Here is a 121,896-nt window from a genome sequence, read left to right on the forward strand (position 1 = left end):
GACACATTTGCCTCTAACTTTTTTTGTGACACAAAAAACTCCAAACTTATACTTGTGCAATACATTAGCCCAACCTTTTTTGTGACTCAAAAAACTCCAAACTTATACTTGTGTGAAATATTTACTAAAATTACTTTGAGGCAGATACATTGCACGAATACAAATTTAGGGTTTTTGGTGTCATAAAAAAAATTTCAGATAAATATATCACATCAATACAAGTTCGGAATAGATGCGTTTTATTGGTACAAGTTTTAGATTTTTTTGTATCACATGAGAAAGTTTGGAATAGATACGTCATTCAGAATTTTAGGTAACTTTTTACTTTCTTTTTTTTTTTTTTTTGGCCAGATAAGGGCATCACATCCTAAGATAGATCAAACAAGAACACGGCCCCCCCTGAGTTTTGATCAAACGCGGCTGAGGTTGCCGACAGTCAATGCACCAAGGCCATCCACGTGTGCGTGTCTTGTGGGGCCCACCACTAGCGCACGCTCCCCGATTGCCCCTGTTTCGGTCCATTGACAGAACGACACGCCTATCCATCCATCCATGCAGCAGCGTCCCTTTCCACGCACCGGATCAAAGCCGTGACGTCATAAATGTCTCGCTAATCTCCTAAATCGACCAGCTGAGGCATGAGTCGAACCAAAATGAGTGTCGACACGAAATTATTAACGCATGGTTCGCGCCTAACTCGGGCGCAAATCGTCGCTTAATCACTCGGTCAATCTCTCATGATTTAAGACGTGTTTGTTTTAGATCAAGTAGAAGCAAAAATGTTTTTTTTTCACCTCAAAATCTAAGTATTAACGTAAGTATATATGTGTATCCTCGTGCCGATATTTATATGATTTGGAAATTTTAGATATTTCGAGCAAAGAAATTAAAAAGATGCACAAGTTAAGAGATTAATATTAACCAAAAATAAATAATCCATCCGGGCATATTCTAATAATACCCGAAGTACTATTATGTGTTGATTCCTAAGTGTTCGTATATGCAAAAACAAAGTTGTTCGACGAACCTTAAAGCGTAGATGAGTAATTCGGATGTTGATGAATGATTTGAGCCCAACAAATTCATGTTGTGTCCCTAAGACAATTTATCCCCTCTACCGGTACCCAAGGTTCTTGAACAATTGTCTCCCATGATAGAACGGATCACCTTTTTTTATGAAGCGGTACTTCTTCAAAGGAAACCTTTTAACGCAACTTTGCAAATTAATCGCACGAAAATGACAATGATAAAGAATAAGAGAGCAGTAGAAAAATGCCGCGCAAAAAACACAAATGTTTTTTGTTTTATTTAAAAACAATGAAGAGTCACGAAGAACCGAAAAGTTTCGTTCGGTTCATGAATAGACATATCTGTCCGAAAATAAATGGGCGAACAATCATGAACAGACATATCTATCAAAAAAATAAAATAAAATAAAATTCCGAACAGACATGTCTGTTCAGTGAAAAACAAAACTGTTTGAACCACACTTTTCATTCCCCTTCTATGGGATTTGAATACCAAAATCCGAACATTATGCTACTAAATCTCGCTTTCAATTAACTATACTGCGAGATGAATTTGTTTCGGGAGCTTTCTATATGCATGGTGTTTAATGCAAGTGCAAAGGGTTGCTCAAGCGCGATAAATAAGTATGCATGTCTTCCTTATATAAGGTCTGAATTCTAATTATCACACTCGCACATTTTCTTAAATCCATTCATAGCAGCGCACACCTATATATTCTCTACTAATCATCTAACGCACGTAGGACGAAGGATTGCACTATCCAATAAAGATTAGTCAAGTGCTTACAGAGATCCGCATAAAAAAAACAAAAGTAATGATGCTTTGCTTCGTGGCAACTTCATGTTTTTATGTCAAGATAAAAAAAAAAGTAATTAATTACTTTAATGGATGGAATCAATTTGTACCTGTTTTTGGTTAGTATCATGATATGGTAATGGAGGTACAATGATGGATGATCTTCGTTGCCTTTCATTGAACCCTTTTTCCTCTCTTTATGGATGGACAAATGTTGGTGTCTCCCACGTGCATCTATGCAAAAAGGAGATGAATCCACATTATAATTTATTTAAATAACTTAATTCACTTAAAGTGCCTAACCCATGTGGCTTTGACAAAAAAATAAAATAAAGAGAGAGGTATCATTGTTTGCCTTGACCCTTCATACGTTCTAATCAGTAAGTGAATTTAACCAATGCCAAACTATTTCCATCTAAAAACTTCAAAATTCTGGCAGGGAAAAATGAAATACTCTAATCTAATATACAAAATGCTATTGGAAAATGGTGGAATGCAGTTTTGTGGTTGAACCGAATCATCGAAATTCCTTATACACTACTTGATCTTCTATTGATTTTTTTTTCAAAAAAAATCTCAATTGTTGCACTAAACTAACATAGTCATAATAGTAGGATTTCGTGCATTATACTAATTTAGGTGTAACTCGATTTAACTATCAATGAAACTATAAATTGACCCACAAGAGAATTCTATTTGACCATTCATTTAGAAGTCGTACATGATGAAAATATGATGTTCCCACCAATTAATTTTCTAATTCTTTCAAGCTGTGTCCCTATTGGATGAGAAAGATTGCGTGGTTATCTGAACTTTGCAAATCTAGGGTTTGAGCTAAAAAATAGAAGGTAGGGTTTGGGTTGGGAACACTAATGCTTACCAGTCCTATAGACTTGTGGCTGCATTTAATGTTTAAGCACAACTAATCTCAGTAGCTGCATTTACTGTCTTTATCTGATTATTAATTGCTACCAATGAAAATTAAACGATTGGCATTTATCACAAGAAGACAAGAGAAAAAAGAAGGTACGACTTTTGTTCTCCTTTTAGCAAATCACCAAAGTCATGCAGCGATAGAAGGCCATGATCAAGGGGTGACATATTCAATGCAAAACGATGGCAAGTCATCTTAATCATGTCATTGTGTCGATCAATGTTCCTACACTCACTCAAGAGATAATTGACGGGTGATAAAAAAATATGTGTAGATTGGGTTAAGAAGCGATCATAGGTATATCTTAGATTACCAAATTCCAGTGAACTTGTTTCCTCATTTTATGTGTAATCATGCATTGTAAAAATCAAAACGTGTCTTTATAGAATATGTTCAACCAATGCTTCGAGACCGCTCGTTAATAAGTTCCTGATGTAAACTCTTGAGAGTTGAAATGAATGCTATGAAAACATGGTAAGAATGATATTGGGGATGTGTAAAAACCCAAATGAGATTGTCTCGAAATCAGAGAGCACGAAAGAACTGGTCCACTTTTTTAGCCTAATTTTATTATTCTTAAAAATATTTTTTAAAAGTACATCAAATAAACATGAAAAACCGACATAGCAACGGTCCAACCACAGCTATACCAAATGAGAGCACTCTTGACTTTTTTCACATCTTTGAAAAGAAAAATCTCAGTTTATGGGTTTATTCTATGGATACCTAACAAATTGATACAATTGCATGTACACCTATTTTATGGTAGGACCAACTTTTAACTCTCGTTGGTGTTGCACAACACAATCAAATCCTTTTTTTTTTGTCATTGCCGATTAATCAAAATTAAATGATTTAAATTTGTGTATAGAAAGAGAGAGATGCATTGAACGCCCCCAACAAATCATAATCCCCTTTTCTTCCCCCTGTTTTAGTTTAATCCCCACCAGAAATACCATCAGCCTAATTTCTAATCATTTGGTTAATTTAGCTAACCTAACCATCAATTTTTCATCACAAAATTGCAGCAAAAGTGCATCGATTCCCTTTTTTGACTTTGGCAAAGGCAGATCTGCTCGTCCTTGATAGTGTAAAGGCAGCCCGTTTAGAATGGTATACCTTTATTCATATTGTAGAATTTGGGCAAACGTTACTTTCCACTGATGAAACAATTTACAATTTATATACATAGGGTTTAGGGCTAAAAATAATACAATAACAGTTATGCCCTTTAATATAAACCTAATCTACCAATACTCCCCTTCAAGTTAGTGAATGTAAACATGTCAACAAGTTGTTCTTAAAAGTACAAAATAAATCATGTGTGACCGGTTTCGTGAACAGGTCCACGAGTTGGGAGTGACCGGGAATATGAAGAGTGCGCAAAGTGCCATCTTGAATTTTTTCATGAACCAAGTGACAGTCAATCTCGATGTGTTTGGTGCGTTCGTGGAAGACGGGATTAGTGGCAATGTGGATGGCCGCTTTATTATCACAAAAAAGATCAGCAGTGGTAGTGTTGATGTGGAGATCCAAGAGAAGCATGCAAAGCCATGTGATTTCGCAAGCGGCAGACGCCATAGCACGGTATTCAGCTTCTGCTGAGGAACGAGCAACAATGGTTTGTTTCTTGGAGCGCCATGAGATGGGACAAGAACCAAGAAATATGCAGTAGCCACAAACAGATCGTCGAGATGTAGAATAAGATGCCCAGTTAGAATCTGTATAACCATTAAGTTGGAGAGTAGAATTGGATGGAAAAAACAAACCAGTACCGGGATCATGCTTGAGATACCGCACAATGTGAAGTGCGGCATTCCAATGGTCTTCATTGGGAGAGTGCGTAAATTGACGAAGATGTTGCACTGCAAAGAATAAATCTGGACGAGTTACTGTAAGATATAATAATCTACCAATAAGTTGTCTATATGAACATGGATCCTTGAGAGTTGGGGAGGAATCCGAAAATTGTATATTGGGTTCCATCGGAGTATCAACAGGACGTCCTCTAAGAAGACCAACGTCAGACAAAATAGCAAGAGTGTATTTCCTTTGTGACAAGAAAATCCTGGATTTGGAATGAGAAACTTCAATGCCCAAGAAGTATTTGAGAGTACCCAAGTCCTTAATGAGAAATTGTGTGTCAAGGAATCGCTTGAGAAGTTGAATCATAACTTCATCATCACCCGTGATAACCAAATCATCAACATAAATAAGGACAATGGTCAAGAGAGAGCCACGGACCAATGTAAAAAGTGAACAGTCCGCCTTGGACTATTGAAAACCAACATCAAGCAGTGCAGAAGAGAATTTAGCAAACCATTACCTCGATGCCTGTTTAAGGCCATAGAGTGATTTCTTAAGCCGACAGACTAAATTCTCCCCCTTAGTATGAAAACCCGGTGGAATCCTCATGTAGACCTCTTCGTCAAGATCACCATGCAGAAAAGCGTTATTCACATCTAATTGGTAGAGAGGCCAATGATGAATTAAAGTAAGAGCTAATAAAGTGCGAACGGTTACCATTTTAGCAACAGGCGCAAAGGTGTCATGGTAATCAATCCCCTTTGTTTGAGTGTAACCCTTTGCAACTAGACGAGCTTTGTAGCGCTCAATGGTGCCATCAGAATTATATTGGTAGATTAGGTTTAAATTAAAGGGCATAATTGTAAGGTGACGGGGTTCAAATGTTATGTGGTTGGTGGTGCCAGTGTCAATAACCCAAGTATCAGAATTAAATGAACTCGAAGATAAGCTGAGAACATTCCCTGAGAAGTTGGCTTTTGGGATGTTACCTCTTGCAGCAAGCGCATCAGTTGCTTATATTGATCATTTGTGAACGGAGGAGGTCCCGCATTGGAAGTATGGTTGGCCTTGTTGTCTACGAGCTGGGAGGAGGTAGATGGCTGTCCACGGTGTTGCTTGTGGTTGGGAGGGAAGCCATGAAGTCGAAAACACACATCCCGTGTATATCCCGAGATGCCACAATGGGCGCATCTTTCCCGGCCGCGGGACGTGTTCGTCCGTTTAGCTAGGTTGGCGGACGAAGCGGGAGCGCTAAGAGAGCTGGGCTATCTGTGAGCTGAGGAATCCACATATGGCCGCGTAGTATGGTTGCCGTGAGTGCTAAGCAAATTGCTGGTCTGATCGGACGGTGGGCGATCCAATTGGATATGGCGGTGTGACTCATCCTAAAGAACTAGTGCATATGCACGTGCAACACTAGGTAATTGATCCATTAGTAAAATCTGACTAATAAAATTAGCGTATCTCGGATTGAGACCCATGAGAAATTGAAACAATCGCCGATTCTCTTGTTGTTTGGTGATGATAGAATGAGCTGAACAAGAGCATTGCGGTAACGGATCCAAATTATTCAATTCATCCCAGCAACTTCGCAAGTTGTTGTAGTACTTGGTCACGGCATCGTCATGTTGAGCAAGGGTGCATATCTTTTGCTCAAGATGAAAAACCCTATGACCATTCGATGGCCAAAAACTTTCGCGGAGATCGGCCCAGACATCCACAACTAACTCTGTGTAGAGAACCGTTGGCACCAAATCTGGATGGATGGAATTAAGAATCCATGATAGAACCATATTGTTAACACGAATCCATGACGCATAGGCAGGATCGATTGCGGCTGGTTTTTTAATTTCTCCAGTAACAGACACCATCTTGTTCTTGGCAAAAAGGGCAATCTCCATGGCACGAGACCAATTGTTGTAATTATCACGCATAAGGACCATGCCGACGAGATGAGATCCAGAGTTATCAGAAGGATGCATAAAATAAGGGCTATTCAGCTGCTCATGTGCAGGAGCGATGGTTGAAGAGATTTGAGAATCGTCTGTCATGGCGACTTGTGGCAACCGGTGAGGAGGAACGTCAAGACCAAGGCAGCAACGATGGCGACTCAGCGAGATGCAGCAAATCACAGATAGGTTCGCGGCAAGCGAGGTGGATGCGACGATGAACTAGCCGACAGCGGGCAAGGTGACTAGTGAGGGGCGGCGGCGGCAACGGCAGCACATAGAAGGACGGGAGCCAGAGATCAACACCGGCAAACAAGGACTCGAGAATTTCGACGATAAAGCAAAACCAGACCGCCTGACAGAAGCAGCAACGACATCGAGAAATCAAACCATGCCGACGAATCAATCTTACTGAATTAGAGGAGGACCAGATATTGCTTAAGGGACGTGAGAGATGCGCTTTGAGGATCACCACTTTGATAACACGTAGAGTTTGGGCCAACGTTACTTCCATTGATGAAACAATTTACAATATATATACATAGGGTTTAGGGCTAAAAATAATACAATGATAATTATGCCCTTTAATATAAACCTAATCTATCAATACATATAAATAGTACTATTTCTTTCTTTCTTTTTTAATTTTCAATTAGTTTGGTAAAAATGATTTGGGTTAGTTCTCAGTCTCTTGTCAATATTTTTAGGAAACCTATTTGAGCATGCTAGAAGCCTAGAACCAAAGTGGAACTGTACCCACTTGGTTTTGTCTCGAACTTGTCCTAAGGAACTTGTCTGCTGGGGTCTCTGATTACCCCCCAAAACCTAATGTGAACATAGACATCCTTGTACCCTCTCTTTGGCCAGTTGAAATGATCATGCAAAGCTCTGTTTTTTTTTTTTTTAACTCTATTCTTATCACCATTTTTCCATCGATAAATCATGGATTTGTTGTATAGTCCCTGTGTACACTAATCTTGACTGATATGTTAGAGACATTGTGATGAAAAGTGGTGCTGAGACGAAGAATATGCTTTCAGGATGAACAAATAACGCAAGGAATTTAACGCAGCGAATTCTGAAATTTCTCATAATGGCTTCTCTGAGAAAGTGGTACGAGATAAGAGTCGATAAGTAAGAGAAAAAGAGTGGTCAAACAACCACTTAACAAAATACATGATGGTTATGAAGAAGAGAATGTGAGTAGACATGTCCAGATGGTTTTCGAATCCATTGGCATAAACTAAGAAACATGACCGTCGAACTCGTGTTCTTGCTGCATGGGATTCCGAAATACACATCATATTGCTCTGTACTTTAACATTATCTCCCTAGTTGTATCGCGAGTCATCTATGCTGATTTCTATCTCTGATACAAAATCCGCATAACTTCTTAAGAGAATTACTCAAGTGATATGTTAGAGATAATTACGAGACTCTATCTCTAACACGACGATTTTTGCAAAAACTAAACATGTAAACTTATCAACGGCATCATACAATCCCTGTCCTGTGGCATGAACATGTATGACCCAGCTAAACCATGCACGTTCTACGGTCTCCAAACTTCGTTTATCGTCCGAAAAACATGCGAGCCAAAAGCTTCCTAAAAAGTGCATCCCATCCTTAAAGTTGCCAACCGGTCATAAGCTAAACAGAGTAACCGTACATTCCAGTTCGATTTTTGTAGGTAAAGTTGCCATACATGTCTCAGCGCATAGTCACCTTTATTTATTTAATGGCTCGTACTTTTATATCACGTACAAGAAACGTCAATTTCAATGAAACTTTCGTTTACAAAAGAATACTATAGCTTCCCTTTCTTCAGTACCACGATTCATCAGCACATAAGTACCCGTTGCGTTATACTGGCTTGGACAAAAGCACTTCAACGTTTAGCTCATCTCAATATAATATATATTCTTCAATCACACAATTATGTGACATGTCTTTTTTTTGGTCAGGCAATTACGTGACATGTTGATCGTTATTGAAAATCACCGAATTTGATCATATTACATCAAATCCCCTATCTAGTTCAAACACACTGCACCTCATATGCGAAAAGACTCTAATGCTTTCGGGGGTATTGCGAGACTCTCCACTTTAACCAATCACGGGTCATCGAGTATCATGAACTTCTTTGTTCTCCTCCCGACGTTTCAACAACCTCGCCGCGCTTCGGCCTCTATTATCTCTTCTTTTCTTCCCCTTCTCGAACGTAGCCAATCTCAATTTGTGTTTTTTCCCCTTTCTTTTTGGGGTTTGAGTTCATGACACAACGTGACTTTGGGGGGTTTCTTTATTCAGGCGATGCCGATGCACCTTGAAAACTCAGTAATCATGGCCCGTGGGTGTGAAGGCGACTCACCCCAAAGTGGCAGCATCAGGTATCACCTGAACCAGATGATCCCCTCCTTCCTGAAAACTCAAATTGAAAAATCACTCCACTCAATCCCCGATCTCAATCCATTTCATACATTATTTTAACAGGAGCTGACCGCCAATTCAGGTCATTTTCTGTCGTCTCTCCAACGCTTTTTCATTTGTCCCACCAAGACTTTTTCAGGATCATCTTCATCCCCGTAATGGCCTTCATGTGAAACCCCCAACATTTTCTTCTTTTTCAATCCCTTCTAATCCACAGAATCTCATCATTGATCAAATTAGCTCTTCTTGCCAACTTTGGGTGGTGGAAATTGTTATTAAACACTCGACTGCTAGAATACTCGACCGACCTTGTTGGATCGCGACACTTTTCTCGTGAAATTTGCAAAGAGTCGTGTTAATGAATGAGCATTATCAATTCGAAAAAATTCAACACCCAAAACATTATTTATGCAAGCACCAAAACAAAGCGCACAGGAAATTGCTCAATTCCTTAATTGGCTATTTAGCAACTGTCTTTTGGGCAGTTGTAGAGTAAATCAATATGATAACTAGTGACACGACTAGGCACGAAAGATTCTAGGAAAGTTTTTTTTTATCAAGATTGGACTTTTCTAAAACATAGCGCGTAAGGCCAAATGATTCGATCAATGTTAAACAAAGCCAGAAAAAGAATAGGTAACATGGCAAGATAGAGTTTGATACTAAATCTTAACTACCTTGTCGAACCCGTTCAATCAATCACTTTAACAAACGCTGAACTTCGAAGATCCCAATGCATGCTTGCTTGGGTCCATCATCCATGTCACGAAAGTGGCAGCTCAGTCCGCCCGACCAAAACCCTCAGGAAACAGTGGAGAGGGGTCCGATGATTCGGCCAGGACATGTGGGCATTTAATGTTTTCTTGACAGGTTCGTCGTGACGTGAGTTGTGGATCGAGATTTTGGGGCGGTTTACATGTCTTCGAATCGCAAATGCTTCGCATCTCATCCCCACACTCGTGGCTCTTTCTTTATTGTCCCTCCCGCCGGGTTTAGCTGTCCAGATGGGGGGCATTGCTGGTTGTTGATGCAGCAAAATCGGGGAATTGGAGATGATGCCGATACGAAAAACAGAGCACCTGCATGCACATTAGGTGTTTGATGAATTGTCCATGCAGTGGCAATGGGCTCAACTTCCGTTAGTTTGGGGTTCACATCATCCTCGAGCTGTATATTAGCGAGAAAGCAGTTGTGCCGCTCGTGCTGTTGCCGGTGGTGTTCCGAACATATCCAATCAGTATATCTGCTGCTATTCATGTGGATGAATTTATTAGTGTATCTCTCTGATCCTCTACGGATTTGGCAGTTTGATCGTTGAACTTTATTTTCAATGGCGCTAACATTTCGGTTCTTTGCGGCATGTGCACTTTAATTACGACCTGGCCAAATTTTTCGTGACAGGTGGCCGGTGCGTAAGGAATTTGATCGAAAGCCAGTTGAGTTATGGTTAAAGTGCATTCTTCGCAAAAAGAAATAAGAGTCTAGTGTTTTTTAGTGATTGAAATCAGAGTCCAATAGCTTAATTGTGAAATTCACTAATCTCTAATTTTTCCCGGATGAATAGGGTTTCGTTAATTTGAGTGTTAAAAATTGCACTCCTCCATTAGCTCCGCCTGTTTTCACTGGACAAGAAAAATTCCATGTGGTCTTTTATTCTCGATTTCCCCATCCTACGTGATTGTTTTCACCATGAAAAAACTTTCTTTAGGAGATACGTGACAAATTTTTTTGTTTTTGGTCGAAGAGATACGTGACATTGACGCGGCGTCAAGTGGACATCACATCATAAAAAGACAAGAAAAAAGTTGAAAAGAGAGAAAGACGGGGGTGGGAGAGGGGCAGTAAGGGCCTCGTCGGTGGCCGACTCGCAAGTTGTGCACTTTCTCTAGTTACGGTACTAAACAAGATGGAAAAATCGATAAAAGAAAAAGGTCTGGCTAAAGTTTTCCGTCTACTGAATTGCAAAGTTTACTCTTTGATAAGAATTTTATACTTGAGTTTCAAAGTCCAAATAAACTTCGTAAAATTCCTAGGACTCGAACGTATTGATCGCACAAATTTTAAGACTTCTTGTGAAATTATACACGCATCCCGATTTTGACGACAGCTTTGCAATACGTGCTGTATGGCTCGCCAATGACAGCTTCGTAGGACACGAACCTTTTGGCAAAGCTGTCGTGCTTTTCCTCGTAAAAATCAGCACGTTTTCGGAGCGAAATCGTTCGTCTTGCCAGATGAAATGGTGGCCAATTGAGTTTTTTGCTGGGCATATGTCTTGTCTGGGAGACAGCAGAAACGTTAAAAGGCGCAGCCCCACCTGCGACGAAGAGTTCATCGAATGGATGGATGGTCTGAGAAACCCTATCGCAAAGCAGATAAGCTCTCTTTCAAGAAGGGTGAAGACGCAACTCGAAAGTGGGAAAACGACCCCCTTCTTGTGATCCTCTTAGCTTTTGGAAAAGCAACGATCGTGCCGACCAAGTTACATTATATTGATAATAATTGCACTAATAAAGCTTACTGATATCCCAATATATAATGAACCCTTACAAGTTTCTATTTTGATCAAATATGTACTAAAGATTTCATTTTTATATGGCATTAGGGGTGAATTAAATTAGCTTTTCACGTACAAGACTGATAAAACTGAAAGATAGGTACTGGAAATTTAAATACTAAAGTGCTGACATTTAAATGTTGAAAGTAAGAATTTTTTTTTTTTTTGATAATTGCTAGAAATCTGATCGGAATGTTGGGGAGAATTAACAAAAAAAGCCTAAACCTATTCATAAGCCTTTTTCTTTGGCCAATTGTGTGTTAAACATTTTTACGTTTTGCCAATTGAATCTATTTGGCTAATTTTGACTGGAAATCGCTAACATGGACGTTGGCCATCCTACGTGGCAAGGCCAGCGTTGGCCCACAGTTATACTTGAGAAAAAAAAAAGAAGGAAAGAAAAGAAAAGAAAAAAATTCAAAAAATTCAAAAAAATAATAAAATATTATTAAATGTGTCCACACGAGTGTTGACCACGCCACAATGGACGGCCGGCAATATGTCAGTAACTTCCAGCCAAAATTGACAGGAGGGATTGAATTGGTACAAATACAAAAAGTTTAGAATTCAATTGGCCCAAAAAAAAAAGTTTATGACTGAATTAACACAATTGCAATAGGATTATGATTTTTTTGATAATTTTTTCCGGAATGTTGTTAGTTCTTAACAAACATGTGTAATGGGTCTTAGCAACAGATTCCAATTTTCATTAGATGTTTTTCCGTTGAAATGGATAAACTGACTCATTATTCACTTAATTTAACTGTATTGTTTTCCTTGATCCAGTCAAAGCAGACTATTCGAGACTAAAGTTTGAAAGCAATTAGTCTCGTGACATTATACAAGTGAGAATCGAACCTAGACAAAAAGTTAATGTGAATTCTCTATTGCGACGAATTTAACATCGCATATAAGATTTACGGTTAATATCACAAAAAACCTTAAAATGGTACACTTATGACAAATTTATCTTGAACTAATTTTTTGACCATCAAAAACCAAACTTGTACATATGTAACAAATTTATCCCAAACTAATTTTTTGACAACCGAAAATCCTAAACTTGTACATTTGTGATAAAATTTCCTCTGTTAAATTGGATAAATACTACGAAAAATAAAAAATTGTTACACCTATGACAAATGGAGGGTAAAATTCCAAATCGGTACACCCGTGAACTGCCACGTATAATCCAACTTAAAAATTTGACGGTAAAACTAAACGGAAACTAACGGAAAATAAAATTGTCACAGGCACACCAGTTTGGGATTTTTGGTGATATTGGGGTAAATTTGTCACATGTGTACCGATTTGAGATTTTTCGTGACATTAACCTTAGGATTTATAATACATGCCAAATTCTAGAGGAATTCAAAAAAGAAATTTGAAAAATTATGATAAACCAAGCTAGGCCCATCAGTTAATGTGGATTCTCTATACTTGGGCGTACTCTCGTTTCTTTTGTCTTGAAGAGAAGTACACATATTTACGTGCTCTCACTACCTTATTCTATAAATTTTGATTCGTGTCGGGCGTCTTGTCTTATATTATTTTGCATATTTTATGGTACAAATTGAAAAGAGAGCCACGGAGAATGTGTCATCCGCCCAAGAATAGACCGCTCCTCATTTGTCTTTCTCGATTATCCTTCCATTTTTTGGGGGCTCTACTTTCTTTGTTTCCCATTTTCTTCTCTTCTAAGAATATTGGATATGTTTGACCAAAAAAAAAAGAATATTGGATACGTAATTCTGTGTCTTTTACCTAATATCTGAATGATCTTACACTCGCACAACTTACATTTCCATTAAAAAGTTTGGAATGCCTAAGATGTAAACATTTGAAATACTAGTCCATGTGTTTGCACAAAGAAGAGCCATATTACTAATGTGTAATTATTTAAACGAAAAAATCAGTACCAGTTTCATTCAAAAAACACAAAAAATCCTTTCACTTGTTTTGGTAGTTTCACATGGCCATCGAACCCATAATGTTTCATGTGGCCTCAAAGTTAAAAATATAAACAAGAGGGTCATTTTTCTTGAACAAAGAATAGGGTTTTGGTAGTATTTTGATGATGTTGATTGACATTCATAGAATGTTCATGATAACTCGAGATGGAACTCATTAAGTTCGGTTTCAAGGCACGGAAACACCATACACAAAAAAATTGTCAACTCCTTTCACTATCAACGAAAGAATCCCTTTATACCACGGCAGCACGCAAGTCCCGTCCTATTGTTGATTGGGGGAAAGGCTTGTGCGAGCCTTTTGAGTTGGCTCTATTTTTCGGGTCATGTTTTCATTCAATCCTAATCAAAGGACGCTTCATGAGTTTTTTGGTTGGCGGGTTACAGATAAGGACATCACCACATTTCCATATTCGTTCAATTGGCATAGGGATGATATCTATAACTTATCGACCACCAATCATGGACGTTGCCCTCATGTAAACTTAACTAAATATGTATATATGAGGTGTACATGTCGATTACTCACTAATCAGAAGACTAGTTAGAGCCTTGGGAGGAGTCATCACCCCTTTTGCAAGAACTCGTCAAAATAGATAGAGTGGGCCGTTTTCTTTTGTCAAGACTATTGTTTGGGCTAATCGGCCCGTCAGAGGGTCCAACCCGTTTCACACTCCAACAGAAAGAAACCCTAAAATTACAAAGAGCAAGATTTCAAGAAGATGACCCGAATAAAACTACAACCCCGATTTGGACCCAAGATTCTCGACCAATTGGCGATTGAGATTGAAGAACACCGAAAATGGGAAGGCTGATCAACTACCTAAACTTCTCCTAATATTCTCGATCTCAAATGGGTTCTCCATGACCCGAATCCTCGAACAAGATGGAGTCGCAAATCGCGATGTCTTTCGACTCGTGTCGTGTTCACTGCTGGGGTTTGGTTACCAAATTGGACCATGCTTTCGTTTCTCCGACCCGAGAGTTGGTGGGGTTTCGAGGAATATGTGTGGAGTTCGACTGCGGATGGAACATGGGCAAAAGACGATGAAAGTTTCTGCAACATAGAGCTTTCGCGAAGATGTCTGAGGGAACATGAGCAGTAACAGTATCGTTCTTTTGAGTCTTCTCCTGAAGAAAATAAGAGTCAATCTTGATGTCTTTGGTGCGTTCATGGACGACAGGGTCTGAACTTAATGTGCGCCGCGGGGCCGGCGGCTTCATGATTACAAAACAGTTGTGTAGGAAGAACAAGAAGGGCACGTGAAAATCACGAAAAACAGCTTGAGGCCATCACAGTTCGCAAGTTGGCGACAGACATGACATGATACTCGGCTTCGACAGAAGAATGAGCAACCGTCGGTTGCTCCTCAAGACTTCTAGGAATTAGGATGATGACCGAGAAACGCGATCAATCTGACTGTAGAAGGACATGACATGGGATGAAAGAATTTCGGATGCACTTCTTCGAAGAGATCGCCATGGAGAGAACAGTTATTCACGTCTATCTAATGAAACTTCGAATGTCAAATGGTATGGAAAAATGGATCGCGCAATCCGCCGCAAAAGAGAGATTAACATAGAGATATAGACAAGAAATAGATAACAAACACACCGGGATTTACATACTACGGTCCGGGTTGTGACCTCAATCACGGGGAGAGTCGTAGCGACAAATTCGAACTTCTATCTAGTCTCTTAAGCTCAAGCCCCGATCAGAACTCTCACGGTGTTTTTCTCCTAAAAAAAACTCACAATCAGAAACATAAACACTCAAAAGGTTACAAAGAGCAATCCAAAAAAAGTGCCAAAAAACGACCATGTGCTCTTGATCAATATTCCATTCGGTCCTTCAACTTTGATTCTCTTCAATTCAATCCGTATATTAGTAATAATTCTTCTTATATTTGCACATTTAGATATTAAGGTAGCTTTTTCCTCCTTTAAAAATGCTCTCCACGAGCGTTCTACGTGGAAAAAGTGCACATTCGATCGATTATATAACATAATTTTCCAATGAAAATCGGAAATTGCGTCTCCACACATCTTTTTACTCCCTTAATTTTTGAAGTAAAACAAAAAAAAAGAAATTTATCGTTCTCCGGTTGGCACAGTTGTGAGCCCCACGATTGATTTAGAATTTTTTTTCATTTTCACAAAATATATTTCTATTTGCAGATTTTACAGATTCCTACGGTCCAGCATGTTGACTTTCCATAGTTGACTTCTAGACATGGGGATTACAGGTCATTGCTCATGTCACTTTTCCCGTGACTTGTGGAACATCTAACTTCTCCCCCCACAAAAAAAAATAATGTTTCTTTTCAAAAATCAAATTCGGGTGGAGCCATTTCCCTGTCTTTATTTTATTTTTAAAACACAATTCGACCAAATTAACCTCAATCACAAAATTAATCATTAACTTATTTCCGCTTTCCTCTTGAACCACAATGACGGGAGAATTTTTTTTAATAATTGTTCGCGAACTCGACATGTGGATTTAGTGTTGATAAAAGATGCATTTCTAAGTAAAATCATGCTTCAAAGTCGGATAACGAATTTTCTCTATTCGTCACGAATTTATCGATTTGTGGACTGTATATAATGCTGTCGGATTTAGCTATTAGAATTTTTATCGAAGCCTTTTGGTGATTTAAATGGAGGGGCAAACCTGATTACCATTCCACTTTTTTTTAAATTCATTTTTCTTCATAAAAACACCAATTACTTTCTACATGGTTTTTAAAAAAAAATCTTTTTCAGTCTTTAGGGTTTCAAGATTGGAAGGGACAGACACAATTTATTCCAAATTGAGTCTCTAGCTGGTGGTTAAAAAAAAGAGTCTCTAGCTAGGTGCACATTCCATGAGGCTTTTTTTTAGCTTTTCTAGTGCAAGAAATACATTATTCCATTCAAAAGGAATTTTATTTAAAGTAAACCAAGGTAAAAAAAAATAGATGCATGGATCACAATTGCCTAAAAATTGTGTAATTAAAAATTAATACATGATAAACCGAATCTGAACACTAATTTGGTCAGTCGGCTTAAACTTGACGTGTTTTAGACAAAAAAAATTGTGGAAATAGCTCTGTCCAATTTTTTATTCCACGTTATATAGTGTACCTTGGACTTGAGTATGTTCTTAAACTATTTCGCTTGAATTTTGGGACATTAAAATTCAGGGGTATTTCATAGGGAGAGGGAGTAAAAAACCATCTCTCCAATTGGGGGGACTGGGCGTGCGGACACTGACATGTTAAAATAATGAACACAATCCTGTTAGTCCACCAAATGTATACATTTGGGCAGGCAGGGCAGCCCTAGTTGGATATTTACATCCTCTGCTTTGGTCAATCGCCTTAAAAATTGTGTTTTAGACGAAAAAAATTGTGGAAATAGCCCTGCCCAATTTTTTATTCCACATTATATAGTCTACCTTTCCCAGTTGTTAGAAAGTAGAGAAAAGCAGATAAGATTCCTTCCTACAATTAAGGTTATTTTAAGTTTGAACTAAACCTGTTTTGTACTTGACCAATTATATCGGAAAAGAGAATTATCCACTTGTCCGAAGAATAATCATGGTTTGCATCATATATAATCTGGATTTTCTGCAATATAAAAAACCAGAAAGTTAAGAACAAATTTTGATGGCCCCATTTACGATGTGAAAAAACAATAGACAAAATTATCAAACCGTAGATTCGACGCTACATGTACGAGATATTCAAAATACTTAGTAAATTGTATGTTTTAGATGGCACAGAAATGCATATGGTGTAAGTACATCAAAAGTTTTAATCTCTAGTTCATAAGATCCAACGGTAAGCAGATGCTTATCGTATGGTACGACACAAACAATTTTAAGAAAACTTCACATTTCTCAATAAATACACCTTGCATCGGTGATGTCGAGTTTTTAAATTTGAGGGGGTGGCGCACAAAATTCACCGAAATCTAAATTTGAAAAGGTGAGGTGTACAAATGTTGCACGAAGGTTTCGAAAAATATGACATATATCAAAATTTATCGACAAGAACGATATTGTACATCCCGTGGCTCGTGGAATGGCAGCCGCCATTAGCTCCCGAGGACTTCCCTACCCAATAAGGATAAATGGAAAACAAAAACCCGGAAATTGTCACTAATTCCTGCACCAAAGACCACAAAAATTGAAAGAAAAAGAAGAATAATAAGAACAATAACAAAAGTGAAATGAACCTTAACTAATCCAACAAGCCAGTTGACAGAGTAGGCCATGCGGTCAAAAGTCAAAGCAAGCAGCTGGATCTCTATTAGCAACACGTTTTCCATTTTACTTTATTAGCTTTGACTTTGACTCTTCGCTTTGAGAATCCGCGTTAGAAAGGAGAAGAGGGGAAAAGAACACAAAAAGCCCTCTTTTGACTTTCTCCATTTTTGGCCCACCAAATCATATAATTAGAGTTTGAAAAATTGATTTTTGTTTAGCAATTGAAACTCCATAATTTCAAATATCTACAAATAATGATGTTTATCGAGTTGCAATCATGTAGAATTTTTTCATAGTTTTTAAAATTTCAAATGTCTTTTCCTTTTGAAAAAATAAGTGATTTCTTTTTTACCAGAAGAGTTTCGAAAGAGGTTCTTAGATCCAGAGACCTCAACTTGTTATAACTTTGAAAGCATTAAAATTAGTTCAAAGTTCAGATGATATTTTGATTTCTCGATTAATAATGGGATATCCGAAGCATTTAGCCATCTACTAATTTCATTGATGGCCCTCGTCTTAAAACATCAAGGTAATTTGGTTATGCAAAGTTTGTTTTCCATCCTAATACGTAATATGTGCACTCGAAATTCCTACACGATGACCGTTATAAAACCTCTAGAGCTCGTGTGATCTATTGAAGTAAAAAAAAAACTGTTAACAGTCACGTTGTATGTCTGAGTACCTAATTGACCGTAAATGGCTTTCTGTTGATCTATCATTTCTAGAAAATCAAACGCATGAAAGTCCAAGAAACGAATTCATGAAATACTATTTCTCTAAAAAAAAACACGTCCTTATTTTCGGCATTTACAATAACACGAATGACGTATTTCTAGCTTTTTCACCATAGCCCGTAAAACCCTAAGTTGGGGGGCGCATTTGTCGGGCCACCTAGCCACTCGAGTCCTGTTTCGCGCGTTACCATGTTCACGAAATTAGTCGAGTATTTCATGTATCCACAATTAAAATCATCTAAAGCGATGTTTCTCGTCGGCGAGAAACATATTCGAAGCCCCATAAGCAAATGATACACAAACCTTACTAGGCATACAAATGGAGGGTTACGAACATGCCACATGTCCAAACGGTTGGGTGATCAAACATAATTTGTATTGGCGGATCAAATTACTCCTTATGCCCTTACCATTATTAAGGAAAGCTGTGAATAAATCATTTTATCGAAAAAGATCGAATGAATTATTACCTTTTATTTATTAAAATTTATTTTCCCCCCATGCACTGAACGTGGGGACGCCGCATTTAATTTCTATTTGGGAGCAAGCAGTCGAGTCCACACGAGAACGTGCCGAAAAGTGCGACTCGATCGGGACGTAATTTCCTTCGACTTTCTCGAGAAATGAATTCTTTTTTTTGTTGTCTTTTCGGTCGGATTCTCGAGAAACTAAATTCGACGTGGAGAGAGAGAGAGAGAGAGAGAAAATAATTGCATGAGCCATGCTTCTTTGTCGTCAAACGGTCAACTTGTCAACTTGTAATTTGCCACCTCGGAAACAAAATAAGCAAGTAGTGATCCTCAAATGCACACCCCTTAGTTTATTTAATGGATTAATACTACGAAAAATCCTAAACTGATATATTTATAATAAATTTATCTCAAATTAATTTTTTGACCATAAAAAACTCCAAACTGATTAATTGTGATAAATGTACCATCCGTTAGTTTCCGTTAAATTGAATTAATACCACGAAAAATCATAAATTGGTACATCTGTGACAACTGATTAATACCCGTAAACTATCATGTGTCTTCCAACTTAGAAATTTAACGAAAAAATTCAACAAAAATAAACTCAGGGTAAATTTGTTACAGGTATACCGATTTGGGATTTTTTGTAGTAAAAAAATTAGTTTGGGATAAATTTATCACAGATGTATTAATTTGATGTTTTTATGGTATTAACCCTTATTTAATATGCTATTTAGTGCTTATGTAAGAGTCATGAAAAATCAAAGTCATTATGGAGGTGAGGGTTTGTAAAATGCAATTCATATCAAATTAAATTGATATCGTGCGATTAGGATGCTCGATCGGTACACATAAATATGATTTCTTACCGGTAGGGCATGATATAAACGAGGTCGAAATTCTTAATTCGAAACATAATATATTGTCTTTGACAAGCATGTGCTAGCTACTTGATAGTCACGTTATTAAGAGTTCTTTAGAAAATTATGCAAACATCAATGATCTTTTAACTGTCACCATGTGCTCTCAAAACCTACTTAATTAAATCGATCTATCGATGTTCTTGGCGTTATCTTTTACAGGGACCTTATTAGAATTATAAAGTATAAGATATGGTCTAGGACAAGTAAGTGCCAGCTCCTAGGTGGTGGTCATTATTAAGAGTTCTTTAGAAAATTATATGCGACATAGTGATCTATGACTGCCACCATGTGCTTTCAAAACTTATTTAATTAAATTGATTGATAGTTGTCTTTCAAGCGATTTTGATAAAGATCATTATTTGAAGCATTTAATTTATTTTGGAGAGCGATGAGGTTAAAGGACTGTTTTTTTATCAACTCATCACCTCATCAAACACAGACAAATTTCTTTATAAAGCTTGATCAACTCCTTACATTGCAACGATCCACACCACCATCGTCTCAATTAGCATCTTCAATTTATTTTGGAGTGCGATGAGGTTAAAGGACTTTTTTTTTTCTCAATGTCGTATTTGCAAAATTATCATAAATTTGACGGAACATTAGTGGCGACAAGGGTAATTATTGAGGAAAACTCAAAGTATCCTTATAAAAAATTTCATCAATTCCGATTTGTCTACTACATTTAAAGAATTACCACTATTCATAATGAGGCAATGGTAAAATTTCAAATTAGGGATTAAAATAAAATCATTTTTTTTTCAAAGAGAGTACAGAGTGGGCACCGTCTCAAATGAAGACCTAAAGTGAGGCCATTTTCTCAAAGAGCGCCTAGAATGGACATTGTCTTAAATTAGGATATGAAGAAATCAATTTAATCTAAGGGTATGAAATGAACTTCATCCAATTTACTCTGTTTCTATTTTTCCTTCTTTTTTTTTTCCATATAATCAACTATGCATGAAAATTCCAATGAAAGAATGGAAGGGTCTAGAACGGGAAAGATTATAGAAAGCCACAGTTCAACAGTTCCAAGAACTGCTCATTTTGTCCATACTTCAAATTAGAAAAACTTTTTTCAATGTTGATTGGTGATACTGATACCACAAATTCCCCAACAAGTGATCATATCCAAATCCATTGGGTACATGATAGATTCGCAAATTCATTGAGTTTGAAAGGCTTGAATTCAGCTTGAACATATTTAAGACAAAATTAACCACTTGAGACCTTTATTTGAGACTAAGTTGGCTACTTCAAGCCATTCTTTGAGATAAAGTACACTGTGGGCCATCTTTTGAGAAAACGACCCCATTTCAGGCTACTTCTCTTGGACTCGATAAATAACCATTCATTCTCAGATGACCATGCCCTTTTGAAATCATCAATTAGCGGTTGGTTCTACTCTTGCCAGCAACAAAATGTCTCTCGAAATCGTCAGAACGACTCTTTGATATCAGCAACGTGTCTTTGATAGTGTCAGTGTACTTTTGTCAGACCGTCTCTTGCTCAATAATGCTGAACTGCTCTTGATCAACTTTGGTGCTCATTTCCAGATTCAAAAGGCTTGAAGATAATTGTTGGACACCATATTGAGGTTGGCAAGAGAACGTTACATGTCTTCCACCCCTATGATATTGGCAGTTGCTTTTGCCAACAATCTGCTGCTCCAGTAACAACCCGTTGCACCCGATAATTCTGGTCCTTCTAAGCATATTAGCAATTGCGACTTTGCTAAGCTGTTCATCGTCATAGACCTTCTAAGCTATACTGAAAAATTCCCGTTATAAACTTGTTCACCATCACCAATGTCCATCCAACTGTATACCTTATCTTGGTCCTTCCAAGCCATCACGAACATCCCCGTTCTTCTCCACTTATTCATGCTCGATCAAGGTCCTTGCAGATGTTCACTTTATAGGAAGATTCTTCCAACTTGTAAACATCTTAACACCTGATAATTTGTTCACCCTCAATATCGTTAGCGATCCGTCGATATTGGTAGAACACTTTTGACAATGGCAGAGCACTCCTCATATCAGAATCTCACGGTGCTAATTATGATACCATCTGCATTGTGGCTTGTGTGTTTATCACATGGTACTACTCAACTAATACACACATTTGTAGCCTTTAATTGTCTTTATCTTCATCAAAACAACATATGAGATTATCCTAATAGAAAAAATTTGTTTTATGGTGCTTGATAATAAGCGAATCCACGAAAGGCAACTCTTATCGTAAAAAATGGCATGTAATGACTAACAAATTTGAATCAACATCTTCTTTGTTTATTTTGGAATTTATCAAAATAACAAAATTATGAAATCATATTTACAAAACGTTATAGATGATGCTGTCTTTTAGGAACATAGAAAATTTGAGCATTAATGAGGTATATCCAGGATGATAGACAAGATTTATAAAAAAAAAACAGATCAGATTTATTGAAAAAGAAAAAGAAAAAAATTCGTGAGAGATAGAAAATAGACATAGAGAGACTTATCCTTCTCACTTGGACACGCAACAAGAAATCAGGAAAAATGATTAAATTCTCGATTTTTCCCGATTTAAACTTGTTGTTTTCTGTCCTCCAAATGCCGGGAAGTCCAAAAACAATTTCTCATAAATGGTTTTTCACCAAACAAGCCGACCCTTAAGTTACCATGACGTCGAATTTGTTGCTCGCCAACCAAACTCGACCTAAGTTTGAGGTTTTGGATATAAAAGGCGCAAAGTAGAGTTGAAAAATGAATGCCGCGCGGATCCCGAGTTCGACTTTCCAAGAGGCTAAGATGAAAAGCAAAAACAAGTCTTACCTTCAATTTGGAGGACGCTAAGAGTCAGATCCATTCTTCGATACGAAATGGTGTTTCCGTTTGACTTTTCCTCACCAAACACTGCCGCGGTCCTCACCATGAAATATTCTAAAGTAAAGAAAAACTCTTATCCCAAATTTTGCGGACACTTACATCATTAACTGCCATCCGCAGCTGCGTAGCACAGAAACTTCCGCGCTCCCTCTTCTTCTTCTTCTTTTATGTATCTCTGCAACTTGAAAATTACTCATTTTCTGTTCCAATCATAACGTGGCCATTGACCGCCATCGCTTTCGTTTCATACTGTGCCAATGCCGACCCGCTTCCAAAATCCATATGGTATGGATATATATGGACCATCCTCCCTGCGCTTATAGCACAAACCACCCGAACTCTTTCGCTTCTACAGAAGGAAATTTATATTCCTAATTCTGAAATCTCTCTCCGTCGTCACCTTCTTCGCTTTCAGTTCATTCCCCACTAACCCTAAAAAGGAGGGGAGGAAAAGAAAGCCTCCGAATTTTCTCGGCGATTCTTGATCTCATCAATTCTTTTTCTGGGAAAAGTCTTGTCGTTCCCCGGATTCCTACTGATATAGAACCGGGTCAAATGATCCTTTCTTTCTGTTTCTTTGGTTTAGTGTATTAGTTCGAACTCTCTTTTTCTGGGTTCGATTGTATTTTGCAGTTCAATCCGTTCGTCATTCTTTCTGCTCCAGAGATTTTGTATTTTCGATTTTAAAGATGAGAAGCGAAGGAGCTTTTTACTATTCATCGGACAACAACAATAATTCGGATACGGACAGCACCGGCAGCGACGGCCGTGCAGCCTTCAGTGGGCCGCTCGGATCAACCCTTCACAGCTCCAAGCGATCCTCGAGAAAGAGCGCGAGGTTCAACATCCCTCTTGAGACAGCGGGGCTCCGAAGCGGGAGCGACGCCTCGAAAGCCGAGGACGATGACGGCGAGCCATATGTCGAGATCACCCTCGACATACGGGACGATGGCGTTGCCGTCCACAGCGTGCAGACCGCTGGCGGGGCAACCGACCTCGAGGACCCCGAGCTGGCGCTACTCGCGAGGAGGACGTTCGAGACCCGGAGGTCGTCGTCATTTGGGTCGTCAGTCCTCCGGAGTGCCTCGTCCCGTTTCCGGCAGGTCTCGCAGGAGCTGAAGCGCATCACCTCGCTCTCGCGGCGGCCAACGACACCAGCAAGGCGCTTCGACCGGACGAGGTCGGCGGCGGCAACCGCGCTCAAGGGCCTCAAGTTCATCACCGCCAAGACGGGCGGCGCCGCTGCCGGGGGCGGGGCACCCGGGTGGCTATCAGTCGAGAAGCGATTCGACCAGTTGACCGCTTCGTCGGCCGGCCTCCTGCATAATTCCCAGTTCTGTGAATGCATAGGTAAATTAAAAAACCTGAAAAAGTACTCCCATTTCTTTTGTTATTGCACTATAATTTAGTAGTTCTTTACAACTCAATAATGTCCGTTTCGTGTGTTAATAATTGCAATTAGGAATGAACAAAGAGTCAAAGGACTTTGCGAACGAGCTGTTTCGGGCGCTTGCACAGAGGCGCAACATAGATGGCGACACCATCAACAAGGATCAGCTCAGGGAGTTTTGGGAACAGATCAGCGACGAGAGCTTCGACTCGAGGCTACAAACTTTCTTCGACATGTAAGCAAGCAGTGCTTCATACTAGTGTTGATACTAATTTTTCGTTTTCGTGTAGGTATTGAACAAGTTAATATTATTGTAAAACAAAATGATTATTAAAACGAAATGACTGTTCTGTGTGATTCAACGTTAGGGTGGACAAAGATGCCGATGGGAGAATCACCGAGGAAGAAGTCAGAGAGGTATACATACAATGCCACCTAAAACTAAGATCTGGTCAGAGGAGCCTGATGAATTACTGTGATTATTAATATTAATATTGTTATTATTATTATTTTCTGTGAGTCTATTTATAAATAGAAGTTGCTCGGACGTGGAATTGTTCAATTCAATTGAAAGAAAATAAATCCTTTTTTTTTTTTGTGTAGATCATCAGCCTCAGCGCATCAGCGAATAAGCTATCAAATATCCAGAAACAAGCTCAGGAATATGCAGCTCTCATCATGGAGGAGTTGGACCCGGAGAATAAGGGATACATCATGGTACATATCATTAAACACTTCCGTTGATTTAAGACATCGTTAATTAGTGAATAATTTATTTACATCACATGTAATTTGGACAAGTGCTACGAACATTTAACGTGGTCATTATTAGCAATAAAGTAGAATCACTTATCGAAATGAACTTTTTCACTAGGATTTTTCACTAGGCACGTATGAAATAGCCATCCATATGTAACACGTTCTTGATTTGCCCTATGCAGGTTTACAACCTGGAAACACTGCTCTTGCAAGCTCCGAATCAGTCCGTGAGGGTCGGAGACAGCAAAGTCCTGAGCCAGCTTTTGAGCCAGAAGCTCAAACCGACCATCGACGATAGCCCGCTCCACCGATGGGGCGAGAGGGCCAAGTACTTCCTGATGGACAACTGGAAGAGGCTGTGGGTGATGGTGCTATGGATCGCGATCATGTCGGGCCTCTTCACCTACAAGTTCATCCAATACCGGAACAGGGCGGCCTTCGGCGTGATGGGCTACTGCGTCTGCGTCGCGAAGGGTGGCGCCGAGACGGTCAAGTTCAACATGGCACTCATCCTGTTGCCCGTCTGTCGAAACACCATCACGTGGCTCAGGAACAAGACCCGGTTGGGTGCTGCGGTCCCCTTCGACGACAACCTTAACTTTCACAAGGTAATGCGTCCATTATTTTAATTACAGAGATTATTACTAATCTAATGATGAAATGAGAGACTCCACATAAGAATACTTATACAATTAAGCATTGGAAAAAATTGTGGGAATTATCTACTATTGTATACTATGACAAAAATACGTGTCAAGATGATATACACAATCATTTTGCTTGCAATTCATACTCACATTTGGCTAATTGTAAATTATTGTATCTCGCTAACTTCATGGACTTTTGTTGCTCGAAATAATCTTGATTCAGAGATCTCGATAAACACCTCGATCTTATAACATATTCCTAACGTATGTACAATCGCAGGTGATCGCGGCAGGGATAGCTGTCGGGGTTGGCTTGCACGCAATCTCTCACTTGACGTGTGACTTCCCGAGGATCCTGCATGCGAGCCCCGAGGTGTACGCGCCCATGAAGCCCTACTTCGGCGAGGAGCAGCCCCCGAACTACTGGTGGTTTGTGAAGGGAGTGGAGGGCGTGACGGGGATCATCATGGTGCTCCTGATGGCAATCGCCTTCACGTTGGCCATGCCTTGGTTCAGGCGGAACAAGATCGACGTGCCCGGGCCCTTGAAGAAGCTCACGGGCTTCAACGCCTTCTGGTACTCGCACCACCTCTTCGTCGTGGTCTACACGCTGCTCGTCGTCCATGGGATCAAGCTCTACCTCGTCCACAAATGGTACAAGAAAACGGTAACCTTCCTTACCCTCCTTCCAATTGTTACAAGTTTAGTCACAGTTGTTACTTCCAATAATGTTATTCTCTATTTAATTACTATTTCTTCAATTATGATCGCAGACATGGATGTACTTGGCAGTGCCGGTGACCCTCTATGCATGTGAAAGGTTGATCCGGGCTTTCAGGTCCAGTATCAAGCCGGTCAAGATTCTCAAGGTATTTTAATACAAACCCTAAACCAAACGGCCATAGTTTAATCTGCAGATTTCTACTCATCATCATCTGGTGCAAATAATTAACCAGTAATCTATTCATCAACCAATTAAGATGTCATATATGTTAATATAAAAAACTTGATGGGCAATGCAGGTGGCGGTTTATCCAGGGAATGTACTGGCACTGCACATGTCGAAGCCCCATGGCTTCAAGTACAGAAGTGGGCAGTACATGTTCGTGAACTGCTCAGCTGTTTCTCCCTTTGAATGGTAGCTCTCTCTCTCTCTCTCTCTCTTTCTGTCATGACATTTGTGATGATACATGATGTTGATGCACATGTAAACCTATGGAAAGTTCGAGCATTAGTATCTAAATGAGAGAATAACTGGTGTTTGATCATGAGCAGGCACCCATTCTCGATCACTTCTTCACCGGGAGATGACTACCTCAGCGTTCACATTCGGACATTGGGAGATTGGACAAGGCAACTGAAAACCGTGTTCTCGGAGGTTGGTTTAATGATTGATTAATCACCACTCGTGGGATTATGGTTCTAAGGGTTTCTGGGAGCTAATTAATTACATTTTATGGATTGGTAGGTGTGCCAACCTCCACCCGTTGGGAAGAGCGGATTGCTGAGAGCTGATTGCGTTCCAGGAGGAAGCATCCCCTGGTAAGACTTTTAGCTAGGTTGCACTAAGTTTAAAGGAAAAAGAAACTTTTAAATCTTGAAATAATCAGTCGGTTTCCCGAGATATATGGCAATCATAGGGTGAGAAAAATGTCCAAAAGGTGTAATGATGAAGATGATTTCAATCTTTTGATTTACCTTGTGCTTTTATAGTGGATCTGTTTAGTTAACACTCGAGCGCGCCTGATTTAATAGTTCGCATTGATTATGCTTATATATAATTAAAAGAACGTTTCTTAGTTAATTGATGTCAATTTAGTGGACAGAGAAATCAAACTTTTCAGTTCTTGCCGGATACTAAAGATGGGAGTTAAGATTTATAAAAGTCGAGCCTCCAAACAATAAGAAAAGGGATCAAACGAGAGTCGGTAGTGATTGATCTAGGGAATTGCTTAAAGAAATGATGTACCAAGTCCGTGATAGATTTAAAAAACATAGTACAAGACCGGAAGAATGAGACCCTACAGTCTTGTTTGGTTTTATCTTATTTTTCTTTATGGTGTCATCAATCATTGTTGAAGGAAAAGATGGTGCATTCAATTTAAAAACTATATGATTGAATAATTTGTTGATCCATGATTGCTTTTTTTTCCTAATTTGTTCAGCTTCCCAAAGATATTGATAGACGGTCCATATGGAGCACCCGCACAAGACTACCAAAAGTATGAGGTGGTGCTACTGGTGGGGCTAGGGATTGGGGCCACGCCCATGGTGAGCATCGTGAAGGACATCATCAACAACATCAAAATCAAAGAAAATGAGCAAGACCACTTCAATTCGTTGGAAAGTGGTAGACCCATCTCGCCACTAACCCCGGATGATGACAACAGCAACAGCAACCACACCAATCACGGTCACAAGGTGGGTCACAAGGGGGGCAACCACAGCAGAGGAGGGTTCAGGACCAGGAAGGCCTACTTCTATTGGGTGACCCGGGAGCAGGGCTCGTTCGAGTGGTTCAAGGGGATCATGGACGAGGTGGCCGGGATGGACGAGCGGCGGGTCATCGAGCTCCACAACTACTGCACCAGCGTGTACGAGGAGGGCGACGCCCGGTCAGCCCTCATCGCGATGCTCCAGAACCTGAACCACGCGAAGCATGGCGTCGACGTCGTGTCTGGGACCCGAGTCAAGTCCCACTTCGCCAAGCCCAACTGGCGCCAGGTCTACAAGAAGATCGCGCTGCAACACCCGGAGACAAGAGTTGGTGGGTTCCCACTTAACCTAATCCACGCCTGCCATGTCTTTTAGTGACGCTGTTTGATTTGGACAATTTCTCACATTATTTGTACTACGATGAACAATTTTGCAGGAGTCTTCTATTGTGGGGCACCAGCGTTGACAAAGGACTTGAGGCACTTGGCTCTGGATTTCTCTCACAAGACCTCCACCAAGTTCGACTTCCATAAGGAGAACTTTTGAAGAAGCTTGAACAGCTAGAAGCAAAAAGATGTGGCATGGGATAAAAAATGTATAAATAAAGCCGAAGGTGAATATTATATCGGTTAGTTATAGTCAATTTATTCGTAACGATGAGTAGAGAACCGGTACTAATTTGGGATTAATTCCATCCCTGCTTGGGATTTGAATGATGTGCCCTCATATTAGATTTAAGCTGACCCAAACCTAATTGCAAATATAGAGTTAGATATAGGGAGTTATTTCATTGTGTAACACTGATCAGAGATGTATACCTCAAATTTATAATATCATTTGTTAATCGCATCACCCTGGAATTGATAGGTGGTGATGTTCCGCATTTCGAGGACTTTTCGTTCATTCTTCTTCTCAGTTTTCTATATAGACATCAATGAGTTACCTTGAAAATAATACCCTTGATTATCATCCGCTGATGGGACATATTTTGGAACAATATGATTTCTCGAAAAGCTCTTCTGGATCACAACTTTACCGTTAATGAAGAATTTAAAATTGTCATAAACCATCTCATCAAAAGGCAATATCTAGTCTCGGACTTGGTTCTTTGTTCAAGTTCATAGTAACACGAAAGCGATACATTGCAGAATGGTCCATACCCAGTTCATCCTTCGGAACAACGGGCGCCAAACCCCCAAAGCAATAAATTTAGGTTTGGTTTGAACTAAATTGTTCTCCTCATCAATTCCTACTTCTAGATCTTTTTCACCCACCACATCAAGTGAATCTTGTACCAAATGAAGGGGCATTATCTTTTAACGCTCTTCCGGATCGCTCAGAAGTCACTTTGTTAATTGAATATTTTTCTTTCTTCTATCGGCACGACACGAAAATATCTCAGTGGATCCATTTAGTCTTTTTTTTTTTCGATTAATCTAATGACACGAGGAAAGCAAGAAGCATCAACCCTAGATTTGGTTTTGAAAACACTAAGTCTAAACATAGGAAAGTTGATGAACATGTTCTTTCATTGGTACCAGAAAGATAGATTTTCTCTTGTAGTGGGAAATCCATTATAACACGCCACTAACACGGGATGATTACACTTAATTCAAAGGCGTAATGGATGGCTTTTTCGGACATCAAGCCTGTTAATCATTGAATTTTGGGAGCTCTTAATCCTTTTATTTTTGTTTTATTTAAATTGGTTTTAAACTTTTCACCAACTATATTTTTGACGTGCACATTGGTATTGGGGGAACTGTGCTAATTGATAAGACTGAATTATCACATGCCACCAGTTGTTCACTATCGTTAGTGCGATGCTGAGGGGGACCGGATCCCTTTTAGCTATTCAAGAATCATGAGTACGATTGGACATCTTTCCGAGCCTCAATCGAGTGAATTGGAAGAACCTGAGTCAAAGATCGATCTTTGATTTTTTTTCTTTCTCTTGGTCAAAAAAAAAAATTCGTTGATTTTCCTCGAGTCGAGACCCCCAATCCTAGTCTGATCCCGACGGTGAGAGCTATTGGAAAATTGGTAAATAAGTCATCACGATCAACAATGATCAATATCTATAGGGTCGATATCGAAGAGTTTTTAGATCCTTTCAAAATATCACGAATTGATAATTCTATATATATATATGGAGGAGATTATTGTTGCTACCTTAGTATCCCGGAGAAAGTATCTTATGCATCTATTTTACATATCGTTGACAGGTGGGTATGGGGAGTCCAACCAAGATTTCTTTATTAATTTTTCCTCAAAATTTAAACCCAAAAGTAAATTTCCTCGATGACAAGAGTTCACTTAATCTATACTACTATACAAAGAGAGTAGTCGAATTTGGTACCACACCTTAGAAATACACCACGACTTTGTGAATTATCTAACAGCATACCGCGTGCTTCTCCATCTCAACGTAGAACACATTTTCACATTGGGAAATTGCCGAAAGGAAAGAAAGAAAAGTAGAATTGACATGAGTCAAAGAGCAGATCTGGACTTTTGGAAAGTAAGGCGTACGCGACATCATCATCTCTTGGTCACGGGCGACGTCTCACACCAGCAACCTTCGAATCCTCCAATGCCTAAGTGCTCACCTAACGCGCACCACCGGCTTCGCTCCCTACTAATGCTTTGAAAATGACTCCACGACGTGTTAATGTTAGGAAGGAATGCTTCAACGTTGACAGATTCAAACGATTGTTGAAAAACATGGACCGTGTGCTCCTTCTTGCCCACAGTATCCGCTGCATGTTTTGGTAGTAGCTGGTTGTCTCGAGCACTCGTACTTTTTTCCCTTGGTTTTCTTTTCTGGCGTGAAGCTTTAATTGCATGTTAGTTTCAAGAGACCAAGTCTTTCACGATGAAATGAAATTATAGGTAGGACTATCGGAGAAGGGTGGCTCTTGGCCGGTAGGACAAACTTTTTGTCTATTGAATCCTGCAGATTTCGAGAATTAAGTTTGGATGAATCGGTGATCGAGAGTTTGGACTCTAGAGAAGGGCGAACATCGCATCGATCCATCGAATTATAAGTCATTGGTGAATCTTAAGAGTTGCCCGATGTTCAGAACGCGGTTGAACGAGAAGCTACCTTGTGCTGGACTTGTAATCAAGATACATATGTTTGACAAGTGGGAATGACCATTTCAACATTGAATTTGCCCACTTCGAGTAGTTGATACAATAGAAGTCGTAACAAGGCATTCGTAATCAAAGGTTAAAAAATGGTCGACGATCGGAGTAAAACTAAATATAGAGTCAAAGTACGCGACAATTCAGGGACGTGCATGAGGAGGAATTCGCGAAACTCACATCTCCGAGTCAACCCCGGCGGAGAGAATTGTACTCCCCGTCTTGCAGTCCAAAAAATGGCTTGCTCGCGAGCTGAGGGATTTTGAAGGAAGCAACCATAAAGTCTGGATCAAAGAATCCCAAGAAACAAAATACAAGAATTACCTCCTCTTACTACAAGATTGAGAATGCTGTAGTGCAGGACTAAGAGAGGAACGGAATGAAACTTCCATGTACCACTCTCGTCAAATTTCAATTCGAAATTCGAGCACACTAAAGTTCATCCTAACTAATGAGTAACCCATATGGTAACAAAAATCTCGTGACCAACCTCGGCCGAGCTATGCTGAGTTCATCTCGTTGCATCTGCAGCTAAAATAAAATGCTGCTGTTACTGTTGCAGAGAAGCCCAAAACAAAGGCCTATTTGGATAGGTGGATATGGCTCAGCTCATTAAGTGAATCTCTCAACATATAAAAGGCCTCATGCTCACTTCTTAGCGTGAAACCAATCTGGACCGTGCAAACTGCCACAAATTGGAACTACTAATGAGCTGCAGAAAGCAGGGACTCGGAATCAACATTAATAGAAGGCAAAGTACAAGTGTGAATCAACGCAGTCCTGATCACTTCTAAAGAGATAGTTTTGATGCTTTGTGCCATTCGATGAGCTACCATGTTATTAGGCAGTCTGAAATATACTCCCTCCCTCTCCGATAAGCTTCAGACCAAGTGACGTCACCAGTTATGTGAGAGATGCGTCTAGTATTATTTGGGCGCAAGAGAAATGACCTTCTGAGTATCTGACTATTCATTCTAACGGCCAGGTTTTAAACAGATGTAGGTCAAAACATTCTTGCAAACTTGTGTTAGGGACGGGAAACAATCAAGAGTTAATGCAGAAAGTGTGACAAGAGTAGCTCATTCACCTGTGTGCCAATGCTGGAATTACTATGAACATGCATGTAATTTTCATGAGATCGTCCGCTTTCTGAGATCTTTTCCTCCTTAATACGTTCGACACTGGATAGATGCTAGATGCTAATGGGAACTGATAAGTAATGACATGACTGGTCCTCTTTCTTTTAGCCAAATACTATGGATGATCATTGCAACGGAAAGGCGCAGCTTTTTGAGGAAATCAAGAATAAAAAAGAGAGAAAAAAGCAGAAGAAACAGTGAGTCTATGGAAGCCAAAGCCTCTGCAGACTTCAAATTCAGCATCTGAACTAAAGTCCAAAAAGAAGGAACCAGTCAAGTAGGTTACCAATAAAACTCGGGCTCTAGAGAACCAAAGTTACACAATCTACCATATAAGTAAGAGCAGAGGCCTAAAGCTTTCCCTGCATAATTTGTTAAATGCTATGACTTATGCCTGCAACAAACTTCCAAAGCTTCAACATGTCAGTCAATAATGCATGAAAGAGCCCCCTCTGGATGATAAGAACACATATCCAGAATGGCAAACATCTTCTAAACCGAGAGAATTGTGAGAAATGTAAACTGCAGAGGCTTTCTAGATTTATCACCGTCTTCTCTTGACGTCCTTACTCTCTTTTCTGCTGCTTGAAATGTGGGCTGAATCAGTTGTAATACCATGATTATCAGTACCCTTATTAACAGAAGATTCATCCACCATCATAGCAGCGGAATAACTTTTGATCCTGAAGGATATAAGAATGCTCGATAAAATCCCAAGCATGGGAAACAAGAATGACCAGACCCTAGATTTGTTAGTTCCAGAAGCTGTGGCCACGGCAGCACCAGCAAGGCTGCCGATGGATATATTCTGTAGGATCATTGGCACACAGCCAATGACTGTGGGAAGGAGGAAATCCAATACAAACCCAACATTGGTAGCCGCCAGGGCATAGTTTATTATGTATGATGGTATGGGTGAGAACCGAGCAAGAAGAACAAACTTCCAACCATCTCGTTCAACTCCCCTAGAAAGCAGATGAAAGTATCTGTTGCTTTGAGCCCATTCCATTGCTGAATTTGAACTCCTAAAAACTAGCCTGAGGAAACCAAAATGTTATAATGACTCTCGTGAATGAAGGAAACCTAAATCATATTGGAGAAATGTAGAAAGAGGCATAGCATAAAGAAAATTTCAGGGGCACATATGATAGGTCAGCTTAGATAGATTCTAAATGCAGTAATGGAGACAATTAAAAGCAGTATGACGAAAAGATAGTTGAACTAAAGCATGAATCGTAGTTACTTTGGTGAGTTGTTAAATTTAGAACAAAAAAGGTGTTGGTTGTTGAAGTGCCAACAGGGATGTATAGAAGTTACTTTCATAAGTTGTGCAACGACAGTTATTGTAACCTTGGGAGAGTTGAGTATTTCAAAAAAGTATGTTGGACTTAATGGAGTACCCTAGAAGCGTTGGAACGTAACCAAGCTTTCAATAAAATCTCAAGGATCCAAAAAATGCCAAAAAATTACTTCTGGTTCTATATACACTGTTAGATGTTGTCTAAAAATTGATATGGTTGACGGAGATATTTTTTGATTATCTAAAGCTTGCTTCTAGAGGTAGAGGAGGGCCAAAAAAACCCCCAGAAAATTCATTAGAGTACCTTGCATATGTCCAGGCTATAAAAAGCAAATACAAGTATAATGAGTGTCACTTTTCTTTTCTTTTCTTTGCTTTTCTGTTTTGGCCAATGAAGTTACCACTCTAATGAGGACATTGGGTGATATAGGAGTTTCTTATAGTAATATGCCTGCATCAAAGTTATGCTTTAACAATAAAGACAAACAACTTTACTGCCCACGATCAAGGCATCATTCTCCAGGTACGCTTTCTTCTGATGAGATTGTTTTGCATAATGAAACAAAGCAAAAGTATATCAATTGAAGTAGAGAAACTTGGAAGTTAAAGGCTTCTGCTGAGTACATAAACAGTGGAGGGAGAAGAAAGAACTATTTTAAGCTCAAGCATAGTGACAAGTCTGTAAATCCGGAGGCACTAAAGGGAAAAATCAAAGTTAGATAAGATAAGCATGACATTGACAACTGCATCAGATTTCTTGTTCAATTAGAGAATGTCACTAAAGCTCAAGGAAAACGTTCTACAGGACTTCCACAAAACTAGCTACAGTAATAGGGAAGGTATAGTAATACTATGAATAACCCAATATCGAATATCAGCAAAAGAAAGTTCTCCTGTGCTTAGCATACTACAAGGTTGATGCCTCCTTAGTTATATATCAATGGAAAGAAGGCCAACTATGGGACATTCTTTGGGGAGATCTGTATCTGAAGCAATGCACCCTAAACCCATGTCTAAACCTGGGAACCCTGAAATACATGATGCAGTGGATCTAATTGCATAGATCAAAACTCTTACTCTGTTTATTTTTAACATTTGATATCTTCATATGGTGCTGACTACTAATATAAGAATCAAACTACATTTGGATCCTCACATAACCTCTCACATATTGGCACATTGGGTGCTTGGCCAGTCAGGCCAGAATTAGGCAAGAGTACTCTGATATTGACATACAGCTGACAAGGCGTTCAGCATCCATATATAAACATATGAGTATTCCAATAAAAACAAAAAAAACATATTTGAAACATGTGTGAAATGGTTTTTCATAGGCACAACATAACTATCACCATCTTTGGGAAATTCCTCAGGCTTCTTAGATAAGAAAAGAGGTATCTCTTCTTAAGTTTATGCTATCATATCATATCTCCCACATTTTCATTAGGTTGGAATAGAAAGATAAAATTATTCATCAAAATTAAAATTGATTGCTAATAGAGTCCAAATTATCCCCATGAAAAGAAGAACGAATCTACCCTTTTACCAATGGCAACTATGGTCATGACAAGACCAAACTATGATATGGAAATTGAGATTCTACGGCCTGATGAATTGGGAGAAGACTAAATAACACATAGGAACCTAAAAAACACGCAAAAGAGTACAATAACGCGAAATGTGATGCGAATTAGTTAGGCGGGAACTCCCTGTTGCACTCATTATTCCTCGAAAAAGGTTAATTTAACGCAATAAAATCATCTCATCTCTGAAAACACGATCACAATCACAAAGTTACCATCCTCATATTATGGTTTAGCAAAAAGAAAACCTTTCATCACATTAACCCATCCAGAAAGAAAGCACAGCCACAATGGAGCTTGGGGAAACTAGCAAGATGCAAATTCATACAAAAACCCAAGTACCAAATGTTACCCACCCACACAGTAACCAGTACGAACTCCATTATAAGACGGCAATCTAAATAAGAGAACCGTACCTGCCGATCCCAAACGAGAGCGAAGCGCCGAGCAACTTGGCGGCGAACACACAGAGGACGGCAGTGGAGAACCCAAAGAGGAGAGAAGCCCCGGCCTCGAAGAAGATGGCGTAAGGGAGGCAGAGGGCGAGAGTGAGGGTGTGAACCCCGACGTACGCGGGGATCGCCCACACGCCCAGCCGGTCGGACCATTCCTCGAACACCCTGAGCGCACTCTCCTTGTCCCACCCGTATCGCTTGTTCGCTTCCCTCATCGCGCCCAGCACCCCCAAGAGCACGGCGATCTTCCACCACTTGCCGCCTCCCATGGTCCCTCCCGGAGCAGCCCCTCCTCCTCCTTCCCGATCGCCGGAAATTCCGCAAAACCCGAGACGGCGGCCGGGGGCGGCGTCACTTCCCGTTCGAATTGGGCAAGGGGGGAGGAAGTTGGAAGAGGAAGGGGAATTCGTGAGTCGCCGGCGACTGTGTCCGGCGTCGAGTCCTCGGTGCGACGAGGTTTATGCCGTGAATCGCAAAGGAGGCGGCGAATGTTCTGCGATCGGAACGCGAAGGTCCAGTTGGCTCCCCTCGAATGTTTTGTTTCGTTTGTTTATTGGACAAGGGATGATGACACCAAAGAGTTCCGAATTTTGGCTAAACGTATAACGCAGTCTTTAAAATTTTTAATTTATTTAATATAATTTCTGAACTTTAGCTTAATACTCAATAAGATCCATGAACTTTTAATTTTGTTCAATGTAATTCCTAGACTTTTGGTGCACTTTTGACGTAGTCCATAAACTATATGAAAATGTTCAATATAATCCATAAATTAATATAATGACTACGTTGAATATTTTCATATACTTTTGGACTAAATTGAACATGTACCAAAAATTCAGGGATCACATTGCACATCGGGTTAAAATTCAATGGCTAAATTGAACAAATTAAAAGTTCAAGGATCAAATTGAACATTTGACCAAAATTCATAAGCTTTTTGTGTCATTTTCCTTTGGGCAATAAGAAAAGTCTAAGCTCCCATGGGAGCTGTTTTGAGCAGTAAGATTACAACAGAAAAAATTTGGACCGTTTAAAAAAAAAAGGCATAACAGCTTAATTGCTAATTTGGGTTACTGGTAAGAACTTACCGCCATTTAAGGAAAATTACTGACTCTGGAAATCACGAAGTACAAGGACGATTATTTATGATAGTTTCTCCTATTTACAAATTTTTTTTTTTACGATTATCAAGACGATTTATTAAGAACAGGATAAATGAAACTTACAAATAAGTTTGTGTTGTTCACGACTATTCGTGATAATTAAAAGTGCAATCAAGTTTACCACATCTTAAGGTAAATTACAATTGTTGAAGGTCAATTACTAAGCACATAAACAAAAAGTTACGATTTGTTGAGGGAAATTACATGGTTAATAGATAATTACTAGGTAATAGCGTCCTATGTTATGAAGTATACAGGAAAGTTACGACTTATGAGACGTAGACTTTGCTCCATAAAACTGAAAAGTAAGTGTTAAAAAGTTGAACACTCCATTTTGAGTTTTCATATTATTAAATGTTAAAAAAAATGAAAAATTGGTTATTGATGAGTGGTTAATTTCTTACCAACCATGAAAGTCTGATCTTTATTGGTAGGTTTTAACAAGGAAAAATTTCTATATATAGCATTAAATTTAGCTCTTTCTTTACTAGATTAAGTGAAATTTTAATCCGATTGACTCTCATCAAACAATCTTATCTCATTGGGAGCTTTTTTTTTTATATAACTTTCATGCTTTAGTTACAACCCTAAGAAGGAGTCATGCGAGTTTTTACAAGAGAATCGATAAATTCGTCATGATCGTAGCAGCTTTTAAGAAGACGTCTCATCCAACTTTGAGTGCTGCAACTTTAAAACATGTATTATCAACAACGCGAGTTAAAAAAATTTTACAACACGGTTACAGTGTAATATAGTAACGTCATAGTCTTAGCTGTGTCGAATGCATTCGACACTCAATTGGATTATCAAAGTGAAGAATGAGGAGAGGGATAGGTCGCTCTTCGAACATCTCGTGTGATCCTCCATGAAGTTTGATGGGCTCTTGACCCATTCGATGTAAAAGCCCAGCAAAGGTAACCGTTTGGGCCATATTCCGAATTGGCAAGGCCTCTTTCACCAGCTGCATTTCTCGAGGACCCCGCACGACGGCCCGGCGATCTCGGAGGGAGACTCGGGATCGGATCGCGGGTCTGAAAAATCCGGGTCCTCTAATTCGAAGCCGATCTCGCCGGAGAATTCATTCCACTGCGAACCCTGCGCGCATGGCCGCCTCGGGATGATATTCGGTACCATGTAGTCATTGCAGGATAGAACAAGACATCTTCGCCTTAAGCTAGCGAACAACAGCTCCGAGTTCGTAGGTTCAATTCCCGGTCCAGTGAAAAATAGCCCCCTTCAATTTCCTCTGTGCAATTCGATCTTCAGTTAACTTTGGTATCTAGATTCTTCGACTTCGATCTCAACCCCAGCGACTCCCCGTAGAAACCTCTAAATCCGATCGTCTTATGGTTGTTTGAAGGATGGGTCAATTTGCTTCACCTAAGGGTGGTCGGTTCCCATGTTGGGCCGATCCAGTTTAGGGTTTGCAATTTCATTTTCTTTACTCTTAAAAAGAAAAGGAAAAATAAAAAAATAAAACATATTAGCCCTATCCAGTCCGGGTGGTTCGGTTCTGCATCTAGAATCGAGAACCGAACCGATAATTCTCGATTCCACATTTTGGAACTGGGAACTGCCTAGAACCAACCAGATGGGTCCGATTCCCGTGCACACCCCTAGCTTCACCTTCCCATCGTCCGAACTAGATTGCTTAGGCTCAACAGCACGGAGCGTCGAAAAAGTCGGGTCGCGCACAATCTTCGGATTAGCCGAGTCAAAAGAATCGCAAAAAAAAAAAAAACAGCACGTGAGCTTCTGTCCTAATCCGAGCAACTGTTCCAAGTTAGAAACTTCACGAGTCCCAAGGATGCTCAGGAGGTGTGGACAGATTCTCAACAAATGGGGCTTAGGATTCGGAGCAACACCTAACGTTACCAGACCATACCATACCATCGACAAGCAAAACACGTTCAAAAGATGAACAGGTTCGATCCCCTACAACAAAAGTCAGCAATTCGGGCACTAGTCAAGACCAGAATTTGTCCTCCTTGTCTTCCCCCTCAATTCCTTACCCCCACCCCCCCGCTTCCGAAGATCCGCGCACGTGCGTCCCCGAGTCAAAAGATTAGGCTATCGACCATGCAAAAAATTATTCCCAGCGTGGGGTCCTCCAGCGACAACGGGCGGTCGTTGGTTGGTCTTGGGAAAACGCAAAAAGCTGTCGGTTTCGGTGCCGTCGCCGTCGCCGTCGCGGTCGTCGTCGTCGTCGTCGTCGTCGTACTCGCTTGGATAGATCAATTTGGCCACTTGAAAGTTAGCCCCCGGGTCGTCACCAAGACGCCTATTTTGACGTGGTTCGTGCAGTTTCCATGCCAGCTCCGAGACCACACCGGCCAACGAACAATGACTTAAAGTCTTAAACTATGCTGTACTTATCAAGGCTCTAGAAGGGTGGGCACCCTTCCCTTTCCTTTGATGCTTAGGGTTTGTTATGTGGATGGATTTGATAGGCATATTCGTCGCACTTTTCTTCCTTGTTTGGTTTGGGGAATCGAAGTTTCTATTTTGGAGCCCGGAATCGGCGCGTCCGATCGCATTTGAGCGACTGCCGAGAAGCAAGGTGCGTAGGTGAGTGTGCGGAGCGGGAGACATGACGAAGAGGAGATAGGGGGCGCCGAGATTCGAACTCTTGATCCGGGACATGGTGTGCCTGCGAAGCCTCCGAATGCGCTCCCCCGCTTCTGGAGACGGTCTTTTCCTCCGTGCCTTGTTTGGACGCGATAGCTCCTGAAGGAGGTCGAGATTCGAACTCTTTAGCCGGACATGGTATGCCTGCGAGGCCTTCGATCGCGCTCCCGGTTCTAGAGACGTCTTTTCCTCGGAGCAAATTGCTCCATGATTACGATTCGAAACCCGTCCTTTGCGTCGAGCCCGAGACTTGTTCGGACACAACGGCTCCCAAAGGGCATCGTCTCGGGAACATGATGCTTTCGGGTTATTACAGAGCCAAAAGGCCAGAGAATGTGCTAGGAAATAGCCCACCCATACCCTAATTTCCCGGGCACGTTATCGAGTTCGATTTATTTCTGTCGAGCTACTCCCGAGTTAGGTATTGCGAATTCTTACTCGCCATAATCTCTGCCTAAACGACACCCTTTGACGTTAGCGAGGACCAATCCATCTAATCGATCGAGATATACAACCTACACCTTTGAATTTATATCAATTCCAGAATCGGATCCTCCTAACATAACCAAACCGATAGATTAAACTTTACAATAACCACAAAAAATTCCTCAAAATCCTTCATTTTTATTTATTTTTTATCTTTGAAAGGGTTGGAGCAACATCACCGCTCCTTCATGGTCCCCCAATTTCCATCACTGACACTATGGTCACAAAATCGCACCATAATTACCACATCGCCCTTTACTTCATAATAAATTAATGTCTCCTAATATCATGCCCCAAAAAAGTTTATTATAAAATTATAAAATCGGGTCAAACTTGCAAGCGCCGGTGCCTTTCTTGGAACTGTCAGCGACTCTACCACGAAGTATAACCTACATAGGCTTGGTCACGAAATTCATTTTATTTTATTAATACCCAAGAGATTAAAATAAACAAGCAATGTATTCCTCGAAATTACAATAAATGCAAAATATTATTTTTTTCTTAAAAAAAATTTCTCGATGGGTCTTTCATGGGTCAACCGGTCGCAGACGCAAATCCCAGTCGCACGCTATCTTTAAAACCCTTTGGAGTTTGGAGGAGGAGGAGGAGTAGCTTATAAGGAAGGCATCGTTTTCTGCGGTCTCGATGTTGAGTGGGGCGGTTGGAAAAGGGGAAGCCCCCAAAAAATAATTGGGAGTTTATCTAAATCCATTTTATTTAAATCCATCACATACATTTAAATTTCACTTATATAATAAAAATGGGAAAAAATCACCAAAAATCCCGAACTTTGCCATCTGTGAAACATTTACCCCGAATTTTTTTTTGTGACATCAAAAACCCCAAACTATTCTATTTGTGACACATTTAGCCCAGTGTATTTAGTCCATGGGCATTTTCGTCTTTTTTGCTTTTTCTTTTTTTTTCCTTTCCGGCGAGGGCTGCCCTCGCCGGATCCGGCGAGGGGGTCCCTCGCCGGCGTCGGGCTGCCCTCGCCGGCGTCGGGCTGCCCTCGCCGGCGTCGGGCGAGGTCGACCCTCGCCGGCGTCCGGCGAGGGTCGCCCTCGGGGCGAGCGAGGGCCGCCTCGCCCGACTCGGGCGGCCCTCGCTCGCCCAAGCGAGGCGACCCTCGCCCGACGCCGGCGAGGGGGCCCTCGCCGGATCCGGGAGGGCCGTCCTTGCTCGATGCCGGCGAGGGCCCCCCTCGCCGGATCCAGCGAGGGCAGCCCTCGCCCAACGCCGGCGAGGGCCCCCTCGCCGAAAAGGAAAAAAGAAAGAGAAAAAAACGAAAAAAAGATGAAAATGCCAATGGACTAAATACATTGGGGTAAATGTGTCACAAATAGGATACTTTGGGGTTTTTGGTGTCACAGAAAAAAGTTCGGGGTAAATGTGTCACAGACGGTAAAGTTTGGGGTTTTTGGTGGTTTTTTCCCAACAAAAATTTGTCTCTCATATTTACGACAAAAATTGATTCTATCCGGTACCCGTCGCATTATCCATTTAAACACGTATAAACTATAATTCATTTTCGAATGGATCTCGTTCTTAAATTCACTTGACCTATCTGGATCGATGTTTACTTCTTGCTCAACCTAAATCTTAAAAATCACAAGTTTTGACTTTTTTTTTTATTTTAGATTCAAAACTGTTGAAACTTCCACAACGCTCAAATGTTGGTACATGTCATTTTTTCTTATTTTTTTTGGAACCTAAATATTATTTTAAATTTCGATAGAAGAGCAAAAGGGATAAAAAAAATGCTTTATTCAAATTTTTGAAGTATAAACAAACAGGTCCTCGATGTGCTTCTTCAAATTTTAAATCGAGAGATTATACCATCGAATTATATATCGTAGATGGCGCATAATTCATCCACCGATACTTTTAGCTAAACCAAAATGAACTTTTTTTCCGGATTGAGAAATATTTGCGACTTATATTAAAATTCATCTTTTGCGATCGATTTCAAGTGGCGGTAGTAGAATCGATAGGATTGCCCCATGTCGCATTCAATGAAGTGTGTTAATTTAATCAAACCCTTCTTGTTCGGTCAGCTTAAGCAATGCACCGGAATCGATCGAAGAGGGCAGGACGGAATCTCCCTGCTTTTTTATCCATGTAAAATTAGAATTGATGAGGAATAAAGTTTTCGAAAGAAGAGAAACCTGGGGACCAGTGAAGAAATAATATTTTCAATTTATATATGCGGTCCGACATTGAGCTCGACCTTATTAAGAATGGTCTGAAAATACAATCTTTGGGAATTGTAGGCAGCTTGTCACCCATTTCATATAGACCAAAGGAAGAAATATTCCTTTGTCTTGATGCTATTTTCATGTGTACATGCCAATCCCCCACGAACACATTTTCATCGATTATTATTCTAACTTAATAAGTGAACATCATATGAGAAAAATGTAATATATGTATTGAGAAGTGCACTCAATTTGCATTCGATTACTCGACAATCGTGTCCGGAAGACTTGCTAAGAAATCCTTATTTTAATGATCTCCGTAGCAAAAAGGGTGAACGGCCGAGCCTTGACCTTGCGCTGTTTTTTTGACGGGGTGTTTGAATTTCTAGTTTGCTACAAAGTTTTTGAACTTGTGGAATCCTTTCGATCGATTCAAGTCTCCCGACGGTCGAAAAAAAATAACAAACTAAAGATCGACATGTCGGTCAGTGTCGAGGAGAAATTTGACGTTGAGATGATGAGTGTCGTTATGGAATGAAAAGCTATCGAAAATTTGCTCCAATGTATCACGAGGAGTTGTATTTGCAGTTTGGTCAGCATAAATTGTCCATGGCGACATTAATTTGTTAAAATCCTATAAGCTCAAGGACTTGATTGTATGATTCATAACTCGAGGAGCTATGTTGGAAAATTCGTGTGAGTATGCTAAATGTGCAATTTTTATATTTTCAAACGATATAAGTAAAAATTATGTCCCGTGTATCATTTTAGCCGGTGACTCACCTCGTTCTTTAATTGGTTAATACCGAGAGCAAATGATTGTGCATTTAGTCAGCAACTTTGAGCTCGAGTTGTAAACCATTATGCACTCAATATAGTTAGAGGCCGCTTGGTTACGGTTTTTTTTTTTTTTGGTTGAAAAAAATTGTTTTTTTAAAGTAACTAAACTTTTATGTTAGATGTTATTTTGAATCGAGAGTAGGTTTTGAATGTTGTAAAGAAATAGATGTGTTACTTTTGTTAGTTCTAGCTAATCGATATAGTGCATATAATATGTCAATTAGTTTCAGATACTAATTAGTATCCCCAACGAAGTCACCTTAAAAGATCAGCAAAAATTGCAAAAAGTAAAGAAGAAATTGACCAATATAGAAACATACTAAATAAAATAGTGTACCTACTGACCAAAAAAGCAGTGTACCTAAATTACCAACTAAAATAGCGTAAAAAAAAATGGAACCTAATACAACTCAATTATCCCCGATAAGTATTTTCAAGAACTTTTTGTAAAATTCAGACTCTCTGAGTTTGTGATCCCCGTTCTTTCTTTCCACAAAACTCGACCATTATTATCTCAATATAAAATGCATGGACAATCTCTTTCTCTAAGTAAGCAACCTAAGAGTTAGCGAGGAAATCATCATCCATCTTGTTGTGAAGTCTTGAAGTCTTGTCTTTATACTTATAATGCAATATGAGCCGAATCGATCTATTATCAGAGCGACGAAATTTCGGCATAGTGGATCTTACGGATTGATAAGACAAATCGGAAATTATCAAAAACTCCTGTAACTCAATATCGCGGCAAATATTAAGCCGACAAATTGCCCTAATTGATGGGTCAAAAATGCACTTTCTCTTGTTTAGCAAAAGGTTCCCGAGTAAAAATACATATATTTTTTCAACAAAGAAAAAAGAAATGTTGTCGGCACTAAAGGAAAGAAAAGCATTTCCGATACACTTGAGCTTTACGTTTTTGTTCCCCCTTCATTCAAGACAAGAACGTACGAATAGCGAAGCTCTACGCTTCGCTTCGCTTCCCACGTTTTTCCTCTCATCTCGAGCCAATCCACGCTCCGTCAAACAAGCTGACCGCACGGACGGATGCTTCTCAAGCTCGACTGGCGAAACGAACGTGCTGGATGATGCATGGCCCACCCACCCCCCCGCCATCATCTCCATCTGCAGCAGACGTTTTGCAGCAGCAGACGACGACGACCACCACCACCAGCACCACCAGCTTCAAGAATCTCTGCACAGAAGGGAGAGAGAGAAAGAGAAGAGGGAAAGAAGAGAGAGAGGGGGAGAGGGAGAGAGTCTCTCCGAGTTCTCGTATGTATCACATGGCGGAATTTGCAAACACACATGGACTGACAGGTAAGAGTCGTAAAGGCGGGATCAGATTCAAAACAAGAAAAGGATATGGTGGTGGTGTTGGCCTCGTTTGGCGTCCGGGTGGGGTAGGGGAAAAACAAAAACGGAAAAGAGAAAGGGGGTGGGCGAAAAAGGATGAATCCCAGTCAAACCAAGTTGTCAGACTTTCAAACCCCAACCAAACCAAGGGAAATCAATCCCATGATAATAATGATAATAATAATAACAGTGATATAATGCAAAGTAGCATGCACCAGGAAAAGCTTTACCCGGGTCTCACGCCTCTCTCTCCCTCTCTCTTCCTCGCTAAAAACAAAGCTATTGCTCTCCCCCTCTCTCTGTCTCTCTTCTTTATAGAGCCATCTTCTTCATGCAACAGTCGCACACTCACTCTTTCTGTCTCTCAGATTGAGCCTTTGTTCGTATAAAGCCATCCCCCATCTCCCATCTCCAGCTCATTTTAAACTCCTACCCAACACCCTCTCTCTCTCTCTCTCTCTCTCTCTCTCTCTCTCTCTCTCTCTCTCTCTCTCTCTTTCTCTCTCTCTGTGCAAAGTGAAACCCAGAAAAGAAACTTTTGTACTATACCATTCTTTAGTTTGCAGTCAAAGATGTTTTAGCCAAAAAAAAGTGTGCAGTCAAAGATCAAAGCCATACAACATCATCTGTTCAGCTGTATGTTTTGGACCCGTCTTCTTCTTTTTGTTCTCCGCTTATGAACTGAGAGCATCGGAAGGATACGATACAAAAAGATGGGCATCTATAAGTTCTTGAACCTCCAGATGATCCCCTGGTGCTTCCATCTGATGGGCAACCACATCTCCTGCGTCCAGCTCCAGCCTGAGCCCTCTCCGCCGCCGCCCTCCTCCGCCGACGACGGCACCGTCAAGCTCATCCACTCCGATGGCCTCGTCAAGACCTACCACCGGCCGATCCGGGCGTCCGAGCTCATGGCCCAGTTCCCCAAGCACCTCGTCTGCCGCTCCGACTCGTTCTACATCGGCCAGAAGATCCCGGCCCTGTCCGAGCACGACCTCCTCCAGCTCGGCCACAAGTACTTCCTCTTGCCCCAGCAGTTCTTTCAGTCCGTCCTCACCTTCGTCACCATCGCCTCCTTTGTGTCGTCGCAAAAGCCGCAGGACCCGAGCACGCTTCCGCGGGACGGCAATAGCTCTCGGAACGCGTTCCTGAGAAAAGCTGCCGGATGCCAGCCCTTCGACATCCAGAGGACGCCCTCCGGGTGCCTCCGGATATGCGTGTCCGACGAGTTCATATCGCAGCTGATGGAGGAGGGAGGGCGAGGCGAAAAGGAAGCAAGTAGCGAGGGCAGCAGCGGCGACGGCGAGCAGAAGCCCGTCGGGAGAGTGTGCACGACGCCCCAGCTGGAGCGGGATTACTCGCAGCTGGTGGGGTCGTCGAGGCGGTGGGAGCCGAAGCTCGAGACGATTAGGGAGAGCGACAAGAAGAGCAGGTCTTCCTCTTCCTTCGGGATGAAGAGGAGGAAGAAGCAGCCACCGCCGCCATCCAAAGTTTCAGCGCAGAATCACAAGATCCAGAAATCGTCGGAGAGTCACGTCCATGCTGCCGTGGCGGTGGCGGCGACGACGACGGCAACCTCGACGAAACCTTCTTACCGAGCTAGGATCAAAATTAGATCAAGAAAATGATGTTAGCTAGGATTAATCATCTGTTTTCCTTTTTCCCCCGTTTCATTTTTCGCCACTTTCTAGATTTTGGGTTTCGATTAGAGACTGGAAGAAAAAAAACAGACGTCCTTTGTAGATCCTTGTTCATAGACATTTTACATGAATACAAATAAGAACATGCAATCCATACGTGTTGGATTGGGTCTCCCTAGCTTTAAACCTAGTTGCAGTTCAGTTTTTCAGATGATGATAATGATTCGTTTTCTGGGTTTTCGCGAGTTTAACCTGAAGGAGGTCAAGGCTAGCTAGATCTGGTCTTGAGTTCAACGTCATCCATAGAATAATGATAGCGAGAACATTATACTATACATCTTCGAGCGGATTAATGACTCGGGACCATTTTTATGATCAAGAAACCTGGGTTTTAGTGAAGACGACTTCAATTTAATATCGACAATGAGCCTGATGCTACCAATCTGAAGATGTTTAGATCCGGTTAAAATTGCACTCTTCGATTGCGGGTTCAGACTTAAAACTCATTTAAAACATCATATGATAAGAATGATACGGTCCGAAGTGCGAGATGTACAAAACAAACATAAATTCTCGCCCGGTCACAGCATTTCCCATTCTACCTGTAATATGCTATTATACAAAGACAACAAGCTGATGATCTCTCCGGTCAAGACCCGATTGGCGGTCAACATGAATCCGCGCCAGATCATATGGCGTAGATCGGAATATAATACACTCCTCCGAATCTGTAGATCTGTAATGAATATATATCTATATTCAAAACCTCATGCCCTAATTGGAAGCCAAAAGGAGTTAAAGAAGAAGATGTATGCACAGTGCGTGCATGACCAGCTTCGCAACGACGTGGACGGGGATCGCCAAATCATGCACCGATAATCACCTCGCAAATTGGGTCACGTTGATTGGAACAGAGAACGGTGGAGTCCAAGGAGGACACAATGGATGGGATGAGGAGCCGTGCGAGGTGATGGCGAATCTTGGGTTTGCTTTGCTCTTTCTTCAATCTAAGTTTCGGGGACGATGTGCTCATTTTCTTCTTCTTATTTTCTTCGTCTTCTTCTTCCAAGTTTGGGTCACAAACGGACAAAGTAATGGTCAAAGAGAGCGTCCGCCCTTCACAGCTAGGAGTGGACTGGCGCGTGCGTGCGTGCGTGCATCTCAGCTCTTACTAAGTTGTATTTATTCATTTCTCTTTTTTTGTCCGGTGATGTCGGAATTAGATATCGCGCATTTCGATAGACGCATCTTCCCGACCACCCTCGAAGGTGTACTCCTCCACATCGGTCCGGTGCATTCAAGATTTATATTTCCAGATGGCTTCCTGCGAGACTCGAATTCGAGACCACGAATTAAAGAGCAAACCCTCTCGCCGTCCTAAGCTAATGGCGTATGACTAAAAACATATAGACCGGCTTTATCTCTACGGGATCCAAATCGCTCTCTTGTACGAACATCAGATAGTGGTCCATGTACAAATTACCATACATGTCCTTCGAGTTCCCATTGAATGGAACGCGTTATAATTCGAGGTACGAGAAGGGTCTCGTAGTCGCATTCGAATCGGTCGCATAGTTTGAAGGTTTGGATGGATACTAAAACGGTACTGGGCAAAAGGCGAAAAATCGAACATGAAGTTAAGATGGAGAAATGATTAAGTGACGGTGCTTAATCTACCGTGAGATTAACAACATGTTTCACATCATAAAAAATAAATAATAAATAATTATAAAATATTGTGCGGTCCACTTCTAACAAAAAAAAAAATTATTATTACTTTCACAGTGATAAAGACCGTTAGGCTAGCAAAGCCCCGGACGGACGAGCTGTGGGACTCACGAGCAAAAAAAAGCACACGTGTGGGAGCGAGTCGCGTGCGGAATGACACGGGATGTACAGACATCAAATCGAAAAGCACAGTTGGCGGTCAAAAGCTGAAAGTCGCTTGTCGTTGTTGGGGGTGGGCTACTACTGGCTTGTTGGTTTGGACATTTGCCAGCCTTTTTTATTTTTATTTTTTTATTTCCCCTTTTTTCTTTTTCTCTTTTTCTTTTTGCCCTCGTTGGCAATAAAGGCGAGCATCGTATAATTTTTTGGCCGAGTGACAAAGATCACACGGCACCGTTTGGCTCAAATAAATGGATCGTCATCACTCGAATTGAACGAGAGGTTTTCTCGAGCACCGGGGCGGTCCCGGAGCCGAGTGAACCGGGCAGCCGCTTCGTGCCGTGCCGGTGGCTGTGTGTGGCCAACGTATGGTGCAAGCGTTGGTGGCTTGGGATTGTCTCGAATTCATTGTCGCCGATCATGTTCAGACGGTTAGATATGTAGTAAATTTCCATATGCATTTAATCAAGAGGACAAAAACCGCGATAGGCAAGCTGAGGTTCAGGGGATAATTTTCTGGGCTTTGCTCGAATAGATCGGATCCGGCTTGTTCTAGGTTAGCTCGTAGTTCCGACCTTAATTAAAGGCGTTCTTGCCTCGAACGAAATTGAGTTGATCTTGGTCTAGGATGGTCAGGCCGAATCTCAAATTTTTCCCCGAAAATATCTTCATTAGTATACGATGTGTTGATCATTACGTATTATGAGTCAAACACGCAATTTACACGGCAAAAGTACACCACAAGTGCCATAACTTGTGTACGGCGATCACTTTGGTCTGTAAGCTTTTCGGATCGGCTTTGGTGCGAGTCGGAGGAAAAGAGATCACTTTGGTGCCAATTTGGCCGGAAATCCGACGTGGCATTTTTATTCATTTTTACGCCGACGTGGCTCGCGGGAGGCTGAGTCAGCGTGTACAGTCAGCATTTTTTATTTTAAATAATTTTTTTTAGCGTGTACGGTCAGCATTTTTAATATTTTTTTCTTTTTTTTCTTTCCTTTTTCTTTTCTTTTCTTTATTTTCTTTTCTCCCCTCGCCGGCCGGCCACCGGCGAAGCCCGGGAAGGGCCGGGCGAGGCGGCCTTGCCCATGGCCGGCGAGGGCGGCCGACCCTCGCCGGCGACAGGCGAGGCCGCCCGCCGGCGTCGGGCGAGGGTCGCCCACGCCCGACGCCGGCGAGGGTCGCCCTCGCCGGATCGCGCCGGCGAGGGTCGCCTCTCCCGGATCCGGCGAGGGCGACCCTCGCCCGGGCCGGCCTCGCCTGTCGCCGGTGAGGGTCGGCCGCCCTCGCCGGCCATGGGCAAGGCCGCCCTCGCCCAGCCCTTCCCGGGCTTCGCCGGTGGCCGGCCGGCCACCGGCAACCGGCCGGCGAGGGGAGAAAAGAAAAAAAAGAAAAGAAAAGAAAAAGGAAAGAAAAAAAAAAAGAAAAAAATATTTAAAATTAAAAATGCTGACTGTACATGCTAAAAAAATTATTTAAAATAAAAAATGCTGACTGTACACGCTGACTCAGCCTCCGGCGAGCCACGTCGGCGTAAAAAATGAATAAAAAATGCCACGTCGGATTTCCGGCCAAATTGGCACCAAAGTGATCTCTTTTCCTCCGACTTGGCACCAAAGTGATCCAAAAAAAAGTTATGGCACCAAAGTGATCGCCGTACACAAGTTATGGCACTTGTGGTGTACTTTTGCCCAATTTACACTATACCTAGTATAAGCTATTTGACAGCTAAAAAACGTGCGATTGACGGGCCTAACTCTTGATCTTGGATGGAGTTCCGAGACTGTATTACCATTTTGAAAGTCATGTTTTGGAGTGTGCTGCACCTAAATGGAAAAATCAATTTGAGGTTGTTTTCAACCTAGAAAATCCGCATGTTTATTGTTTACGGCCATTTTCCCCGAATTTCACATCACATATCTATCCGATATTTCATTAAATAGTTTAGATATTTATATGGCATTAGTAATGTGTTTGAAAAGAATTAATAATTAACTTCTAATTTCCATTATATTTGTAGTTTGTAGATTTTTTTTATCAGTCCGATGCTAATTCAAGTTTTAGAATCTCAAACTCGGTGGCTTGGACTAGCTCGAGCAAAGAGAAAATTCCAGACCCGTTAGCTTGAAACCTCGAACTAGCCCCGGCAAAAAGAATAAAAGTTCATATTTGCTAGCCCGTGTTTCCTTAATGGATATGACAAAGAGGAGATCATCAAGTCGCTAGACCAATGCAGTGTCCATACCAATAGCAAGATTGAGATTCCGGCTCAAAAATCGCTCATATACATCAGCGAAAATAATAAAACATGGATATACATGATTTGCTTCAAGAAATGGTTAGACGAATCGGGATTCAAGAGTGCCTTGAAAATCCTAGCAAGCGAAGCAGGATACGATGTCATGACGATGCTCTACAAGTGATTAGGAAAAATTCTGTAAAAGTTAAAGCATGTCCTAAAGAGAAATCAATTCGAACACGTATCTATATCTTCTTTTTGTGGAATTCGCATTAACATGTGGGGTAAAAACATTACATTGCATAATTAGGAGAGATACATATGCCATTTTTGCCAATTAGGATTTAAGCATTGAATTAGGGTTTAGGATCTTTTAATTCGTGTTTTGCAATTTTCTCTTTAAACTGATGTTATTACTATAAAAAAGAAGACGATGATATAGCCTCGTATATTGAAGAAGCTACAGAGGCGTTTCGCATGGAACAACTCCAGTTCCGATCTTAATTAAAGACGTTATTGCATCAAACAATAATTGAGTTGATCTTGGTCCAGGCCAGTCAGGTCGAATCTCGATTTTTTTCCTAAAGATATCTTCATCGATATACTATTTATTGATCACTACGTATTACGACCCAAACATGCAAGTTGCACTATATTCAGTATAAGCTGTTTAAGAGCTAAAAGAGGTGCGATGGACGGGCCTAACTCTTGATATTGGATGGAGTTCCAAGCCCATGTTGCCATTTTGGAAGTCCTCTTTGGGAGTGTGCTGCTCCTAAATGGGAAAATCAATTTGAGATTGTTTTCAACCTAGAAAATCCGCACGTTTACGCCTATTTTCCCCTAATGTCATCCCATTGCTCATATATTCATTATTTCATTAACAATTTTAGATATTTTTGTGGCTTTACTAATGTAGTTTTTGGAATTTTTTGTATCGGTCGGGTGCTAATTCAAGTTATAATATCTCAAGCTCGGTAGCTTGGACTAGCTCGAGCAAAAGAAAATTTCAGTCCTGGCAGCTTTAAACGTCCAACTTTCCCCAACAAAAGGAACAAAAGTTCACTTTTATTAATCCGTGTTGAAAAAATTGGTTGTTACTGGGACCGTTCTATCTATTTTCTATTATATATAGTAAATATAGAGTTGAGCATGACACTTCACTTTATCTCTATAGTTACCACGTGACAAGACATACGACATATTTTTTTTATATTCGACCAATAAACTTGTAGCAGAGCGATCTGTCATCTTCCGGTTTCTATTTCTTCTTCAATTTAAACTTCAAAAAAATGGATAGAGAAAAAGTTTATCAATATTTTATCTTTTATCGAGATAAATTTTAACAAAAAGATAATTTGGAGAGTGATATAACTTACTTTGAATTGGTTTCTTCTATCTATTATTGATTGATATAAATTTAGTTCAAAGGATATAACTCTTTGTTCAGGAAAATCTCTTTAACCAAGAAAAGAATAATATGAATTAAATAATAAATTTATATTTAAAAATAATAAATCTTTACAAAAGTAAGACACATTTTCACAATAAATGGACTATCATAAATTATTTTAGTAAAAAAATTCGATTAAATACATCACAAAAGTTGCAATGAATGAAAAAAATTATTTAGTTTGTGAGAGATTTTATGAGCTTTAATTTTTGTAATACAAAATTCCTTTTTATCTACATTTACAATATTTCAACAAAATAGAAAATGCTAAATAAAAGCAGAAGAAACTACAGATATGTGCTCTTAATAACTAAATAACGATGAGGAGAATAATTAATAGCACATTGAAATGGTATCTAAGGTGAAAGTTTTTAAGTTTAAACTTGAAAAAAATAGATAAAGAGATTATAACACATTGAAATGGTATTATGTTTTCCAAAAATCTACGATAGTAAAACTAAGTAAAATAGCTCAGCAAAAATAAAAAGGTAAAAAAAAAAAGTAAAACAAACTAAAGAAAAATGTTCTCAATATGTTAACTATTATATATATTAGTCTAATTTGCTTGTTTATATCATGCGGTCCTAACAATAAGATACTCATCCAATAACGCGTATACACAGATTAATTAATCTTCCAATATACAGATCAAAGTGCGTTTTTGACTCATTTAATATCACATCTAATGTCATACGCTTAATTTAACTTTTCCCGCCTTTCCTTAAGTAGTGGACTAAGTCAATAAACACCTAATTAAAGTCTAATCCTCATTCCTAAACTACCTGCCGAAACATTATGCATCACGAGTCAAGATTAAAGTCAATCAATCATCAATTTAATCATAGACAAGGTCAATTAAGCATGCATTTAGACTAATTAGCCTTATAAAGTTATACACCACGTAATCAACTTGTCACGCCCCGAACCCCATCGAGCTCGCAACATCCCTCTTCGGTCGAATATCGCGACGTCCCAGAAAATCGCCGACCCAATTCAACTTATCAGAGATTTAAATCAATCAACGAAAGCCACAAATTTCCGGACAATAATTTGCTAGGGGTACAAGGGAGAATAAACATCCATTACCTATTCAAACTTATACAATATCCATCATTTACATAACCACAACATATACATGTACACCGAACCTTTAAACTATATACCACCGATATAAAAAAGGATCAGCAGCCTGGGTATACCCTATCTCTAAAAATGAGACATATCAAAAGGTCTACCTAGCCCCTATACTAGCCCCTACGCCCTCGAGATGGCGTCCACTCTGAGTCAGACTCCTCAGAACTCGAGTCTGAATCCCTCTGAGCTGTCTGTTCCTCTGAGGACTCTGAATTAGCCTCGATCTCAATCGGGTTGTCTATATCACCCGACTCCACTGGAACTTCGACCCACTCCTCCTCATCTGGCTCCTCATCCGGCTCGTCCTCTGACTCATACTCGGGTTCATACTCTGGCTCATACTCTGGCTTGCCCTCAGGTGCGTCCTCTGGTCCCATCTCTGGATCTTCTTCAGGCTCTTCTTATGGGGCCTCTTCAGGTTCTTCCTCAGGGTCTTCTTCTTCTTCTGGTTCCTCCTCTGGTATCACCTTGAGATCCACATCCATAGGATCATACCCCGCTTGGGATTCTTCCGGCTCCGGATCATGCTCGGCCCCTGGGGGCTCAGGTGCTGCAGGCGCAGGCTGAAGTCCGGACTGTGCCAAGCTAGTTGCTAGACTAGTCATCTCGCCGTCAGGAGAGGGTATGGCTGACGGATCCCAATCCCCTACTCCGTCAAACGGCACGTCAAAGCCACGGACGGGGCCAAACTCGTCCAACCCGTCCCTAAACATCCAGGCGGTGTAGGTGTGGGCCTGCCAGAGGGGTAGTTCTATATCTACCCAGATTACCGTAGTATGTTTCACCCAGGTCATATTGTCATCTATCGGGTATTCTACAACATCATGGTCGGTGTGGATTGGAATCCCAAAACGCTACGACAGCGGTGGTGGTGGAAGGTTCATGGCTCAGGCCGGGGTTCCGAAATTGTTGATTGAAACAACCATGAGATCACATCTCAATAAGCACACACCTTAAACCCCACCTAGGCTATCACGTACCTCCAGACAAGTTAAAACACAAACACACTCAATCATCACATAACAGGCACACAATTTACACTTACCTAAGCCTGTCCTGCGTGCAACCTGCACGTTAGCCACAATAGCACAACTTCCAACCACATGCACATTCTAATTACATTTCACGCACTCGTTCCTGCCTCATCACATTCTTTTCACTCAACTCGCCAGTGACCCGCGTAATGATACCGCCTCAGGTTCACTGCGACCATCTCATGTTTTCCACTCAACTCGCCAGTGACTCGCGTAATAGTACCGCCTCAAGTTCACTGCGATCAACTCATATTCACAACACTTCTTGGCCCGCGTAATGGTACCGCCTCAGGCCATGTATCTTGCCCACGTAATGATACCGCCTCAGGCTCAACATCCACCACCTACGACACAACCCGCGTAATGGTACCGCCTCAGGTTGGCCGTCCTCCGGTAATACCGGGCATCGTCTCGCGTAGTAGTACTGCCTCAGGACGGATCAATTCCCCGCGTAATGGTACCGCCTCAGGGACTTTCGTAACCACACATACAACATCACACACCATTTCTTACTTATTCGCTCGCTCGATTTACACATCAACATGCCAATATATTAGCCGATCAAGCTTGGCCCGTGCACGCACCAAACCACATACATTCTCATGCTTAACAAACACCCAAACACGGCCAATTGACAATCAATTCAATTCAGCCCATGCGTGCACATAACGACCCATATTTAAATCAATCAACCCACGATTCAACAAACATACAAGGCCACTAACGGGCCCACAATCACAACCACATTCATGGCATAAATTCAGCATTTCCAAACTCATTTCAAGTCATCTCAAACACCACAATCTAGCCCTACTACAATACACCGAACCGACACCATTAGTCCCTAAATTGAGCCATAAGCTCGTCAATTCAATCCACAACGTCCAACACCCAACTCAGCCTCAAATCAATCCCGAAACATCACCATTTCAACCTCAATTCAGCCAATATCAGTCCCCAAATCAGTCCACTAAATTAACCCCTAAACTGCCCCTAAATAACCCCTAAACGGCCCCTAATTAACCCGATTCAGCCCCTAATCAAGACTATCGATACTCGACATCCTAAATAGGGTTTAGGGGTGACTTACTTGGAATCTAAGCTAGCTCGGCTGAGGGGACAAGGGGCGGCAGACCGGCGGCGAGTGGCGACGGCGAGCGGCTAAACGGCGGACGGCGACGGCGGCGATTGGCTGGACGGTGGCTGGATTGGCACGGCTGAACAGGACAGAGTGAGGGTGAGGGTGATTCGGTGAGGGCAGAATAGGGGAGAGAGAGACGGTGAGGTGAGCGGCGGGGTGAGGCAAGCGGCCACGGCGGCGGCGAGTCAAGCTCCCGGCTGCTTTAATCCTGGGCCGGGACTGGAGCATGGCGGACGGCATGGGTTGGCAAGAAGCCGGATGGCCAAGGTCACGACGGCAAGTGGGCCTGGTTCGGTCGGGAGGGGGAGAGAGAGAGTGAGGCCGAGAGGTGAGAGAGTGAGGAGAGAGAGAGGAAATTGGGAAATTTAAATGAAGAACACCAGTAATTGGTGTCTAACTCAAGTCCAAATGACCATCATGCCCCTCTCTCACATTTCCAATCAACGGCCAAGATTCGATCTTAGCCTAAGATCAACGGCCGAGATCGAATCTTTTCCAAAATATCCAAGGGTAATTTAGGGATTTCACAAAAAGTCCAAGGGCAAAATTGTCCAAAAATTTCTATTTCTAAAGCTAGAGTGAAATGACCAAAATGCCCTTCCCCATTTGCACTTGGCCTTAACAAACTTCTAGGGGTAAAACGGTCATTTTCCACTTCTCGTTGAAATTTGATTTTTCTAAAGGATTCGGACAATTCTAAGGTTGATCAGGCTAATGGCAACGTCGTCCAAATATTCTGTCGTGACTTTCTAAATTTTCAATGCCCAACTCGGTCTCTAATTAATGATCAAATTTAATTTACGTAACTTAAGCGTCTCTCGAACTAACGGGTGGCTTTTGGGAAAATTCGCACATTTGACCCGTGGCCGATACTGAATCAAGCCACGTTCAAGTTCACTCGAGTCGTGACGACCTCGGTTGTCACTTAATCGCGAGGATCGATCGCTAGTTCCGACGGGCACGATCGTTTGGTATAGATTTGGGGTCATTCATCAATTCATTTCGTGATCAAGCGGAATCACCCGCGATCCACTCGTAACTGATCCCTAACTATCCTTGGATCGGCCTACATTGGCTCAAAATGTCACCTCGACAATTTTCACCGTCGAAAGTCGGTTCACGATCGAGTTCTTTGGTCGCGCGAATTTAAATCCCTAATTAACCTTTCCCTAACGGTTAGTATTCCCGGAGTGATCAATTCAGGGCGAGATCTAACTACAAGCACGTCCATAAACCATTCATTTCATAAATCCCAAGTGGGTCGGATTTCAGAATGTCACACAACTAGTTGACCAAAAGGGAAACTTCTCTATTATACCCCTCATTCGAAGTTTTAATCCAATTGAATGCCTTAACGAACTCAAAATTGAGTGACTCCAATTGCCAATTAATTATAAGGATGTTTACTTCAACTTTTACGAACAGCATTTTTCCTAATTATGGCCCAATTAATACAGAAAAATCAATTAAATCCGACTGCTCTTGATTATGCTCTGTTCTGACCCAACTCTTTCAAAATTCGGGAAAAATACTAAACAGCCATCAAATGGTGCTAAATTTTATAGATCGACAACTCATTATGCTCTATAACTTTCAATTTATGAACTTTTGTAAAAAAAAACCCTCCAACTATGTGAAATTATGCAATTTACCCTAAGGATTTAATCTATATCAGTTTATAGGTCCATTCTGACTTTGAATTTATTCATTCAAATTGACATATTTATTATACGAAGATGTCATGACCTTACCCTTGGGGTGTACCACCTAGAGGTTCGGCTAATGAATTATTAAGTCTAGACTTAATTCAAGCTCTCCCAAACTCTTACCAATTCGTGACTTATGGTTCAAATTCTTAATATGCAAATGATTTTCAATTAGGAGTCGCCACTAATCAGTTTAAGATGGGTAGATTAGAAACCCAAATAAAGTATATGGAGATATACTTTATTTTTATGAATTAAAGATTATGGGTACAAGGACTTGATTACGCTAAATTACTCTAACGCCCTTTCGGTACCCTTTCTTTTCATGAAAATATTTGAGCAGACAACTTGGATTAATTTTATTACTTCCTAACATATGAGGTGATCATGTGAGTGCACAAACTACCAAAGTAACACCTAATAACATAGAGATAAATAAATTGTAAGGAAGGGAGAATGTACTTACCTCAAAGCAATGTAATCATCTGCGATGTTAGTTAGAAAATCACATTAACAATCATAATATGATTTCTAATTAACAAACAATTTCAGTCAATGTATTTTTTTTTCTCTTGATTATATGAAAATCAACCTATTTGCAATGACGTGCAAAGTATGACATGCAATTAAATAAACTTAACGTGCAAGCTATATGACATGTGATTAAATGACTTAACTATGATGACGGGCATATGATGTATTTTTTTAATTTTTTTATTTAATTCGTAATTAAAAATGCCTATTATCTAAACATGAAGTTTTAAACTAAGGAAGCAAATTAAACTATTCTAGAGCAATATTTTTTTGGTATTTTTTTATTAAAATTCGGAATAAATAAATAGCATAGATTAAACATGTAATCTATCCTAGAAAAGATGGTTTAACTTGTTCTAAAATGATTTCTTTTTGGTATTTTTTATGGAAATTCAGAATTAAAAATTACCCTAAATAAACTGTCAATATTAGGATAATAGCTAAATTAAACTAGGAAATAAATTACTCCAAATCCTAATTTAAATTGGAAATTATCTTATTTTTCTAGCAAATCTAAATTATTCTATTATATTGAAAGAAGTTATCTAGATATACCTTAAACATGCAAGATTATCACTAAAAAAATGATTCCAAATTCTACCTAATCTTTTTTAGATTTTCTTTTACCAGAAACAAGTCAAAATAGTGATAAATACCACCATCAAATCAATCCTCGCAATCAGCAAGATTTGCCTTATCTTCTTAAATTTAGAAACGAAATAAACAAGCGATCATATCCAAATAGTTATGATATTGATGGAAGGTTTTTTCGTTTAAATTTGGAAACGGGAGAAAATCAACGATCGTATCCAAATTGTTATGGATAGGATGGAAGATTTTATGTGTTGCCAAGTATTGTATCTCATAGTTAGAAATCGAATTATCGTCCAAGCACGTTGTTAAGTTAGGATGGGGTAATTTTTTAGGGATAATGACACAAACAGTCCCTAAACTTTGACCTAATGTGCAATTTGATCCCTGAACTTTTAATTTATTCAATGTAGTCCCTGAACTTTTGGCTAATATTCAATGTGGTCCCTGAACTTTTATTTTGTTCAATGTCATCCCTGAACTTTTGGTATATGTTCAATTCAGTCCCTGAATTATATGAAAATGTTCAATATAGTCCCTCAATTTGAATTAATGGAAAGGACTGCATTGAACATTTTCATATAGTTCAGGGACTGAATTGAACATGTACCAAAAGTTCAGGGATGACATTAAACAAAATAAAAGTTCAGGGACCACATTGAACATTAGCCTAAAGTTCAGGGACTATATTGAACAAATTAAAAGTTTAGGGACTGTTTGTGTCATTTTTCCAATTTTTTAAAATCTTGCGGATATCATGCATTTATCCAAAGATAGTGAAAATTTCATAAAATAAGCAGTATCAATCAAATTGGGCAATAAAATAAATGGATTGATATTGGATACCTAATTTGCGGATAATTTCCAAATTTGACCTTGACGGAATCGGGATTGCGAATCTCGGGACTTGATCGGCGATGGCTCATAACAGGGATGGTGGCTTGATGATGGGTCATAGTGGTGGCTCGGACAAGGCTGGTTGCGGCGAGGCTTAGCGATGAGTCGCGATGTGCTCGGTTGGGAAGACGTTGGCTGGGGGTTGGTTGGCATGATGCACGATTGGAAACCTACAAAAACATAGCACAATAAGGGCAACGACTTGTTGGAGGAGCAGCGTCGTGTCTATGGTAGCTTGTCGGGCACGGCGGCAGCAGCAGCTGGAGTCATTGGTTAGGGGCAGCAGGTGGTGGCATGCCTGAACATTGCAGAGCCAGGTAGCAGCAACGTCAGGATCAATGATTGGTGTCGCGGTGAAGCACGGCTGCGAGAAGCTTTAGCGGGTAGAGGCGCGGCGGCTGGCTTCTTCATTGAGTCGTGATCGTGTACGTCCTTGGAGGAATATGAAGCAGCAATGATTGTAGGGCTTGGTAGGGCACGGCGGCACGGTATAGCAGCAACAGGTGTCGTAGAAAAGAAGCGTTGGGGCTAGCTCTTCACAAACGTCGTCGGGCAACAAGGGCTTGAATAGCAGCTCAGCGCGTCGTCTGGCTTGTAATGACTGGAGGAGCAACTACTGAATTGGATTAACGAAGTTGGCATAGCAACGAGTCGTTGTAGGCGCAGCCATAGGTCTAGCTCAAGGAAGGGAAGCTCAGTTGACTCGGCCGGGCTCTCTTTCTTTTCTCTCAATACCTCACGTATTTCACTCTTTGTATTTTGGAATTATGGTTGTCCACTTCTAATCAAGAGGCATAACCATCATCTATATGTAGTGTTAACCTAGGTTTATTTCACTATTGCGGGCTTAAATTAAGCCTTTTCAATGTGATGCGCTCTAATAACCTATGGCCAAATTATAATTAAGCTTTAATGGACTGAAATATGATCATATTAGTGTCAATTAGGCCCTCTCCCTCCTTGTAGAATTCGGCCACTACTCCTTCCCCTTGCTAGGTCAAATTTCGGCCCTTGTGCGGGCTCAATCTATTAAACTTCAAGCTCAAAACCATCCACTGCCAGTCCGATGCAAAATGGAATTAAACTATATGCTATACAATTTAACTTTAATATTTTTGTTCTGGGGTTAAAAAAAAATTAATTCCTAATTTTCTATACAAAATTATTAAATGATTAGTCAAAATTTAATTTGTCAACAGCTGCCCTTTTTTTAAGGCGAGCTCGAAGAGGTTGCATTTAAAGACAATTGATACCTTAATTTTGACTATGTAAATGCAATGAATGGTATTTTTTGGTGGGAGTATTAGTCCCATTTTGAGATGCTATATATCACGATGCATGCTAAAGCGGATAAAAACAAACTTGGAACCACTTACCTTGAAGGGCGGATAGAGTAATTCGAGATATGTGATGTTGCACTTCTAGGACTTGAGCCTATCTCCGGTGGCCTAGCATAGCAACGGATTCTTGTAAAGAGCATTGCTTGTTTGGGACTTGAACCTTTCCATGGTCGCCCAGCATGGCAGCGCATTTTGATGGAGAGGACTGCTCGTCCAGTACCCAAACCTATCTCCGGTGTCCTGTTATAGTACCATGTTTTGACAGAGAGGACTGCTTGTCTAGGACCTAAACCTATCTTCAGTCGCCTGTTATAGTAGCGTGTTTTGTTGTCTATGACTCAAACCTATCTTCAGTTATCTTGACAGATGAAATTGTTTGCCTAGGACTCGAACCTATTTCTGGTTGCTTTGACATAGCAAGAAAAATCATCTATCTCGGACCCGAACCTATCTTCAGTCGCCCGTTATTAACATGAGAGTTTTGCCTATCTAAGACCCAAACCTATCTCTGGTCGCTCGGCATAGTGACAGGGGTTGGCTGGCCAGGACCCGAACCTATCTCTGGTCACCTGAATCACAACTGAGTTTGGAAAATCTTGGGGACAACTTGAACGGGTCAAGTGTCAATGTACTTGAAAGGGAACACTTGAACAATGACAAGTATTTAAAGTATGGATAGAGATATACTTACCTGGTGATATTTCCGACTTTTGACGATACGCCTCCTGCGAAACTTGGTCATATGAGAGATAATATACATTCATAGACAATCAAGAACGCATGCGCATCAACTCAAATGAGGTTCCTGCGTAATGATTTTATCAAGTTTGCATTTCCACTGGAGAGCATTATGGAAGGACAATCCATTTTGAGCACATGAGTGTCATGGATGTGTCAAACAAGGGATCTTTCGGTCTGAAAGGACTTTTCACTCTCTCTTATTGAAAAAGCTAAATTATGAGAATCATTCTATCTCTCCATCATCGCGTCGACAAGGGTTCGATTATTCTTGCAAGCGGTACGACTTTACCAATTTGAGAGGTCTTTGTTTGGATTGTAATGTTGGCTAGGTCAATGACTTACAAAGGGGATTGTCCAAGTCGAAGCCATGAAAGAAATATTCCACAATCATCTCCAGGTTTATAAGTCAAGAACCCTGTAAAATGATATAGAAATAGTCTTACTCGCACTTTTCTGAGCAATGCTTATAAACACATAAAACGGCAAAAGGACACTATAAGTGCCATAACTTGTGTACGGAGATCACTTTGGTGCCATAACTTTTTTTCGGATCATTTTGGTGCCAAGTCGGAGGAAAAACGATCACTTAAGTGTCATAAGTTTTTTTTGGATCACTTCAGTGCTAAAATTTTTGAAAAACGATTACTTAAGTGCTAAAATTTTTTAAAAACGATCATTTAAGTGCTAAAATTTTTGAAAAACGATCACTTAAGTGCCAATCTCCGGTGAGCCTCCGGCAAGCCACGTCAGATTCAGAAATTAATAAAAAAAATGCCACGTCGGATTTCCGGCGAAAAATTGTGTACGGCACCGGAGTTGGCACTTAAGTGATCGTTTTTCAAAAATTTTAGCACTTAAGTGATCGTTTTTCAAAAATTTTAGCACTAAAGTGATCCAAAAAAAACTTATAGCACCAAAGTGAGCGCCGTACACAAGTTATGGCACTTGTAGTGTTCTTTTGCCCACATAAAACTCTACGTTAATTCAAGTGTCTTAATCTAAAGAGACTTTGTAAGGGACGTAACGTAGGCCATAAAAGAAAGACCCCTAGTGAGAAAAAAAAAAGAAGAAGAAAAAAGTGGCGATGCCAAGAAGATCACCAATTTCATAAAAACCCTGAATTCAAACAAATGAGCTTTTTGAGACTACCCAATACCAACAATACAATCTCTCCCCAAAGGCTCTTCAGATTGGAATGTTGAGAGTAGAAACATGACTTTATGACAAGAAGTCATCACTCAAAGAAGTGTATGTAATAATATCTTATCTTATCTTCGGGGTTCTTAACTTGTAGACCCGAAGTTAGATATAATGGAATTCTTTTTCTTGGCCTCAGAATGCCTATCCTTTGAATAGCCATTGACCAAACCAACATTACAACCTTTTGAAAGACCTTATCGGATCAATTGGATTGTATACATTGCGAACATCTCCGAACACCTAAGGATTGGTTAAGAGAGATAAAATTGAGGGATATCAGACAAATTCCCTTTTAATCAAATAAAGAAAAAACCAAGTTCATAGATTGAAATAAATCCTTTCTAATGAAGGTCTTCCAAACGATCATTTCAAGCGTTTCTTGAAAGATTGCAAGCATTTTGTTTAAATAATTCCTGGAAAAGGAAATTTGATGGTCTGAAATGCACTAATGCAAATAATGCATGTTTCCAGACCAGGTTTCAAAAGTTTTTTGTCAACTTAAAACCAAGTTTTCAAACAGTTTGTGGTAGGCTAAAAAAAAATCACGCTTCAAACAGTTTTGATTAATTTCAAAACTATTTTTCAAAATAGTTTTTAGTCAACTAAAAAACCATACAAAGGTTAGTGAAACCTCAAAATCACATAACTCACGGTCAAGACATTCAATGTTTGAAGTCTTCCCAAAGTCCTACAAGCGAGGAGCCCCTAGGCAAATTCAAAATCCTACAGGCGAGGAGCCCCTAGGCAAATTCAAGTTCTACAGGCGAGGAGCCCCTAGGCAAATTCAAAGTCCTACAGGCGAGAAGCCCTTAGGCAAATTCAAAGTCCTACAGGCGAAGAGCCCCTAGGCAAATTCAAAGTCCTACAGGCGAGAAGCCCCTAGGCAAATTCAAAGTCCTACAGGCGAGAAGCCCTTAGGCAAATTCAAAGTCCTACTGGTAAGGAACCACTAGGCAAATCCAAAGTCCTACAAGCGAAAAGCCCCTAGGCAAATTCAAAGTCTTACAGGCGAGGAGCCCCTAGGCAAATTCAAGTCCTACTGGGGAGTAAACCACTAGGCAAATCCAAAGTCCTACAGGTGAGGAGCCTCTAGGCAAATTCAAAATCCTACAGGCGAGGAGCCCCTAGGCAAATTCAAAGTCCTACAGGCGATGAGCCCCTAGGCAAATTCAAAGTCTTACTGGTGAGGAACCACTAGGTAAAATTAAAGTCTTACAGACGAGGAGCCCCTATACAAATTCAAAGTCCTACAGGCGAAGAGCCCCTAGGCAAATTCAAAGTCCTATAGGCGAGGAGCCCCTAGGCAAATTCAAGTCCTACTGGTAAGGAACCACTAGGCAAATCCAAAGTCCTACAGGCGAAGAGCCCCTAGGCAAATTCAAAGTCCTACAGACGAGGAGCCCCTAGGCAAATTCAAAGTCCTACAAGCGAGGAGCCTCTAGGCAAATTCAAGTCCTACTGGTGAGGAACCACTAGGAAAATCCAAAGTCCTACAGGCGAGAAGCTCCTAGGCAAATTCAAAGTCCTACAGACGAGGAGCCCCTAGGAAAATTCAAGTCCTACAGGCGAGGAGCCCCTAGGAAAATTCAAAGTCTTACAGGCGAGGAGCCCCTAGGCAAATTCAAAGTCCTACTAGTGAGGAACCACTAGGCAAATTCAAGTTCTACTGGTGAAGAACCACTAGGCAAATCCAAAGTCCTACAGACGAGGAGCCCCTAGGCAAATTCAAAGTCCTACAGGCGAGGAGCCCCTAGGTAAATCTAAAGTCCTACAGGCGAGGAGACCTTAGGCAAATTCAAAGTCCTACATTCGATGAGCCCCTAGGCAAATTCAAAGTCCTACGGGCGAGGAACCTCTAGGCAAATTCAAGTCCTACTGGTAAGGAACCACTAGGTAAATCCAAAGTCCTACAGGCGAGGAGCCCCTAGGCAAATTCAAGTCCTACTGGTGAGGAACCACTAGGCAAATTTCCAAATCCTCAAGCGAAGAGCCTCAGTTGTTCATGGTTCGTGGGTTTATCCTTAAACCACGAAATCAGAATAACCATCATAATCATCACCACTATCAGTTCATGCCCTTGGATAAGCAATAAAGAGACGCTCACAAACAGGTAAGTTTCTCTCCCTCAATCATTAAGAACCTTTCAAAATACGTCTTGAAAAGAAAACCTTTGGATTAGATCATGAATTTTAAAAGCAAGATCCTTAATCAGTTATTGTGAAATTTTCCATCTTATCTTGTTCAGTGAGTCGACTAAAAATTCAGGTGTCACTTTATCTTTGAGATCAACCTCTAACGAGCTCAATCTTAAAGAGGGGCAGTTGTTGACACTTGATTTTTAGCTCTTTTTTTTTTCATATTTTCAAAAATCTCAAAATTAGGACTAGGAATCTTGGCCAAGCCTAGAAACCTATTTCTAAACCAAAAATAAATTTTTTAGCATTTTTTAGCATTTTTCCTTAATTTCTTTTAGTCAAAATAAGTGAGAAAATCAAGAAAAATAAAAAATGGAATCAGAAAAATCCATAAAAAAGTCATTAGTCTTATTTTAAATCCAATTTCATGAATATATCATCAATTTTGAAAAATCTCAATCAGGTATATGTTTTTCCCAAAATTGGGCAAAATTAAACCCGAATTGAACAAAAAATGCAATTAAAATTTTTCTAGTCATTTTTAAGTCATAGTGTCTTCACAACAAATGATTCTAGGACCTTGAATTACATAATAGTCGGTCCAATTGCACAATTTGTCAAAGAAATCAAAAAACCCCAAAATTCAATTGAAAATTAAGAATTTTGAACCAAAATTGGGAATTGTGCCCAATATGAAATTGTCGAACTATGAGACCATCATTTCTAGGGTTAATCAGATGTGAGTAATTCAATTTTGGCATCAATTTTACCTAATCAGGTCATTAGGACATCAAATTGAATAAAACCCTATTAACCCGAATACCAAAATGTGAAAATCTTGAACATGATTATCACAAAAATTGAGGAAAATCACATATTTAGGTTCAAAATGCGATGGGGAATTCAATTTTTGGATTTAATTTGAAAAAATCAGTTGAAATTAAGCTCAATTCGAGTTTTTAATCAAAACCGGGCCTGCCGGATCGACCGGGTCAACCCGACCTGACCCGACGACCCGTCTTCTTCGCCCGACTCGCCATAGAACGTTCAAAACCCAGAAAATTCCATTTCAAGCTCGCGACTTCACCGGCCTTAATCCCACCACAAAAACGTGCAATATACGATTTAATAGCTTGATAATCACCGGCTGTCATCGGTTATTCGGTCTAATCGATTCAAGGTCAGTTCTAACAGAATTTGGGCGGGATTTTTGATCAATAAAAAAACTGAAAAAAACTGAACATTGAAAAAAAAGAGGTGTCCGACGAAAATCCAGAGAGAGAAAGGAGGGAGAAACAGGCGAAACCAAAGAGGAAAAGTTAGAGAGAGAGGGTATGAGGTTCCCACCCAAGTGTCCGGTGCCGCCCTAGACGGCGGAGCACCGGCGAATCGGAGTTTGGCCGAAACCTCCCCTTCACTGTCCCAGTCGGACCGGCTGGTCTTGAAGGACTGAAACCGAGGCTTTTCCGATCAATCCAGAGCTCTTTCGGCGAGGCCAAGACCACCAGGTGGAAGTGCAAGTGTCAAGGAATAACCCTATAGGCATGGATCAGTTCGAAAATTTCTTCTGATCATCGAACGAAGAAGGTAAAAACTGATCACAGTCATGGTTTCACCAAATTTCCAGAAAATGAGTTGTTGTTCAAGATTACCACTTATGCGATTTCCTCGATGATTATGAGTTCTTTGATGTATGAAACAAGTTTTCTAATCATTTTTTTTGTTGATTGATTGCATTTTGGTGTATAAACTTGCATAAACCGAACCGGTCGTCCATGAACCCTCTCGCCAGAGTTCATCCAACCATCGCCGGAGCATTGCCGTGGCCGTACGGCCATTCAAGTTAGCCTCCTTGACTTTGTTTGACATTTTGTTAATCATTAGAAGCGATCTAGACGGCTAGGGCGGGTATGATAATAGTTTGAAATCTGGAAATGTTATTTTAGGTCAGTGTTAGGTTAGGTTGTTCTAATCGGTTTTTCGCCAGCCGGCAAAGGTCCGACGGCAAGGTGATTAAGTTAGTTTGATAGGGGGTGACATGGTCTTCACATTGGATCGACCAAAATGGCAATGAACCCGTCGGAAGGTCGCCGGAAATTGATCCAAACCGGCGGCCTCGAAAACACTAAACTTGAAATTGTGCACACCAGGTGTTCGGGCAAATGCCCCAATGAAAAAAGTCTAAAATGGTGCCGTTTTGGGCACCGTATTCGCCGGAGAAGACAACCGGTGACCGGCGATGCCTGGTTCGGTCAAGCCAAATCGGACCGGTCCGGTTCGCTTCCCGGCGGGAAATTTTTAAAAAATAAAATAAAAAATCTAAAAATCTAAAAAATTCATAAAAATTCATAAAAATGAAAAATTCACAAAAAAATAAAAAATTAGAAAATTCATAAAAATTTTAGAAATTCAAAAAAAATTTCTAAAAATATTAGAAAATTCAAAAATTTTCAGAAAATTCATAAAAATTCAGAAAATACAAATAAAAATGTGAAAAATTTAGAAAATCAATAAAAAATTGAAAATTGGAAAATTCATAAAAATTTTCAGAAAATTATAAAAAATCAATTCTCGGTTAATGAAATTTCCGAAAAAAAAATCAAAATTTTCAAAATTTTTAAAAATTCACATAATAGTCCAAAAACACTGTGGCCAACCTTAGAAAGTGAAATTTGAATTTTTGGAAGTGCGCAAGTGGCATTTTTAGAAAATTTCAAATTCAGGAGTTATAACCCCTAAAAAACCCTAAAACCCAAAAAAATGTAAATCATAAAATGAATAAGCTTTTAGTCCTTCATTACGGTTTGAATGTTTTTGATTGATTTTCATGTTTTAGAGACCATTTAGGATTGATTGATCTGATTGATATTGATTGTACATTTAATACTTGTTTGGTTTTTCCTGCGATTAGAATGGATAGAATTAGTGGATAAGCTTCGAAAATTTGCATGACACGTTAGACATTGTATCGTTCTTAGGTACCGAAAGAGCGTTAGGGATCTCGATTCGGGATCAATAACGTAACCAAGACCCCGTACTCAGAATCTCTAGTTCGTAGAATCGTGGTATTTCTCCCGTACATTGATTAGGTTTCTAGTCTACCTACCAATAATGACTAGTGGCGACTCCAAAATCACAAACTTAGATTAAATAGGAAATTACCTTTCACTGTCATGTGAGGTATGGTCTGGAAGAGACCTTTACACGAAAATATCTCCTTAACGCGCAAATCCCGAAACCCCCTAAAAAAGCGCGGCGCGACAACACCCAAATTATATGCACGGCATTTGCACGACACGTGCACGACACATGGAAATTTCGATTAGACCTTCCACAATCCTTGAAAACATGATCCACTTTGTCCAAATCATATCTAATTCGATCATCTTTGGAATTAAGACAAACTCCCACCGTCTTGAAATTAAGATCAACTCCCTTCAACTTTGTTCTTGAGTTTTACGATTGAGACTGGAACATTTGGTGGAGTATCTAATGGAGCTTTTGCTTCAGAAACGGTATGACCTGTCTCAAAATGTTCTGGGATATGTGCATTGTCCGGAACATTTTCTTCCTGCTACTCCTCATCAACCAATGCAGGAACAGATGTGTGAGGAACTGGATTCAAGTCAACCAAATCATCACTAAACTGTGATACTGAAATTATCACTGTTTCTTAATATCTTGTATTGTCTGATTATTCCATAAACACAACATCTCTACTTCTTACAACTTTCTTCTCAACTGGATCATAGAACTTGTAGCCAGTCCTGCACGTAGCTAATAAATATGCATTGACGTGTTTTCACGTCAAGTTAAAACCTTTCATCTTTGAGAATGTGCATAAATCCCTTGCACCCAAAGACATGCAAATGATCATAGAAAACATCTTTGCTTGTCTAAACTCTAGTGGGAACATCAAACTCTAAAAAAAACACATGAAGTAAAATTTAGTACATGTGCAACTGTACTTAAAGCATCACCCCCAAAAGGATCTCAATAGCTTTGCTTGTGAAAGTATTAACACCTAAATTTTGGCGACCTATTTAGTTATTTATGATCCTGATAAACCAACAAATTGACGGATTCAGTATCTCGGCGGAGGTTTATGTGCTCCCTGCATCTCGTGTCAGTTACGCCGCTGGTGTAAAGATCAAAGGGTACATCGATGCGACCAAAAGTCCCACCGCTACTATCGTGTTCCAAGGAACCGTGTTTGGAAACCCAACCGCTCCAGCTGTTGCCTCTTTCTCTTTGAGAGGCCCGAGCTTGGCTAGCCTAGGAATCCTAAAGACGGACATCATCGGTCCCGGCGTGGACGTGTTGGCAGCATGGCCATTTCCCATCAGAAATGGCACCAAAATGAAGAATTACTTCAAAGTCCTTTCCGGAACTTCCATGTCCTGCCCTCACCTCAGCGGCATCGTGGCTTTAATAAAGGGCGCTCATCCGGACTGGTCTCCAGCAGCGATCAAATCCGCTATCATGACTTCGGCTAAGCAGCTGAACATCAACCGAGAACTGATCCTGGACGAGAGGCTTCAACCTACGGATGTCTTTGCCATCGGAGCAGGCCATGTTGACCCTGCGAAGGCCATTGACCCTGGATTCGTATACGACATTCAGCCCGACGATTACATTCCTTATCTCTGTGGTCTGGGGTACACCGACGAGCAGGTGTCGAGAATTGCTCACAAACCAGTCAAATGCTCGGGAGAATCTAGCATTCCCGAGGGAGAGCTGAACTACCCCTCATTTTCGGTCATCCTCGAACCTCCACAGACATTCACCAGGACCGTGACCCATGTTGGCACTGACTATTTGCCTTACATCGTCACGGTTGTCCCGCACAGGGCGTGTATGTCAATGTGAAGTCTAGCAAACTCAACTTCTCAAAATTGAACCGGAAAGCGACCTATTCAATCACGCTCAGCCGTGCCGATGCCACTCACAACATCGCCAATTTCACCCAAGGATATTTGAGGTGGGATTCCAAGAAATACTCCGTTAAGAGTCCGATTTCGGTTAAGTTCAACTGAGAAGTAGTACTCCGTTACGAGTCCAACTTCGGTTAAGTTCGACTAAGAAGCGGTTGCGAGCATAAATAAAGTGTTAATTAGCTCGTCGGCATGTACTTTTGGTCTTGCCATGATCCCACGATGTCAAAAAAGCTTCGATATTATTGTCTAATATCCGTTTATTTGAGTCTTAGTCTTCAATTGTCATGAAAAATTGATGCCTTCTTCTCGGCAGTACATTCATCGTCTGGCCTCTACCGGCCCTCGTTCATCCTTTCTCACCTTTGATATGCTCTTCGAATTTGGTAAGTGAGAGAATGCAACGATGACTACTGCTGAATCAATCATCTATGCTACCGATATGTGCACTACCTAGCAAAAGTTTGCACTTCGAATTGGCAATTTTAATTTGTCCGTGACCTTCGCGGCAATAGACATGTCTGACATGGTTTTTCTTCTATTCAGAGTCTCAGCATTTTGAAAGGCTCAATCTATTCATAGTTAGAATTCCACTTACAGGTTTAGAAGCTCATCCGACAAGAAGACCATTGCCTCCTTCAAGGGACTTCCAGGTTAGGTAGATGCATCAGAATCACATCTGTGATTCAAGACGTTTTTCTCTCTTTATCTGTCGATGACCTTCGTAGCAATGTCGAACTTTTCGTTTAGACGAATGAAACTTTTACAAAACCAAAACAGAGGCTTCCGAACTATTAAAACCATACTTCAAGTCTGGAGAGAGAGCGAGAGAGACGAGAGTACATGCGGAGTGAGGGTATCTAAAACTCGAACAGCTTAATAATTAATAAATCTCGATGTGCACATTATATGCACGACACATGCACGAAACTTGCACGACACACTCATGACATATGACAATTTTGAATCATTTAGGCTCATTTTGTTTTGCGAAAAACAACTTTCAGGAAAATGTTTTCCGGTGTTCGGCTCATGGAAAATAAACTAGTTAAGGAAAACATTTTTCCTCAATGGAAAAAACACCTCAAAAGTGGGGAAAATGATTTCCCTTCTCTTTCCTCTTTACACTCCTTCACTTTCCTTTTCTTTTTAATTATTTTTTATTTTTCTTTCTTCTTTTCTTTTTTTTTCCTCTACCGTCGCCAGCAAGGGATGAGCTCACCCGTGGCCGGTGAGCCAAGCCTCGCGGGCCTTGGACGAGGCCATCCTGAGCGTATTGGCTTGCACAGAAGCGCCAGTTGCCGTGCTGGCTGTATGAGTGCCATGTCCCATATCGTCGGTCGGTGGCATGGTCACATTAGCCAAGCGATGGAAGGTTCTGGCACCGATCAATTTGTTGTTGCATTGGGAAAGATTGAAGTCGCACATCCCTTTCCATTTGGCCGGCGGAGGAGGCATTCCCCGGACACCCGTATCCATGACAGCAATGATAACTCCCTTTCCTAGAGTTGAGCCATTAAAAGATCCTTCACGCAGTGGTAATCCCAAGAATTGGGGGTTGTGCGTTGTTTGGAGGCAGTATATCTGTTCTGGATGAGCTGCCACGAATCTCGGCTTGTCTTGCATAGCGGTCATTTCATCTGTAGTCAGCCTCGTAGTGAAACCAGTCATTACATTGCGATAACAGTAAAGCATACGCTGCTGTTTCTCCGAGGCAGTAGTGTTTGTCAGCAAGAAAGATCGGTACCATGACTCGAGGTTTTCTGATTTGGAAGAGTCCTGGCCGTCGGGGGGAGTAAGATGGACAATGTATGTCTGTAGGTCGGCACCTGCTAATTGAGTCGTGGTCATGGACACGAGAGAACTAAGGAAAATAGTAAGGCATATTTTTGTGATAAGTTTTAGGATTTCTATAGTATATATCCCTGTACTTTTCTCTCCCTCACATACGAGCAGCAGGTCTCTCTATTTTAAAGCTCAGGCTGCTCGCTCCTAGACTTAGCATAGAACTCTATTTATAGAGCAATGGTGGGTAGTAGGGGTGAGCAAGATAGACCGCCCAAATCGAGACTGGACCGGATCGGACCGAACCGATTGGTTGGGTCCGGTTCTCGGGAATATCAATCCAGTTTCCGGTTCCTAAAAGTGGAACCGGTTTTCGAGCGATCCGATTCTCGGTTCTAGGGTGGGAACCGGACCGATAAATATTATTTTTATAATTTTTTCATATATATAATATTATATATATATGAAAAATATTTAATATTGGTCCCATTAGAACCGAATGTTCAATTTTTTCATATATTATATATATTTTTCCAATTTTTTCCATGACCTTATGGGATCAAATTAGAACTACAAATGAAGTATAATTTATTTTAGTCAAATAATTTGATTAAATACATCATAAAAATTACAATGAATGAAAAAATTATTTAGCTTAATAATTAATAAATCTTGATGTGCGCATTATATGCACGACACATGCACGAAACTTGCACGACACACTCATGACATATGACAATTTTGACTCATTTAGGCTCATTTTGTTTCGCGAAAAACAACTTTCAGGAAAATGTTTTCCGGTGTTCGGTTCATGGAAAATAAACTAGTTAAGGAAAACATTTTTCCTCAATGGAAAAAAACACCTCCAAAGTGGGGAAAATGATTTCCCTTCTCTTTCCTCTTTACACTCCTTCACTTTCCTTTTCTTTTTAATTATTTTTTATTTTTCTTTCTTCTTTTCTTTTTTTTTTCCTCTGCCGTCGCTAGCAAAGGATGAGCTCACCCGTGGCCGATGAGCCAAGCCTCGCCGGCCTTAGACGAGGCCATCCTGAGCGTATTGGCTTGCACAGAAGCGCCAGTTGCCGTGCTGGCTATATGAGTGCCATGTCCCATATCGTCGGTCGGTGGCATGGTCACATTAGCCGAGCGATGGAAGGTTCTGGCACCGATCAGTTTGTTGTTGCATTGGGAAAGATTGAAGTCGCACCTCCCTTTCCATTTGGCGGGCGGAGGAGGCATTCCCCGGACACCCATATCCATGACAGCAATGATAACTCCCTTTCCTAGAGTTGAGCCATTGAAAGATCCTTCACGCAGTGGTAATCCCAAGAACTAGGGGTTGTGCGTTGTTTGGAGGCAGTATATCTGTTCTGGATGAGCTGCCACGAATCCCGGCTTGTCTTGCATTGCGGTCATTTCATCCGTAGTCAGCCTTGTAGTGAAACCAGTCATTACATTGCGAAAACAATAAAGCATACGCTGCTATTTCTCCGAGGCAGTAGTGTTTGTCAGCAAGAAAGATCGGTACCATGACTCGAGGTTTTCTGATTTGGCAGAGTCCTGACCGTCGGGGGGAGTAAGATGGACAATGTATGTCTGTAGGTCGGCACCTGCTAATTGAGTCGTGGTCATGGACAAGAGAGAACTAAGGAAAATGGTAAGGCATATAGTATGAAGGAAAACCATGGTGGTGGTTCGTGTTCTACAACGGGGAGTTGAAGCTAGATACAGAGACAACATATAGCCTGGGAGTTGCATACGGGGCCTGCATTGATGATTATTCCATTGAAGGGGATGGAATCTCCATGGAATCTTGAAAAGAGATTATTCCGATATGATATGAGATAAAGTCACCAAAGTCTCCATCAGCTCTCAGATAAACTCCATTCTCTTGACTGCTCTGTTCAGCTTTGTGCAGGGGTTGCTCTGGCTCGGGTGGGGGGGGGGGGGGGGGAGAGAAAAGAGGAAGGAGGAGAGAAGGGAAATTAGGAAATGAGGAAGGAAGGGACTAGCCATCAATGCTAACCCCCTTGCCGTGTTTCCCTGTCCATCATCTACTTGAAGGCATGAGAGAATTGAGGAAAACAGTAAGGCATATAGTATGAAGGAAAGCCATAGTGGTGGTTAGTGTTATGCAACGGAGAGGTGAAGCTGGACACAGATACAACATATAGCCTGGGAGTTGCATACAAGGCCTGCATTGATGATTATTCAATTGAAGGGGATGGAATTCCCATGGAATCTTGAAAAGAGATTCTCTCGATATGATATGAGGTAAAGTCACCAAAGTCTCCATCGGTTTTCAGATAAACTCCATTCTCTTTACTGCTCTGTTCAGCTCTGTGCAGGGGGCTGCTCTGGCTCGGGAGGGAGAAAAGAGGAAGGAGGAGAGAGGGGAGACCGGGAAATGAGGAAGGAGGGAACTGGCCATCAATGCCAGCCCTCTTGCCGTGTTTCTCTATCCATCTTCTGTTTGAGGGCATGAGAGAACTGAGGAAAATAGTAAGGCATATAGTATGAAGGAAAGCCATGGTGGTGGTTCATGTTCTGCAACGGAGAGGTAAAGCTGGATACAGAGACAACATATAGCCTGGGAGTTGCATACGGGACCAGCATTGATGATTATTCCATTGAAGGGGATGGAATCCCCATGGAATCTTGAAAAGAGATTCTCCTTATATGATATGATGTAAAGTTACCAAAGTCTCCATCGGCTCTCAGATAAACTCTATTCTCTTTACTGCTCTGTTTAGCTTTGTGCAGGGGGCTGCTCTGGCTCGGGGGAGAGAAAAGAGGAAGGAGGAGAGATGGGATACCGGAAAATGAGGAAGGAGGGGACTGGCCATCAATTCCAGCCCCCTTGTCGTGTTTTCCTATCCATCCTCTGCTTGAGAGGACAGGGACGGCCGCTCCATCGTCCGATAGTTGGACGGTCCAGGCATCCTTTTAGCTTCATTTTGCTAAAGCCGTCTAGATAGAAATTGAACTTCACATTCCATGTGTATGTTTATGTGATTGCTATGGTTCTCGGTAAAGTAAGTTTTCTATTCTTGCACTTTGCAATTTACTTATTTTCGTATGTCCTAGTCAGTCCATGATTAGTCTAGGTCATGTGTGGATTTAATACCATGATCGTTTTGGAAGAAATAGTTGCTAAAACTTTTTCTGAATATTTACTTCAATTTCATGCCCTTATGTTTATAAGCATGTTAAAATCATTATTTTCCCAAGGGATTGTTCGTCGTTTTCAAAAAAAGGAGAAAATTGTGTATAAATAAAAGAAAATGTGCTCCAATGACACTACCACGGCCTTGGCCTAGTGGTACCCGGGAAATGAATCGGTCCGATCAGTCGGGGTTCGAACCCCGAAGGCAGCAACTAGGTTTGCCGTTGTAAAAAATATATTTAATAAAAAACTTTTTGCATATCTTATTTTTTTGCAAGAAGGGGAAAAGTACTAGACTAAGTCATGGACTGATCCCATACGAAGTCTTATTCTCATTCATTGACATTTCTTCATAGGTAGTTACAGATTAAATAGCCGAAGAAAACGCACCAAATCATCTCACTAACATGGAAACCAGGGGAACATGTTTGGAGGAAGTCCTAGCCGCGGTGCATAGACATGTTTCTGTGCAAAAGTATATGCATTCATTGAAGAAATAGACAATTAAGGCCATTCTATAACACATATCTTTTGAGACATATGGGTTGAATCTCGCGCAATGAGAAATACTTTTCTTTTTCAAAGGAACACCCGGTTTACCTTCCGGGTGGTTTGAAAAAAATTCTGATGAAATACCTGGGGTTTCTTACCCAAAAAGTTTGATGCTTTGCTTGGTGGGTTCTCGCCAGCAGGACTTGAAGAGACTCAAGCAATGAGCACTCGGAGGTCCTCGTCCAAGGATTTGATGATTTGCCTGGTGGGTCCTCGCTAGCAGGTCTTGGAGAGACTCAAATAATGTGTACCTGGGGGTCCTCGCCCGAGGATTTAATGATTTGCCTGGTGGGTCATCACCAGTAGGTCTTGAAGAGACTCAAGCAATGAGCATCTGGGGGTCCTCGTCCGAGGATTTGAAGATTTGCCTGGTGGGTCCTCGCCAGCAAATCTTGAAAAGACTCAAACAATGAGCATCTGGGGGTCCTCGCCCGAGAATTTGATGATTTGCTTTGTGGGTCCTCGCCAGCAGGTCTTAAAGAGACTCAAACAATGAGCACCTGGGGGTCCTCGCTCGAGGATTTGATAATTTGTATGGTGGGTCATCGCCAGGATGAAGTCAACAAAGGAGCAGAGCTTGAGCGGAGCAGAATGAAGAGCAGAGATTGAGCGGATGAGAAGGGGGTGAGCAGGTGGCTAGCGGCCAAGATAAAAACAAAGAGAAAGGAGAGAGAACAAGGGCTTCGGTTCTGGGGAGGACCAGAGAGAGACTGAGAGAGGAGGGAGAGATACAGAAAGAGATTGAGCGAGACAGAGAGCCGAAGAGCTTTTCCGGTGACCGCCATACTCGTGCCACGACCAATAACTCACGGTCGTCGCCCCTCCCCCGTGCCAAGCCTCGGTAGGTTCCGGTTCGTTGGTTTTCTTTTTTGTTTAGTTTAGGGATCGTTTTTTCCCAAGGATCCCGATTTGATGGCCCCAAGACAGCTGGCCATGGCCCAACTTGTCTCAGGCTCACCTCCAAGCCGCTGTCGCCGAGCTAGGTAAGGACAACTCGCGGCCGACGCCCCCTGGTTTTCTCTCCCGGCCAGCCCCCGTTTTTCCCCTATTTTTGGGACACACCGGCCAAAGCTCGCATTGGTCATGCTTGCGCGAACGCGAGCTCTAGCCCCTGTCGGTCCTTTGTCCAACTGCTATGCTTGTTGAAAGTGGTTTGTTGAGAGTCCCAACTCATGTTTGAGTCCCGATCGTGCCAAAAATCGTTCATTTTTAAGCGCCCACCACTTGTTCGATGAAATGCCTAAGCGAGATCTAGTTTTGTTTTGTCGTTTTTTTAGGTCAAGATCGAGTCATCCGTGCGTGTCGCGCCTGGTTGAGGTGTCCCGGTGATGTTTGTATTTCTAGGTGTCGGTCGTTTGGTCATGTACCGGCCGCGCAGAGCAGGGGATGTACAGGCCGCAGAACAAAGGAGCATCAGGTCTAAAGGGGGCAGAGTCGGGTTGGCTGAGATGGGGCCGGGACAGACGGGAGAGGGGAGGTCGACGGCGGTCGAGGTCGCCGATCGTGGTCGCCGGCCGCGGACGTCGGTGCATCTCGATGGGCCAACGAGAGCCGATCGAGCAAAGCCCTACAAAACAGGGGATGCACGACCGCGTTCGAGCAGAGGAGTTAGGTCTGTGAGGGTGAGTATGACGGAGTCGGGTTGGGCGAAAAGCCTAACCCGATTCCCTTTTTTATTTTTTTATTTATTCTTTTCTCCTTTTGGGCTGGGCTTATTTTTTAAAAAAAATAGAAAAGCGGGCTGGGCCTTTCTTTTTTAGATCTTTTTAGGACAAGGTGGCGCTCCCCAACTGTGTGTGACGGTGACTGGACGACTCAACGCTAGCCAAAACAGATGACAAAAAAAAATAGATCTCACATAGGCATTTTTTCGAACACTTGATGGGCGCAAGGCCTTCCGCGAGAAAGGGGAGCATGTCAGCCACAGTAGAAGCACAGCGGTCGCCGAAGGAGCTCCCTCGCACTCTATCTCGCTCAATCTCACTCTCGGTCTCACACTCAAGTTATGTCTTTATTTGTTTTAACATGCATCATTTTATATCGCATTATAAAAAAGAAAAGGGACCCACAGTCCCACCAAAAATAGCGTTCATCAAACATGCATGGGCCAAATTTAGGTGTCATTTTATTTTTGAACACAGCCTCTGCGAGCTCACCTTCAGATAGGGACAGTTATTGACACCTAATTTTTTATTTTGCCCAAAATTAATTATAAAAAATTTTAGCGGTTAATGACCTTGATTCCTAAAACAAAAAAAAATTATTTGCATTACATATAGACATAGGTACATTTTGCACTATTAGAATGTATTTTCATTTTTTTAAAAAAATTATTAAAAAATTAGTAAAAAAAAATCAGATCGGGCCGACCCAGCCCGTTCTTCCTTTTCCCCTGGCCCAACCCGGCCTCTCTCTCTCTCCTTCCCTCTCCTCTCTTTCCCTGTTCCTTCCTCCCTGTGCGTTGGGCACTCCACAGCCAAGGGATGGCCAACGTTTAACGCAAGCAAAAACAAGTGAAGCAGAGTAGGTTACGGAGCAAAGCAGGCACAGAGTAGAGGAGCAGATCAGAGCAGGTGAGAAAGGACAGGAGCAAAGCAAGTGACTAGCAACGTTAAAAGGAAAGGGAGAGAACAAAGGTAGGGGGCTCGGTTTTTAGGGAGAGATTGAGAGAGAGGACCAGAGAGAGCGTGAGAGCGGATGAGCCGAGAGAGAGAGAGAGAGCTTCTGGGGGGCCACCGCGCCTCAGCCATCAATCCTCGCTGCCGAGCCAGGGGTGGCAACACACAGAGAGAGGGCGGAGGCGGCCACAGTAAAAAAAAAACAGAGGGGGTACTCTGTTTTGGAGAGACCAAGAGCGTGAGAGTTGAGCCGACGAAGAGAGCTCGAGCGTGAGACTGAGAGTGAGATTGAGCAAGATAGAGCGCGAGGGAGCTCCTCCAACTACCGCCGGGCTTCCACCGTGGCTGACGTGCTCCCCTTTCTCGCGGAAGGCCTTGCACCCACCAAGTGTTCAACAAAACACCTAGGTGAGATGCGTTTTTTTTTGTCGTCTGTTATGGCTGGCGTTGAGTCATCCGGGCACCATCACACACAGTTGGGGAACCACCAAGACGGCGCCAAAGCGGGTGCACCGTCAGATCGAGATGGACGACGCCATTCATCCCTATCATCCCCGTCGAGGCCCTGAAGAATAGGGTAAGCAGGTCCGCCGAGCAGAGAAATCGGGCTCGGCGTTGGGGTGAGTCAAGCCGGCGGCGACACAGGCGGAGGAGTGGCGCCGGGTTTAGACTACGATAGCGAGGCAGCCGCGGTAGGCGAAACGCCGTGAGCACCAAGGTGGAGATGCAACTGGGGAGTCGAGTCTGCAAAGGTACAGAGTCAGATCGAAACCAAGTTGGGCAAAAAGCCTGACCCGATTCCTTTTTTTTATTTTTATTTTTACTTTTATTATTTTTATTTTCATCGGATCAGGCCCTAACTGGGCCTGCTCCGGTTCAGGATCCGAGTGAACGCTTTGGGTCAGATTTGTTAATCCGACCCGACCCGACCCGGTTAATTATTATATTTAATATTTTATTATTTTTAATTAAAAAAATTTTAAAAATTTTAATAATTTAATTTAATTTAATTTTTTTTAAATCGTGTTTTATTATTATTATTATTATTATTATTATTATTATTTCTAAAAATAAAAAATCGTTTTTTATTTCTTTTAAAATTAGAAAATAGCTTAGAAATTAGTATTTTTGAATATTTTTCTAAATTATGTGGATTATTTGATTATCAATTATGTTTAAAGTTGAATAGGCCTATAGGGCTATGCGGTAGGATTTTGTATGTTGCCTCTACTACTGTTATATTATTATGCATGTTGTTTCTAATTAAGATATAATTGCATAAATTGTTGTGATTCGAATGTTGTTGCCTTAGTTAGGGCTAGAACCTTAGGCTGCATATCTAATTTGACTGCTAATAGTTAGTGATTATGCACTCGCTTGATCACTTCACATGTTAGGAGAAAGGTCATAAAATCAATTCAAATTGCCTGACAAATATTTTCTGAAACAAACAGGGTAAAAAGGTACTAAAAGGGTATTAGTTACTCAACTAGTGTAATCAAGTCCCCGAATTTATGAAATCTCTAATTCGTAGGAGTAGGGTAATTCTCCCGTCACTTTGCTTAATTATCTAATCGACTCACCCCAAATCGATTAGTGGCGACTCCTAGATAAAAATCACTTGCGAATTAAAAACCTAAACCCTAAATCACAATATGATATTAACTTGGGAGAGCTCGAGTTAAGTCCCAAACCAAGACTTAGCGCGTACCTGACGAGACCCCCCTTTTTGTTAAAAAAGAAGGAGGTCGATTGCGAAAAAGCAATTCTTCTCCTTATCCGACCCGACTCTTCTCCTTATATGACCCGACTCTTCTCCTGTTTTCTCCTGTACCGCGGCCGGGACTCCCCTGTTGGAGGGCTTCACTCGATCGCCAAGAGGTGCCGGTGTCCATAGCCGGCGACCACGACCCGACGACCTCCCCTCTCCGGTTGGCCACGACTCATCTCAGCTAACCCGGGGCAAGAACTCCACTATTCCTTACCGCCGACCCGACTATTCTCCTGTTTTCCCCTGCATATTTAAAAAAACATATTAGTTATTTGTACGAACTTGGGTTAGGACAAGGAACGAGATACATCCCTTTAGTTTTTCGTCGTGTTTAATTCGAGAAGGCTCAACATTTGTGCTTTATCCTGCTCGCTAGAACGTCAGAGTCTAGCATGCTTCTTAGTTCGTCATCTGCAAAAGAAAAAGGAATGGAAGGTCATTTTCAAAATTTGTTTAGGAATAAGACGTACCTTTTTCTTTCAAAAGGGGTAATTTCTTCTTGGTTTGCCCCTGTCTTTCTTGTATGAAATGATACTCCACTCATCATGGAGTCAAAGAATGCTCAGCACTCCCTTTGGCTCTCTGGGATTGATATCTTATACTAGTATTAATGAAATTTGCCCCACATTTCATCAGATTAGTCGGTCGGCTATCATCACCAAGATCTGAAGTGCTCTTCAGTTTGTGTCATTTCCAAATGCCCTTTCGTAATATGAAATCAGAAGGGGGTATGCTCTGAGACACGAAGTGAGCGAGTTAAAAAAACATACAGGGCTATGAGCATGTGCGTCTTTCTACCACCATTATTTCTTCGGTTTTTTTGAAAAATGATAAAACGTTTGTTTTATTTTCAAAAGTTTAGAAACGAGGAAGCATGAGAAAGCTCGGGCCTCATAACATTTTCCTTTACATGGCTGGATATCATCAACGGGCTGGTTTGGGATACTTCCTCAAGCCCTCAAAACATTATTTATTTACAACAAGTGGATTTACAACCTCAGGAGATGGGAAGTTCAAAAAGATATTTCCTTCAACAAAAATGACAACAAAAACCAAATACATGGATGACCCTTTTTCAGGGGCCCATGCAAAAGAGCGGAAGGAGTTCTACTCAAGTGGGCTTGCACCCATTCCCTCCACTGGTCTGGAATGAGAAAGCTTTTTTGTCCAACAAACTCTGGATTCAGCGCTTAAGAGTGTAGCACTCATCAGTCGAATGCCCTACCTCACCAATATGATAGTCACACTTCTTGGAAGGATCATAATTGGAGAAGTTCTCAAGGATTTGGACACGTTAGCTTGGTAGAGAGTAAGCTCTTCTTCCGGAGAATTGCCAGCACCTGAGATGGGGATCCGGGGAGTGGAGTGAACTGCTTTTTGTTACTTCATCTTTAGGGCGACTGGCGGCCTGAAGCCGGCTACTGTCAACCACTCATCTGAATTGTCGGGGGAGGATGAGCATTCTGGGTGTATGTGAAATCCACATATGTCATAAGCTCATTTTCCTATTCCGTGCCGAGTCTCTTGCTTGTGGAGACGGGGTCAGTGAACCACCCGTCACGCAATCCCATCTCGATGTTTTCGCCTACTGGAACAAGCCGGTTAAGCGACTCAGCAGTGGCACCTACCAGTTGGTGTCTGTATTCATACGGAAGAGACTTAATGAACAGTTTCATTTGTTCATGGTCAGAAAGTTCTAGAGTGACTTGGGCGGCCAAATTCCTTCATCTGGTGGCATATTCTTTGAACGATTCACTATTTTTTGTCTCAGTGCATTTGAGGTCGTTACGAGAAAATGTGATGCCGAGATTGAATTGGTACTACTTGGTGAATGCATTGATGACATCATCCTAAGATTTGAAGGCGTCTACATCCTTTAACATATACCATGTCAACTCTGGCCCTGTTAAGCTTGTTTGAAAAGAATGGATTATGAGGGGTTCATTATCAACATACTGGGTCATTCGCATATGATATATGTGTAAGTGGTGCTTGGGGTAAGATGTGCCATTATATTTCTCAAATTCTAGCATTTTGAACTTTTCTGGCACCTTGACCTTTTTGTACACAGACAAGTCAAGTGGGAGAGAATGTTGCTGGGCCTGTAACTGCTTCAACATCTCCTCAACCTTCACAAGGCGTTTGTCATGTTCCATCTTTGGCGCGTTCACGAACTTAGCCTTCTCGATTGCAAGTGGGAGCGGATCCTTTTCTAGCATGGGCATCTTATCATTACTGGCCATGACTTGATCATTGCCAGTGGACGAATGCGGAAGCACCACCTCAATTGATGTAGGCATAGGAGTGAGTTTGCCTTGGATGGACTTCATCTGCTTCGTGAGATTTTGGATTGCGTTGAGGGCCATCTTAGGCCACTAATCAGTTTATAGTGGATTGATTAGACACCCAAGTAAAGTGACGAGAAAATCACCCTATTCCTACGAACCAGAGATTAAATGAGTTCGGGGATTTGGTTACATTAGTTAAGTGACTAGTGCCATTTCGATACCTTTCATCCTGTTCATTTCAAAAAATGTTTCTCAGGCAGTTTGGAATGTATTTATAAGACCTATCTCCTAACATGTGAGGTGATCAAGTAAGTGCACAATCATAACGATTAGCAGTCAAAATAGATATGCAGCCTAGGATTCTAGCCCTAACTAAGGCAACAACATTCAAAGCACAACAATTTATGCAATTATATCTTAATTAAAATCAACATGCATCTGACCAAAAAAAAAGAAAAGAATCAACATGCATAATAATACAACAGTAGTAAAGACAACATACAAAATCCTACCACATAACCCTATAGGCCTATCCGACTTAAATATGATTATTAGTCAAATAAATCATATAGTTTAGAAAAATATTCAAAAGTACTAATTTCTAAACTATTTCCTAATTTTAAAAGAAATAAAAAAAAGATTTTTTTATTTTTTAGAAACAACAACAACAGCAGCAGCAACAGCAACAACAACAACAACAACAACAATAATAATAATAATAATAATAATAATAATAATAAAAGTAATAAATACGGAAAAAATTTAATTTTTTTAAAAATATATTATTTAAAAAAATTATATATTAATATGATAATCAATCGGGTCGGATTGGCGGACCCAGGTCGGGTCATTGGATTTGGGTCTGGCCAGGACCGACCTGGATCCGTGAAACTAACCCGAATTGATTGATTTGGGTTAGGTTATCGGATCCGAACCGGGTCTGACTGACCTGAGCCAATGAACCGGCCTTGAATCGGTTTTTTAATAGGACCAGGCCAGTTCGGCCGGCTCTCATGCTTCAGACGTAGGGAAACCACTGACCGGACGGAATTCCGACGATTTCCCGGCTATTCCGTCCGGCCAGTAGCCTCGTTCTCTTCAGCACACCAATCTAAAGAGAGTCCAATGTCAGGTCGCTGTAGAATCAATCAGAATAGTCGCCGACCAAGCCTCGATCGGAGTTCGTTAACCCGAACATCGATCGAAACTTAGCCGGCAGACCCAAGCCCCATTTTTGGTTTCTTTTGGTCCCTAATGATCTCCACTACACCAACCCGAGCTGACTTAGTTAACACCTAACCGCTTAATCTCCGGTGAAGCTCAGAACTAATCGACCTCATTGAGGCATTTTAACAAACAGTTGGCATGCATGGGTAAAATGGGGAATCTTCGATTTGTTTCGAAGCTCTAGTGTCTTCCAGCGACCGGGACTTACCTTTGGCGACAACGTAGGGGGTTACGGAGAACGACTATATGGGCCAAGATTCGCGCAAAACGGCTAATACGAGTCTCGGCCAAACTGCACACAAAAACAATGGCAGACAGGGCAGGACAGAGGCCGGGAGAGCTCACTGATCGGCGACACGTTTGGGCGATTTTCGGTTGATCTGGGGGCGACGGTGAGGCTAGTGGCTCCCTTCTTGTGACCCGTGAGCCCTCGATATGCTCTCTTTCTCTCTGTTTTCTCTCAAATTCTCTCTCTTCTTCTCTCTTTCTCTCTGCTCTATTTTCTGTTCAAAGGGGACCGACCCTTTTTTAGGTGTAAATCCATACTTAGGTGTCATTTTATCTAAATAAATTTGACCTAGACTTAAGCATTCATTGAACATGCATGGGCTAAATTTAAGTATCATTTTATCTTTGAACGTAACCTCTGCGAGCTCAACCTCTGCGAGCTCATCTTCAAAGAGGGACAACTTTGGAGACACTTGAAGGGTCAGGCGCTCTTTGAGTCTTTGAGGACATTTTACCTGTCAAAGACGATTAGCGCAAATATACATGCATTCATAAAGGATATAGACAAGTTAGGCTATTCAAGAATGCTCATTTTGAAAGCTCATGCATGATAATTTTGCCATGTTTGCATCATCAAAAATCCACCGAGGGAAATTATCAATTAAGACAATTTTTGCTCGCAAGGTGGACTTCTCAAGATACTAAACGAGGGACCTTCAGTCAAAAAGGACCTTCTACTTGCTCTCATTGAAAAAGGTTGTTTTATCCCAACATTGATGCGGGAATATTGAAAACACTCAATCTAATCATCATCACATCAACAAGGGTCTAAGTTTTCTCGCAAGCAGTACAACGCTACCAATCTGAGAGGTCTTCTTCAGGGTTATAATGCAGGCTTGGTCAATGGCTTAGTCTGAGTCAAGGCCATGAAAGAAAATACTCCGCAATCATCTCTGGGTTTACATGTCAAGAACCCTACAAAATGAGATAGAAGTAGTCTTGCTCGCACTTCCTCGAGCGATATTTATAAACATTTAAAACTCTACGTTAATTCAGGTGCCCTAGTCAGAAGAGACTTCATGAGAGACGTAACGTAGGCTCGACTCACGGGTTGAGAAACGAAAGGATCGTTAGGCTCAAAAATGTGTGAATAAGGGATGAGCATTGGTGATCATCTTGGCATTGTTACCAGTCTTCTTCTTCATGGTCGAGATCTTTTTTGCAAACTCCCCGAGATAATTTGCGCTTTGGCTTCTTAGACTTTTGTCCAACAATTGCAAATTTGCTTGGGTTACAAATTCCTTTATAGTTGGAATTCACTTTTTGATCACTTTTGTCTATAGGCATTGGCTTTACTTTTACCAAACACACTGCTTTTTTATGCCCCTAGTTTTTAGTACATTTTTTCATTTATGGGCGTTGGCCTTACTTTTACCAAGCACACTGCTTTTTCACACCCTTAATTTTTATTGATTCATTTTTTGCTGTTCCTTTGGCGTTGTTAGGAACTAACCTAGACAAGTTTGAACAAAATAATATTATTAGGCTCTTAGGGTTTTCATCTTCATTCGGCACTTTGGACCACGATGCTCGAACTGTGGTGACCTTCGCCTTGCCCCGGTGTGAGGGATGATCACTAACTAGGTTCGTATGAAATGAAATCGCCAGCTCAAATGGGCTAACAAGGGATATAAGTGTATGGGATAGAAGAAGAACTGCTCTTTGTCATCCTAGGACACTTAAATTATTGCGAGAGTTCACCTGTAATAATAACACTTGAAGATTGATACAAGTAAGAGCAAGAAAATTTCCATCAATTTTTCTCATTTCGTGCTGCCGACTTACCTCTAGTTGCCCCAGTGTGGGGTGATTCTTGACAGGGGTAATTTAAAAGGAACCTCCAGGTGTATGGGCTCAAAATGGTTAAGCAAATGATCAATGATAGTGTATGGGGCAAAGAAATGAACTGCCTCTCACCATTTTGACTATCGTACCTTATGCAAGAAATCTATTTACCTTGCAGACATGGAATCTTTTCACTCGTCTTACCAGTGATCAATATAGGGGAATGTGTATGGCCTAAGGATTGCCTTCCGTCATCCCAACACATCTTGTTCGGCATACTCGAGCAGTTCGACACCATTCGTCGAATTGTCAAAATTTTCACATGCAATTAGTGAATTAAACAAGTAAAATTACTGTGCAAAATTCCTTTCCAAAAGACATGCAATGCATTTGGGGGAGGATTAAGCATTTATTTGCTTTAAATTGCTCCTCTTTGTTCGATTCTTTCTACTCTTATAAAAAGAGTTTTAGGGAAAGAAATACTTACCTGTGCTGCAGCGGTGGTGAGGCAAACCTGCAAGGCAATAAAAGAGACCATATTAATGAATGGCGCTTTGAGGGACATAAATTGGGAATGATACCTTATTACCATTCATGTCTCCCTTCATTTGAGTTTAAATTGACAATTCCTTGGGCTTTCTTGAATGCCGACAATTTCTGTTGAGAATAGCATGAGCTAATGTTAGTGATGAAACAACCGAGGGTAAAATAAGAACGATACCAAATTACCCTTCCTCCATTTTGTCTTCAAAGCTAGCAGAGTCTTTTTTTTTTATACTCCTTCCTGATTGATCTTGAATCTCCAATGAAATCCTCTATAGCTAAGGGTGCTCCCAACTAGGCAGTCCTATTCTCGATGCATGTTGTGTCAATGCGGTTCTGGCACTTTGAGGGCTTCTCGGGAATCATCTGACTCCTGACTGCATAGGGCATGTGCAATTACTTACATGGGAATCTTCGCAGCAAAGCTAATCTTGACTTTAAATGTCTTCGACTGATATAGGCATCGTAATCCTTTTCGATGACTACCGTCGAGACTCCAATGATTGTCATGATTAGCATCGGCATCATTTTGTCATATGCAAAGTCCTTTCCAGTTGCTTGTACTAGACCTTTACTCAAATTCATCCTATATAAAAGAAAATGATATGTTATTTTTTTACTAAAGTGGATGAACTTTAGGAACGAAATATACCCTTTTTTTATGGACTGGGGGATTGCATGCCCCCTAGTCTACCCTCCCAATTGAACAATCCCTGCATTTTAAGGAAAAAAATACATTAGTTGTTTGCACAAACTTGGGCTAGGATAAGGAAAAAGATACATCCTTTTAGTTTAGTTCGAGAGGTCCCAACATTTGTGCTCTATCCAGCTCGCTAGCACATTAGGGTCTAGCATGCACCTCAGTCATCACCTGTAAAAGAAAAGGGATGGAATGTCATTTCCAAAATTTGTTAAGGAATAAGACATACATTTCTCTTTCAGAATGGGTAATCTCTTCTTGGTTTGCCCCCGACTTTCTTGTACGAAATGATGTTCCGCTCATCATGGAGTCAAAGAATGCTCAGCACTCTCTCTAACTCGCTGGGACTGATATTTGCCCCACATTTTATCTCGAAGTTTGGATGATCTTCGCTCAAACTGCCCCTATCGGATTAGTCGGTCTGCTATCATCACCAGGGTCTGATGTGCTTTTTAGTTTGTGTCATTTTCAAATGCCCCTTTGTAATAACAAATCAAGGGGGAGTATGCTCTGAGACACGAATTGAGCGAGTTAGAAAAACAAACAGGACTATGAGCATGCACGTCTTTCTACCACGATTCTTTCTTTGATCCTTTTAAAAAATGATAAAAACGTTCGTTTTATTTCAAAAGTTTAGAAATGAGGAAGCCAGGCCTCATAACATTTTCCTTTACATGGCTGGATTTCATCAACGGGCCGGTTTGGGATACTTCCTTATGCCCTCAAAACAAAATATTTGTAATTCTTTTGAATAATTCAAGCAAATTACATTTGTTGGAATGGAAATTACAATACTAAAATTCCAAGCATAATTGAAAATTCAGAAAATTGGGAATCCTAGAAAACAAATGAGACTTTAGAAAGCAAAAAAAGCTCCCACATAAGAGAGGGTTCATTCGACCAAAAAAAAAAAGGGAGGGTTCAAACTATTAAATATGCTTATATTCTAAGGGAGAAAAATTGAGTCTTCAGTTTACTCAATGACGACATTCGCGCCTCCTGGCTGATTGGGTGGTTTGTTGCGAAATGAAAACATCTTTGCATCCAACAATTTCTGGACCTTATTCTTCAAGACAACACAGTCATTGACGGAATGTCTCATTTCACCCAAATGATAGTTGTATGCCTTGGAGGGATCGTAATTGGGAAAACGCTCAGGATTTTCACGCTTTAGCTCTTTAGCAAGCAACCTCTTTCCCAGGAGAACGGGCTGGATCTGAGACATAGGCCAAGAGAGTAACGTGAACTGCTTTTTGTTACTTCGCCTTTGGGGCGACTACTGGCCTGAGGTCGACTGCTGTCCACCGCTCATCTGAATTGTCAGGGGAGGATGAGCATTCTAGGTGTATGTGAAATTCACGTATGCCAGGACCTCGTTTTCCTTTTTCGTGCTGAGTCTCTTGCTTGTGGAGGCGGGTTCAGTGAACCACCCACTGCGCAATACCGTCTCAATTCGTTCGCCTACTAGGACAAGCCAATTAAGTGACTCAGCAGTGGCACCAATCAGGCGGATAGCTTAATTTGTTCATCGTCAGAAAGTTCTGGGGTGACCTGGGCGTGGCATATTCTTTGAACGATTCACTCTTCTTTTTCTCAGTGCGTTCATGGTCGTCACGAGAAAAAGTGATGTCGAGGTTGAATTGGCACTGCTTGGCAAATGCATCGGCGACATCATCCCAAAATTTGAAAGCGTCTACATCCTTTGACATATACCATGTCAACGCCGGCCCTATTAAGCTTGCTTGAAAAGTCTGGATCATGAGGGGCTCATTATCAACATACTGGATCATTCATACATGGCACATGTGTAAGTGGTGCTTAGGGCAAGAGATGTCATTATATTTCTCGAATTCTGGCATTTTGAACTTTTCTGGCACCTTGACCATTTTGTACACTGATAGATCAAGTGGGAGAGAATGCTGCGGGCCCTGTAACTACTTCAACATTTCCTCAATCTTCGCAAGGCGTTTATCATTTTCTGTCATCAATGCACTTATAATTTCAGCCTTCTTGATAGCAAGTAAGAGCGGATCGTCCTCTAGCATTGGCATCTTGCCATTATTGGTTGTGACTTGATCATTTCCAATAGACGGTGGCAGTAACATCACCTCAATTGATGCAGGCGTGGGAGTGAGTTTGCCATGGATGGATCTTATCCTGTGATGTAAAATAACCTATATCGTTATCCAATTTCCCTTTGTCTGTGTGAAAAAATCCTACTGCTTCTCGGCAGTTTATTCATTGTCTGGTCTCTACTGGTCGGACTTCATTCTATCTCAGCATGATATACCCTTTGAATTGGTGAGTGAGGGAAAGCAACGATTACTACCGCTGAATCAATCATCTATTGGTAATGATATGGATTATCTAGCTAATGTTTGCACTTCAAATTGGCAATTTTTATCATCATTTATCTGTTCTTGCTAGCAACTTTCAATGATCAAAAATAAGGACAGAATGTATTCTAGCTGAAGAACTCAACAGAGTCATGATCAAAGAGTATTGGATTCATTCATTTCTGAACTCTACTGTGGATAGTGGAAGTTGTGCCTCCTCAAAACATCAGATCATTGCCCTTGGTTATTCAAGATGGACGTTTAGAGATCATCTAAGACATCATTGTCGGTACTTCACTTCTTAGAGCATTTAATCAACCAAAACCAGGAGGCAGTTCAGGATCTTCCTCAGTATCATTTGAGAGCTTCCGGTTTTCGACATCGGCAGAAAAACCTGGTGGGATACCCATATCAACATCGTCTGGAATCAAAACTTCTCGCGAAGGGTCCTGCTCATCCCTCAAACCTTTAGAAAACCCTTTTTCATGAGAAACTGGTACCTGCACTCTCTCGTTGTGTTGTTCTCCATCTTTCTGACTAGTACCGGGCAGACAGAAACCCAGGGGTTTCTTCTGTTCATTATTGAATACTGCATTGGTCTCACTGGATGGTACTGCATAGGATCTGCTGTAGTCCATTCTCTGCAACGGTGTCTGCATGTCTTTACCAAAAGGGTTCAATAACTTACTACACATTGATTGCACTGTATCTTCAATTTCACTTTTCATGCCATCAGCTGATCTAATTATCTCCCATAGGCTTTCAGAAATCTGGCCCATAACTTTGCTTCTGAAATTAAGAAAGAAAATACTGCATAATCAAGCTCAGAATAGTTTCAACGATTTTACACATATAAGCAAAAAATTTGCCTAGTAATTGGGAAGAAAATTCCCTAACCAAGGTTCATGCAGTTCTCAGAACCTGCAAAAACATTGCCCTTCTGGAAGCAAGCACGTAACAAGTACACTCCTTAATGATTGATCAGAGATACAAATGCATGACGATACATGTTACTTCCAAATGTCTCGGTCATAGTATATTTATGTCCATAAAAAAATTGTGCCCCATATGTCAGGTAGCCATCCACCTCCCTTGTACATACCAAATATAAGTTACTATAGAAGAAACATCGCGTTTAATTATAGGCAACGAAACAGGATAAGCATTTCCAAACAATTGGCAGGATTTCACAAGATATAAGCATCAGATGGAAATCCAAGAGCTTAATTACTTACCCCACCTCTTCATATATAGCATCAGAAAGCTGCCTGGGCTTCAAACTCTCAGCACCTGGACGATTAAGTGCAGCTGACTGCTTCACCACTGCGATGATCTTGTAACGCAGTTCCTCCTACAGTACATTTCATAGTCAACATTATAAGAATAGTATTTGATTAGAGAATATCTATATGAAGATGGAAACAAATCCACAAAAGGGTTAACGGTTCGATTTTTTGGTAAAATTAGAGCAAATGTTGCCTGAAAAGATTCCCATCCAAACAAAGCAGATATTTGAGGAACATAATGAAGCATTTTCTAGTATGATAGAATGAAAAGAAGACCTTGTTTGAAGGGTAGATACCTAGAATGAGGTTAGGCATGGAGACAGTTTACTGAAACATGTACAGGGTACTGGTACACACATTCTACATGTGTGTGCGCTACATGCAGGGTAAACTTAGTTGGCATGGAATTACAAAATCAAAGGTCTATATTGCGTCATCTAAAAATGGTAAGATCATAAAGTAATATCTGTACTAGCGCTGATGTGACAATTAGTGGATAATATGCACATTGTGATGTGGACTAACCAACAAACTAACTTTGATTCAAACTCAGAGTCAATCCATGATTTTGAAAGCTTATATCAAGATCAAGGTTTCCATAATATCTACACTCGTCAGTTTTCTTCTTCTTCCACTTCTTTCTATTGCATGCATATGGTTGAGGTGATTTAGTCACCAATCGGGGCACCTCCAAGACAGAATGCTACCAAATATATAGCAAGAAGATGCCCGATGACAAATAAAAGGGAAACTGCCTTCTACCTTACAATGATTCAAAGACTTATATTTCGCATTCACACATTTATCCAACAACAGGGTAAATATCTGGTCCTTCTAGACCCTCATCCTGAGAACCTATTTAATTTACAGCCATCAGCTTGTGCTTCTTGTATAAAATAGTTTCCAAATTCTTGCAAATAGATAAACCAATCCCGTCTGAATTGATATCCCCTTATCAAAGTGCTTTCATCTAAAGAAGGCTTATCCAAGACAACATTATCATTGTGCATGAGGCTTTCCATTAGTTGAGACTTAGGAAGAGAGGTAAAAAGGAAAAATGTGCTCTACAATTAGACATGAACAAAGCTTACGATAGGCTATCCTCTCAGACATTTTATTTGCAGATGATTCACTCTTTTTCTTTGCGGCAACCAAGGCAAACACCCAAAGAACATTTCCATTGGAGAGTCTTCATTAGTGCCATAGCCACAAGGAGACATCAGTAATAGAAAATTATAACTGACGGTCAGCAATGCCCTTTTTGAGAACAACCAGACTACTGAGCATATGTTTTTGCCACACAATTGCGTTCCATGTGTACGATTCGCAATAGGTGTTGAAAATATATCCAGCTATAGTCTCTTCAAATGATAGATGAGTGGCCCAACCTTTACAAAGGAACCAATTTACAAGGAAAGCAAGAGAGGAGTTATTGAGAAAGCTGGTTTATACAGTGTAATCTATATGGAAACGAAGAAGTGGAGCTCCTTTTGGACAGCAACAACCTATACCTGACGGAATGATAAGGAGAATTTAGCAAGCACGGGAGGAGCTGTGAGACTTAAGAAGTAGTCAGTGAGAATGAACACGGATGCTCAGTCGGTGGAACAAGAATCACTTCCAACTGAATAAGTCAAAGTTGGAAGTCAAGTCAAGATGGAATAGGGTGATAGATATTAATGGACCTTGGGCTATGGATAGTAGGAAGGAACGAGGTTGGCAAAACGAATTGTCCCGAGGAGGTAGAGACAATGGCAGTGTTAGAAGCTCTAGAGTTAGCTTGTGGTTGAGATGGATTCCTCACTCTTCTTCAAGGGCTCGAAGGATAATGAGGAAGGCGACAACGGGAAAGTCAAACCAGCATAATTCAGCATCTAAAGGCGTAATTCCGAAGACCTCCCGCGGCATTTCCCGAGAAGATCCACAGATAAAGCTGCGAATCGCGTTGCAACCCACACCAAAAGGGGATTGTGTACATCGGATTGGGATGTGAAACCCCCCGACCCGACCCGACCTGACCCCATTATTTCCTATCCTTTGTGCCTAGCGGAATGCTAAACCTCCATAAACACGTACTCTCTCTTTCTTTATGCTATCGAGCTGTTTTTACTAGCCCAAAACAGAACATTGCAAGCAACATCACGTGCTTGCTTTATATTTAACCAAACATTCCATGGACTAGAACTACCAAAGCTTAGAGCACAAAAGCAGCAAAATCCCAGATAAAAACTAATACCCAATTTCCCATTCCCCGTAATCCCATGCCACATCATTAAATTAACTTCTTTTTAAGCTAATCACATCCTCGAATCAGCAGAACAGGCATAGCCCGAGACTAAACATTCATCATGGCAAGAATCACACACAACACGAACAATAGCTAAGAACATTAACAGTGCTTCGTCCCCCGAAACAGCTTCATACCCACGACTACGAAGCTCGTGAAGCCTCCACATTCGGCAACCCAAGAACTGACTGGATTCAAAACACACGTGCCCACGGAAGAGAGAGAGAGAGAGAGAAAGAGAGAGAGATACGTTGTCCTTGAGCTTGCGGATCAGCTTGAGGCGGAGGCGATCGAAATCGCCATCGTCCTTGAGCCTGGCGATCACGTCGTCTTTTTCGAGCTTCGCCGCGGCGTCGCCGCCGCCGCCGCCGCCGCCGCCGTTCATTGATGGGGAGTCCTTCTCTTCAGTTGAGGGACTTCTCTTCTTCTGCAAGGCGAATCTCTCCGACTTGATTGTCATTCCTAATTTGACAAAAACAAATAGATCATCCTTTTCACCTTCCCCCTCAGAAAAGTGAATATACATATATATATATATAGCTGACCAAAAATTAATAATAAATATATATATACACACACAAACACTTTAATTTCTACAGATTATGAAATTAAATGTCGATCTATATATATTTGAAATTGAAATAAAAAATGTGTTCTTAAGTTTTAATATTGTTCCAAATAGAATGTGATTCGACGTATAATTGTATTTCCTAAAAAATTAATTAGAGATGAAATCACAACTGGCCTTTGAACCTTTTTTGTTAATGCCAATGGTTTCTGAATTTATTTTTTCTTAGCGAATTGGGTCTTTAATTCGCGGTTATCCATATTGATCCTTGAGATTAAAATAAAGTATCGAAGTGCCGACGAGGGCTATAATCGACCGAACCAAAAAAATAAAAGTGACGTGGAATAGGAAATTAACACGACACAAAACATAGAGAGCGACCTCTAAATTGACCACCTCCTAAAATAAATCTACAAATGCCACAAAGTAACAAACCCCCCAAATCCCTTTGGGATTTTTACTCTATTTTGATGCTCCGATAGTGAATTGTGGAAATTGAGAGTTCGGATTCAATAAAATTCTGTTTCCAACACAAAAAAAAAAACAACTATATGGTTAAGAGTCTTAAGACACAAACGTTACCTGCATGTGGATTGCATTTGTTTTTTTTTGGCTGTGATCCCATAATTGCGTTATAAAAGTAATCGTGATTCAAGTGCAAATCCACCCCAAGCCTTCGCTGCCGAAACCGGCTTACCCTCCATCGACGTTAAGGCCTCGGCATCATCTCCTAAGGCCTCGAAGACGACAGAGGCTACTCGAGACCTCTAAATACGAAGGCTTGTCGCCGTCTACGAGCACTCGACGAATGCAGCACCGGGCTTTGCTATAGGCGGCGATCTTAATGTCGGCACCGTCGAGCTCCGCGGCCACAGAGATGAAGGAAATAACGGAAGAGAGAGAGAGAAAGAGTGTGTGTCCTTGAGTCGTTCCTCAGAACAATGGTTGTCGACGGGGCGGCCTCGGTGGTGTCGAGGGAATGGGGTTCACCGTCTGCACGACGAGCACCATCGCCGGCAGCTGCCGTGGTCCAAGGCCTAGTGCCGGCTGGCCGGGTAGAGACAAATGGATTTGGGAGGGGAGATTTGATTTTGCTTTTGTAGGGAAATATAGTTAAGTGTGGGGGTAAGGATGTACCAAAAAAAGGTTGGACACGTGGCAAAATCCGGGGAAAGGGACCCCGGAAGGGTACCTTAATGAGTACAATGTCATAGAGCTACTAGAGTATTGACAATTAGGTCAGTTTTTACTTATTGTGCTTGATCAACACATATTGTATTGACCAAAAAAAAAAACACATACTGTCAAGAACTAAAATGAGAAATTAGATCCACTTCGACGTTCGATTTAATCCCCATTATGAACATTCCATAGGTGGAATGAACTTTCCACCCAAATGTTTTCCTAATATTCCCAATAAAGTCAAACACACATCGTTTAAATGACCCAATCGAAGTCTTTCATCAAATTCTCTTGGGAGTCGTTGAGAAAATCTATTCGAGAGATCTAAACACCTAATCGAGGGATCGGACTTATGACTCTTCTGTGGGATATCGTTGACTATGAAAATCAAGTATTTGTTATATGTTCCTTGCCCGCGTCTTATGAATATACCGGTACGATCGAAAGATAAATAAGTTTTGAGGTGATACATCGCCAACATAGGGTGACTTTTTTCTATTGAATCGAATGAGCACGATCGCCGCCGCAGAGGTTTGGTATCGGGTGTAATGAAGACCTCGATTTGTCGGTTCGGCTTTTGATTGGGTTATATTTTCCTCCGTCCGTAAGTCTTTCGATGGGTAACGAATACTTATGGGTATCTTCCAATTACAAGTGTCAAGTCAAAGCGGATGATCTCAATGTGTGTAGTGTAGTGCAATGGTTGGAGGGAATTAAAAAAACTAGCCTTTTTTTAAGATGCGTTAACTCCATTTTCAATCCTAAAAATTTATATTGACTGTGCAATTGAGCTCTTAAATTTTCGATTCATGCAATAAAGCCTTTTGAGCAACACGAATTGTGCCATCAAATCATTTTGCCATTAATTATGTTCATTATCTATTGTGGCATGCTGGCATGATAAATTTTAATGCTAAAAACATTCATTATAAGAAAGAAATAAATAAATATTGCTGCCCAAAACAACTTAATAAGAAACTAGACAAAAGCGCGTTAAGAAAATGCATTTTTACCAAAATGCCCCTCATTTTGTGAACAATAACAACCAATACAGACCATTTTCTCTCTCCTTCCTTCCCCCCCCCCCCCTTCTCACTGCCACACCTTTCCACCGCCGCAGCTCGGCCGCCGCCATCATCGGTCGCCGTCGTCGTTGAAGCGCTCGTTAAAGCCGCCGCCGCCGCAGCCGCCCCTGCCCTTGCAAGCCGCGACAACACATCGCCGCGGCGGCTCGGCGTCCCGCGGCCCCATGCTCACTCTCTATCTCTTGAAATTCTCGCGAGCCTAGGCTAGGCCCCGCCCCCCCGACCCCGGAGTTCGCCGGGCCACGTCCGACCGCAGATCTACTCTGGTCGTGCGAAACTGTCCTTTCCATTCTGAATTTTCAACGTCAAGCTTTCCATCTTGGCATACCAACATCAGCACAATCAGCTCAACCAATGAGGCAAAAAGGGACTCGCCGAAGGCGTGCATTTTCAAAAGGAAGCTGCCCCGAAACCTCTTCTTTATTCCAATGTTTCGGAAAGATTTGCCTGTGCTCCAATCATGAGGACCCAGTAGTGCCCCAGCGATGAGATAAGCTGATGTTGATGCCACACCCCCACCCAACCCAACCCAACCACGCTCTCATCTCTTCACGAGAGAAAGATTCCAGCTTTGACCAGTTGACTGAGGTTGGATTGGCGAAAGAGAGGTTGAATGCTCGCTCAAATTTTGCTTGACTGATGAATTCCAGATGCATGTGATGGAGCCATGGCTCGTGTGCTTGCAGGACTTACGGGATGCTCGAAAAGTTCGTGACAAAGATTGAATCTTTAAGAACATCTTCTGCACTATATAATATGACCAGTGTGTACAGGAAGGTGGAACATAAGCTGAGATGATGTTTATGGTGAAACCACGGTCACCTTGGGTACAGATGAGAGTACCCAGATACATTTATTTGCCATTCACAGTATTCTAAAGAGTCTAAGACTGACGAAACATCACATAACAAAGTCAATGCTTGCTGATCCAAGCTCTAAGCTGATCGTGAACCGTGTAATTTGCGGCTGCAGATGAGGGGGGAAGTTCGATGGCTGCGGGGATGCCCCGATGAATGGGTAGTGACGCCATCCGATCAGCATGACCCCTGCGGTGGTCCGACCATGGAGTACCACGATTGCCGATAACCGTAGCCCGTGGAAGCTTTGCTCACGTCCTTCTTGTTCGTTGTTTGTAGCAACAGCGATGAAGAATACGTTTGATAGTTCAATATCCCTCGGATCAGCGTCTGGGGCGGCAAGTCAGGCCACTCCAAATAAGCGAAGTTTGTAGCACTATGACCCGGGACCGGAGCTCTGGACGAAGGCTCCACCCGAGCCAATTCGTTGCCGACCTCGCCGCTCTTCCCACACAACTTGTACGTAAAATTCAAGACCCCGATGCGTTTTCCATCGTCGTTCTTCACGTGGTAGCCTCGCTGCTGGACAGCCCCGTTGAAATCGTCGACCAAATCCTGAAGCGAGGCGCGGACTTCCCCGATCGAGCGGCTGCCCACGACGCTGGGAAGCCGCACATCGAACTTGAGAGAAAGGTCCGAATAGTCCCGGGCCGAGACGTCCGAGAGGTCGAACACCATGTCGTGTTTCCACTCCGGGTTGCGATGGCCGCCCTTGCTGGTCGGCGTCCTGTGGCGCTGCTGCTGGAGGGCCGGCCGAAGCTGCTTCTTCGGGTCGTCACCGCCGGGGACGATGGACACGGTCACGAAGACCGAGAGCTTCTGGAAGAAGTTGAAGGCCCTGAGTTCCTCGCATGAGATCACCTGCAGTTCAAGGCGTGTGTACGCCATTTCCATCTCTCTTCTCGCGGTTTCGGCTCGGCTTCGCAGAGGGTGGAAGGAACGTTCAAGGATGGGAGCTGGGAAGCTTCTCCTTTTGGGTGAGGGAGAAAATTTGCAGGAGATATATAAGAGAAGGCGGAACGCGGTTGGGTGGATCAAACTATTTGATCAAGGATGGCCCCCGCCGCGTGCGCGTGCGTGTGAAACCGCGGAATATGGAGCTTCGCAAGAACGCCAAACCCAAGATTTATTATTTTGCATTTTTATGTAAATCTTAGGACATTAGGATATTCCCCAAATCTTAGACACTGGTGGAGGATCTTTTTACGATACCGTAAGCTGTTGGATTAAGTATTCTAACATGGTATCATAATTAGCGATGAGCATGATTCCAGAACAGAGAACCTGACCAATGGGAACCTATAGGTTCCAGATTACAAGGTATGCAGGGTAGGTTCTAGGTTCTAGGTTCCAGGTTCTAGGTTGGTAGAACCTGAACCTATCTTCTCGTGATCTTCAGGTGTTTCATAACATTAAATGATGAATATATGATCTGAAACCACTAGTCGGAGCTTTCAATTTATAACTTATTAATGTTTCATATTATTCGTGTATCTAAATATAAGTTGTGGTTAGTGGATCATAGCAATAAGTGGTGCTTATTAAAGGTGATGATTCATTGCAATTGTTCATTTAATAATACAGGTGAAACCTGAGTAGACTCTGGAATCAACTCTCGAACCTGTGATAGGCTAGGTTCCAAGTTCCAAAAAATAAAGAATCTATTATCATGGGTGAAATCTATACGGAATATGGAACTACTCACCCTTAGTATCGATTCACGCAATGACTTCTCATTTTAGTTATATTTATTTGAACCGTAATCTAGGAAACTAGTCTTTTGTATTCTTTTTGATGAATGACAAGCTTGTTTAGTATTGTTGCGTTCATTTTTATTTTGTTTAACTAAAAATGCAATTAAAAAAAAAAAGGAATCTGTTAGACCCTAGAACCTATCCTGGAACCTGTGACAAGGTATGTTATAGGTTCCAGGTTTGGACGGGTAGGTTTTAAGTTCTAAAAAATGGGAAACTTGTACCCGAGGGTAGGTTCCAAATTTCAGGTGAAACTTATAAGGAACCTGAAATCGCTCATCCCTAATCATAATTAGGTTAAGATCCAGCTTATTTCGCGTGCGTAACCCCTCCATTAGTCAAATTACACGCGCAATTCCTAACTAGACTCGCACATAAGAGGGGTGTTAAAGTACATGTACGTTATACACATGCTGCCTCTCTTGACCTTAAACTTTTGAGATGGAATATTCCAGCATCTAAACTATCTCGCTCACTATTGGTACAAAAAAAAAGAGTTATTGGTACACCATTCATGTACGGAAAAATTCGGATGCAAGAAGAACGAATCCAAATACTTCGGACTGTGAAAATGCAAGTATTATTATTTTTTATACCTGAAGAGAGTGTGAAGGGGGAGGAACAAGTCAAAAGGGTAAGGGTCTCTCCCATCTTGATCTTTGGACTCTCTAGGGGGTCATATTGACTTCCCAAAACCAGTGAATCCGAAATGCGAACAGACAAGAAGAAGAAGAACAGCGATAACAACAACCTATGGGCCAACCGAAGAAAGAACAGCAACCAATTAATCCGAAACATGAGCCGGGCGTGTCGTGTCGTGTTGCAAGTATAACTAACGTGTACTTACGGAGCGGTATTGCACGATCCAAGCAAAGACGTCAAACAAACATATCCGATAAGAAACCGTGACATCATTGTATGATATATGTTTCTATAAATGGACCACCGGCCAAGAGCAAGCGGACGTAACCATCAGTGGCCTCATTTCCAGGAAGCAACGGGAAAGCTGCCTTCGTGCATGTAATGCCCCCTCAGGATTGACTTGTCGACCAAGCTTTGGCAGCTCAATTTTTCTACAGAGTAGGTGTGCGATTCCTCCAATTGCAAACGCTTTCTAAGACCGAATAAGATAAGAAAGTACAAGGGGTGCCTTCTGAACATTATTAAGACCGATAGAGCCAGGAGTGTTGAAGAATGCACACTTCTACCCCGTGACTTCCCCACACCGGCAGATTATAGCTGATTAGTCAACCCTAACAATGCTGATGAAGAGTCATGATCTCTCTCAGATTTGGTCCAGGGCACAACTGATGGCATAATATATACTAAAAGAGTCTGATTAATCAATCAGCAATCTCATGACTTGTGAGAATTCACCACTAATCACAATAAAAGCCAATAACCCGGTGTTTGCGACAGATGATTTTCATGTGCATGCATAAGGAAACATGTTGTGGGGTTGCTATTATTGCTCTTATGTCACTAGGATACAATTCTTATCAAGTATCTTTGGGAAATCTGGAAATCACTAATCTAAAAGGAGGCTAAGTGTTGGCTACAGAGCAGTTGACTTTCTAGAAGGATTAAATTATCATTGGCAAAACGCCGACGCAAAAACGAGAATACTCTCTCTTTTTCCCTTCCGGGATATAGCGGTCGGAACCAGTTTTTGCTCACCAGACTAAATCCTCCTATCCAATCCAAACAAAGCGAGGGAAGGAAGATATTCGCGAAAATAAGAGCCATCTAAGAATAACACTTTCCAGATTGCTGACTTAGTTAGGCATAGCTAGCCTCTTGCTTCTCAAGTTTGATCCAGAGGGAAATGGCTTCTCTCAACTGGGATAACACCATAAGTGGCGGTCGGAATAATTTGAAGCACATAGAACAGTCTGCCCAGGATAGCTTAAAATCACAGAGAACCCAAATCTTCCTTGTTTAAGAAGGTTAGAGGTAGTTCTCATTGTAGTACTATATATAGCATGACTCCATCATCTTTTTGCTATCCATGAGTTCCATCATCTTAGTAAAGGAAATAACAGGGGATTAAAGCTTCAAACAAATCGAACGATTCCACATCAAAATGCCATATTCAAAGTCATCGATCAAATAGCCCAATGGTCACTTGGAAAAGCTTTACCTCAACAACTCAGCCATCACTGCCTTCCAAAAGTTGAGAAACGCAAAATATGCTTGTTATTGCTAATGATCAGTCAATGGCAAAGTATAAATAAGCAATCAAGCAGGACAAAATCCAAAGATAAATGATACATTGATCATGTAACAAGCAGTAAGATCTGCCTCAGCGGCTTTTTACTTTTTTCTGGCCCTGGTTATTGAATGCTGTGCATGTTTTCTTCCAGCATCTAATGGATATGGCTGTGGGTATCACGATCCAGAAGGAGTTCATGACAACATAGTAGGCATAGTAATACAACGGGCTAACAGCGAAGTTATCACCTTCCAGCAAAGCGGTTATGAAATACACAGCAGTTCCATAGAGCTGGCCCAAGGATATCGCGAACTGGAGAATGTAGCTATACGACTTTCCTTTTGCAATGGCATAACTGTGAGGCATCAGAATACAGAGATTTTAGGCAACGGATGGGAACTACAAACACTCTAATGTGGTCGAATATCATGGAATTGATTTTCTATCAAGTGAAAAATTCTCACACTGCGAGGAGGCACGCTGGACCCTCTAAAACAGCAGTTAGTCCTTCAACAGCCAAAATCGCTGAATCCCTTCCTACGTATCTTGAGTCACCTTTGCTATATTCTTTCCCTGTCAATTGTATCTTTTCAGCTGCTGTCCACCAAAAGCTGGATGAGCCAACCAAGGAAGGAAACAAGAGTGGCAGAAAATCACTTACAGACTTCAGACAGGTAAAAGGCAGATTTATCCTTGTAAAATTCTGGTGAGAAAACAAAATAACCCTCTAGAATCATGTGAGTAAGGCCTGTGAATGCCCACCAACACATGAGTATTCTATCGACAGTTGACCTTTTGGGTGATCGCCCTGCAACAAATGGAAATATCAATATGATGAAATGTTTCAGCTTTTCCAAACAAATGAGGAAGAGTGGGACAAATTAGAAGGATATTGTGATCCTATTCAATGGTAAACTCGAATTGCCAATAATGCTAATGCAAAACTCTATGTCTTGCACGGACACAAATTAACGAGATTCACTCAAGCCAGAGATTATGTTGCTTCCCAAACCAAACCTTCAAAAAAAGGAAGAAAAAAAAAAGGCTTTGAGACCAGCTATTTTAGTTTATCTGCAGGGGGGCACATTTTCTGATAAATATGTCAGTTTTTAATTGTCATAAGAAGAAACAAACAGAATGTGAGGGATATAAGACGATAGAACAGGGTGCTTCAGTGACCAAATTTCTTCAATAGAGTAAAACAAACAGAATGTGAGGGGAATAAGAAAATAGAACAGGTGCTTCGGTGACCAAATTTCTGCAAGAGAGTGAAAAATGGACTGCTAACCAAAAGGATCAATTGATGAGGAACAAGGGTTTCAGACAACTACATAGACTAGGCATCGCGGTTTCTCCTGTAGCACAGAGGAAGAAAGATCTAACTGAAGCAAATCCTAGTAAGTTTCTCTTCTTCCAAATTCCTTAACTTCACCTTATTTTAGGTGCATCAATAATTGTGAGCTCAAGCAACATTTAGATAGAATATTTATCTAGAAGAGGAATGAGCATACCAGATATAAACCAAATGATGGCAACAACAAGCACCGAAGCAATGCCGTAGACACCAAGGATAGTTAATTGTGAAAGTAAAACTGGCGCATAACCAGGGAGTTTTAGATCTCTGGGGACATAAGGGTGAGGACTCTGAGTGGCTTCCATTTTCTTCAGCTCTCTCTGGCTTCTGCCTTAACAAGTGGAGACTCAAACCAGGATCCTCTTACTCCTTTTGTGAGTGTCTCTGCAAGACTTTGTAAGTTAGAGAGCAGTTGCCTGATAGAAATAACGAGAATCATTACGTCCAAACTTTTTGAAAACCAAAACATTAACAAGTTCGAAAAAAAATCACTGTATGATCCCACAGGACTAACAGTCACTGTGCTTGAACTGTGCAATAACTACAGTGACATTGTACAGCCCTAAAACGCAAGTTCTACACTGCCAAAATTTGTTGCTGGTAACAAAACACTCTTGAGGTATACAATTTCCACACCTTGCGTAAGGGTAGCAAATTCACGATTTGTTGAACTTTGACATCAAAAGCAAGGTGTAACGAAAACAAATCAATAGTTGACAATGGAAAATGCAGTGAACAGAAAACAGATGCGCCACATCACAAAGATACTGTTTTGAAGGATCTCAATTGCTTGGATCTTGAAGAACATGCATTTTAAGGGTATGCTCGAACCATTGGAGTGGGAGCGGGTAATGGAACCCTGTAATAAATTCCATTTCTTGATCCGTCAAAGAAATCGAACCCTGGAATGAAGGCTGAATTCTCTTTGCTGCATGACTATAACAATCGGAGATCGATCGGAACGCAAGCTTGCGCTAAGTTTCGGATCGATGGTCATTCTTAATCCGACCACATTGCATTTGAGTAACACTTCAATTCTACAGCTATTGAAACAGAGAAGAGGGTGGACAAATGGATGGCGACAAGTAAGAGAGAGAGAGAGAGAGAGAGGCCAATTCGGACGTCAAACCGAGAAAGTCAATGGCGGGGTGCCGGAGAGTGCGTTCAGAAAACGACCCAAGTCGAGAACACTTGACCTCTCTACCGTTTTCAAGCTTGACTGTTTGCTCAGACACAGAGAGAGAGACAGAAACTATGAGAAACTTGAAGCAAGATTCAACCGTTGACCGAGATCCGAAGAGACGGAAGGTTCATACACCGGCTCCAATCGACCAATCCCATTCACGTTTCAGGCAGAACCCAATTTGCACTGACCCAACTGCCGGGTCGATTTCCCCCGTCAAAAGACGAACAACCCATGAAAATTCCGTCGCCATTGCCGCCTCTCGAGGCGGAACCACACACTTCGCCAAACGGTAAACACCCGACAAATCTGCTCACAAACTCGAGTCGCTCGATTCGGAAACTATCTCATCTCCGAGACTATCAAATTTGGGACAGCGAGAACGACTGCAAGACTTGGTAACAGAGAGATAGAGAGAGAGAGAGAGAGAGAGAGAGACTTACAGGGCGAGACTGTGGACAGACCGAGTCTGAGATGGCAGAGAGAAAGGAGAGAGATCGGAACTGTACTTTTAAGAAAGAAGAGATGACAGACAGATTTGTTTTAGAGGTAAGTGCTAAACTTTATTTTAACGTGTAATTTAATTCATAAATGTTTAATTTATTTAATATAATTCTTAAATTTTACTTTAATATTTAATGTGATCCATGAACTTTTACTTTATATAATACTTGAACTATATTAATATAGTGTTTTGATTAATTCAAGTTCAGGGACAGAACTATATTAAACATTTTCATATATTTCAGGAACTGAATTGAATTTGTACTAAAAATTTATGAACGATATTAAAAAAAGTAACAGTTCAAGGATAACATTGCATATTGAATTAAACTTAAGGGATCACATCGAATAAATTTACATTTCAAAAATCACATTGTATATTGGGTCAAAATTTAGAGATTATTTATGTCATTTTCTTTTTTTTATTTGGTAATTGACCTAATATGGAGTTCAATTACATTTTAAGTAAGTATTTTTCTTTTTATGGCGCTTCCTTTTAAGAAAAGGAAGTATATCTCCTGTGCTATCCCCCCTCCAAAAAAAAGAAAAAAAAACAGAGAACACGATGAGAAAATAAATTAAACATAGCCAGTAATTAGCTAGTCTTAATTACGACCCCATTGTTAAATTCCGGTCCCCATTGTATGCCTCAATCTTTCCATGGGGTCGTGACTCACATCATCAACAGATTGCTGCGTTTGGCCAATCAGGTTGCGTACATAATCGGTGGAGCAACGTTCCAAGTCTCGCGTTAATTTCATAAATCAACAACCATCCCGAAATTGTAACCGCTTTGTGTGATTGCTCGAGATACTCCTTTCGGGAGCTAAGCCCATGTGAATCGAATCAAGTCGTTACATATGATATCGGAATAGAACCTGCTCCAATGGACGTGTGGTTTGTGGAAAAGCTAGGCATATATCCGGCTCGATGAGGGCATGGAGGGATTACTCAGGTAAGATGCTCAAAAAAAGATACTGCTCGTCTTGACAGACCTCTAGAATGACAGAGGAGGGTAGAAGTAGAGGAAGCCACACGCCGGATAAGAAGAGTATCGCCCTGGCAACTTATGCCGGCCGAGTAAATCTAGTTGAGTCCGAACGCGGCGGCATAGCCATGATCTGCTGGAAACCTGATCTCAGAACGAAACGCAACAAATCTGGACACTTTGCAGATCAGTACTCGATCTTAAACTTTATAATTGAATCAGAGAAGTTTACATTCATCAGATGTTTCAACAAATCTGACGAGTGCTGTACAAGGACGACATTATAGTATTATGTCATGGGTGTAAATTTCTGGGTCTTGGAGTTTTGAAGGGTCAATTTTTTTTCCGAGCCGACACTTGAGATGCGTACATTGCAGCCTTATAAAGCGCCCCGGATAGGAACACCAGACCAGCGGCAACGTAGGGATTGCTTGCCAGCAAAGATCTGAAGCATTCTGCCGCCTTTTCGGCGGTGTGAATCGCCGAGCGTGTCTGGTCGACCACCAGTCGGCCTTTCTCGGACAACTTGTACCTCTCCTCCAACTTGTCCCTGGTCCTGTCCAATATGTTGGTGGCGCCTCCTGGTGTCACGGCTTCATTGGGACGAAGAACGCCTGGAACGAGCCGAGCGTGCTCCTGATCATCCTGTAACTCGATGAAATTATAAGGATGATTGGGGAAGTGCAACTGAGAAAGTAATCAACATGCAACGAAGTCACAGGTTCGAAAAACTGTAGCAGGAATTCATCTCAAATGCGTTGTAGTACAAATTGCCTCTGCCTGGAGGAACGTTGTGGTCTGATTCAACCAGAGTTCTCGGTTCTGTCCAAAGAATAGCCTAACTATTAACCTTTTATTTTCCCCAGATGTTCTTTGAGTTGACTAGGTGAATCTATTAGAGTTCCTATGGCCAGGCAAGAAGGGATTCAACTGTGAATTATTAACAAGACAGTCAGGACAAGAAAAATGGCATTGATCTGTAGCCTAGATCCAGATTCATGAAAAATCGAGGGCGATCTCAAATGAACATCCATTTTCTGGGCTCGAATGAGGATTAACCAGGAACGAACTACCGATTGAACTCATTGAAGAGAGCACAGGAACGGATGAAGTTTAGAAATGCTTGTATGCAGATGATGTACGTGATGCCACACAAGAGAGAGCAGGGGCGACAGAGAGAGAGACCTTGGTGTCACTCTCCAACTTAATTGAAGGAAGATCATTTGTTGAATCCTTTGATGGCGACACCCGAATCGGTTGCCTGCCAACTAGTGCATTCTGCAGATAAGAGAAGCTGCTTTAGAACACTTTGGAGTATATATAATTTAGCCTAAAAAAGCATTCCAGAGCTGATAAAGACGTGAAATGTATCAAACCATTTCTTAGAAGCATTCATCCAGACCAATTTCTAGAGATACACTACCATCAATTCGGGTAACGTCTCATAATCAGAGACAAAATAGACCAAGAGACTCCGAATGAAGCAGAAGAAAACATCAAATGAAACAGGTAATCCACAAGTACTCTGCATTCTCAGCAGCTGTAAGCCAGAGAGATTAAACAATAGAGAAGTTCAATGCCATTCTCATTTATTTAAATAAGCGACACAAACAAATACTATCTCCAGGAAAACAAGCCTGAAGTGCATGAGATCGTGTAAGTTGAATCAAACCCTTAAACTCATTTATTTCCTTACATCGAGAAGAAGAGCAGTCCGGAACGCAAACGGCTGCCTGAAAGTCACCAGCGCCGATTGGGACTCGTCCTTATTCCTGTGCCGTCATCATAACTAATTAATCGAACCATTGGTATCATCAAAAGGAGTAAGGTCTGGGCAAAATCTTGAAAAGCCAGTCTGTAATTGAAGTTTTTTCCTTGCCTCTGGAGCTGGATCTTGTCCACAGTCCCGCAGTACGAGAAATATGCCTCCAACTCTGCAGTGGTCACGGTTGGATCAACATTCTGAACCTGGATAGTCAAATTCAGTGCTCCCATTCGAGCAACTTAAAATTGTTCTCTCTCTCTCTCTCTCCAGTGAATTGATGAAGAAAACGTGAGACGATTGACAAATATGAGAACCCATGAGACCTGGTAAGGCGTAGAGTTTGAGATGGAGTGAGCTTATATGTTTGGAATAAAGAAGCCCAAGAATGCCTTCCATCTCTAGAGGAAGTCTGACAGAGACATGAACGAGTACCTGGGGGTGAAGAAAGAGATAAAAGCATCGCCAAGAAATTCCAATCATCCTAAGAGTTCTCTGAAAGTCTGAAGGCTATGCTATTCTTAGTTTTAATCAGAATTATTAGATCTCTACGTTAGATGGCCAAATTGTAATGTTCGTCGTTCGTTCTGCTACTTTGACCAAGGTCCTTCGGCCATGTGCCGGAATGGCGGAATGTGTGTGTGTGAGAGAGAGAGAAATTCCTTGTATGGACCCGATCCATGGGGACCCGGGTTCCGGCAAGACTGGCCCGGGAGAGAGATGGAATAGGGTCAAACTCAGGAGATGCAGTACGACCTTTATCGCACCATCGCCGGTTCCCTCCAACCGCTAGCAGCAACCTCATTTCTTCACCATAGACGCCACGACCTTCATGTCGCATTAGAGAGAGAGGGGGAGAGGAGTCGCAGAGGACGAAGAGAGAGGGGTACCCAACCTTAGGAGGGGAAGAGAGATAAACAGCCAGGGCTAAGACGACAATGAGCGGCGAGGGTCAAGCGGCAGGACGGAGAAGGTGGCGGTGGCGAGGGAATATGGTGGCACACTTTGGTACTTCAGTCATCTAGTTGGGTTGGAGCATGATACTTGATTTTTCCTGCACACATTTCATATATTGAGGACATTTTAGACAATCCAATACTATATTTCTTTCCATTCCAAAGTTTTCCAAATACAAGAAAGGGAATCACCATATACTTTATATCTCATGCATTCAGAACAATTAAACACCAGAATAATCCAACTCCTATTCCATGCCCATTCATTTCTCCATTCTATTCCTTACTTTATTCTATTTCACCCTCGTCCCATTCCATTATCGTACTAAATTTAGTGTAAAAACATATCTAGCGACGACAAACAAGTCCAGGGCCTGGACTGATCTAGCTGGTTCAATCAACCACTGCCGTAGTAGGATCCAACACTATCGACTCGGCCACGGCGGTCCACGAATCGGGTGCAGAGAAAATGCAATACTTGCAGTCTGCGGAGAGGAGCGACGACGTCTTGTACTTATCTTCTCCGCCCATGATCGGCATTGGCACGCCTCTCTTCACAGGGCTCCGGTAGCCTGGGCGGTATGTCTGGCCCAGGACACCCTCCACTTGGTCGGAGAGGCGGAGGAACTTGAACTGCACTTCCAAGTGGGCGAAGCAATCGTTATCCGGTATCTGGTACCTGTGGATGCGGTCGTCCTCCTTCGTCACGGGGACTACATTGGCCGAGATCTCAACGAAGCCGTGCAGCAGCACCGTAATGCTGTTGAACTTCGCTGTCCTTTCGACAGAGAGCCTGCCGTCCGGAGTGGTCCAAGCGGAAAGCTGGCCCGGAGGGAGGAGAAGCGGCTTGCCATCGTAGGTTAGGACGAGTTGGTCCACTTCGTTGTCCCATTGGGCGACCTTGTTGACGGCCAGTGCGAAGGTGTGGGGACCAAACATCAGGCCTAGGGCTTGGATCCACGTGTTGTCGCGCGTCCTCCCCTGGGGGCGGCGCCCAATGAACCGGGCATTGATGTGGAAATCGACATCGGACACCAAGCTGAATTGCTCGTTTGTCTTGCCGTGAAAGTAGAACATGACGCCATCGCCCCCAACGAACCTTGGGTCAAAGCATGCTGCTCCAATCCCGTTACAGTTCGGCCTTCGCGCTGTGATTCGAAATGGAAACAATTAGTACTCTTTGAACAATACCGTACTATCGGAAAAGTAAAGAAACGAGCTAGAAACTCGCACACTACTGTCAAAGCTCGGTACTCCGCATGAAAGCACATGATCTCATTAACATGCTTTTCTGCATTATGACAAATTCTGTTCACTGCACCCATCCACTAAATTAAAACAGTACTGTAATTGCATAGTTTATATTACTTCTTTTAGTACTTGCATACACACATGCTCTCGAGAGAGAGAGAGTACATACTCTTGCATAGAGCTTCACAGTTCTTGGAATTACAGTCCACAAAGCAAGCTTTGTCCTTGGAATTGGATGGCTTGAAGATGGGGCACTGGCTGGGGCAGGAGATCTGAGCCCCGAAGCGTTTACTCGTCGGGTCATTGCAGAACACCGACTGAGGAAAGCTTTTGCCGGAAACCGCGTCAGGTGGCGGCGGCGGAGTAGATCCATAGAGGTCGGCCTGGCTGCCCTTAACAAGCAACAAGGAGAAGATCATGACAGAGCAGAAACTGAGAGTGCCCATGATGTGTGTCACAGCAGCACTCCCAGAGACTTTCAAAACCTCGGAAACAAAATTAGTTTCTGCGTATCAACTGCGTTCTTTCTTGAGGTGATGGCAAGAACCCAAGTCTCTACATGCAATATTTATAGTGAGGACTGGATCTGAATCTAATCTAAAGTTCCTAGAAAGTCGACTTGGCAAAGTCAAAACCCCATAAAAGAATTGTACTGAGATTCTTCTCGCTCCGCTGCTGTCTGCATTGGAATTCCAAGCGAGATCAGCAACTTGAAGCAGAAGAATCACCAGCGCCTTTCGTGTTTTGCTTCATGTGCTCGCATGTTCCGCACGCGCACTCCACCCCAACGCGACAACGACACCGACTTCGTGGCCATGCATGACACACTTCCTAGTGTCCTAAATGAAGTCTACTCTGCCATAACTTCCACGATCTGGGGACCCGAATCCAGCCATTTCAAAATGACGAAGCTACCAAGCTTGGTCATATTCTAATAGTACCCTGATAAAAGAATTCCTGCCCGAGCTTTGCAGGTCTATCTAAGCACAGATGCTTTTGCAAGGCGCCATGTCTGGCATTCCGCTTGATCGGATCCTGGTCAAACTGCATTTACCAAAGAAAGAAATCTAGTGCTCCAAGTTATTAAAATAAGGCGAAAATCTAAACAAAATCCTCTTAATTTACAGTGGTACGCGCTTATCCTCGAATTTTCAATGGTTAAGTAACACCCCCGGAACTCTCTTTTCGTTATAGCTATCAATTTTACATTATTTTTTCTGTCAGTGTATGCAATGCACACGACTTTTAAGGTGTAAAAGTATATTTTCATCTCGTTTTTTTAAGGGAATTCCTCTTTTGCCCTTGATTGCTGTGTAAAAATGAATGATATAGAAAATGGGAGAAAGATAAATTAACTAAAATACTACTGATAGAAAAAAAAAAAAAGTTGAAGGAGGTAATATATAACCGTTGAAAGTTTAAGGGCAAATGTGTACTGCCCCCTAAATTCGGGGGAGTTTTGTGCAACTTCCCATAAAAAATAAAAGTCCGGAGATCTTATGACAAGATATACCAAAGTTAGGTGACCCATAGGTGAAATTTATTCGGAAGGTAAGGGCTTGTTTGCTTACACTAGGAAAAATAAAAATTACTTACTTTTAGTTAATCTAGATCTAGTCAACTATAAAGGTAATAATAAATCCAGACATATTCCAAATGTATGGCTGCAGCTTTTCCTTCTCTTCTTTTCTTTTTTTCCTCTGTCAGCCATCGTCGGGCCTCGCCCAAGGGCTGCCCTCACCTAAGACCGGCGACCTTTGCTAACCATCGGTGAGGCCCGGCGATGGCCGGCGGAGGGAAAAAGGGAAAAAGAAAAAAGAAAAGAAGAGAAAAGGGAATAAAAGAAAAAAGTAAAGAAGAAAAAGAGAAGAAAAGAAAAAAATTAATAAAAAATTTAAAATAAGTTAAAATATTATTAAAAATTGTCCATGTCGGTGCGCAAGCCATGCTACGTAGGACGCCCAGCGTCCACGTCAGTCATTTTCCGGCCAAAATTAACCGAATAGACTCAATTGGCAAAATGTGAAAAGGTTTAGGACTTAATTAGCACAATTAAAAGGTTTAAGACTAAATTGATTAAAGTGCAATAGATTTATGATTTTTTGGACAATATTCTCCAAATTTTTACATTCATTGTAAATTGGACTCCTTTTGCAAAACTAGAAATAACCCCATTATAATATGAAAAGACCAAATGATATCAAAGAAAGCCCAAAGTTAATAATTTTACTTTCAAATCTATATAAAAAGAAGGTTTAATACTACGAAAAACCCCCAAAATGGTATACATATGACAAATTTACCCAAATTAATTTTTTTAACAACAAAAATCGCAAACTGGTACACTTATGACAATTTACCCTCCTTTAGTTTATGTTCCATTTTACCATCAAATTGTTGAGTTGGATGAACGTGGCAATTGATGCGTGTACCAGTTTGGGATTTTACCCTCCGTTTATCACAAGTGTGTATTGATTTATGATTTTTCGTGGTATTAAATATTAATCCAATTTAACGGAAACTAACGAAGGGTAAAATTATTATAAGTGTACCGATTTGCAGTTTTTGGTGGTAAAAAAAATAGTTTTGAATAAATTTGTCACATGTGTACCAGTTTGGATTTTTGGTGGTCAAAAAATTAGTTTGGGATAAATTTGTCATAGGTGTATCAGTTTGAGGTTTTTTGTGATTAAAAAACATAAAAAAAAAAAAAAAGAGAAAAGGCATAAATAAACGTCCCGAAGTTTTATGTGTAAAATGCAATGGGATAATGACAAAAATGGTCCCCGAACTTTAGCCAAATGTCAATGTGATCCGTGAATTTTCAATTTGTTCAACGTGATCCCTAGATTTTTTTATACATATTCAATGTAGTCCTTGGATTATATGAAAATGTTCAATATATTGTCCTTCGATTAATTCGAGATTAGGGACAACATTGAACATTTCATATGATCTAAAGATTAAATTGAACATGTACCAAAAGTTCATGACTCAAATTGCACATTGAGTAAAGTTCAAAGATCACATTGAATAAATTAAAAACTTATGAATCACATTATACATTAGATCAAAGTTCATGAATAATTTGTATAATTTTCCCAAATATCACTGAGGGTTCTCCGTCTCCATGCCAATGAGTCTTTTTTTTATCATTAACTCTTCATTTTCTTTTACATTCCATCTTTAAAATTGTCGTTTAAAAAAGCGATTTACATCACTGGTATCAATTCATTGACAAAATTTAATGCTTGATAGAACAAACGAGAGTTAGATTATTATGCTCGATGACTTCCGATTTTCAAAAATACCTTCAATCACCTAAAACGCTACTTAGTATACAAAGGTAACTATTTTATTTAAGCTCTTCGTATTTATTTAATGTCTTGTCTCACGATAGTACGCATATAAAATTATAATATGTTTGTCTCACGATTAGAGTGCTAATATCACAATTTTTAATAACGTAGCCATCGTCAAAAGCAATGAGTAGCCTTTCGAAATCAATGTATTTTTCAAAAGTTCTCATCTTCGTATAATGAATATAATATCGATACATTTAAGTCAAAACCTGAATTTGTATAAGATATTCCTTAATTACCCTTACAAAAATAGTAGGAAAAAACATAAATACCTTCATATATCCCCGTTTTTCTAACATAAATGCTCGTTTTCTCCCTCCACTTAATAATCAGTAGCGCACCCGAACACTATATTATCATATTTTCAATCTATTATCAATAAGTATGCTTTTATTTCCCTAGAAACTTTAATTGTTTTGCGCAGTTCGATACTTTAACCATAGTTATGCGGAGTTATGCTAACTTGGCAATAATAATAAAAATAACTATAATAATTGCGAATGTAGAAGAAATTATTGACTCAATTAAAAAGAAAATTCATTTAAAAAAACGGCTTTGTTCTTGTTTTTTTTTCTTTTTCCTTTTTCATTTTCTTAATCTTCTCAAAAACAAACTTGTGGCTGTCCCCGCCTCATCCATCACAGCAACCGTGGAAACAGAAAAACCTGCCATGCTTAGCTTCTCTCTCTCTCTCTCTGGCTCGCTGAGTATCTTTGTGGCTCTTGCTCTCTCTCTCTCTCTCTCTCTCTCTCTCTCTCTCTCTCTGGCTCACTGAGTATCTTGTCTCTGGCTGTAGAGAGAGAGATGGTATGGACTCTCAACTGCTGGCACCAACCAGCTGCAATGGAGTCCCTCTCGCTTCGAAGCTCGTTTTCCTCGCTTCCCGTGCGAGACCCACGTAGACATCCCTTCCGAAGATCGACCCAGAACGCGACCCCTCCTTCTCTCTTCATGGTCATGAGGCAGAGCAAGAAGGAACGCGGCTCCAAAGTCTACTGCACCAGCGAGAAGGTGGAATTCGAACGAGAACCGTCCTTGGACGGCGTGGGCGCGGCCGTGGATGATGTGGACGATAAAGGGTCCGCGACCACGTCGTCGTCGTTAACATCGACGTCGTCGGTGGAGGAGTCTCTGTGGGAGTGGGGCGTGCTGGTGTCGCCCTTCTTCTTCTGGGGCACGGCCATGGTGGCCATGAAGGAGGTCCTCCCCAAGGCCGGCCCTTTCTTCGTGTCCTCGTTCCGCCTCATCCCCGCGGGGTTCCTCCTCATCGCCTTCGCGGCCTCCCGCGGCCGCAAGCCCCCCTCCGGCCTCAACGCTTGGCTCTCCATCACTCTTTTTGCCCTTGTGGACGCCTCTTGTTTTCAGGTCACGCCTCTCTCTCTCTAATGTGTAATTGTGTGCCATTTTTTGCTTTTCTTTCTCAGAAAAAATGTGAGATTGACATGTTTGATTGATAATAATTTTCCCCTGCTGATGGGTTTTTTGGGGCAGGGATTTCTCGCCGAAGGGTTGCAGAGGACGTCGGCGGGTCTCGGAAGCGTATGTTGAACACACTACATTCTCTATCTCAGTTTAAATGCCTCCATGAGAAGAAAAGGGCAAAAAGGTTTCGACCTTATAGGTGAATTATAAGGTTCTTTGATGTTGAATATGGCTACTGAGTAACAGAAATTCTCGCATATTGCTTTGGAAATGTGCTCTTAAGGAAATGGCTCATGTCAGAAGACTGATGTCACTTACGCTGATTCTTGTACTGTTATCTGAAAAATCTTGCCTTTGTTCTTTTCCACACCACTAATGGAAGAATGAGTATGTGTGATAGAAAGGTCGACCGGTCTTTTAGTATAGCTGCAGCTATCAGTTGGATTAGTCTTTATACATGGTATCCTTGACATGGACTCAGATGTCTTGATATTTGTTCCCTGTCTGTTTAGTAGATTTGGCAGTTGATAGGAAACGAGCTATTCTGCTTGGCTTACTGGAGCTGAATTTATTACAGGTGATAATTGACTCTCAGCCATTAACAGTGGCTATACTTGCAGCCCTGTTGTTCGGTGAGTCCATTGGGTTAATTGGAGGCGCAGGGCTGATACTTGGTGTTGTTGGACTTCTTCTCCTTGAGGTAATCCTTGTGTCACCAGTTGTATTATGATTTTTCTGGTGTTAAGTGAATATGCATTGGCTTGATCCTTATAATTTAGAAACTAAGTGGGCTATGTTGTGCTTCGGAGATACCATGCAACATTCTTTATCTCGTCGATGGACCATTATTCGATGGTTTTGTGACATGTCTGCACGGTCTCTCATAGGATGTGCTTTCATGGTTATAATTGCATTGGATAGATATTGCTCCACCTTGCACTCCATGTCCAGAACATCTGCCATCTGTTCTCCTTATCATATTCATTGCAACTTGCTGTTTACTTTAGTAAACTCTAAATTCCTATTCCTTACACTTTTAAGCAAATGCATATGCAAAAAAGTTGCCACTTTAATCACATTTTTTTATGCATTTTGATGACCGTGCTGTAAATTTCCCAGCTACATATGGTTTGATTCAAGTCTTAGATCCTTGTTCATTATTTTCAAAGATTCTGACCGCTGACCAAACTTGCTCTCAATTCCCCATAGTTGTTTTTAACCTCCAAACCTAAAACTATCCAGTAATTTCCACTGTCGTGCTAAATATTAGTTGGCTGATTCTTGGTAGAAGCTGCATGTGTCTCACATTTATCTCATGTGAAGATTCCTTCAAAAGGTAGCATATGACTTATCGTTTGGTCATGGGCCTATAGCTTGATGTGAGCATCTATGAGTTTTACTTGTTCACACTGCCTAATAGATTTTTCCAACAATATCTGTCTCTGTCTCTCTCTCTCTCTCTCTTAAAATGAAGTGTTTTTCTTTTCATCACCAGCTAAATGGCTGGTTTGAAAAAGCATGTTGAAGTCTTTTCAAAAGGGATCTACCATCAAAGTGAAATGTTTAGTTGAGGTAGTTGAGTCATTGAGGTTGAGATCATTGGGTTAGATAATTGTGTGTGGAATGCACTGGAGGAGAAAGAGTACTTTGGTATCTGTAGTCGAAATACAATGAATTGTGTCAAATATAGAATTATATTTTTATGACTTATAAGATGAATGGTGAAAAGAGTAATAAAGTATAACGGAGGTTAAAGAGCTACATCTTCCAAGAATAGAAGTGGATTACATGGAGATCCGTTACTATATGCAAGCGGGATGGATCTACAGGGTGAAATGTTGCGAGCACTATGTACAATCTGAAAATGCTACTCAGGCTTTAGGGAAAACTATTTAAGGCTGCAATAACATGGCAACAGTCTATGGATAGACATGTTGGCCAGTCAAGCGTAACATGTAAACTATGTGACTGTATCTGAGATAGGTAGACAGATATCTTAACCATTGGAAAATTCAATTGGCCTCAATTCAAGATACAGATCTGAAATAAGTTGGTTCAGACATGCGGAGAGACTTTAACTAGCCAAAATGCAGCGGCCAGAAAATGTTATTTATGTAATCCCAGAAGGTAGATTTTTGGGAGGAGGAGGAGGCTTAAGAAGATGTCTACGGGAAACATTAAGAGGATATAGTTTCCGAGTCTATTGTCTTGAGAGACATGATACTTGATAGGAGTTAATGGTTCCCTGTAACAGACCCCTCATACTGGAAATGGGCCTTTGTTATTGTTGCCATCACCAAACCTTTTTAGGTATGATGAAGTTCAGGTAAGGGTACATAAGGTCACAATTTGGACTTGACAATGAAGGCTCAACGGTAATATGGTGAGGGTACCACCACTATACTACTGGAGTTCCTTTAGCCACTCATTGCTGTATGTAGCCTAATTACACCAACTAAAATGGGCATGTTACTAAATCTGATGCATCTTTTTCAGTAGCTATATACCATTTTCCTTCGGTCAAAATGCGAGTGATCTACCTTAGGTGGAAACTGGCATATCGTTTTTTTGCTTTTTACAATCATATTAGAGATATATGCGGATTCTTACTGATAAGCAATCTCTATTTCACATGGCTCTTGCACTATTTGATGGTGATTTTTAAGCTGTAGGTACCGGCAGTTGCTATTGATGGCAACAATTTTTCACTGTGGGGAAGTGGTGAGTGGTGGATGCTTCTTGCAGCTCAGAGCATGGCCACTGGAACTGTTATGGTCCGTTGGGTCTCCAAGTATTCTGATCCAGTTATGGCTACTGGATGGGTAGGTTCCACCTAGCCTGGTGGATATTAAAGTGCTTGAATTTGCTTTTTTATTTAGCTAGAGGCCCGTTGTTGGTCTGCTTTGCTACTTGTGTCTGTTTCGATTTCATATTTCCAGTAATTTAGCTGTGATAATTTTATATCTCTTCACTGTTCAAAATGATAACTTATTGGTGTATCAGCTCGAAGCTAATTGCTGGTTCTCTAATCATTGGGGAGACTGCATGATACCTTCGTAATTGATCTATTGTATGGGCTTAATACTATATTGCCTTACACATAAGAGCATAGATTTTCCATTGCTCAGTTGAAGACATTATTAATTATCCATACTTAGGAAACCATGCTCCATTTCATCCTTTAAAAGAGTGGGTCTTTTGGCATTCAGGTATTTGAGAAACTTTGCACAAATATATCACATTTTAGCTGTGAAATTTTATCATAAAACTTCACCGCACGTGATTAACTCTTGACTTCTATTTTTGGTTATTTCGTATAGCTGACCATTACAGTGGTCTTCTTCTTGTCAAGAGTGGCCCTCTCAGTAAAAAGAGTTGAAGAATTAGAAGATTAACTGACGTCTTCAATTTGATTGTTTTTCCTGTAGCATATGGTTATTGGCGGTCTTCCTCTTGCAATAATGTCGATTCTCAATCATGATCCTATCTTTACCAGTGGTCTATCGGAGCTTTCCGTGACCGATATATCAGCACTACTTTATACCTCGATTTGTGGAAGTGCCATCAGCTATGGTGTATTCTACTACAATGCTACAAAAGGTTGGTATCCTGAATATTTTGAATCTTATGTATTTTATCCTCAACTCGTGGTTATTTTCCTTGTCACACATGATGGAAGTGTAATAAGTATTCTCATATCCTCCCAACTCTAGTTCACTCTGTTTTGCTATTGCATGCAGGAAGTTTGACGAAGCTGAGCTCCCTCACATTTCTTACTCCAATGTTTGCTTCAATTTTCGGGTACAGTCCATCCTACCTTAGCCTTTTATTGTCTGTTATTTATTTTTGCATGCCTTCTTTTTATGCCATAATCGTAGACCATACCTGCAGGTACATATTTCTCCATGAAACCTTCTCACCTCTACAACTGGGTGGTGCTTTTATTACTTTGATTGCCATATACATGATCAACAACCAGAACAGCTTGGAATGATCCTTATGCTGAGTATGGCATGCCCAACATGTGAAGTATGTGAAACCTGTGTTTATCGCCTAGCAGGTGCTTCACTCTCAGGCTCTACCTCTGAAGTTTGAACTAATTGTTGCTAAATCATGCATGCATCCATAAAGGTCGTGGACAGAGTAGGAGTTGAGATATTTTGTAAATAAGACGGTGAGTATATTACTCTTTTCTCGACAAAAATGGCTCGAGCTGTTGGAGCACTCATCTCGATGTTATGTATAGGACAATAGAATAGAATGCTCTGCAGATACATATCCTTTTGTTTGCCGTTGTGGCATTTTTGGTTAACATATTCTGCAGTTGGTTACTCCAGCGAGTTGTCTATGGCAGGGGGTCAATCTTCTCTCTTTTCGATTCTCTATTTTTATTAATATCTCTAACTCCAGCGAGTTGTCTTTGGTTGATGAAGGTATTTATGGGAAGCCACATGCACAAATGGTACTCCTTTTTCTGCTTCTGTGATATGCAAATGAACTTTGTTTATCTATGCAGTATATTACAACCCTAGATACTTGAGTTGCCGAAAGTCTCTTTATATGTTTTGAGAATACACAAACCACAAAACAATGGTGTTGCGCACATTTTTGGAAATTTCTATGAGTGAAGGCCTCATCTATGCCAGTCCACCAAGCTCCTACACTAATCAGTTAGTGGCTCCCATCCCCTCATGGCACTACTAAAATCCACATGGATGCAGCTTTCAAGCCTCCGCTTGAAACAATAGCAGTGATCTCCCTGGATCATATGAGAGTTTGCTTGGAGGGTTGAGTGACAGGTACTCGAGCCTTTGTGTTCCACTAGAGGAAAGGAAATGCTTTTCCCTTAGCAATCGAATTGGCAAAGGAAAATAGACAGACGCCACGCTGGTCTAGTTTGAAAGTGAACTGTCACTTTGTTGTCGCTACAAAATCTGGAAATAGCATAATGCCACCGCGCTGGATTGATTCTATTGGGGACATAGGGAATTTTACGAGTCACGGTCGTCAACTGCATATGGGTCATGTCGCTCATCAAATAGGGTTGCTAATAACTTGGCCAAACAGGCCTTATGGTTGCTAATAATTGTTGCAATGTCTCTGGTATATTAACCAGCAAAAGTAAAACAAAAAAAAAACCACCAGAGAATATTGAATGAAGGGATAATAACACAAATAGTCTATAAACTTTGACTCAATGTGCAATTTGATCCCTGAACTTTTAATTTGTTCAATGTAATCCCTGAACTTTAGCATAATGTTCAATGTGGTCCCTGAACTTCTAGTACATGTTTAATATATAGTCCATGGACTTTATAAAAATGATCAATGTAGTCATTCCATTAATTCAAGTTCAGGGACTACATTAAATATTTTTATAAAGTTCAGAGACTATATTGAATATGTACCAAAAGCTCAGAGACCATATTGAATAAATCGAAAGTTCATGGACTACATTAAATATTGGATTAAAGTTTATGGACTATATTGAACAAATTAAAAATCTAGGAACCAAATTGCAGATTGAGCCAAAGTTCAGGGACTTTTTGTATCATTTTCCCTTGAATGAACCTTTATTCTTGCAGTTTGATCTATCCCTCATAAAATTCTGTTTTCAGTTTTGGATTTCTTTCTGGTTCAGTGATTAAGGTGGCAGTGCCATTGTGGGTCATGGACCAATTTAGATGGGATAAAATCCTCACAAACTTGGAAAACTCTGCATAACAGTAACTGACATGAAAAATCAACCACATGGCAAGTTCTCTTGAAAGATAGCACATAAATGAGTAACTTATGCACAATCTATGGTGCGAAAATAATGAAAGCTGCAATATGTCCTAAGGAAAGACCGAATGTTGCAAGTCTGCAACTGCCGTGAAACGTACACTGAACCCTTAAAATAGAAGCAAATCCGTCTCTGCTTCTTGTCGACGCTTGACTGGCACAGTAGTTGCTGATAACTGCCATAAGATAAAGATTACTGACTGGGGACTATGTCCTGCTTCTCCCGATCCCATTTTGTCGAACACCGAAGTCCCTCCTCTTAACATTCAATTCCCTTCTGGACTCGCTCACTTGGCGACCTGATTCAGACACAGCAATCCTCTGGAAGGCCAACGGACTGAAGTCGTCCACGGCAGCTTTGGAATTGGAAGTCCAGCAGTCGGATGAATCGGTCGAACCGGGCTCCCACGAGGAAGACACTCCCCATTGCTGTGTTCCAGAACTGACGAAGCTGTTGCTCCCTGAGGATTCTATCTCCTCCTTATCATCTCCTTTCGGCATGCCACCCCTCTTCACCGTCACATACTTGTGAATGCTCGGCTCCATTATATCATCGTCGACTACTAACTCCGATTCCACAAATGGGTCCCTGCCCTCTGATTTCCTGACGAGATCGTTACCTGAGTAGGAGGGATTGTAGCCGTTGTGGCTGCATTGATTGGACGCGGCTTTTCTTAATTCGGACAAGGCGCTGGCTACATTGGAGTTCTTGTTGGAGTTGAGGTCGGCGACTGCTTCGTAGATCGAGCAGGCCTTTGTGACACAAGCCGGGACCGTGAAAGTGGTAGTGTGCTTCTGGTGAAAATTCTGGATGTCTTCGAGCAGCAAATTCGTATAGGACGTGGGTTCAGGCACAATCTGAGGATTCAGTTCGAGCTCGGACAGCCTCGAGGACCGGCTTCGTGCCAGTGCCTGGGGTTTCTGGCTTTCCATCCCGGACATTGGTGCTGCTTGCCTCTTCAGCACTTCCATGACAGCTTGTTGCTCCTTTTCTGCAGAATCACAACCTCGAGCCTTGTTGTCCTCTGTCACTTTACCCCCAGTTCTGTCACAAGTCCCGTGAGCGTATCTGCTGTTGTTACTATCCACGGTCGGTTTCGTCATTCGAGCCTGGAATCGATAAGGTAGCAACAACCAATTTCATTAAGGATTGTGGTAAGAAATAGGAGTAATTTCTCGAAGAAACTAACGGAATGTCAGCGAGAAGTACCTCGACTTCCTTTACCGTGCCGTCTTCCGTAGCTTTATGCGTGCTCTTGTTGGTTAGCGGCTGAGGTTGCTGTTGACGGGCATTGGTATCGATCTCGCCGAGCGGGTTTCTCCTGCACGGCGATTGTTCCGCCTTCCTGGATGGGTTGCGACTGAGGGAAGGTTGCTGGTTCTCACTGTTCTGATGCCTTCCGACACTGCCAGACGTTTGCCTGGCAGGCGACTGGGAACGAGGCGATGCAGCGCTTCTCGACACCGTGTGCGCTTCCCCTACGTTCCTCTTCACGGATATTCTCTTGATGGTGGCTTGAGATTCATGAGGATCGCCAGCACAGTTGCTCTTGTCCACCAAAGAAGCAGGGACCGACACCATCTTCCCGGGCCTATTGCTGTTGCCAGAGCCCCCGGCAGCGGCACTCGCGTTCGAATTCGAGAGAGTGGCATTCTCGGAACGTCTAGCGGGCGAGCGGCTCACCCTCCTTTCTCTGCTTGAGGAGCGCTGCTCTCTTTCCCTGCTCGGGGTCCTCCTCCTCGCCCCACTCCCCTGGCTGTGGGACCGGAAAGGCGTCGATTGGCGGTGGCGCTGCCGGTGCTGGCGTTTCTCCGCCAGCTCATCCTCATTCATCTCGGGTTGCTCGCTTCCCGCAGCATCGACAGCCCGGGCGACGGCATCGTTTTGATTATCGAAATCATAGCTCCTCTTCGATCCCGAATAGACCCTGCCACCAGAAGCAGCGCCGGTTCTCGCGGAGGAGCTGCGGCTAAGCCGGCCGCACTGGATGAGAATGGCATCGACCTCTTCCTTGGTGCAGTTCGACGTCCTCACGCCGGCGCTCACGCCGACTGCGCTCGCCCCATTCACAGCCAAGCTCTCCCCGCCATTACTCAAATCGGCCAGGGGACCGGCCGCCTTAGCCGCATCTTCGCCGGATTTGCCAGCATCCGCAGCCGGAGCCGCGCCGTCGACCACCGGCTTCTCTTCAGGAGAAGAAGCAGCGCGTCTGTCGTGGCTCTTCCGGTGCTTGATGACGAAGACCTCCTTCTTGACGAAGCCCTCCTGCCCGGCTTCCTTCTCCTGGTGATCCCGCGGCGACGCCCTGCCGCCGGGCCTGCACTCCGCCTTCTTCGCGACGACGTCAATCTCGCGAGGAGGGTGCGAATCGGGCGGCGGCGGCTTCGCGGCCGGAGAGACGCCGTGGGCGGCCGGGGAAGAGCTTTTCTTGCTGAAACAGCTACCCATTGAGATGGTTTTCTTGGTCCACAGAGAGAGAGAGAGAGAGAGGACAATCTGGAGAAGACGAGGTGACCAGGGTCGTGAAGATGAACGAGGTTGCCGGAGGAGATGCACGTGGACCGAGAAGATGACGCAGAGAGAGAGAGAGAGAGAGAGGATTTCAAATTTCGACGAGCGAGCGGGTAAGAGAGCCGTTACTGGTGCCTCTTTCTTTTGAGTTTTATTATTGAGACACGCCTGTTTTTTTTTTTTTATAATTCAAATCGAATCAACTGTCGTTCAGGATTTCAAAAAGAAAAAATTTCTTTTTTTTTTTAATTTAATTTGTCCCGAGCCCGAGCCCCAAAGAAAACGATACTTTATGTCGGTATCAGAACGGCTACTTCTGCTGGACACCAAAACATGTCCTAAAATTCCTAATTCTTAATTTTTTTTTTCTCTTTTGAGAGCAAAAAAATGCATAATTCTTTATTGGCCAGCCCAAGGAAAAAAAAAATAACACGCACTTATATGATTTTTGGGGTTCATAAGAAAAGTCTTATATTTTTATTCTTATTCTAATAAAGTGCGACAGCTTTTTTCTAGGTTCATTTTTGTAAATGCTGACTTTAGTTGCTTTCAGCAACGTTTTTCTCATTTTCGAAAACAATCGTACATTAGCGGGTAGCACCAAATTTTTTTTCTAGCTACGTTTTGCTCATTTTCCAAAAAAAAAAAAAGATTGTACATTTACGTTTTGGTGTTAAATTTAAGAACTCTTTTTGCACTACCCAAATTATTTCAAAAACAATTGTGTACATTAGCGGGTAGCACCAATTTTTTTTTTCCACTTTTACAAATTTTGCAGAAATGCAAAAATGACTCATTTTTTTTATGGCTCATTAAGTGAGTCATTAACTAAAATAAACCATGTCAAAAAAAACGAAAATAGGCCCACCCCAAACAAGCTAAATTAAATCTCACCGGTCTTTGGTGGAGCTTTTACTTCTCTTAACTTTTAAAAAAAATTAAAAAAATTATTACTTCAAAATCACACTTTTGCGTGATATTAATTTACTCCAAATTGCAACAGTTTATGGCATTCAAATTTTTTTGTAATTTTCAAGAAACTAATATAATGCATTTGAGTTTGATGGAAACTCTAACGTGGCTAATTAATTAAAGTGGGCAAAGTGGCTTCCCAGCTTGAACGAATGCTCTTTGGACTTGGACTTGGATGGCGTGGGGGGTGAACTTAGAACTAGAAAGCTTGAAGAAGGGCCTTTCTCGGCGCTAACCTATTAGGGGAGCCCATATACCTAAAGAGAGTCGGCCTCTCGGAGTTTGATTGGCAAATGAGTCTTTCTATTTATTGTTTTCATATCGATTGTTTTCATATCATTGTCGCTAAATCTTTACGTTAAAGAAGAATCGAATGAAAGACTGCTATAGGAGGCTAAACTACCGGAGCTTAGTATCGGCACTGCACTTACGATTCTTCGATTTTAGGGGTTAGGACAAAGTCGAACCGTTAATCAAAGCGAGCATTTGCTAGTTGGTGGCTTCTGAAAAGTCAAAATTTTGGGGATTTTAAATGCTAATCTATGTATATAGTATAGGAAAAATGAGGCTTCTCTTTTTTTCAGATTTATACGTATATATGTGTATGTATATTATGAAATAGACTTTTGGAAAATTAAATGGGATGAGTCTTTTCCTTATCAAAAAAAGTTTCAAGAGTCTTTCCAAAAAACCGGAAATTA

General features: G+C 41.4%; 11 protein-coding genes across 13 annotated transcripts; 4 read left to right on the forward strand and 7 right to left on the reverse strand.

Annotated features, from left to right (window-relative positions):
- Window positions 1–22,821: 22,821 nt before the first annotated feature.
- LOC115674069 (respiratory burst oxidase homolog protein D) lies at window positions 22,822–28,837 on the forward strand. The gene is made up of 12 exons (XM_030596397.2): window positions 22,822–24,072; window positions 24,185–24,347; window positions 24,481–24,529; window positions 24,716–24,829; window positions 25,054–25,479; window positions 25,799–26,185; window positions 26,292–26,387; window positions 26,541–26,656; window positions 26,794–26,896; window positions 26,987–27,060; window positions 27,684–28,285; window positions 28,391–28,837. Exons 1-12 carry the CDS (start codon window positions 23,412–23,414, stop codon window positions 28,498–28,500), a joined length of 2,901 nt encoding a protein of 966 aa, XP_030452257.1. The 5' UTR covers window positions 22,822–23,411; the 3' UTR covers window positions 28,501–28,837.
- Window positions 28,838–32,484: 3,647 nt separating this feature from the next.
- Window positions 32,485–36,119, reverse strand: LOC115674061 (uncharacterized). Its single transcript, XM_030596383.2, has 2 exons — window positions 35,540–36,119; window positions 32,485–33,277 (listed from the first exon to the last, which is right to left on the reverse strand). The coding sequence occupies exons 1-2, from the start codon at window positions 35,845–35,847 to the stop codon at window positions 32,785–32,787; spliced, it is 801 nt and encodes a 266-aa protein (XP_030452243.1). The 5' UTR covers window positions 35,848–36,119; the 3' UTR covers window positions 32,485–32,784.
- Window positions 36,120–44,962: 8,843 nt separating this feature from the next.
- On the forward strand, window positions 44,963–45,877 carry LOC115673935 (uncharacterized). The gene has a single exon (XM_030596202.1). The coding sequence runs from the start codon at window positions 44,963–44,965 to the stop codon at window positions 45,875–45,877; it is 915 nt and encodes a 304-aa protein (XP_030452062.1).
- Window positions 45,878–67,974: 22,097 nt separating this feature from the next.
- Window positions 67,975–68,790, forward strand: LOC115673936 (subtilisin-like protease 4). Its single transcript, XM_030596203.1, has one exon. The coding sequence runs from the start codon at window positions 67,975–67,977 to the stop codon at window positions 68,788–68,790; it is 816 nt and encodes a 271-aa protein (XP_030452063.1).
- Window positions 68,791–88,067: 19,277 nt separating this feature from the next.
- On the reverse strand, window positions 88,068–92,774 carry LOC115673930 (uncharacterized). Its single transcript, XM_030596196.2, has 4 exons — window positions 92,753–92,774; window positions 91,738–91,949; window positions 89,150–89,265; window positions 88,068–88,703 (listed from the first exon to the last, which is right to left on the reverse strand). Exons 1-4 carry the CDS (start codon window positions 92,757–92,759, stop codon window positions 88,229–88,231), a joined length of 810 nt encoding a protein of 269 aa, XP_030452056.2. The 5' UTR covers window positions 92,760–92,774; the 3' UTR covers window positions 88,068–88,228.
- A 2,269-nt stretch (window positions 92,775–95,043) lies between these two features.
- On the reverse strand, window positions 95,044–96,172 carry LOC130140453 (protein SRC2 homolog). The gene has a single exon (XM_056319832.1). The coding sequence runs from the start codon at window positions 96,071–96,073 to the stop codon at window positions 95,357–95,359; it is 717 nt and encodes a 238-aa protein (XP_056175807.1). The 5' UTR covers window positions 96,074–96,172; the 3' UTR covers window positions 95,044–95,356.
- Window positions 96,173–99,106: 2,934 nt separating this feature from the next.
- Window positions 99,107–102,223, reverse strand: LOC115673932 (probable 3-beta-hydroxysteroid-Delta(8),Delta(7)-isomerase). 2 transcript variants are annotated; one of them, XM_030596198.2, is made up of 5 exons: window positions 102,126–102,223; window positions 100,657–100,883; window positions 99,807–99,953; window positions 99,610–99,718; window positions 99,107–99,500 (listed from the first exon to the last, which is right to left on the reverse strand). In XM_030596198.2, exons 2-5 carry the CDS (start codon window positions 100,802–100,804, stop codon window positions 99,236–99,238), a joined length of 669 nt encoding a protein of 222 aa, XP_030452058.1. In that variant the 5' UTR covers window positions 100,805–100,883; window positions 102,126–102,223; the 3' UTR covers window positions 99,107–99,235. The 2 variants fall into 2 exon arrangements, with proteins under 2 accessions (XP_030452058.1, XP_056175809.1); XM_056319834.1 differs by having other exon boundaries at window positions 100,657–100,915; window positions 102,126–102,216.
- Window positions 102,224–103,353: 1,130 nt separating this feature from the next.
- Window positions 103,354–105,625, reverse strand: LOC115673933 (uncharacterized). Its single transcript, XM_030596200.2, has 4 exons — window positions 105,054–105,625; window positions 104,871–104,946; window positions 104,360–104,452; window positions 103,354–103,819 (listed from the first exon to the last, which is right to left on the reverse strand). Exons 1-4 carry the CDS (start codon window positions 105,167–105,169, stop codon window positions 103,508–103,510), a joined length of 597 nt encoding a protein of 198 aa, XP_030452060.1. The 5' UTR covers window positions 105,170–105,625; the 3' UTR covers window positions 103,354–103,507.
- A 159-nt stretch (window positions 105,626–105,784) lies between these two features.
- LOC115673928 (WAT1-related protein At3g02690, chloroplastic) lies at window positions 105,785–116,458 on the forward strand. The gene is made up of 8 exons (XM_056320179.1): window positions 105,785–105,798; window positions 111,306–111,870; window positions 111,997–112,044; window positions 112,505–112,627; window positions 114,600–114,749; window positions 115,356–115,527; window positions 115,668–115,728; window positions 115,819–116,458. Exons 2-8 carry the CDS (start codon window positions 111,310–111,312, stop codon window positions 115,919–115,921), a joined length of 1,218 nt encoding a protein of 405 aa, XP_056176154.1. The 5' UTR covers window positions 105,785–105,798; window positions 111,306–111,309; the 3' UTR covers window positions 115,922–116,458.
- LOC115673929 (uncharacterized) lies at window positions 106,046–107,694 on the reverse strand. Its single transcript, XM_030596195.2, is given in 2 exon segments — window positions 106,046–107,040; window positions 107,313–107,694. Coding segments are annotated over 2 exon segments (1,077 nt in total). The 5' UTR covers window positions 107,590–107,694; the 3' UTR covers window positions 106,046–106,240.
- Window positions 116,459–117,595: 1,137 nt separating the features above from the next.
- On the reverse strand, window positions 117,596–120,341 carry LOC115674112 (uncharacterized protein At1g65710-like). Of its 2 annotated transcripts, none has more exons than XM_056319847.1 (2): window positions 118,937–120,341; window positions 117,596–118,821 (listed from the first exon to the last, which is right to left on the reverse strand). In XM_056319847.1, the coding sequence occupies exons 1-2, from the start codon at window positions 120,158–120,160 to the stop codon at window positions 117,919–117,921; spliced, it is 2,127 nt and encodes a 708-aa protein (XP_056175822.1). In that variant the 5' UTR covers window positions 120,161–120,341; the 3' UTR covers window positions 117,596–117,918. The 2 variants fall into 2 exon arrangements, with proteins under 2 accessions (XP_056175822.1, XP_030452304.1); XM_030596444.2 differs by having other exon boundaries at window positions 118,922–120,339.
- Window positions 120,342–121,896: the final 1,555 nt, after the last annotated feature.

The sequence above is a fragment of the Syzygium oleosum genome, unplaced genomic scaffold (assembly GCF_021117445.2).
Source record: "Syzygium oleosum isolate NSW1041296 unplaced genomic scaffold, Sole_v2.1 Sole_v2.19, whole genome shotgun sequence".
Lineage (NCBI taxonomy): Eukaryota > Viridiplantae > Streptophyta > Magnoliopsida > Myrtales > Myrtaceae > Syzygium > Syzygium oleosum.

Bases quoted from the DNA above. Each gene is read 5' to 3' on its own strand.
- LOC115674069 (XM_030596397.2), top strand. From the start codon at position 23,412: ATGAGAAGCGAAGGAGCTTTTTACTATTCATCGGACAACAACAATAAT. The intron at 25,480-25,798 runs GTAATGCGTCCA...GTACAATCGCAG, and splicing joins ACAACCTTAACTTTCACAAG to GTGATCGCGGCAGGGATAGC. The intron at 26,388-26,540 runs GTATTTTAATAC...TGGGCAATGCAG, and splicing joins AGCCGGTCAAGATTCTCAAG to GTGGCGGTTTATCCAGGGAA.
- LOC115674061 (XM_030596383.2), bottom strand. From the start codon at position 35,847: ATGGGAGGCGGCAAGTGGTGGAAGATCGCCGTGCTCTTGGGGGTGCTG. The intron at 33,278-35,539 runs GTACGGTTCTCT...TGGTTTCCTCAG, and splicing joins CTCTCGTTTGGGATCGGCAG to GCTAGTTTTTAGGAGTTCAA.
- LOC115673935 (XM_030596202.1), top strand. From the start codon at position 44,963: ATGGGCATCTATAAGTTCTTGAACCTCCAGATGATCCCCTGGTGCTTC.
- LOC115673936 (XM_030596203.1), top strand. From the start codon at position 67,975: ATGATCCTGATAAACCAACAAATTGACGGATTCAGTATCTCGGCGGAG.
- LOC115673930 (XM_030596196.2), bottom strand. The intron at 89,266-91,737 runs GTATCTCTCTCT...AATGTACTGTAG, and splicing joins TCCGCAAGCTCAAGGACAAC to GAGGAACTGCGTTACAAGAT. The intron at 88,704-89,149 runs GTAAGTAATTAA...TCTTAATTTCAG, and splicing joins GCTATATATGAAGAGGTGGG to AAGCAAAGTTATGGGCCAGA.
- LOC130140453 (XM_056319832.1), bottom strand. From the start codon at position 96,073: ATGGAAATGGCGTACACACGCCTTGAACTGCAGGTGATCTCATGCGAG.
- LOC115673932 (XM_030596198.2), bottom strand. From the start codon at position 100,804: ATGGAAGCCACTCAGAGTCCTCACCCTTATGTCCCCAGAGATCTAAAA. The intron at 99,954-100,656 runs GTATGCTCATTC...CATTTGTTGCAG, and splicing joins CATCATTTGGTTTATATCTG to GGCGATCACCCAAAAGGTCA. The intron at 99,501-99,609 runs GTGAGAATTTTT...GATGCCTCACAG, and splicing joins CCAGCGTGCCTCCTCGCAGT to TTATGCCATTGCAAAAGGAA.
- LOC115673933 (XM_030596200.2), bottom strand. From the start codon at position 105,169: ATGGGAGCACTGAATTTGACTATCCAGGTTCAGAATGTTGATCCAACC. The intron at 104,947-105,053 runs GCAAGGAAAAAA...ATGACGGCACAG, and splicing joins GACAAGATCCAGCTCCAGAG to GAATAAGGACGAGTCCCAAT. The intron at 103,820-104,359 runs GTCTCTCTCTCT...ATCGAGTTACAG, and splicing joins AGTTGGAGAGTGACACCAAG to GATGATCAGGAGCACGCTCG.
- LOC115673928 (XM_056320179.1), top strand. From the start codon at position 111,310: ATGGTATGGACTCTCAACTGCTGGCACCAACCAGCTGCAATGGAGTCC. The intron at 112,045-112,504 runs GTATGTTGAACA...AATTTATTACAG, and splicing joins CGTCGGCGGGTCTCGGAAGC to GTGATAATTGACTCTCAGCC. The intron at 115,528-115,667 runs GTTGGTATCCTG...TATTGCATGCAG, and splicing joins CTACTACAATGCTACAAAAG to GAAGTTTGACGAAGCTGAGC.
- LOC115674112 (XM_030596444.2), bottom strand. From the start codon at position 120,160: ATGGGTAGCTGTTTCAGCAAGAAAAGCTCTTCCCCGGCCGCCCACGGC. The intron at 118,822-118,921 runs GTACTTCTCGCT...TATCGATTCCAG, and splicing joins GCACGGTAAAGGAAGTCGAG to GCTCGAATGACGAAACCGAC.